The following is a 144,179-nucleotide window of genomic DNA, read 5'->3' on the forward strand; positions in this document are numbered from 1 at the left end:
AGTGGTGGAGGGTAGAAGTCCAAGATCAAGGTGTCAGCAGAGTTGTTTTCTCCTGAGGTCTATCGCCATGGCTTGCATGTGACTGTCTTTTTCCTTTGTCTTCACAGTCTTTTCTCCTAACCTTGTCTTCTTTTAAGAATAGTCATATCAGATTAGGATCCACCCTAATGACTTCATTTAAACTTAATTACCTCTATAAAACCTCATCTCCAGGGATGCCTGGGTGGCTCAGTCGGTTGAGCGTCTGCCTTCGGCTCAGGTCATGATCCCAGGGTCCTGAGACTGGGTTCCACATCAGGCTCCTTGCTCAGAGGAGAGCCTGCTTCTTCCTCTGCCTGCTGATCCCTCTGCTTGTGTGCTCGCTCTCTGTTTCCCTGACAAATAAAATCTTAAAAAAAAAAAAAAAAAAAAACCCCTCATCTCCAAATACACTCTGAGGTACTGAGGGTTAAAACTTCAATATATGAATTTTGAAAGGACACAACAGCTTGGTATAGAAGGATATAACTGGGCCCTACAAGCCACTACCAACTTCATCTTTTGATTACTTTCTATCACAGCCTTGCCTTCTCTAGGTTTTTCAAAAGTCATCCCCCTGACTGACTTCTGTTTCCTCTTCTCCCTTATTTTTTTTATTTATTTGAGTGCGTAACACTCTTTGTATTCATAATTGATAAGCTTGAGGAAATGGTGTGTATGTATATGTATACACACATATATGTATATGTATATGTATATGTATATACACACACACACACACACACATATATTTTGTAATTCACAAGGAGATAAATGGCAATATTGAAAGGCACTGGGGAGGCCCATAGTACCCAAGCTTTATTATAGTAGGCTAAGATCCATCTTCATGCCGGTCATTTCTGAATAGGCAAAAGGCATGATAAGGAGGTAGTGCCAAAGACAGAGCTGTAGGATTCTAAGCAGGAGTGATTTTTCTATTATTAAGGCTGATTTGGATTATAAATCTATGCAGATTTATATTGCATTCCTTGAACTGAATAAACCGAAGTTATCTCTTTGTGTTCTTCCTCTAAATAGGTCCACTGAGGGGACTCCCAGGTGGCTCAGATGTTAAGCCTCTGCCTTTGGCTCAGGTCATGATCCCATGGGATTGAGCGTGGAATCAGGCTCTCTGCTCAGTGGGGAGCCTGCTTCTCCTTCTTCCTGCTTCTCTGCCTACTTACGCTCTCTCTCTGTCAAATAAATAAAATCTTTTAAAAAAACAAGTAAGTAAATAAAATAAATAGCTCCATTGAAAGTTTAAAAACTTCCTGAATCATTTTCCTTTTAAGAGTGAAATTTTGTTTATCTGGGAAGTCACCCGCTTCACTGGTATCCTAGATTTGTATTCCCTGTACAGAGTGTGCTTTGGAATTTTCGGGTGCGTTGGTCTGGTCAGGCCCTCAGGGAGCCCCATGTTCTACTGGGGAGGCCAGTTCTACGGGGGAGGGTCTGAGACTTCAGGCAATTAAGGTATTCTGAGCTGGTGAATGCTGGAGAACACCAAGGCACACCCTGGCACTGGAAACCCTGGTCCTACAGTGCCTCCAGCCTCTGCAATGGGCTGCCAATCCCTAGAGGCCACAGCTTCGGCTTGGTCCTTCCTAGGTCCTGGCTACAAATTTGATTTGTGGAGCCCGGTTAAGGCGACTTGCAGCTGGGTTGTACCGTTTATGTAGCTTGGCCCTTCCCGCCTGGCACATCCTCACCTCTTCCGGGTTCAGAGCTGCCCCCTCCCTAGAGCGGTTAACCCAGAAGAATGGGATAGTGTTGTCTGCTGACACTGAACCAGAGGAGGGCACCATTCCCTAAGGGGTGTAGAGACACCCAGGGAACCCGAACGACTTGGTCACAGCCTCCGGGTGTGGTGTGGACTGCAGGCACTGCGGAGGTGCAGGGTGGAGAGGGCTGTTAGGGGTCAGGGGAAGTAGGGGCCAGCTCCTTTGTGTTGTCCAAAGGCGCTGTGCAAAAGCAAAGCCAGACAAATGGTTGTATCTCACCTCCTCTGGGAGGCGTTTTCTGGGTCCCCAGGGCTGCAATTATTTTATTTATATTTGAATGGATTAACAGATTCTTATTTAATTCTATTGATTATAATCCATTACTATCATTTATTTTGTTGCCTAAATTTTCTCAGATTTGGCCATTGGGGCTCTCTTTAAGTTCACTTGTATGCCTCTTGACATATCTCCATTTGTTTTTTGCATTTTCTTGTTTTCTGGCATTATAAGATGTTTCAGGCTTTTGTACTTTTCTTGCTCCAGCCCTAGAATCAGACATTTCTCCAAAAATCCCAGGTTCTTGTTAACTGAATTGGATGTGGTATCTTCTTGTGGTTTTATTTTGTGTTTCCCTAATGACCAGTCACGTAGAACTTCTTTTCATTTGGTTGTTGGCCATTTGTGTATCTTATTTGGGACTTAGATAGGACTTATCTATTCAAGTTTTTGCTCATTTTTTATATTTATTTGTGCATCTATTTATTTATTTAATGGATGCTGTTGAGTTGCAGGGATTCTTTGTATATTCAGGTTAGTAATCCCCTACCAGATGTATGATTTGCAAATACCTTCTCCCATTCTGTGGGTTGTCTTTTCACTTTCCTTGATAGTGTAACTTCTCATTTTTAATGATCTTTTCATTTTGTTTTATTGTTAGTTCCCTCTTTCATTTCTGTGAACACTCTAAATAAAATTATTTTATATGCTATAATCATTCCAGTGCCTGAAGTCTTATTTTTTTTCCTACTGATTCGTGCTCATGGTGGATTGTTTGTGTATATATATTTGTTAAGAAACAAATAAGCAAAGGGGAAAAAATGAGAGCCCAATCAAAAAACAGACTCTTTTAATTATAGAGAACAAACTGATGGTTATCAGAGAGGAAGGGGGTTGGGAGGATGGGTTGAATAAGTGATGGGGATTAAGGAGTGCACTTGTTGTGATGAGCACTGGGTGGTGTATGGAAATATTGACTTACTGTATTGTACACCTGAAACTAATATAACACAGTATGTTAAAAAAGAAGAGAAAAAGAGAAAAAAGTCCCTGAACTGGAGGATATCTCAAAACAAACAAAAACCCTCCAAAACTGAAAGCAAAGAAAACAAGGAATGGGCGGGGTGGGGGGGGTACCAACAACACAGAACAGAAAATCTAAGAATCCTGGGACAGCTTTAAAAGGTGTTAAAATGAGCAGCGGGAAAACCAGAAGAAAAAGAAGAGAGAGAAACAGAAGAAAAGCTTGAAACATTAATGTCTGAGAATTTTCCCAAAGTAATATCAAATACCAAACTACAAATCCACAAAGTTCAGAGAACATCAAGCAGGAAAAATTTTTAAAAACATTCACGGGGTACCTGGGTGGCTCAGTCATTAGCGTCTGTCTTCAGCTGGGATCATGATCCCAGGGTCCTGGAACTGAGCCCCATGTCCAGCTCCCTGCTCAGCGGGGAGCCTGCTTCTCCCTCTCCCACTCCCCCTGCTTGTGTTCCCTCTCTCACTGTGTCTCTCTCTGTCAAATAAATAAATAAAATCTTAAAGAAAAATTCAGCTAGGCATATCATTTTGAAACTACAGAAAATCAAAGTAAACAAAAATCTTGGAAGAAGAGAAAACAGCCTGCCTATAGAGGAATAAAAATAACAATTATGTTTGTTATTTCTTCTCCTCAGAAACCATGCAAGCAAGAAGAGAATGAGTGAAATATTTAAAATGTGGAGAGAAAAACCTCACCAGTATAGAATTCTGTATCCTGTAAAAATACCTTCAAAAAGTGAAGGAGAAATCAGCTTACTCAGACAAACAAAATTTGAGAGACTTTGTTTTAAGTAGTGCATTCATGTAAGAAATGTGTGTGCTTTCCCCATATAAGAAATGTTAAAAGCATGGTGCTTTAGGGCACTGGGGTGGCTCTGTCCATTAAGCATCTGCCTCTTGATTTCAGCTCAGGTCATGATCTCAGGTTCATGAGATTGAGTCCCTCTGTGGGGCTCTGTGCTCAGTAAAGAGTCTGCTTGAGATTATCTGCCACTTCCTCTGACCCTCCTCTGCTAAAACAAATTTTAAAAATATTTTTTAAAAAATGTTAAAAGATGTTCTTTACCTTTTTAATTTTTTGAAAAGATGCTATTTATTTATTTGACAGAGAGACAGCACAAGCAGGGGGAACAGCAGGCAGAGGGAGATGCAGGCTCCTCACAAAGCAGGGAGCCAGATGTGGGACTTGATCCAAGGACCACAGAATCATGACCTGAGCTGAAGGCAGCGGCTTAACCCACTGAGCCACCCAGGCACTCCTGCAGTTACCTTCTGATACCATACAAAGTTATTATAGTATAATTGATTATATTCCCTATGCAATGCTTTATATCTCCACAATTTATTTTTTTATAACTTGAAGTTTGTAATTCTTAATTTGGCCCATTTCCAAACTCTCATCCCTTCTGGCAACTACCAATTTGTTCTCTGTATTTATGAATCTGTTTCTCCTCTTTGTTTCATTTGTTTGGATTTTTAGATTCCACACGTAAGTGAAATCATATGATATCTGTCTTTCTATGTCTGACTTATTTCACTCAGCATGATACCCTCTAGGTACATCCATGCGACAAATGGCAAGATTTCATTATTTTTTATGTCTGAGCAATATTCCATATATCATATCACATATAGCATATATAGTATCACTTATCAATAGAGTTTGTATATGTGTGTATATAACATATACGATAATATATAATATATATTATATATATACACCGCATCTTCTTTATCCATTCATTGATCAACGGACATTGGATTGCTTCCATATCTTGGTTATTGGGTTTTTTTTTTCATATCTTGGTTATTTGAAATAATGCTACAATAAACATAGGAGTGCATGTATCTTTTTTCATTTAAATTCAATTAATTAACATATAATGTATTACTGTTTCAAGGGTACAGGTCTGTGATTCATCAGTCTTACACAACACACAGTGCTCACCACAACTCATACCCTCCCCAACATCTATCACCAGCTACCCATCCTCCCACACCCCTCCCCTCCAGGAACCCTCAGTTTGTTTCCTAAGAGTCTTTTATGGTTTGTCTCTCTCTCTCTGGTTTCATCTTGTTTCATTTTTTTCCTCTCCTGTCCTATGATCCTCTGCCTTGTTTCTTAAATTCCACATATCAGTGAGATCATATGATAATTGTCTTTTCTGATTGACTCATTTCACTTGATATAATACCCTCTAGTCCCATCTACGTTGTTGTAAATGGCAAGATTTCTTTTTTTTTTTTTTTTTATGGCTGCTGCATAGATACTTTTGAATTAGTGTTTTCACTTTCCTTGAGAAAATACCCAGAAAAGGAATTGCTGGATCATTTCTATTTTTAATTTTTTTAAAAGATTTTATTTATTTATTTGACAGAGAGAGATCACAAGTAGGCAGAGCCGCAGAGGGAGAGGGGGAAGCAGGCTCCCTGCTGAGCAGAGGGCCAGATGCGGGGCTCAATCCCAGGCCCCTGAGACCATGACCTGAGCCAAAGGCAGAGGCTTAACCCATTGAGCCACCCAGGTGCCCTTTTTAAAATTTTTTTGAGGAAACTCCATATTATTTTCCATAGTGGCTACACTATTTCACATTCCCACCACCATGGTTCTCTTTTCTCCATGTTTTTACCAATACTTGCTACTTCCTGTCTTTTTTTTTTTTTTAAAGATTTTATTTATTTTACACAGAGAGACAGAGAGAGAGAGGGAACACAAGCAAGGGGAGTGGGAGAAGCAGGCTTCCCAGCAAGCAGGGAGCCCGGTGTGGGCCTCCATCCCAGGACTCGGGGATGGTGACCTGAGCCAAAGGCAGATGCTTAAGGACTGCACCAACCAGGTGCCCTACTTCTTGTCTTTTTGGTACTAGACATTCTGACAGGTGTGAAGTGGTATCTCATTGTGGTTTTGATTTGCATTTTCTTTGATGGTTAGTGTTGTTGAACATCTTTTCATGTGTCTGTTGGCCATTTGCATGGCTTCTTTGGAAAAATGTCTATTCAGGTCCTCTGCCCGTTTGTAAATTGGATTGTTTGGGGTTTTGATGTCAATTTGCATGAGTTCTTTATATATATATTATATATCCTTATCTGATATATCACTTGCAAGTATCTTCCCATTCAATAAGTTGCTTTTTTGTTTTGTTATGGTTTCCTTCATTGTACAAAAGCTTTTTAGTTGGAGGTAGTCCCAATTGTATTTGCATTTGTTTCCCTTGCCTGAGGAGACAGATCCCACAAATATCATAGAGATTACTGCCTATGTTTTCCTTTAAAAAAAAAAAAGATTTTATTTGCTTATTTGAGAGAGAGACAGAGGGAGAGAGAGCACAGAGGGAGAGTGAGAGGGAGAAGCAGACTCTCCAGTGAGCAGGGAGCCCAGTGTGGGCCTCGATCCCAGGACCCTGGGATCATGACCTGAGCCAACGGCAGACGCCTAACTGACTAAGCCACCCAGGTGCCCCTACCTATGTTTTCTTATAGAATATTTATACTTTCAAGTCTTTCATTTAGGTCATTAATCCATTTTGAGTTTTTGTATACAGCTGTCCAGTTTTTCTAACACCATGTATTAAAGAAACTATCTGTTACCTATTATTTATTCTTGCCTCCTTTATTATAGGTTGATTGACCACGTGTGGATTTGTTTCGGGGCTCTGCATTTTGTTCTATTGATCTATGCATATATTTTTGTGCCAGTACCATATTGTTTTGATTACTATAGCTTTGTAGTATAGTTTGAAACCTGTGAGTGTGATACATCCAGCTTTGTTGTTCTTTCAAAAGATTGCTTTGGGTATTTGGAGTCTTTTGGGTTCCAAACAACTTTTAGGATTATTTATTCTAGTTTTGTGTTTAATACCATTGGTATTTTGATAGGGAGTGCATAGAATCTATAGATTGCTTTGGGTAGTATGGACATATTAACAATTTTAATTCTTCCAATCTGTGAGCATGGTATACCCCTCCATTTATTTGTGTTATCTTTAATTTTTTTCACTAATGTCTTACAGTTTTCAAAGTATGGGTCTTTCATCCATCTAGTTAAATTTATTCCTAGGTATTTTACTCTTTTGAGCAATTTTAAGTGGGATTATTTCCTTAATTTTTCTTTTTGCTAGTTCATTATTAATGTATAGAAACACAACAGATTTCTATATATTAATTTTCTATCCTACAAATATATTGAACTCATTTATTAGTTTTTTTTTTCAAAGATTTTATTTATTTATTTGACAGACAGAGATCACAAGTAGGCAGAGAGGCAGGCAGAGAGAGAGGAGGGGAAGCAGGCTCCCTGCCAAGCAGAAAGCCCGATGCAGGGCTTGATCCCAGGACCTGAAGGCAGAGGCTTTAACCCACTGAGCCACCCAGGCACCCCTAGTTTTTTTTTGTTGTTTTTTTTTAAAGATTTTATTTATTTATTTGACAGAGATCACAAGTAGGCAGAGAGGCAGACAGAGAGAAAGGAAGGGAAGCAGGCTCCCTGCCGAGCAGAGAGCCCGATGCGGGGCTCAATCCCAGGACCCTGGGATCATGACCCGAGCCGAAGGCAGAGGCTTTAACCCACTGAGCCACCCAGGTGCCCCATCCCCTAGTTTTTGTATTTAAAAAAACATTTAAGGTTCGTCCGTCCTTCCTTCCTTCCTTCCTTCCTTCCTTCCTTCTCCCCTCTGAAAGAGAGAGAGCACTCATGTACATGAGCAGAAGGGGAGAGGAAGAGAGAGAATCTTAAGCAGGCTTCACTCCCAGTGTAGAGCCTAAGGTGGGGCTTGATCTTATGACCCTGAGATCATGACCTAAGCTGAGATCCAGAGTCAGTTGCTTAACTGACTGACAGGTGTCCCTAAATATTTAGGATTTTCTGTATATAGAATGTCATCTTCAGATAGTGGCAGTTTTACTTCTTCCTTACCAATTTGGAATCTTTTTCTTCTCTGATACTTTGTCTAGGTCCTTTCAGAGCTATCTTCAATAAAAGTGAGGCGAGTGAGGGGCACCTGGATGGCTTAGTCAGTTAAGCATCTGCCTTTGGATCAGGTCGTGATCCTAGAGTCCTGGGATTGAGCCTCGCATTGGGGTCCATGCTCAGCGGGTAGCCTGCTTCTCCCTCTGCCTCCTGCTCTCCCTGCTTGTGCTCTCTCTCTCTGTCAAATGGATAAATAAAATCTTTAAAAAAAAAAAAAAAAAAGGAAAGAGTGATGAGAGTGGGCATCCTTCTCTTATTCCTGATCTTAGAGGAAATGCTTTCACCTTTTCTCTGCTGAGTATGTTAGCTTGGGTTTATCATATATGGCTGCAATTTTTTTTTAAGATTTTATTTATTTATTTGAGAGAAAACGCAAGTGGGGAGAGGAACAGAGGGACAAGCTGACTCCCCACTGAGTGAGGAACCTGATTCAGGGCTTAATCCTAGGGTTCTGAGATCATGACCTGATTCAAAGGCATTTGATTAACTGACTGAGCCAACTAGGTGCCCTTCATATATGGCCTCTATTATGTTGAGGTATGTTCCCTCTACATTCACTTTGTTGAGAATTTTTATCATGAATGGATGTTGAAATTTGTCAGATTTTTTTTCACCTGCTAAGATGATCATATGATTTTTTTATATTTTATTTTGTTTATATAATGAGTAACATTGACTGATTTTCTGATATTGACCCATGCTTGCACCCCTGGAATAAATTCCACCTGATCATGGGGAATGACCCTTTTCATATATAGTTGAATTTGGTTTACTAATATTTTAGCATGTATTGTTGAGGATTTTTACATTTGTGTTCATCAGAGATACTGGCCTGTTTTCTTCTTTGTAGTGCCTTTGTCTGGTTTTGGTATCAGAATAATGCTTGTCTTGTAGAGTGAATTTGGAGGCATTCTTTCTTCTTCAATATTTTGGAATAGTTTGAGAAGGATAGGTATCAACTCTTCTTTAAATGTTTGATAGAGTTCACCTATGAAGCATTTATCTCTGGGCTTTTGTTTGTTGGGAGTTTTTTGATTACTGATTCAATTACACTACTAGTAATCAATCTGTTCAGATTTTCTATTTCTTTCAGATTCTTAGAAGATTGTATGTTTTTAGATATTTGTCTATTTTTTCTAGATTATCCAATTTGTTGGCATGTAATTTTTTTGTAGTTGTCTCCTGTAATCCTTTGTATTTTCATGATGTTGGTTGTAACTCCGTCTCTCTCATGTCTGATTATATTTATTTAGGCCCTTTATCTTTTTCTCTTGATGAGTTTGGCTAAAGATTTATCAATTGTGTTTAGCTTTACAAAGAACCAGTTCTTAATTTTTTAAAAGATTTTATATATTTATTTAAAAGAGAGTGAGAGAGAGCATGAGAGGGGAGAAGGTCAGAGGGAAAAGCAGACTCCCCATGGAGCTGGAGCGTGATTCAGCCCTCGATCCTGGGACTCGATCCTGGGACTCTAGGATCATGACCTGAGCGGAAGGACATTGCCCAACCAACTGAGCCACCCAGGCAACCCCCAGTTCTTAATCTCTTTGAACTTTTCTATTTTTTTACTTTTATTCTTTATGTGATTTTTTTCCAGTGTGATCTTCAGTATGCCTTCCTTATACTTTGGGCTCTGTTTGTTCTTCTTTTTCTAGTTCCTGTATGTGTAAGGATACATTATTTATTTGAGTTTCTCTTGTATCTTGAGGTAAATCTGTATTGCAATAAGCTTTACTCTTACAACTACTTTCGCTGCATCCCGAAGATTTCTTGTTTTCCTGCATCCCAAAGATTTTGAAATGTGTTTCCCATTTTCCTTTGTTTCCATATATTTTTTTACTTCTTTGATTTCTTTGTTACTCCATTGGTTGTTTAGTAGCATGATGTTTTGCCTCCAAATGTTTGGGGTTTTTTTTCCATTTTTTTCTAGTTTCATATCGTTTTGGTCAGAAAAGATGCTTGATATTATTTCAATCTTGTTAAATTTACCAAGACTAGTTTTGTGGCCAACATATGGTCTATCCTGGAGAATGTTCCTTAAGCACATCAAAAGAATGTGTATATTGCTGGTTTGGGATGGAATGTTCTAAGTCCATATGGCCTAATATTCAAAGACATTGTTTCCTTATTAATTTTCTGTCTGGCTGATCCATTGATGTAGGTGGGGTGCTAAAGTTCCCTACCATCATATTACTGTCGATTTATACTTTTATGTCTGTTTAGATTTGTTGTATACATTTAGGCGCTTTCACGTTCTGTTTATGGAAGGTTACACACAAAGAAAGACACAAAATTCTTTTATTGGATTGTATTCTCTTACTGGATTGTATTCTCTTATTGGATTGATTCCTATATCATTATGCAATGCCCTTCTTTTTCTCTTGTTGTAGTCTTTGTTTTTTGTTTGTTTTTTTTCTTTTTCAAATTTTTATTTAAATCCTAGTTAGTTAACATAAATGTAATATTGGTTTCAGGAGTAGAATTTAGTGATTCATCCCTTACATACAAGACCCAATGCTCAACACAAGTGCCCTCCTTAATACCCATTACCCATTTGGCCCATCCCCTGCCCACCTCCCCTCCATCAATGCTCAGTTTGTTCTCTACAGTTAAGAGTCTCTTATGGTGTGCTTCCCTCTCTTTTTTTCCCCTTCCCATATGTTCATCTGTTTTGTTTCTTAAATTCCATATATGAGTGAAATCATATGGTATTTGTCTTTATCTTATTTTGCTTAGCATAATACACTCTAGCTCCATCCACGTCATTCCAAACGGCAAGATTTCATTCTTTATATATATACATATATACATATGTATATATATATCTCACATCTTCTTTATCCATTCATTAGTCAATGGACATTTGGGCTCTTTCCATAATTTGGCTATTGTTGATAATTCTGCTATAAACGTATAAACATTGGGGGGCATGTGCTCCTTCAAATCACTATTTTTGTATTCTTTGGGTAAAAACCTCATAGTGAAATTGCTGGGTTGTAGGGTAGTTCTACTTTTAACTTTTTGAGGATCCTCCATACTGTTTTCCAGAGTGGCTACACCAGTTTGCATTTCTACCAACAAGGCAAGACGGTTCCCCCTTCCCCACATCCTCGCCAGCCTCTATTGTTTCCTGTATTGTTAATTTTAGCCATTCTGACAGATGTGAAGTGGTATCTCATCATGGTTTTGATTTGTATTTCCCTGATGATGAGTGATGTTGAGCCTCTTTTCATGTGTCTGTTGGCCCTCTGGATGTCTTATTTGGAAAAATGTCTATTCATGTCTTCTGCCCATTTCTTAAAGGGATTATTTGGTTTTTAAGTGATGAGTCTGATACTTTTTTTAAAAGATTTTATTTATTCATTTGAGAGAGAAATCACAAGTAGGCAGAGAGGCAGGCAGAGAGAGAGAGGAGGAAGCAGGCTCCCTGCCAAGCAAAGAGCCCAATGCAGGACTCGATCCCAGGATCCTGAGATCATGACCTGAGCTGAAGGCAGAGGCTGAACCCACTGAGCCATCCAGGTGCCCTTGATACTTTTTTAAAATAGATTTTGGGTACCTACCCTTTATCAGATATGTCATTTGCAAATATCTTCTCCCATTCCGTAGACTGCCTTTTGTTTTGTTGATTTTTTTTTTCCTTCTCAGTATAGAAGCTTTTTGTCTTGATGAAGTCCCAATAGTTCATATTTGCTTTTGTTTCCCTTGCCTCCGGTGACGTGTCTACTGGGAAGTTGCTACAGCCAAGATCAAAGAGGTTGCTGCCTGTATTGCTCTCTAAAATTTTGATGTATTTCTGTCTCACATTTAGGTCTTCCATTCATTTTGAATTTATTTTTGCCTATGGTGTAGGAAAGTGGTCCAGTTTATTTCTTCTGATGCCCAGTTGTTGCTGTCCAATTTTCCCAACACGATTTGTTGAAGAGACTGTCTTTTTTCCATTGAATATTCTTTCCTGCTTTGTCAAAGATTAGTTGACCATATAGTTGAGGGTCCATTTCTGGGTTTTCTGTTCCATTGATCTATGTGTCTGTTTTTGTGCCATTACCTTACTGTCTTGATGACTACACCTTTGTAATACAGCTTGCAGTCCAGAATTGTGATGCCTCCAGCTTTGTTTTCCTTTTTCAAATTTGCTTTGGCTTTTGTGGTTCTATACAACTTTTAGAATTGTTTGTTTTGGTTCTGTGAAAAATACTGTTGGTGTTTTGATAAGGATTTCATTAAAAGTGTAGGTTGCTTTGGGTAGGATAAACATTTTAACAATGATTGTTCAGCCAGTCCATGAGTATGGAATGTTTTTCCGTTTCTTTGTGTCCTTTTCAATTTCTTTCATAAGTTTTCTATAGTTTTCAAAAGACAGTTCATTTACCTCTTTGATTAGGTTTCTTCCAAGGTATCTTATGGTTTTTTGATGCAATTATAAATGGAATTGATTCCTTGTTTTCTTTTTCTGTGGCTTCGTTATTGCTGTATAGAAATGCAACAGATTTCTGTATATTGATTTTATATTCTGCGACTTTGCTAAATGCATGTATTAGTTCTAGCAAATTTTTGATAGTCTTTCTGGTTTTCTACATAGAGTATCATGTCATCTGCAAATAGTGAAAGTTTGATTTCTTCCTTGCTGATTTGGATGGCTTTTATTTTGATTGTTGAGGCTATAACTTCCAGTACTACGTTAAATAACAATGGTGAGAGTGGACGTCTCTGTTTTTTGTTCCTGACAGTGGAAGAAAAACTCTTAGTTTTTTCCCCATTGAGGATATTAGCTGTGGGTCTTTTATATACGGCATTTATGACATTGAGGTATGGTCCTTCTATCCTTACTTTGTTGAGGGTTTTTGTCAACAATGGATGCTGTACTTGGTCAAATGCTTTTTCTGCATCTACTGAGAGGATCATATGGCTCTTTATTTTATTAATGTGGTATATCACATTGATTGATTTGCAGATATTGAACCACCCCTTCAGTCCAGGAATAAATCCCACTTGATCATAGTGAATAGTTCTTTAAATGTACTGTTGGATCCATTTTGCTAGTATCTTGTTGAGAATTTTTGCATCCATATTCATCATGGATATTGGCCTATAATTCTTTTTAGTGGGGTCACCTTCTGGTTTTGGAATTAAGATAATGCTGGCCTCTTAGAATGAGTTTGGAAGTTTTCATTCCATTTCTATTTTTTGGAACAGTTTGATAAGAATACGTATTTTTTTTAAAGATTTTATTTATTTATTTGTCAGAGAGAGAGAGCACAAGCAGGCAGAGTGGCAGGCAGAGGCAGAGAGAGAAGCAGGCTCCCTGCTGGACAAGGAGCCCAATGTGGGACTTGATCCCAGGACGCTGGGATCATGACCTGAGCTGAAGGCAGCGGCTTAACCCGCTGAGCCACCCAGGTGTCCCGATAAGAATAAGTATTAACTCTTCTCTAAATTTCTGGTAGAATTGCCCTGGGAAGCCATGTGGGTCTGGACTTTGGTTTTTTGGGAGTTTTTTTTATTACTGATTCAGTTTCTTTTGCTGGTTATGGGTCTGTACAGGATTTCTTTCTGTTTCAGCTTTGGTAGTTTGCATGTTTCTAAGAATTTATCCATTTCTTCCAAATTATCCAATTTGTTGGCATATAATTTATATATTCTCTTATAATTGTTTGTATTTCTATGGTGTTGGTTGTGATCTCTTCTCTTTCATTCATGATTTTATTTATTTGGGTCTTTTCTCTTTTCATATTGATAAATGTAGCTAGAGCTTTATCAATTTTACTAATTCTTTTAAAGAACCACCTCTTAGTTTCATTGAGCTATTCTACTGTATTTTTTTGTTTCTTTATAATTTATTTCTGCTCTAGTCTTTATTATTTCCCTTCTTCTCCTGGCTTCAGGATTTATTTACTATTCCTTTTCTCGCTCCTTAGGTGTAAGTCTAGGTTATGTATTTGAGACTTTCCTTGGTTTTTGAGGTAGGCTTGTATTGCTATATACTTCCCTCTTGTGACCACTTTTACTGCATCCCAAAGGTTCTGGACTATCATGTTTTCATTTTCATTTGCTTCCATGTTTTTTTTTAAATTTCTTCTTTAATTTCCTGGTTAACCCATTCATTCTTTACTGAGGTATTCTTTAACCTGCATGTATTTATGGTCTATCCAAATTTTTTGTGGTTGACTTCAAGTTTCATAGAGTTGTGGTCTGAAAATATGTATGGTATGATCTCAGTCTTTTTGATTGTTGTTGGATCAACACAATCAGGCCTACTTGTTGAGAGCTGATTTGTGACCCAGTATGTGATCTATTCTGGAGAAAGTTCCATGTGCACTCAAAAAGAATGAGTCTTCTGCTGGTTTAGGATGAAATGCTCTGAATATATCTGTTAAGTCCATCTGGTCCAGTGTCTTTCTGAAAGCCATTGTTTCCTTTTTGATTTTCTGCTTTGATGATCTTTCTGTTGCAGTAAGTGGGGGTGTTAAAATCCCCTGGTATTATTGTATTATTATCAATTAATTTCTTTATGTTTGTTACTAACTGATTTACTTATTTGGGTGCTCCCAAGTTGGGGACATAAATATTTACAATTGTTAGATCTTCTTTTTGGATAGACCTCTTTATTATGATACAGTGTCCTTCTTCATCTCTTGTTACAGTCTGGTTTAAAGTCTAGTTTGTCTGAGGGGAGCCTGGGTGGCTTAGTCAGTTAGGTGTCTGCCTTCAGCTCAGGTCATGATCTCACAGTCAGAGGACTGAGTCCCGTATTGGGCTCCCTGCTCAGCTGGAAGTCTACTTCTCCCTCTTCCTCTGCCCCCCACTCCCCACTGTGCTTGCTCACTCTCTCTCTCTCTCTCTCTCAAATAAATAAAATCTTTTTTTTTTTAAGTCTAGTTTCTCTGATATAAATATGTCTACTCTGGCTTTATTTTGATGCCCACTAGCATGATGTTGTCATAGAGGTCCCCTACCTACCCTAATTGTTAAAATTCCCTTTTCTTTTTGCTGTTCAGTTTGAATGATTTCCACTATCCTGTCTTTTAGATCATTGCTATATTCTTCTGCATTCTCTAATTTACTATTGGCTCCTCTAGTGTATTTTTCATTTCATTTATTGTATTATTCAGCTCCGATTAGTTCTTTTTAATATTTTCTGTCTCTTTGCTAAAGTTCTCACTGAGTTCATCCACTCTTCTTCCAAGTTCAGTGATCATCTTTATGACCATTACTTTGAAATGTTTATCAGGTAGATTGCTTACCTCTGTTTTTGCTTAGTTCCTTTTCTGAGATTTTGTCTTATTCTTTTGTTTAGAACATATTTCTTTTTTTTTTTAAGATGTATGTATTAATTTATTTGACAGAGAGCGATCACAAGTAGGCAGAGAGGCAGGCAGAGAGAGAGAGGGAAGCAGGCTCCCCGCTGAGCAGAGAGCCAGATTCGGGCCTCAGTCCCAGGACCCTGAGATTATGACCCGAGCTGAAGGCAGAGACTTAACCCACTGAGCCACTGAGGCACCTTGGAACATATTTCTCTGTCTCCTCTTTTTGTATGATTCTGTGTTTGTCTCTATGTATTAAGTAGGTCAACTATGTCTCCTGATCTTGAAAGTAGCGGCCTTATGTGGAAGGTACAATTTCCTCTGGCTGCCAGAACCAGGCACTCCAGTGATGTTCCCTGTAAGAGTTGCATGTACCCTACTATTGTGATTGGGCCATGACTGCAGCAGAGGCAGTGGTGGGCAGGACTGACTGTGAGGTCTGGCCATGACTGGCATGGGTGTCCTGTTGGGCCAGGGTGGCCTTCCTTCTGTGAGAGCAGGAATTGCTTTGGAGGGGTGGTGTTCCCTGGTGAGGTGCCCGCTGCATGTGGCAGAGCAAAAACTGCCTTTTTTTTTTTTTTTTTTTTTGACAGACAGAGATCACAAGCAGGCAGAGAGGCAGGCAGAGAGAGAGGAGGAAGCAGGCTCCCTGCTGAGCAGAGAGCCCGATGATGCGGGGCTCGATCCCAGGACCCTAGGATCATGACCCGAGCCGAAGGCAGAGGCTTTAACCGACTGAGCCACCCAGGTGCTCCCAAAAACTGCTTTTTGAGGGGTGTTAGTATGTTAGATGTAAAGTGTCAGAACTGGTATTCATCAGTTTGAAGTCAAGTAGGCTGAAAGAGGGCAAGAAAAATGGCACCCATAAGCTTTCTGTTCCCAGAGAAAATTTCTACAGATCTCTGTGCCGGTGGCACATGCCCTAAAATTAGTTAATAAGTCTTCACTTTTGGCCCAGGCTCTCTTCACACTACTGCCTCTGTGTTGGGTCTTGGAGGGAGTAAGATTGTGTGCAAGACCTTTAAGAGTAGAGTCTTGGTTTCCTCTAGGCCTCTGGCTCTCCTGGAGTTAAGCCCCGTTCATTTTCCTAGCCAGACATTATGGTAACTCATCTACCTGGTTTGGATCCCCCAGGGCAGGGATTACCCAATGTGAAGCTTGAACTCTCACTCCTCAGGAAGTACTCTTGTGCCAGTGACATACCTCCTGCTTATGGGTTGCCATGGCAGGGTTTTGGTTCCTGATTAGACAGTGTGTTTGCCCCTCCAATGCTTTGGTTTTTTTGTTTATATCTTCAGCTGTGGGAGAACTGTTCTGCTAGTTTTCAGGTTGTTCCCAGAGAGAGTTTTACTATATAGAGTCACAGCCCTGCTGTGTCCATGGGAGGAGGTGACTTCAAGATCTTACTACTCTGCCACCTCCCATTTTTCTTGGAATTTCATATTTATAAAGGGGTAATTTCCCCCAAGAAGACATAACAATCTTTAACTTTTAATATGCCTAACAACAGAGCATCAAAATACATGATGGATAGAACTCCATGGAGAACTAGAAGAATCCGCAATTACAGTCAGAAATTTCAACAATTTATCAGAAGTGGATTTATCAAAAGTGGATGGATCCAACAGGCAGAAAATCAGTAACGACGTAGTTGAATTTAATAATACCATCATTCAACTGGATATAATTGACATCAATAGACTACTCCATCCAACAATAGCAGAATACACATTCTTCTTAAGATCACATGGACTGTGGGGTGCCTAGGTAGCTCAAGTCAGTTGAGTATCTGAATCTTGATTTCAGTTCAGGTCATGATCTCAGGGTTGTGAGATCAAGCCACATGTCAGGCTCTGTGCTAGGGGTGGAGCCTGTTTGGGATTCTTTTTCTCCCTCTCCTTCGTCCCTACCCCTTTCTGAAAAAAAAGATCACATGAACCATTCACCAATATTGATCACATTGTTGGTCATAAAATATACATTAACAAATTTAAAAGAATAAAAATTGTAGAGGCAGGCAGAGAGAGAGGAAGGGAAGCAGGCTCACTCCTGAGGAGAGTGACCTGAGCTGAAGGCAGAGGCTTTAAGCCATTGAGCCACCCAGGCACCCCTAAATAGTATACTTCTAAATAACACATGGGTGAAAGAAGAAATCTCAAGAGAAATTTAAAAATATTTGAACTAAGGGAAAATGAAAATGCAACTTACCAAAATTTCTGGGATACAGTAAAAACAGTGCTTAGAGAAACATTTATAGTGTTGAATGCATAAATTTAAATAATATAATCATCTAAGTTTCCATGTAAGAAAACTAGAAAGAAAAAACAAATTAAATCCAAAGTTAGCAGAAGAAAAGAAATAAGAATTAGAGTAGAAATCAATTAAATTGAAAAGCAGGTATTAGAGAAAATCAATAAAACCAAAAATTAGTTCATTGAGAAGATAAATCAAATCAATAAGCCTCTAGCTAAGCTAACTAAGAAAAAAGAGAAAGGACACAAATTACTAATACACAAATGAAAGAGGGGACATCTTTACAGATCCTATGGATATTAAAAGGATAATGAAGATATGCTATGAACCCCTCTATGCCCACATATTTGATAGCCCAGATGAAATGAACTAATTCTTGGAAAGACACAGTCTGCCAAAAATCACAGAGACACTACTAGACAATCTGAATAGTCCTGTGTCTTTTAAAAGAGATTTAATCATTAGTTAATAACCTTCCAAAACAAAAAGCACTGATCCCAGTTAGGTTCAGTGGTGAATTCTGCGATATGTTTAAGGAATAAGTTACACCAATTCTCTATAATCTCTTTCAGAGAGTAGAAGCAGAGTAGAAGCAGAGTAGAAGCAGAGTCAGAATTCTTCCTGACTCATTCTATGAGGCCTGCGTTACCTTAATTCCCAAACTAAACAAAGACATTGCAAGGAAAAAAAAAACACTTCAAATCAATAATTCACAGGAACATAGCTGCAAACTTTCTCAACAAAATATTATCAAATTTAATCTAACAATATGTAAAGCAAGTGGTACATTGCAATCAAGTGGGTTTATTTTTTTTCAAGATTTTATTTATTTATTTATTTGACAGAGAGAGCACAAGCAGGGGGAGCAGCAGTGGGAGAAGCAGACTCCCTGCTGAGCAGGAAGCTACATGCCGGGCTCAATCCCACCCCTGGGACCACCACGCAAGCTGAAGGCAGATGCCCAACCAACTGAGCCACCCAGTTGCCTGAATCAAGGGGGTTTATCTCAGGTATGCATGGTTGGTCAACATCCAAAAATCAATTAATGTAATTCATCACATCAAAAATCCAAAGAATTAAAATCACATGGTCTTATCAATAGATGCGGAAAAAGCTATTTGACAAAATCCAACACTCATTTATTATAAAAACTCTCAGTAAACTAGTAATTGATGGTAACCTCCTCGTATGATAAAAATATCTATAAGAAACCTACAACTAACATCATACTTTATGGTAAGAATCTCAAAGCTTTCCTAGTAAGGTCAGGAACAAGACAAGGATATCCTCTCTCTCCACTGCCATTCAACATTGTTCTAGAAGTCCTAAATAATACAATAAGATAGGAAAAGTAAATACAAGATGTGGAGATTGGGAAAGAAGAGATAAAACTGTCTTTGTATGCAGATAAAATGATTGTGTATGTAGAATATCTGAAAGAATTGACAAAAAACTAATAAACAATCATAGCAAGGTTGTAGGATATAAGCCCTAATTTTCAAAAGCCCATTACTTTTTTATGTACCAGAGTGATGAAGTGGAATTTGAAATAAAAAATACAATACCAGGAGCCTGGGTGGTTCTGTCAGTTGTGTGTCTGCCTTCGGATCAGGTTGTGGTTCTGGGGTCCTGGGATCAAGCCTCAAGTTGGGGGGGGTCCCCTGCTCATGGGGGAGTCTGCTTGTCTTCTCCCTCTGTCCTCCCCTTGCCCCATTCATGCTCACTCTCCCTTTCTCACATTCTCACTCTCTCTTTCAGATCAATAAAATCTTTTTAAAAATACAATACCAACAGCAAAGGCGGTCCTAAGGGGAAAATACAAAGCCATCCAAGCCTCCCTCAAAAAAACTGAAAAATCCAGAATACACCAGCTGTCTTTACACCTTAAAGAACTGGAGAATCAACAACAAATTAAGCCAACTCCACACACAAAAAGGGAAATAATCAAGATTAAAGCAGAGATCAGTGAGATAGAAACTAGAGATACAGTAGAACACATCAATGAAACTAGAAGCTGTTTTTTTGAAAGAATCAGTAAGATCGATAAACCATTGGCCAAACTAATTCAAAAGAAAAGAGAGAAGACCCAAATAAAATTATGAATGAAAAGGGAGAGACACAACTAACACTAAGGAAATAGAAGCAATCATCAGAAATTATTGTCAATAGTTATATGCCAATAAGTTAAGCAACCTAGATGAAATGGATGCATTGCTAGAAAACTATAAAATTCCAAAACTGAATCAGGACGAAACTGACAACCTGAATAGACCGATATCTAGTAACAAGATTGAAATCTTGATCAAAAACCTCCCAAAAAACAAGAGCCCAGGACCTGACGGATTCTCTGGGGAATTCTACCAAACTTTCAAAGAAGAAATAACACATATTCTCCTGAAGCTGTTTCAAAAAATTGAAGCAGAAGGCAAACTTCCAGACTCTCTTTATGAAGCCAGCATTATCCTGATCCTCAAACCAGGCAAAGACCCCACCAAAAAGGAGAATTTTGGACCAATATCCCTGATGAATATGGATGCTAAGATTCTCAACAAGATCCTAGCTAATAGGATCCAACAGTACATTAAATCCAACAGTACGTTAAAAAGATTATCCACCATGACCAGGTGGGATTTATCCCTGGGTTGCAAGGATGGTTCAACATTCACAAATCAATCAATGTGATAGGACAAATCAATAAGGGAAGAGAGAAGAACCACAGAGTCCTCTTGATTCATGCAGAAAAAGCATTTCACAAAATCCAGCATCCGTTCCTGATTAAAACGCTTCAAAGTATAGGGATGGGGGAACATTCCTCAACTTCATAAAATCTATCTATGAGAAACCCACAGCAAATATCATCCTCAATGGGAAAAAGCTGACAGCCTTCCCTTTGAGATCAGGAACACGACAAGGATGCCCACTCTCACCACTCTTGTTCAACATAGTATTAGAAGTCCTAACAACAGCAGTCAGACAACAAAGAGAAATAAAAGATATTCAAATTGTCATAGAAGAAGTCAAACTCTCTCTCTTCGCAGATGATATGATACTTTATATGGAAAACCCAAAAGACTCCACCATGAAACTACTAGAACTCATACAGCAATTCAGTAATGTGGCAGGATACAAAATCAATGTACAGAAATCGGTTGCTTTCTTATACACTAACAATGAAAATACAGAAAGGGAAATTAGAGAATCGATTCCATTTACTATAGCATAAGAAGCATAAGATACCTGGGAATAAACCTAACCAAAGAGGTAAATGATCTGTACTTAGGAATTACAGAACACTCATGAAAGAAATTGAAGAAGACACAAAAAGATGAAAGACCATCCCATGCTCATGGATCAGAAGAAAAAACATTGTTAAAATGTCTATACTGCCTAGAGCAATCTATACTTTTAATGCCATTCTGATCAAAATTTCACTGGCATTTTTCAAAGAGGTAGAGCAAACAATCCTAAAATTTGTATGGAATCAGAAGAGACCCCGAATTGTTAAGGAAATGAAAAAGAAAAACAAAACTGGGGCATCATGTTGCCTGATTTCAAGCTTTACTACAAAGCTGTGATCACCAAGACAGCATGGTACTGGCATCAAAACAGACACACAACCAGTGGAACAGAGTAGAGAGCCCTGATATGTACCCTCAACTCTGTGGTCAAATAATCTTCGACAAAGCAGGAAAAAATATACAGTGGAAAAAAGACAGTCGCTTCAATAAATAGTGTATTTTTGATATGTACAAACTGCTTCTTAAGTTTATAAGGAGAGGAAGAAGACCCAGAATAGCCAATACAATATTGAAGGAAAAGAACAAAGTTGGAGGACTAATGGTACTCAACTTTAAGACTTACTATTAAGTCACACTAATCAAAACAATACTGTATTAGAGAAAGAGTAGACAAATAGATCAATGAACAGAATAGAGAGTCCAGAGATAGGCCATCATAAATAAAGATCAACCGATCGGCTGGCAAAGAACAAAGGCAATATATGGAACAAGACTATCTTTTCAATAATGGTGCTGGAACAACTGGTCATTCACATATTAAAAAGGAGGGAGAGAGAATCTATACACAAACCTTACAACCTTCATAGAAATTAACTCAAAATGGATCATACACTTAAATGTAAAACACAAAACTTTAAAAATCCTAGAAGAAAAATTGAAGAAAATTTAAATGACTTTTGATTTGGTGATGACTTTTTATTATTTATTTTTAAAGATTTTATTTATTCATTTGATGGAGAGTGAGAGCAAGTACAAGCAAAGGGAGTGGCAGAGGGAGAGGGAGAACCAGGCTCCCTACCAACTAGGGAGCTTGATGTGAGACTTGACTCCAGGACCCTGGGATCATGACCTGTGCCAAAGGCAGATGCTTAGTTGGCTGAGGCACCCAGGCAACCCATGGTGATGACTTCTTATATATAACACCATAGGTGTTTTATGAGATTTATGATTTTGAGAGATTTATGAGAGAAAGAACTGATAATCTGAACTTCATTAAAATGAAAAACTTCTGCTCTGCAAAATACAGTCATGAGAATAAAAATACAAGCTGATAGGTTGCAAGAAAATATTTGCCAAAGACATCTGATAAAGGACTGTTACCAAAGTATACAAGCAACTCTTAAAACTCAACAATAACAATCTGATTAAGAAATGGGCCAATAGCTTTAACAGACACCCCAGAAAAGACATATAAATGGCAAATGAGCATAAGAAAAGATGTTCCCTATGGTATATTATCTGCAAAATGCAAACTAAAAAATGAGGTACCACTATACCTGTAACAGAATGGTCAGAATCTAGAACAGTGACTACTCCAAATGCTGGCAAATGTGTAGAGCAACAGGAACACTCATTCATTGCTGGTGGGAATGCAGAGTGGTATAGCCACTTTGGAAGACAATTTGTCAGCTTCTTAAATGCTAAACATAAACTTACTGTAAAATCCAGCTATCTCACTGCTAGCTATTTACCCAAAGGAGTTGAAAACTTATATCCATACAAAAACCTGCACACAAATGTTTATAGCAGCTTCATTTATAACTGCCAAACTTGGAAACAACCAAGATGTCCTTCAGTAAGTGAATGGATAAATTGACTGTGGTACATCCAGACAATGGAATATTATTCAATATTACAAAGAAATGAGCTACTGAGCCATGAAAAGACAGAGGAATCTTAAATACATATTACTAAGTGAAAGAAGGCAGTCTAAAAAGGCTACACACTATATGATTCCAATTATATGACATTCTAGAAAAGGTAAAACTATGGAGACAATAAAAACTTCAGTGATCTCCAGAGGTTGGTTGGGGAGAGGGAGGAATAGGAGGGGCACAGAGGAGTTTTAGGGCAACGAAAGTACTCTCTATGGGGCGCCTGGGTGGCTCAGTCAGTAAAGTGTCTGACTTTGTTCAGGTCATGATCTCAGGGTCCTGGGATTGAGCCCTGATTGGGCTCCCCACTCAGAGGGGAGTCTGCTTTCCCTCTTCCTCTCCCTTTGCCCCTCCCCCTGGTCCTGCTCTCTCTGTCTCTTTCAAATCAATTAAGAGAAAGCACTCTGTGTAATACTGTAATGGTGGATACATGTCACCATAAATTTTTCCAGACCCATAGAATACACACTACTGAGTGAAACCCATTGGACTCTGTGTGATCATGATGTGTCAATATAGGTTCATCAACTGTAACAGATGTATCATTTTTGTGGGTTATGTATATAATGGGGAAAACTGTGCATATGCAGGAGCAGGAAGTAAATGGGAAATTTCTGTACCTTCCTTTTAATTTTGCTATGAATCTAAAACTGCTCTAAAAAATGAAGTTTAGGGGCACCTGGGTGGCTCAGTGGGTTCAAGCCTCTGCCTTTGGCTCAGGTCATGATCCCAGGGTCCTGGGATCAAGCCCCGCATTGGGCATCGGGCTCTCTGCTCAGTAGGGAGCCTGTTCCCCAACCTTCCCCCCACCTGCCTGCCTCTCTGTCTACTTGTGATCCCTGTCAAATAAATAAATAAAATCTTTTAAAAAAGTAAAAAATGAAGTTTAAAAGTGACAACGATAGGGACTCCTGGGTGGCTCAGTCGGTTAGGATCTGTATTAGACTTAGGTCATGATTCCAGGGTCCTGGTATTGAGTCCCTCATCGGGCTCCTTGCTCAGTAGGGGCCTGGTTTTCCCTCTGCCTGCTGTCCCCCCCCCCCGCCCGTCTCCCCCCCCCCCTCCCCCCCCCCCCCCCCCCCCCCCCCGGTTTTGTGCTCTCTCTCCGCCCTCTCTCTGACAGATAAATAAAATCTTTAAAAAAATAAACAAAAACAAAAGTGACAACAATAAGAAGATATTGTTATGAAGATTAATGAGTTAATTAGTGTAACACAATTGAAATAATGCCTGGCAGGTTTTGCTTTGTCACAGCTGGGAGTGGGGTGCTACTGGCATCTAGGTGGTAGGAGGCAGTCACACTTCTAAACATCCGCTCACAACAAATAATTATTTGGTACAAAATGCAAATAGTGTTGAGCTTTAGAAAAGATGCTCTAGTGCTTCTGAGGTACCATGATGTGGATGGCCTGACCTAGGGAATGAATATAGCTAAAGAAAAGAGAAGGACTTCGACTTGTGGCTCTCTATCATACTAAAGATTCCTAAGAAAGATATAATGCCTGAGGAGTGGCCAGTGAGGTGTAAGAACATGAGGAGAAGATGATAGTACAGAGGACAGAACAGTGTTTCCAGAAGATATGAGAAAAGTGACCAATAATAACACTTAAGGTGTCAGAATATTTTCCAAAGATTATACTGTAATTCATTTATTATGCACAATAACTCTGTTAAGTAGGTACTATTACCAAATTATATATGGTAAAACTCAGGCACAGGTCTACAATGTCAAATGGGGCTGAGAAGTCTGAGATTTGACTGTTGCACCTGGTAAAGTAGAGGCTGTCACCATTGTGCCAAGAGAGGTTTCAGAGGAATACAATGTGGGGACAGATATCTGATTAATGTAGCTTAAGGAGATATCAAATTAGCAAATAGAGACAAAATATAGACAATTCTTCTGCTTTCTCTGTTTCTATCTTTCTAGTAAAGAAATAGCTAAAGGATAACATAGGTCTAGAAAGGGGTTTTTTCGTTCCTTTTTTTTTTAAGGTGACAGTTTTATCAGCAGTTTGTTTTCTTTTGCAGATGGACACAGTTGAATACAGATCAAGTGGCTGATTACTTGGGAAGGTGACTAGATAACTGCAGAAGCAAAGTGCTTGGGAAGAAGGTGCTATCCCATGGGTTGGCCTTCCAGGGGATCACTGGCAATTCATTCTTGTTACAGGAAGGAACGCTACATATGAAATTAGGTTAGTTGATTTGGTGCTGATCGAGTGAGGCAATTTTATTCTGATTGTGCCTTTTTCTTCAGCAAAGTTAATAAAAATTGACAATATTGGCTATGCATTCATATGCATTCCTACCTCACATTTGTGGTTGTAAATTTAAAGAGTGGTGAAAAGTTATTATGGGGGAGATGGGAGAGTAAAGAAGAGGGAGAGCGGGAAAGGGAGCATAAGCTCATGATTATGTTGGCATGAGAATTTTGGAGCTGGGATTTTTGCTGAAGGAAAGGGGATATGTTCTCCAGCTTGTAAGGGATCATTGAGAATGTCTGTGCCTCATCCTTAAATCCAGTGACACATGGGAGGTAGGAAAAAGGTCCACTTTTAGGGAGGGCTGTTGGGGAAGCAATCTTCAGAGGAAAACCATATTCCAGTTAAAGCAGGAAGGTGAAGATGTTCAGAGAAAAAAATAAAAAATAGGGGATTTTGCTGATTACAAAGAGTGAGTTTCCAAGCACTCAATAGGTGGCTTTGGAGCAACTGAGAGGGGTGTGGGGAATTGAGTTAGACTCAGGAATTTATAGACCTACACGGGGATTAGAGTCTGGGTGATTAGAATTTGGATGGCCAACTAAGGTAAATAGGGATTAGTCTCGATGGTATTTTATTTTTAAATTTTTGAATAGTTAAAAATTTTTTAGGGGCACCTGGGTGGCTCGGTGGATTAGGGCCTCTGCCTTTGGCTCCGGTTGTGGTCCCGGGGTGCTGGGATGGAGCCCCGCATCCGGCTCTCTGCTGGGCGGGGAGCCTGCTTCCCCCTCTCTCTCTGCCCGCCTCTCTGCCTATTTGTGATCTGTATTTGTCGAATAAATAAATAAAATCTTTGAAAAAAAATTTTAAGGCATAATTTACATACAATAATACTGACCCTTTTAGTTTACCAAGTTTTGACAAACACATACAATTGTGTAGCCACCACCTCATTCAGAATATAGTTTCATCATTCCAAAAATTTCCCTGTGTCCCTGTGTAATCACCCCCCACCTCCAGCTCCTGGCAACCACTGATCTGTGTTCTGTAGTGCATTCCTTTTTATTGCTGAGCATATTCCATTATATGAAAGTCACGCTGTTTACCTATCACTAGTTTGGACATTTGGATTGTTTCAGTTCTTCTTGATTACAAATAAAGCCCCTATAAACAGTTGCATGTAGTTTTTTGTGTGAATACAAGTTTTCATTTCACTTGGATAATTAGAAGTGGGATTGCTCTTCTTAAGTGAGCATATGTTTAACCTCATGAGAAACTACTGAAATGTTTTGCAGAGAGTGAATTCATTTCTTTTTAACACTCACTGGAGTGCCTGCCCATGTCCCAGGAGACGTACTGAGCGGAAGTGAGTAGTTTGGCGGACACTGCATGACTCACAAATCTTAAAATATTTGCAGTCTGACCCTTTACAGAAAATATTTGCTGGCCCTTGTTATGAGTATGGTCTATAGGAGTTCAGAATTTCATAAGCAATTTCATGGAGTCCTTCTCTGAGGCGAATAATCAACAGTATAATTATTTTATAGAATGGATAGTTTTATCAGTAAGTATAATAAAAATCTTGCTGTTGACGGACAGAAATAAATGTTTTGAGGTGTTTCAATCACCGGGAAATATCTTATTCAATGCCATGCGTAAAATTTGCAAGTTTTCGTTTTTCCATAGTCATTGAGAATTGAGCTGGGTATCTAAAAGAATATGGATATTCCCCAGATCATTGTGTTTTCACACACTGGTGCACATATAACAATTTTTCCCATAAGTGCAACCCAACAGTCAGCTAATTTAGAAGGGTGGGAAACCGCATTTAGCGTAGCCTAGGAGGTGGTTTGCATCTGCAGCTCATGTAATACTGTGCTCATGCGCATGTTATCGTGCCGTTGGCGTGCAATAATGCGCAGGCGCGTTGGCTCCGGCGTCGGCCTTTGCGGAGGGGCGGGACTTACAGCCGGCGTCTCTTCTTGTAACTGCGGCTGGTGGCAGCGCCATTTTGAACGTGCAGCTACCGTGGCGGTGATCCTAACCAGGCAGGGCGGCGCGCTAAGCGACCTGTCTTCTCTGATTTTTTCCTTCTATATTCCGTATTTGCAGGTATATATAGAGATACAGCTATAGCTCTAGAATTATATCCGGTATCTGAATTGAACTCACTAAGATGATGTTAAGGGGAAACCTGAAGCAAGTACGCATTGAGAAAAACCCGGCCCGCCTTCGAGCTCTTGAGTCTGCCGCAGGCGAGAGCGAGCCATCGGCCGCCATGGCCCTCGCGCTGGCTGGGGAGCCGGCTCCACCTGCCCCGGTGGCTCCGGAGGACCACCCCGATGAAGAGATGGGATTCACCATTGACATCAAGAGCTTCCTCAAGCCGGGCGAAAAGACGTACACGCAACGCTGCCGCCTCTTCGTGGGGAACCTGCCCACAGATATCACGGAAGAGGACTTCAAGAGGCTCTTCGAGCGCTACGGCGAGCCCAGCGAGGTCTTCATCAATCGGGACCGTGGCTTCGGCTTCATCCGTTTGGTGAGTGTAGTGCCTGGCTGGCGGGGGTATGAGGGGGAAGGGGGAGTGAAGGGAGGCCCCTTTGAGGAGCGGGGCGCCGCGGGCAGTCCACGTTCTTCAGCCTCGGTGGAGAAAGCTCTTGTCCCAGCTGAGGCCTGTGCTATGGCCTGTGAAAATCGCGGCGCCTCGTGTCCTTGTTTTTCCCGCCGCGTTGGATTGTTCTCTCACCCAGGGCAGCGTTTTAGCCCGGAATTTCCGATTAGTGGGCTCGGTTTGCCGTCGCTTTTTGGTTGCTCTTGCCAACGTTTTCTGCTCCGCGCGCGTCCGGCTTCGCTTGCCCGGCGCTACATAGGCTACGGCTAACCCGGCCCAGTTTGCGGTTCTAGTTCTGATTCTCACAAGGGTCAGGAACGTTTTGGGGTGAGACTTCTTCCAGGCAGAATTGTGTTGTAAGCGAAATAGATAATGAATTTGGAACGGAAGCTTCGTCTTACCAGAAATTTCATTGGGCATGGAGGACCAACCAGCGGACTCGCTTCTTAAAAAATTTCCAAATCATTTCCTTGGTTGCAACCAGACTTGGGTGCGTTTAACGGTAAACCATGTTTCTCACCTGACCTCAGCGCAGCCCACCTTTAACTGCTTCGTTCTTAAACTCTGCAATATTGGGACGGTGTTGAATTGTTAACGTATCTAATGTAGGGTGCTCACTTCCCAAACATTCTGGACGTTTCCACGTGTTGGGGGGGGTATGAATTATATACTGTTTTATATTTTAAGTGCACATTTTAATGATAAAAGAGCATGCATTTTACTTTATAGTTTAAGCCTTAAAACTTTTCCAATAACATGCAAAATTTGTGCCTCCCTTAGATTTTTTTTTTTAATTAAGAGAGGGGGGGTTTACTTTTGCAGGTCAAAATATCTACTTTATTTGGTTTTCCCATGTGCTTTGTGGTGAATTCCATCAGTGTCAGTTATATAGCTTTATTGTAATTCGTATTTAGATGCTGGATTTTTTTTTCCAACAAAATATCTTTCTTGGAAACATTTTTACACAAAGACTTCTTATGTTGTATTGCCTTTCTAGTTTGACCCTCAAATTTTATGTGCATGGCAGTTTGTGGAAGCTTAATTACTGGAGTTTTAACATTCAAAATCGGGTTCTCTTCGTGATTGGCCAAGGCAAAGTTTTAACATGTAGATAGAATTGATTGTAATTTAGTGACATTGTATTTTTTAGGGAGAACATTTGAACTTTTTTTTTTTTTTTAAAGATTTTATTTATTTATTTGACAGAGAGCTAGAGAGCACAAGTAGGCAGAGGGAGAGGGAGAAGCAGTTTTTCCGCTGCGCTGGAAGCGTGACATTGAGCTGGATCCCAGGACCCTGGGACCATAACCTGAGCCAAAAGCAGCGGCTTAACCTACTGAGCCACCCAGGTGCCCCTGAACATTTAAAATCTAAATGGTTTCAAGAGAAGGGTAAATCTTCATAGGGCATTATTAATAAGACCGGGAAATTTCCTTAAAATTGAAGTTAAGTAATCAGTGCATTTTGAACATGAAATTATAAATATCTTCTGGATATTAGAGAAACTGTCATTTGGTAAAATTATTTTTGATACAATTACAAAAGTAATCTTAAAGGAATTTAGGTTTCTACAATGAAATATTTTAGGCAGTTTTTAGTAGACTTTCCAAAAAGATGTTACTTAACATTTTCATAGTCTTTTTAGGCTCTGGCACCCTGTTGGTCTGTTTTAAAGTTGACATTCTGGAGAAAGAATGGTAGGCCTGGATTTCCTTTTGTTTTGGAAGTCTTACACTTAAAAAATAAGCCAGTAGTAAACATTTTGACATGAAAAAATCTTCTGTCTTTAAAGCTACTAATAATCCTTTTTTTCCTTTAGTGTATTAGCCCTGTCCGATAGAACTTCTGCAGTGATGGAAATGCTATGTGTATGTGCTGTCCAGTGTAGTAGTTACTAGCCACATGTGACTGTTGAGCACTTGAAATGTGGCAGTTGTGCTGGAGAATTTAAACTTTAAATTTTATTTATTCTTAAATAGCCACATGTGGCTAATGGATATTTGCTTTTAGTTTCTTGAAAAAGAATAAAAAGTGTGGGATTATGAAATGGGGAGGTGAGGACTGCTCTTGTCTGCTTCTTCTTCCGGATACGCTCCTCCAAACGTATCATGCGGTTTTTTTTTGTGTAGGCATGTTAAAAATAAGTCATTGGGAAATGAGAATTTAGCTTACAAGGTTTGACTTTATGGATAACTTTACTGTTTAATCTGAGCTCTGTGATTAACAGGTACATTTAAAAGCCTTAAACAGGGACGCCTGGGTGGCTCAGTGGGTTAAGTGGCTGCCTTCGGCTCAGGTCATGATCCCAGGGTCCTGGGATCGAGTCCCACATCGGGCTCCTTGCTCAGCAGGGAGCCTGCTTCTCTCTCTGCCTCTGCCTGCCATTCTGTCTGCTTGTGTGCTTGCTCTCTCTCTCTCTCTCTCTCTCTGACAAATAAATAAATAAATAAAATCTTAAAAAAAAATAAAAGCCTTAAACATTTCTGAGCGATTATGTATCTTTTTCTACTTAGGGAAATCATAGTGTATACCTGATTTGAATGTAAGTAATGGTGTAGTGGCTCTAGTGTGTGGTGGTGGTGTAGTGGCCCTATAATAGTGATGTAATTTTATTTGATTTATATTTTTAGGTATATTTTTTTACTTGTTCAGCAATTAATCTTTAAAATTAAATTTTCTTACATTGGTGGTTGTAGTTTTTTGGTTGATTGATGAGGTGAGACAATATTTTGGAGATGGTGCAGGGTCCGCATTGCTAGAATGTAACTGTGAGGAAAAAGAATTGAAGTGGCATTTCCTCATAAGGTCCTAATCCATATTATGAATCCACGGTACATTAGGGTTGAAATTGTTTATTTTAGATACATTTTGTGGAATTTTAGACCCAAAAAATTCTTTTTTAGGATTTGACTGGTTACTGACATTAGATTCGCTAAACTGAGAAGTTGTAGTGCATTTTTTTTTTTTTTAAAGATTTTATTTATTTATTTGACAGAGAGAAAGATCACAAGTAGGCAGAGAGGCAGGTAGAGAGAGAAGGGGAAGCAGGCTCTCTGGAGCCTGATGCGGGGCTCGATCCCAGGACCCTGGGATCATGACCTGAGCCAAAGGCAGAGGCTTAACCCACTGAGCCACCCAGGCGCCCCAGTTGTAGTGCATTTTTAAAAAAATTTGTTTATTTAAGTGATCTCTACACCCGGTGAGGGGTTCGAACTGCGGACCCTGACTGAGATTAAGAGCCACATCGTTCTCAGACTGGCTCTGCCAGGAGTCCCAGTGGTGCATTTTAAAGATAGTTTAATGTAGTTAAAACTGGTTATTAGTTTGACCTGAACTCTGTTTCTGCTTTTATCTCCTCCCTCCCCTACTTTTAGTTTAGTACTAAAACCAGATTTCTGGAGTGGTGATTCACAAAAGTGTGGGTCCTTTCCAGCAGATTCATCTCTCTCTAGTGCACTTACATTATTTTCCCTATCATTCATGCTAGCAATGCTGACCTTAGACCCAAAAATCGTTAACTGGGATTTGTTAGAAATGCAAATTCTGATACCCTACCCTAGATTAGATCTACTGAATCAAGTTGTGGGGTTGGGACCCAACAATCTTGTTTTTGTTTTTGTTTTCCTTTTAAATATTTTATTTATTTATTTATTTGACAGACAGAGATCACAAGTAGGCACAGAGGCAGGCAGAGAGAGAGGGGGAAGCAGGCTGCCTGCTGAGCAGAGAGCCTGATGAGGGGATAAGGGGATGTACGGTCTCTGTGGGTCTCAATTCCAAGACCCTGAGATCATGAACTGAGCCGAAGGCAGAGGCTTAATCCACTGAGCCACCCAGGTGCCCCAACAGTCTTGCGTTTTTTTTGTTTTTGTTTTTGTTTTTTTTAAGATTTTATTTATTTTATTTGACAGGTAGAGATCACAAGTGGCAGGCAGAGAGAGAGAGAGGAGGAAGCAGGCTCCCGGCCGAGCAGAGAGCCCTATGCGGGGCTCGATCCCAGGACCCTGGGATCATGACCCTAGCCGAAGGCAGAGGCCTCAACCCACTGAGCCACCCAGGCGCCCCAACAGTCTTGCGTTTTAATTAGCCCTCCATGTTATTCTTATGCTTGCTAAGATTTGAGAACCACTATTGTAAATAAAGAGTTAAAAATCTACTGAATTTACATTAATTTAGCCACTGGGGACTAAACCCTCTCCCCTTGGGTTTGTTTTTAATAATGAAATGCTGTGTACTTCTTACAGAATGTCAAATACTAGAGAAGATGTTGTAGAATCTCCTTACTGGCCTGTCCAGCATATAATTTCAAGTGCTCTTTTAGTTCAGGGAAGTTTTCTTATTAAAGTTTTAATTCCAGTGAAAGGTTGTCCCCTAACACATTAAATGTAATGACTGTTAAACTTTTTTATGGTTTTTCCATATCAAACCGTACTGTACACATTTTGCTCTGATTTGAGGTTTTCATTTAATATCTCTTTGACATCTTCTCATGTCATTAGATTGATTTTTAATGACTATATTGTATTTCACAGTATGAGTGGACTGCCAGTTACCCAGCCAACTTTCTGTTGATTGACTTGAAGACTGTTTCCATTTTGCATCAGTGGATTTCTTTGTACTTATTAATTTAGTACTGTTGGCAGTGGTCAATTTTAATCACTAGCAAACAATAAAAAGATCTGGTCTTTGGAAAGAGCCTTTTGAAAGGGTCCAGTGGACATCATGAGATCCTAATTCAAGCAATCTCTATCTTGGGGTAGTCAGTTTCTTGTTATTTTTAATATTCCTTTTAAGTTGAAAACCTGTAATTTTACTTTTTATGCAAAGTGATGCTGGGACACTAGTTGGAAGGAGGAATTTATAGTGTATTGGTAGTATGAATTATGTATGGATCTGGGGGTGAGTTACTTCAACCTGCTAGGCTTATTTCCCCATATGTGAAGAGGGGATATTAACAACACACTTTGTAAGGTTGTTGATGAGGATAATGGAAGCTAATTGTGTAGGTGTGTATTTATATACATATTATATGAAATAATGAATGGCTAGCATATAGTACCTACTTAGTAAAATTTACCTTGTTATCATTATTCTGTGGTATGAAGTAAAGAAATCTTTGGTTTCATTTCAAACACATAATTTTAGTTGATTTTACAGATAACTTTAGTACACATTTATAGCAGTAGTTCTTAAATGGGGTGGTTTTGTTTCCCGGGGGACATTTGATAGTGTCTGGAGACATTTTTCATTGTCAAAAGTGGGGGTTGTTCTACTGGCTTAAACCTCCTGTAATGCACAGGACAGCTCCCCACAACAAGAATTATCTTGTCCATAATGTCAAGACTGCTGAAGGTGAGAAATCCTGATGTAGAATTATTTAATGAAAAGTATAAATTTTGAAGAAGGATTATGGCTTTGAAATTCATGACGGCATAAACATTTTATTTGGCCCAAAAGTAATTTAATTCATTGCTAACTGTAAAAAAAATTACTTGATTTAACATAAAAATTGGGACTTCCTGCTTCTCTTGGGGAAATAATATATGATGTTGTGAATATACTTGACTGAATCTGAGCAGGAGATGCCCTCTGGAAGCACTTTTCAGTTTTATTTATTTCATTTATTTATTATTATTATTATTATTATTATTTTTTAAGTCTGGGAACCCAGCTTTTTTTTTTTTTTTAAGATTTTATTTATTTATTTGACAGACAGAGATCACAAGTAGGCAGAGAAGCAGGCAGAGAGAGGAGGAAGCAGGCTCCCTGCTGAGCAGAGAGCCTGATGCGGGGCTCTATCGCAGGACCCTGGGATCATGACCTGAGCTGAAGGCAGAGGCTTTAACCCACTGAGCCACCCAGGCGCCCCTAAAAATTTTTTTAAGAGTAATTTCTATTTATTACTTTTGAAATTTTGTTTATTTACTTTTTAATTATTTTTTTAAAGTTTTTATTTACTTATTTGAGAGAGTAGTGGGAGTGGAGCAGAGGGAGAGGGAGAAGCAGGCCCCCCATTGAGCAGGGAGCCTGTCGCTGGGCTTGATTCCAGGACATTGGGATCATGACTTGAGCAGAAGGCAGATGCTTAACTGACTGAGCCATCCAGGTGCCCCTGAAATTTTATTTTTAAGTAATCTCTATACCCAAGGTGTGGCTTGAACTTAAAACCCAGAGATCAAGTCACATGCTCTACTGACTTAGCTGGTTAGGCCCCCCAAGAGTAATTTTGAGAAATAGCTATTTTGAAAATCTGTGAAAAGGTTAGATTCATTTGTCTTTGTAAAATTAGTTCTGTAGATAGATTTTTGCATTAATGCAGTAATTTAAAGCTGTCATTAATATTTTAGGTATTGAATAAGGATCTATTGTGATGTTAAGACTTTTTTCATAAGACAGTATATTTGTTCTCTTACAGATGCATATAAAACTTCTTTCAGTTCTCTCTGGAGAGTTCTCACAACACAAAGAAAAAGAACATACCTATATTGAACTTCCAGTTGGTTGATTATGTTTAGATGTCTATATTCTATACCAGCTTTGAATTCTTCAAGAAGGAAGTTCCCTAGTGGTTTCAGCAATGAATGTATTTTCTAGTTTATATAAATGCACGTGCACTTGATTTTTCCCTATAATGGGGAGAACACATGGCCCATGAATGTGCATGTTTTCTCCTCTCAATATAATGGAGAAATGTGTAGTCCATGAAAGTATTTCAGAAGTGGTTATTAACATCTGATAGGAGTTTTCATAGATGATATAAGAAAGAAATAAAAAGGAAAGGGGATTTTCTGGCATTGGAGGGGTGAGATGTTTTATTAAGATGTAAATACAAAAACATGGAGTATATGGGAAATTATTCTGTTTTCAGTAATAGCTTCCAGTAACGGGTGCTTGGTCTCAAAAAGTAATTATTTTCTTTTAATATATGTAGGAGATTTAAAAAAGATTGCTTCAAATATTTAATAGCTGGTAATTTCTGAATAGATAATCTTTTAGTGATGACTTGGGACATTGGGGTATTTAAACATACTTATTTTTAAATAATTAGTACAATGCATGTGATACCAAAATCAAATGACACAAAAACAAAGTGACCCTATCTGCCATTTCCAAAAGCTACCCAGCTCTTCTCCCTAAAAACTGCTATTTAAAATTAATTGTGTTACTATCATCTTTAAAAAGTGATTTTTCCTTCTAAAAAGGAATCCAGAACACTGGCTGAAATTGCAAAAGCAGAGCTGGATGGCACCATTTTGAAGAGCAGACCTCTCCGAATTCGTTTTGCTACACATGGAGCAGCCCTAACTGTCAAGAACCTTTCGCCGGTTGTTTCCAATGAGCTGCTAGAGCAAGCATTTTCCCAGTTTGGTCCTGTAGAGAAAGCCGTTGTGGTTGTGGATGATCGTGGTAGAGCTACAGGAAAAGGTTTTGTAGAATTTGCAGCAAAACCTCCTGCACGAAAGGCTCTGGAAAGATGTGGTGATGGGGCGTTCTTGCTAACAACGTAAGTTTTAAACATCTCATCATCCTTCTGTACAGTTGCAAATGGACTTCTCTCTGTTCTGAACTTCTGTCTTTCCTTGTACAGTTCATACTGTTTTGGCATATGGGTAAGTAGGTGTTGAATAAATATTCATTGAATATAAATAAGGAATTTTTGTGTATCTCCAGGAGGCAGGAGTCATACTTCAGACTTCAGTGTATTGATTCATACTTGAATCTTAGAAAAGTTTTCTATTACGATTTTCATTCAGCTGACTGTATCTATTATATGCAAAGGAAAATTTTATATTTAAATAATGGATGAGTGACATTATAATCAACTTTATAAATGCTTTTTTTTAAAGTTTTAGCGGAACTGGATTTGTTATGTATTATTAGGTTGTTTACAGAATTTCTGGAAATTCAAGAGAATCGAGCTTTGATGCTATGGTTTCAGCAGAAATACAGCTAAAAGTAATGCCCAACCTCTTCATGAGATTGATAAATGCCTAATTTTCATGAATTAAAATGCACTCAATTTTACGTTATTTTACTTTATTTTTTTGAAGACTTTATTTGACAGAGAGAACACAGTTAGGCAGAGGGGCAGGCAGAGGGAGAGGGAGAAGCAGGCTCTCCTCAGAGCAGGGAGCCTGACCTGGGGCTCGATCCCAAGATCCTGGGATCATGACCTGAGCTGAAGGCAGCCGTTTAACTGACTGAGCCACCCAGATGCCCCAAAATGTCCCCAATTTTTTTTTTTTTAAGATTTTATTTAATTTGACAGAGATCACAAGCAGGCAGAGAGGTAGGCAGAGAGAGAGGAGGAGGCAGGCTCCCTGCTGAGCAGAGAGCCCAATGCGGGGCTCGATCCTAGGACCCTGGGATCATGACCTGAGCCAAAGGCAGAGGCTTGACCCACTGAGCCACCCAGGCGCCCCTGCACCCAATTTTAAATATAAAACTCAATGAGTTTCAACAAGTGAATGTACTATGTAACTTAGAATCACAGTCAAGTAGAGAACATTTTCATCATCCAAAAAAGTTCCTTTATGTTCTCTTGCAGTTATTCTCCACCCCTTAACCCTGTCCTAGATAGCTGCTCATCTTTCTGCACTCCTGTAAATTAGTTTTGTTTTTTCTAGTTATTTCATATAACTGAAATAGTACATACTCTTTTGTGTTCCTTCCTTCTTTTCTTTTTTTAAGATTTTATTTATTTATTTGAAAGAGAGAGCATGAGCAGGGCAGAGGGAGAGGGACAGGCAGACTCCTAGCTGAGCAGGTAGCCTGACTTGGGGCTTGATCCCAGGACTCTGGGATCATGACCTGAGTTGAAGGCAGACACTTAATTGACTGAGCCACCAAGGTGCCACCTGTTTGATTTCTTTTGCTTAGGATAATATTTATGCGATTTCATCCATACTATTGTATCAGTATTTTGTTCCTTTTTATGGCTGAGTTTTATTCTATTATGTGGACATAATCACAGTTTGGCCAGTGATTTAAGGGTCGGTCAGTGTTCAAGTTGTTTCTAACTGTTGGCAATTTTGAATAAAGTTTTACACAAATGAACATTTGTGTAAAGGCTTCTTGTAAACATTATGTTTTCATGTGGCTTGGGTAATGTTTAGGGGTAAATGGCTGAATTTTCAGCTTTATAAGAAACTGCCAAATTATGTTCCAAAATGGTTGTACTGTTTCACATTCCTACCAGCAATGAGTGGGAGAGAGTTCTAGGTTAGCTGTTCCATACCTTCACCAACACTTGATATTTTTAGTCTTTTGGATATTCTAGCGAGTATGGGAACTTCTTGTGGTTAGTTTAAACTTTTATTTTACTAACTACTAATGATTAGCAACTTTTCATGTGCTTTTTGGCTATTTTTATACCTCTTATGAAGTGTCTGTTGAAATTTTTTGCCTGTTTTTTAATTGGGAGGTTTATCTTACTGATTTAAAACATCTGGATACAGGTCTGTTTTATGATAATTTCTCCCAGTCTGTGGCTTGCTTTCAAATTTTATTAGTGTTCTTCAGATAGCAGAAGTGAAGTATAATTTATCTTTTTTTTTTTTCCTTTTCTGACTTGTGCTTTTTGGATCCTTGTATGAAATTTCTGCCTCTCCCAAGGTAGCAAGTTTTTCTTGTGTTTTCTTGAGACATTTTATAGTTTCTTTTTTAAATTTATAGCTGTGGTCCATTTTGAGTATGATATGAGATAACAGTTCATTTTTTTTCCATACAGATACCCATTTGTTTAAGCACAAGTAATTGAAAAGATGATTTCTCCTTTTTTAATCTTTTATCTTTATCAAAAATCTTGGGGGGGAAAATCTGCACTATTTTTTGTTTCATTGATCTGTGTGTCCATTATACCAGTACCTTTTTTTAAAAGATTTTATTTTATTTTATTTTAGATTTTATTTATTAGAGTGAGCATGTGAGAGCAGGGTGGGGGGAGCTACTGAATAGAGAGGGAGAAGCAAGCTTCCTGGCTCATCAGGAAGCCCCTTAACCAAAGACAGATGCATAACTGACTGGGCTGCCCACTCGCCCCTTAAAGATTTTATTTTTAAGTAATCTCTACACCCAACATTGGGCTTAAATTTATAACCCTGAGATCAAGAGTTGCCTGCTCTACAGACTGAGCCAGTCTGCCCCACACCAATGCTCTACTTTCTTAATTACTTTATGCTAAAGTTTGAAATTAGGTAGTATCACCTGTTTTTTTTTTTTTTTTTATTGTTCTGGGTATTGTTGTCTTGTATATCCTTACTTATTTTATCTATCCATTCGTTTATTTCTCAATTTTAGTATAGTTAATGTACAATGTTCTATTAGTTTCAGATTATTTTTACTGATTTTAAAATCGACTTATCAATTAAAAAAAATTCTGCTGGGCTTTCGATTGAAATTGCCTTGAGTGTAGAGGTCATTGGGGGGAATATTGACATCTTCACAATACTGACTTTTCTATTCCATGAATGTGGTATATCTCTCCATTTACTTAAAAATACTTGTCAATAATAGTCATGAAACCTCTTGCCATATTAACATGCCATTCCTTTCAGTTTTCCCACAACAAAGTTCTTGATGTTCATCCTTAGTCTTTACACTGGATTTGATATAAAAGTTCCTTAGTTGATTATTGTATTGATTCCTTTTATCTCTGTTAGTAATAAAATGTGCCCATTTACTGTATTATTGGTTGGTATCATGGAACTATTTTAGGGTTGGGGAACTGGCTACAAAGACAATTTAAAACATCTGTTTTTGGCCCCACAGCTTAGTTGTGTGATTTTTTAAGATTTTAGGCCTTGTTCCATTTTACTCACCTTTTGCTAAGATGTTATCTTCTCAGAGAAGTAGTTTCTTCTTTTTTTCCCAAAGATTTTATTTATTTATTTGACAGAGATCACACATAAGCAGAGAGGCAGGCAGGGGGTGGGGGAAGCAGGCTTCCTGCCAAGCAGAGAGCCCGATGCAGGGCTAGATCCCAGGACCCCAGGATCATGAGCAGAGGCTTAACCCACTGAGCCACCCTGGTGCCCCTCAGAGAAGTAGTTTTATCTTGATACAGTCATCCCCTCTGCAGCATCACTTATAGTATCCTTTCTCAGTTTATTTTTTCTTAGCATTTACTGTTTTAATTTGTATGTCTTTCTCTGCATGAGAATTTGTAAGTTCCATGAGGGCAGGGTTTTGTCTTGTTCTACATTATGTAATCCTAACACCTATGTTCTTCTTTTTTTTAAATTAAATTTACTTTAATTCCAGTATAGTTAACATACAGTGTTATATTAGTTATGTGTGTACAGTATAGTCATTCAACAGTTGTGTATCTTACTCAGTGTTCATAAAAATAAGTGTGCTCTTACTAATCCCCTTCACCTATTTCACCCATTCATACCCCCCTCCCAATCATCTGTTCTTTGTAGTTAGAGTCTGTTTTTTGGTTTGTCTCTTTTTTCCCCTTCGTTTTTTCTTAAATTCCGCATATGAGTGAAATCATATGGTATTTGTCTTTCTCTGACTTACTTTGCTTAGCATTACACTGTCTTAGCACCTGTAGTGTCATAATTCCTGGCCACAAACTAAGCTAATAATAGTTATTTAATGAAGGAGGGAAAGAAGGACCTAAAACAATAGGCAAGGCATAAGATTAGTATTTTTTCCACTGCAGGCTTTAAAGTTAAATCCAGGCATTGGGAAATATTTAACTATTTTTTACAGGTAGCTTTTGAAATCACTTAAAAACAGTTTTGAGGGAATGGACAAATTGTTGAACACTGTACTGTCTCATATTTCATAATCATGATCATAGTCATAAGCATTTGGATTCTCATAGCACTATTACCATTTTTTAGGTGAAAAAACTGGCCAAGAGATGTTAAGTAGTTTGTGTAAGATTGCACAACTGATAATTGGAGGATTTTAGTCTGACACTGTATCCCTTTTATGCTATAAGTGGAATTTTTTTTTTTTAAATTTTATTTATTTATTTGAGAGAGAGATAGTGAGAGAGAGCATGAGAGGGGAGAAGGTCAGAGAGAGAATCAGACTCCTTGCTGAGCAGGGAGCCTGATGTGGGACTCCATCCCGGGACTCTGGGATCATGACCTGAGCTGAAGGCAGTAGCCCAACCAACTGAGCCACCCAGGTGCCCTACAAGCGGAATTTTTAATAATCTATCCTTGCTGAGAACGTTGTTAGTTAAACCTTCTAATGGAATTCAGGATGCTCTTTTCCCTGTTTGTGTGGCTGGAATCAACTGAAATGTGACCTCTTTCCTCACTGCCTTATCTAAAGTGGGCTCTCTTTATTAATTCTTTCTTGACAGCATTGTGTTTTTCCTTTTTAGCTGTTTACTCATTCTTTTTTGTTTGTTTTGGTGTTTTAGAACACTTCAGGGATTGTTTTGTTTACCCTGATTGTCTAGCCGAAGGTAGGGTTGTCTTGGTACATTTTGGGTAATCAAGTATTTATTGACAGACTGACTCTCAGATGTCAAGAATAATACAAGTGATTTATAAGAGTGGTATCATAGGGATTTAATTTCTAAGTGTAGACTTCTTGTGTAATCAAAATTTCTCTTGAAAATACTTTTATCTCTCTCTTTAAAAATTTATTTATTTGCGAGACAAAGAGAAAAGGGGGAGGGATAGAAGAAGAGGGACAAGCAGACTCTCCACTAAGTGCAAGCCTGATGCAGAGCTTGATTCCAGGACCAAGTGTCGGATGCTTAACCTGTAGAGCTACCTAGGTGCCCTAAAATACTTTTAAATTGTTATAAGGTGCTGTATATTATATGCAGTTTTAGGTAAACAGTTTTGTACAGTGTATGTAATGACTAGTGCATATTTTGCAAACATACGTGTTAATTAAATATTTATGCTATTTTGAAATTACAAAAAAGAAAGATGGCAGGAAAAAAAGAATTTAAAACCTTTATCCAGGGGTGCCTGGGTGGCTCAGTGGGTTAAAGCCTCTGCCTTCAGCTCAGGTCATGATTCCAGGGTCCTGGGATCGAGCCCCGAGTCGGGCTCTCTGCTCAGCGGGGAGCCTGCTTCCCTACCTCTTTCTCTGCCTGCTTCTGCCTACTTGTGATCTCTGTCTGTCAAATAAATAAATAAAATCTTTAAAAAAAAATAAAACCTTCATCCATGATAATAATGGTGTGTTTATATCTTTAAACATTAGAATCACACTTAGAGCAGAGATGCTCAGGCCCTAGAGCTACATAGGAATTGAGTAGGCATGATGCTAGCTTCTCATTAAAATTTCTCTCTCTAGCTTTTCTTGTTTTTTTTTTTTTTAAGATTTTTTGTTTTTAAGTATTTGTCATGGGTTGTGGGGGGAAGAAGTCAAGCAGGGGGAGCAGCAGACAGAGGGAAAAAAGCAGGCTCCCCGCTGAGCAAGGAGCCTGATACGGGGCTTGATCTCAGCATCCTGGGACCACGACCTGAGCTGAAGGCAGACCCCTAACGTACTGAGCCACCCAGGTGCCCCTGTTCCATATTTTTCCCCCCTATGGACCATTACAGGTTAAATTAAATCAAGATACAGTGTTGTTTTTACCACTTGCTAACTGATATCCTAAAAATGATATTGTAGTTGTTCCCGTAGAAGCACTTGCTGCTTCACCCTGTACTTTTTATTGTAGAGATGGCTTCTTTTCTTAAACCTGATGACCTAGCCTTGGCTAGTTTCAGACTTTTATTCTGCAGCTTCCTCACCTCTCTTAGGCTTTATAGAGTTGAAGAGAGTTAAGCCCTTGCTCCAGGTTTTGGCGTAAGGGAATGTTGAGGCTAGCTAGTTTGATCTCTCAAGGCCACTGAAACATCATATCAGCAGTAATTAGAAATTTTTTAAAAAAGATTTTATTTATTTATTTGAGAGAGAGCACGAGAAGGGCTGGAGGGAGAACCAGGTTTCCTGTCAAAGGGGAGCTCAGTCCCAGGGCCCAAGGATCCTGACCTGAGCCAGACGCTTAACTGCTGAGCAACCCAGGCGCCCCTGTAATGTTTTGTTTCCATATTCGTGTGTTCACTAGAGTAGCACTTCAAGGACTTTTTCCTTTGCAGTCACAACGTGGCTCATGTCCTGTGTAAGAGGCCCTAGCTTTCAGTCTGTCTCAGCTTTTGGCATACCTTCCTCACTAAGTTTAATCATTAATTGCTTTTTATTTATAGTGAGAGGTACAAGTTTTTATCTTTGACTTGAACACTTAGAAGCCATTGAAGGGTAGTTTATTGGCCTGATTTCAATATTGTTGTGTCTCGGAGTAGGGAGACACCCAAAGAGAGAGAAAGATAGGAGAACATCTGGTCTTTGGAGCAGTAAGAACACACATAACATTTACTGGGTAAGTTTGCAGTCTTTTATGGGTGTGGTTCATGTCACACCTGAAACAATTACAATATTGACATTAAAGATCACTGGTAATGGATGATCCTAACAAATGGAATAATGAAAAAATTTGATATACTGTGACAGTTATTAAGATGTGACACATACACAAAGTGAGCAAATGCTATTGAAAAAAATGATGCCAATAGACTTGCTCCATGCAGGGTTGCGAAAATCCTTGTATTTGTAAGAAATGCAGTATCTGTGAAACCCAGTAAAGCAAAGCACAATGAAGTGTGGTATTGCCTATATGTTACCTAATATACAGTCTATATTGAAATTTCTCCTGTTCCTTAGTAGTGTCCTTTATAACTTTGTAATCTATTCAATCACTGATAGCACATTGAATTTGGTTTTTATGGCTGTAATTTCCTTTTAAGATTCCCAAATGACAAAAATGTCAGTGTCATGATACATTTTTGAAGAGTCCAGGACAAGTATTTTTCAGAATTGCTTCATTTTGGATTTGTTTTCCTCTTAGACTTTTGAGGGTTTATATTGTTAAACTCTTAGCTTTGTAGGAGCAGATTCCAAGACATTTTATTTTAGACTCTTGGCTTTATATCACTAACCTACTTTGGGATTTATTTATTTATTTATGTTTCTCCTGATTAGTAAGCATCTTTTTTTTTTTTTCTATGACGTTTTCCTGACTCTTATATTTGAGTCTTTTTGATATTATTAAAAATGTACCAGGCACCTGGGTGGCTCAGTGGGTTAAAGCCTCTGCCTTTGGCTCAGGCCCAGCGTCCTGGGATGGAGCCCCACATTGGACTCTCTGCTCCACGGGGAGCCTGCTTCCTCCTCTCTATCTACCTCTCTGCCTACTACTTGTGATCTCTGTCTGTCAAATAAATAAATAAAATCTTTTAAAAAAAATGCATAGTATTTCATTACAGCTATGCCAGACTTAACTATTCTTTTTGGACACTAGACATTCCATCATTAGACATTTAGGTTGTTTCCCTTTTTTGCTGTGATAACTAACCTGTGGCAAACATTATGGACCATAGATGTTTGGTTGCTCTTTGTTTCGTGGGTACAGTGGTTTTTTTTTAAAGACTTTATTTATTCATTTGACAGAGATAGCAGAAGCAGGGGGAGCAGCAGGTAGAGGGAGAAGCAGGCTCTGCACCAAGCATGGAGCTGGATATGGGACTCGATTCCAGGACCCCTGGATTATGACCTCAGTGGGAGGCAGACGCTTAAGTGGCTGAGCCACCCAGGCACCCTAGATTTTTTTTCTTAAGTTTTTAAAAAAATTTTTAAGTAGTCCCTGGACTCAGTGTGGAGCTTGAACTCAGAACCCCGAAATCAAGACTAGCATGCTCCATTGACTGAGCCAGTTAGGTGCCCCTTTCTGGGTTTAGACTTCTATGGCGCAAATGTAGTCTGGAATTTCCATGGAAAAAGCTTAAGTAAATAGCTTACTTTTTTTTTTTTTTTTTTTTTTTTTAGTTTTATTTATTTAAGTGATCTCAGTACCCATCATGGGGCTCGAACTCAAAGCCCCAAGACCAAGAGTTACATTGTCCTCCAACTGATCCAGCCAAATACCTCTTAAATGGTTCCTTTTAAACCAATTGAACTTGGTAACCCAAACTTTATTAGAAAATCAAAGATTCAGGGGTGCCTGGGTGGCTCAGTGGATTAAGCCGCTGCCTTCGGCTCAGGTCATGGTCTCAGGGTCCTGGGATCGAGCCCCACATCCACCTCAGCATCCCTGCTGAGCGGAGAGCCTGCTTCCCCCTCTCTCTCTCTGCCTGACTCTCTGCCTACTTGTGATCTCTCTGTCAAATAAATAAATAAAATCTTAAAAAAAAAAAAAAGAAAATCAAAGATTCATGAGGGTAAGATTAATTGTAGAGAGTAACTTTGAAGGAAACCTCTTAATCTGTGTTATATGATGTAGCTGAAATCCTTGCTTTGTGTAGCATTACTTTATTTGCTAATTATTTGTTGCTTTTATTTTTCTTAAAATCCTTGCTTTGGGGGCACCTGGATGGCTCAGTCATTAAGTGTCTGCCTTCGGCTCGGGTCATGATCCCAGGGTCCTGGGATCGAGCCCCGCGTTGGGCTCCCTGCTCAGCGGGAAGCCTGCTTCTCCCTCTCCCACTACCCCTGCTTGTGTTCCTCTCCCGCTGTGTCTCTGTCAATTAATAAATAAAATATTAAAAAAAATCCTTGCTTTGTGTAGCATTACTTTATTTGCTAATTATTTGTTGATTTTATTTTTCTTTTTTTTTTTTTTTTTAAAGATTCTATTTATTTATTTGACAGAGATCACAAGTAGGCGGAGAGGCAGGCAGAGAGAGGAGGAAGCAGGCTCCCCGCTGAGCAGAGAGCCCGATGCGGGGCTCGATCCCAGGACCCTGGGATCATGACCTGAGCCGAAGGCAGAGGCTTTAACCCACTGAGCCACCCAGGCGCCCCGATTTTATTTTTCTTTTTGAGAGAAAAAATGTTTTGCTTCCTATAGCACTTCTCTTAAGAATCTTAAGTTACAGTTCTATGCTTTCTTTTTACTCATGAGGCAGACATTTTTTAGGGCTGACAGCTAGATATTTAAATAATCTTTTATTGGTAATCAGAGACAAACTAAATCTTTTTATTTTTTTATTATTATTTTCTTAATGTATTGACAAAGATTTAAAAATACCCAATGAGTGAAAGTGAAGTTACATTGAGTATTTTATAACTCCTGGCACTGATGAAAATTGGTTACTCTGTTTCTGGGAGGGATTTAGTTACTGAGTATAAAAACCTTAAGATTCTTTGACTGTTGGGGGGCACCTGGGTGGCTCAGTGGGTTAAAGCCTCTGCCTTCGGCTCAGGTCATGATCCCAGAGTCCTGGGATCGAGCCCCACATCGGGCTCTCTGCTCGGCAGGGAGCCTGCTTCCTCCTTTCTCTCTCTGCCTGCCTCTCTGCCTACTTGTGATCTCTGTCTGTCAAATAAATAAATAAAATCTTAAAAAAAAAAAAAACATTAAGATTCTTTGACTGTTGGAGGTATATGTTAAGTAAATATTTTGACTCAAAGATTTGGTGTATCACTTTATATGTGGTTTATCACTTTATTTCTAATAACAAAATATTGACCAAATCTGAATTTCTTAATAGAGAATTAAGTAGATCATTTTTGTAGTGGATTGGTATATAGTTATTTTGTGAATATTTCATGACACCAGGAAATGCAACACTCTTGAAAAGAATTTCTTTATTATAATTTTTTTTTAAAGATTTTATTTATTTATTTGACAGAGATCACAAGTAGGCAGAGAGGCAGGCAGAGAGAGAGATGGGTGGGGGGGAAGCAGGCTCCCTGCTGAGCAGAGAGCCCGAAGTGGGGCTGGATCCCAGAACCCTGGGATCATGACCAGAGTGGAAGGTAGAGGCTTTAACCCACTGAACCACCCAGGCACACCTATTATAATTTTTAAAGTAGTTTCTATGGGGCTCCAGCTCATGGCCCAGAGATCAAGAGTCATGTGCTCAAATCACTGAGTTAGTTATGCTCCCTGAAAAAAATTTTTTAAGGGGCCATAGACTAGTAGTTGCCAGAGGTTCAGGGAAATGGGGAATTGATAGCAAATGAGTTTAGGGTTTCTTTTAGGTTAATGAAAATGTTCTGGCATTAGATCATAGTGATGGTCATCCATACTAAAGCTCTCTGAACTCTACACTTTAAAATGGTGAATTTTATGGTGTGTGAATTATATTTCAATAAAAATACAGACTAAATTGCAAATCCCTGTTAATGGCAGAGCATTTGGCTGTGCATCCATGTTGTGTAACAGCTGCTCAAAAATCTATAAATAAATTCAGCATAGAAATAAATGTGTATATTTATTTTCTATAAATAATGTAGCAAATTGTTACAAAACTCTTTTTTACTTCCAAGAGTTATTTTCCAGTTGAGTAGCACAGGACTTGCCTTAATTCCTCCAGCAATTAGTTGAAACAGTGTTAGCTACCAAGTAAAGTTTAATTGACCCCAGTGGTGTGTGCAGAGCGTTGGTGGGGTAGATGGTAGTGTCAGTTTTGTAAGTTTCCTCTACTTGGCAAATACCAGAATCTAGGACTCCGTGAAGGAAATGAACTTAGGTGGTTTATATTAAACATAAACCACATTGTTTTCACAGTTTTGATATAGAAAATCAGCTTTATTTTTTAGGGTGGTGGGATAGATGTTTCAGGCCTGTTTTGTTAACTCTTTTTCTGCATACAAGGGATTGTTCCATTAATAATTTTTAATACCTTTTCTATTTAATACTCCTACTTCAAAAGGATTACTTTTCCATCATTTTATTTGCTTCATCACATCTTTCCATTAAATGGGATATAGATTCAGAAGAAATATTTCTTAATAAAAACAACATTTTAATACTGCTTTTGCTTATATGATAGGAAACAAAAGAGTTACCAAGGCATACCTGCTGGTGGTAGAAGTATAAATTGCCCCTTACCTTTCCAGAAAAACACCCGTAAGCCTTATTATACTGTCAGTGTCAACTGGGTCCAGTTTTAGTTTATACGTTCTTTTTTGAAAAGTCTTAATTATTTGTAAAGATCAATATTTTATTATTTCTTAGGGGTCTTCAAAAGAACAAAAAATATTTAAACTTTTCTTTTTCCTTAAAATTTACTATAAGGGTCCGCTGGTCCATTTTATAATCTAAGATAATATCTGGTCTAGTTGTTATATTTTTCCTCTATCATAAAACATCTTATTTCATCTTTCTAGGGATTATTTTATCATTATTCTCCAATTCGCAACTGTATTAAAGACTAAAATTGAAAAAAATCCTGCAAAATGATATATATCTACAAGGATTATTTAGTAGTGAAACAAGTTGTTATCCTTACATAATCACTTTTTAATTCCATACACAAAATGTTGCATCATCTTTTAAGCCATTATGGTTTTAGTACTTTATATGTAACACCTTGTTCCCACCATTCTGCTTCTAAAGAGATATTTGAATAAGTGAGGAAAGGTCAGTCACAAATATGTTCATCATTATGTACCGTTTCAGAAAACATGGAAACCTTAAATGTCCACCCGTATTTATGGTTAAGAAATTACGGTGCATGCATACATCTGAAATGGTGCCATTTTTTATTGAGTGATACAGGATGTCTGAAGAAAGCATGGATAGGTGATGCATTTTGTGTAAAATTACGTATATCTAGCAGAAAGGAAAATCTAAAGAGATGTTTATTGAAACATCAGAGGTCCCTTCCGAATGATAGGATTTCACAGGACTGATTGATTTTATATAAAACTTGTTATGGACAAGTATTAGTATTACAACCAAACTAATGATTGGTTAATTTGGGGGCAAAGTGTGGAGAAGAAAAAGTCTACAGATAACAACTCCAGATTTAACATTAATGGTTGACCACTTTGATTTGCTTCCTTTTCGTCTTGTGTTCTATGAAATATTTTCCTACATTTATAAAAAGAGTAAGTAATTGTATCTATACACAGAATTTAAGTTAGGTTGTAAAAATTATTTTAGGGACACGTGGGTGGTTCAGTTGGTTAAGCATCCAACTCTTGATTTCAGTTTAGGTCATGACCTCATGGGTCGTGAGATTGAGCCCTGCATTGGGCTCCAGCTCCAAGCCCATTGGGGAGTCTGCTTGAGATTCTTTCTCTCTCCTTCTGCCCCTTCCTCACTTGCATTTGCTGTCTTTCTCAGATAAATAAATCTTTTTTAAAAACCCTTTTTTAAATTTTTATTTATTTATTTTTAAAAAAGATTTTATTTATTTATTTGACAGAGATCACAAGTAGGCAGAGAGGCAGGCAGAGAGAGAGGAGGAAGCAGGCTCCCTGCTGAGCAGAGAGCCCCGATGCGGGGCTCGATCCCAGGACCCTGGGAGGCAGAGGCTTTAACCCAGTGAGCCACCCAGGCGCCCCAAAAAACCCTTTTTTTTAAACACCAGAAGATCAAAGTGAAATAAACAAGATGTGTGAGATAATGGACAAGGGGAATTTTTACAGGGAGTAGTGCATACTGTGAAACCTTAAATGTTCACATTGCTTTTGCTTATGTAAATAGGAAAACAAGAATTACCTAGGCATACCTGCTGGTGGTGGAAGTATAAATTACTATGTTCACATTTTAGCATATAACCCAACAAAAAAAAAATAAGAGAGTCCCTTAAGGACTTCTCTTGAACACTACGTGTAGTCATTTTGTTTTATGTAATATGATGAATGTGGTTGTGACTGATGGATCTTTGCTTACTTATTCATGTATCTCTTTAGAAATGGAATTCCAGGAACAAGGTATAAATATATGCTTTGGTCAAGTTTTGTCTCAGGGCTGTATTCACCCCCATGTATTAGTGTGTCTGGTGGTCTGTATTCATATGTTGAAAATTCAAAATTTATGGTTTAAAAACTCAGCATTATTTGAGAGTAGAGATGTCATTATATTCTCTAATTTTGTTCACATTTCCTTGACTTCATAAAATTAATCTTGTCAATTCTAAGTAATTCTGTCATGTTCTGAGTGTGAATGATTTGCTTAGTATGTTTTCCTTCTTGAGTCTCCTGTTTTTTCTCTTGGGGGGTAGTGGCCTTCTGGTATTGAAGTGGGGTGGGGGTGAGTTTGTCTTTGTTGGCTTCTGCTGAGGTGTAGTTCTTATCTGGGCCTATTATTCTGATGTTTGTGGTCCTGCAATGTCTTCCAGTGGGTAAGTAGATAATTTAGTGCATCTTCTTTCATTTGTCCTTGGGCCTCTCTGGGTCCTCTTAGAAGTACCATGTCCTCCCATGGGTATAGGAACTCTTAGCTATTTTTTTCTATGTGATTGGGTTGCATGTGATATTTGAGGCTGTATTTACTCATTCTTTATCACACTTTAATTTTTTACATGTTGTACCAATTGAGGCCTTTTTTTCTTTTGGGTTTCTGCTCAGTTTATGTGAGGTTTCTATAATCCCATTGTGTCCATCACTCCAAGGTGATTCCACATTTGCTTCTGTTTCCTTTTCCTCTCTAAAATGTCTTTATTAGCGGGGCACCTGGGTGGCTCAGTCAGTTGAGCATCTGCCTTTGGCTCAGGTCATGATCCCAGGGACCTGGGATCAAGCCCTCCATCAGGCTCCCTGCTCAGCTTTTTCTTTTCCCTCTGCCATTCACTCCACTTGTGCTCTCTGGCTCTCTCTTTCTGTCAAAAAAAAGAAAAAAGAAAAAAAAATTAAATGTCTTTAACTAGTCCAGGAGTCATTTTTTAAAAATAAGTATTTTATTTTTAAGTAACCTCTGTACCCAACATGGAGCTCATACTCAAAACCCTGAGATCAGGGGCGCCTGTGTGGCTCAGTCAATCTCAGGACCCTGGGATTATGACCTAAGCTGAAGGCAGATGGTTAACCAACTGAGCCATCCAGGCATCCCTCATTTTAGGTTTTAGAAAGGTTTTCTGAGTAAGAGTTGGTTAGGCACAGGGAGGCTGGGAGGTGGGAATTTGAGGTGGTAGGATATGGGAGTGATGATTCCACAGAAAAGGTGAATTAGGTACTCATTCTTTTCTATCATAATTTGTAAAAGTTAACTATAGTGATTATGCAGGTTCAGAGATGTTGATTTACTCCTGTTTTGAGTGGGTTATGCTCTGTAAAGCATTCATCTTTGTCTGACTTAGATGTTTATTTGTATCTTGATGCAGTAAATGTTTACTGACTGATTTTAAGAGTATGTGACATTTTTCTCAAGAGAGAAATTTCCCACATATATATCTTGGAATTATTATAAAGAATTTCTAGGGGGATGTTAATTCCAGACACCATAGTAACTCTTACACTTTTACCTACCCAGGACCCCTCGTCCAGTCATTGTGGAGCCTATGGAGCAGTTTGATGATGAAGATGGCTTGCCAGAGAAGCTAATGCAGAAAACCCAACAATATCATAAGTAAGATTTTATTAATAAAGATATTTTATATATTTGCCATCAAGGATATTTATTACATCACATCTGTTATCAAGTATTGTTGGATTATAAGGTGTTCTGTTCAGTCATATAATCTGGTTAGTAGAGTGTCCTGGTCTACCAGGAGTTTTATTCTTCTTTTGTGTATGGGTAGAACATTAACTTAGAAAAGTCTGCTTTTATAATTGAGGCAGGTGTGGGTAGGTAGATGGAGGCTATCTGTAATTATATCAGGGAAACTATATAATTTAGACATTTCTTTAATTAATATATTTTAAAAATATTTTTTAATTAGTATATTTTAGGTGTACTGTTTCTTTAATTAGTATATTTAGGTGTACTGTAAGTTAAAGGGAGACTTTTGGTGGGGGTAAAGCCTGGAAGATCCTAGTTATTTACCTAGGGTAAGCCCACGATAAGCATAAAGAAGAGTAGCCTGTTTTGGAATGTGCATTATTCTTTTACCAGTTGCTTTTTGCTCAGTAATTGAGAAATATCTTTCATAAAATGCCATATTTTGTTGTTTTAACCAGTTACTTGTTCATTATGCTGAATAAAACTAATATATTTGCATGCATGAATTCAATAAATACTGGAGAGCTTTTGTGCTAGGCACTGATCCACGTGCTATCTGTGCAACTTTGAACTGTTTTTTGCCTTCCTGATGCTTATATTTCTGGTGGTGGAGATACAAGAAATAGGAAACAAAAATTATAAAACTTGTATTAAATTGTGAGAATTACTATTTAAAAATCTTACTAACATAAGGTGTAAAACACATAAGGTGTAAAATATCTTACACATAAGGTGTAAAAACTGTGTGTATATTTAAAGTTGATTAATACTGGCAAATGGTTTTCCAGAAGTACACCAGTCTTCTCTTGGTGTATGTATAAAGGTATTTTTCTTCATTGTGATAGAAAGATGAGTGTATGATTTTAAGATTGATAGTGGATGTTCGAAATGATATTTTATGCGTTATTTTAATAAATAACGTTATGCGTTATTTTAATAAATAACGTTATACGTTATTTTAATTAGCATTTTTTTAGTGCAGTTGAATGTTTTTCTTTGTAGTTGATTTAAATGAGTAATATGAATGCTTGTTATATGCCTGGTGCAGGAGATGTATCAGTGAACAAAATAGGCCAGAAATTCATGCTATGTGGGGGTGGTAAGGAGGGTAAAGAATAAAATTAGTAAAACAGATATGGCAGAAAGATGGGAAAGTGGATGCTGTGGAGCAGAGTAGTGTGCTGCTTTGTATGGGTGGTTGGGGAAGCCCACCTTAGAGGGTGACATTTGATTAAGAGCTTGAAGGAGTGGGAAGGAAGAAGCTAGCTATGTAGGGTCAGAAGTGGGATGAAGTAGAATAGTGATCTCGGCGGAGGAAATTATAAAGGCTTTGAGGGAGGACTCTGGCAAGTTCTAGGAACAGTAGAAAGGCCAGTTTAGCTGGACAATAGTGAGTAAGGAGGGGAAATAGTAGGGAGGAGGTAGGGATAGGACCTTGGGAAGAGTGCAGATTGTTGTGCTTTACTGACTTGTATTTTATGAGAAAGGAAGGAGCAGCATAGTGACTTAATCTTAACAGTAGCTTTTGGGCTACCGTTTTAAGAATAGATTTGTAAAGAACCAAGAGTGGAATTGGGGGGATGGTAAATTAGGAGCCTGCTGAAATGGGAGCTTATAGGGGTGATGGTGAAAAGTGGTCAGAATCTGGATATAGTTTGAAAATAGACTTTGGATTTTGCTGATGGATGTGTGAGAAAGAGAGTTAAAAGCACGATTACGTGGTTTTTGGCAGAAGTAACCAGGAATATGGAAATTTCTAATGATCGATCTAGAGAATCTTGTAGGAGGAGCAGTTTTGGGGGAGGAAGTTCAGGAACCTTGTTTTAGACATGGTAAGTTTGACATGGTTTCGAACACCCAAATGGAGATGTCCAGTAAGTAGTTGGATTTGCATCTGGAATTAAGATGAGCTTTCTGAGGTACAGTTACCGCATGTGATATGTAACTATGTCAAAGGATTGAGCCCTGGAATACTCTAGTATATAGAAGTTGGGACGCACTGAAGGAATTAGCAAAGAGTGGGAACAGTCATTGCTGTAGCAGGGAATCAGCCAGCAGTGTGTCCTGGAAGCAAGGGAAGAAAATATTTTAGGGGAGAAGAATCAGTAGTATAATCATTAGTAATTCAGAACCATTTTAATATCTCATATAACGCTATTTTTCAAAGACTACTATGATTTCCTAGTCACTTGACTTTTTTTCTGGTTATAGTTTATCATTACAAATTTGAACTAGAGCATACTTTGGGATTCAAGAATCAGAAAACTGGAATTATAAGGGCCTTACAAAAAGTGGAATTTATATGCATACAGTAATATTTATTTATGTAATGATTTAATTACCCAGCAAACCTTACAAATCTCATTATATTTCCAGTTTTGCTACTAAAGAGTTATGCTCAGAAGGGAATGTTCACAAAGCCCAAGCAACATGATTCAAAATTTAATTCTAAATCCTCAGATCCATATTGGAGAAAATGAAGATTTTTTTAGTATTTGTGATTATAGTCTAAGTCTGATTTAGGAACTACTGACAGATAATTCTTTGAGAAAAATTAGTAGGTGGTTGATCCCCACCCTCTATTCCTTTGCCTTTTCCAGTCAGTGTTTTCAGAGGAAAGGGTCCAAGTTGGTTTTTTAGGTATACAATAACAGGTCACGGTTAACTTTGATTTTCTGTATGTGCCTCTGAAAATCTTTAATGCTGTTTCTTGTTATTATATCTTTTCTTCTGTGACAGCCTCCCTTTTTATCTCCCAAATTTGTCTGCCTACCCATTTTCCCCAAAATAAAAGTTGAAATTTAAGATTATAAGGCATCTATACTTTTACTGGTGGGATAGGGATTATGTTTTTATTAATATTTCTTTATAGAAGCTATGATAGGCAAGAATAATTAAAAATTCTTTGAATTTCAGGTACATTCATAAATCTTTTTTTCTTAATTTTTGGTCATTTGTTTGCTGATCTTTTATTCGTTCAAGAAATAAATGTTAATTGTATACAGTGTGCCAGATACTGTGCTAAGGTTAATTGAGGTACAACAATTAACAGACATATTTACAAGTGAAGCCTTTATTTTTTGGCATTGCCTATTAATCTAGCACGTAACACTCAACTATCTGCTTTTATTACTATTCCTAAAAGCTAATACTTGTAGAAAAAAAAATTGATCTAGACTATTTAGGGCATATTTGTTTCATGTGTTGCAGATTGCCTTATGTAAAATTATTTGTTGAGTGAAAATCAGAAAGCCTTATTAAAGGTGATAATTAGGGGAGTACAGCTTGTAGTATCAGATTGCGTAGGTTTGAGTCCTGGTTCTCTTCTTACTAGCTGCGTTCTTGGGCAGTTTCTTAAACTCATGGTTGTTAAAACGTGTATTATAATACTGACCATGAGGTAAATCTGACACAGTGCCATGAACATTATAACTGCTTAGTAAATGGTAGTCCTTATTATTCATATTTGTTTTGACTTTTAAACATACATTTCTGTATGTTTTCAAATGTAAACTTAGGGAAAGAGAACAGCCACCACGTTTTGCTCAACCTGGAACCTTTGAATTTGAGTATGCATCTCGATGGAAGGCTCTTGATGAAATGGAAAAGCAGCAGCGTGAGCAGGTTGATAGAAACATCAGAGAAGCCAAAGAGAAACTGGAAGCAGAAATGGAAGCAGCTAGGCACGAACACCAATTAATGTTAATGAGGCAAGGTAAAAATGGGTTTTCATGTAGATACAGTATGATTTTTTTTTTTTTTTTTTAAGTCTTGTTTATATTTCCCAGGGATACCTGTTATTTAAGTTGCCTGTTAGGAGTTTTGAGCTAGTTGGAACTTCCACTGTGTTAGAAACAAAAATCTCCCTTTTCCAAGAGAACTTCCTTTAAAAAAAAAAAAAAAAAACAGAAAAGCAAAAATATCTTATTAAAATACGTTTTTGGGTGCCTGGGTAGCTAAGTTGGTTAAGTTTCTGATTCTTTTGTTTTGTTTTGTTTTGTTTTCTTTTCTTTTTAAAAGATTTTATTTATTTATTTGACAGAGAGAGAGTGAGAGAGGGAACACAAGCAGGGGGAGTGGGAGAGGGAGAAGCAGGCTTCCCACTGAGCAGGGAGCCTGATGTGGGGCTTGATCCCAGGACCCCAAGATCATGACCTGAGCTGAAGGCAGATGCCCAATGACTGAGCCACCTAGGCGCCCCACAGTGTCTTACTGTTGTTCTCAACTCAGGTCTTGATCACAGGGTTGTGAGTTCAAGCCCCATGTTTAAAAAGGAAAAAAAGGGCACCTCAGGGTGTATAGATTTGGCATAAAGTCACATATCAAGATTTTGTTTTGGTGTACACCTGACACTAACATAACACTGTATGTTGACCAACTGGAATTAAACCAACTGAATTTAAAACTGGTTTTAAAAAAGATTTTGTTTATTGGAAAGAAGAATTATGACAAACTCTGGCTATTTAAGATTGTACTATGGGGGGGCACCTGGGTGGCTCAGTGGTTTAGGGCCTCTGCCTTCGGCTCGGGTCATGGTCCCAGGGTCCTGGGATCGAGCCCCACGTCCGGCTCTCTGTTTGGTGGGGAGCCTGCTTCCCCTTCTCTCTCTCTGCCTACTTGTGATCTCTCTTTCTCTCTGTCAAATAAATAAATAAAATCTTTAAAAAAAAAAAAAAAGATTGTACTGTGGGTCTGAAGATTACAGATTACAGATGGATATTCTTTGGCAGGGGTGAAAAAGATTCGTGTGTGCTGATAAATATGGGGATTCATGCAGACTGAATTCTTTGTAGTTGGCAAGAATATTTGAAACATTTGAAACAGCTCACTGAACCTTTAAGAGCAGTCTTAATGGGTGATCATCTGTTCTCATATTCACTGGTCAAATACCTAACATGACAAGCTGCTTAAATATATCTAGAAGCTCACTTATCCCCTATCTTCTTGGTGGTTTCCTTTTATGCCTATCTTTCTTTATTGTTTATCTCTTCTCCTCTTTTCTGTTCCTTAGTTCTCCAAATAATTTCTTCTGGTTATTCCTGTCACTCATTTTTCAACTATCCATAATAGGTATTATATTTCTTTTTTTTTTTTTTTTTTAAAAGATTTTATTTATTTATTTGACAGACAGACCACAAGTAGGCAGGCAGGGAGGCAGGCAGAGAGAGAGGAGGAAGCAGGCTCCCTGCTGAGCAGAGAGCCCTATGTGGGGCTCCATCCCAGGACTTTGGGATCATGACCTGAGCCGAAGACAGAGGCTTTAACCCACTGAGCCACCCAGGCGCCCCCTAGGTATTATATTTCTTAAAATAAGCATTTGATTGCTTTCTATTTGGTTGTTAATTTTTTTTTTTAAATTTAGCATTTCAGTGTACCTACTTTCTCTTGGCTACCCCTAGAGATAAAGGCACCAGGATGCCTAGATTTCTTCAGTAAACTTCTTACTAGACTGTCATTTAATCCTGGTCTCCTCTGAACTATTCTTTATACTAGAGCCAGTATTTCTTTTAAAGGTGAAAAATATGATCATTCATCTTTCAGTCCTTTTGTTAGATTCTTGATTCCTAAAAGTCTGGGGTTTATTTATTTTTTTCTGATCAGTAAATATTTATTGAATATATGATCAAGTCACTAAGTAACTGCTGAAACTATAGAAACTAGTCAGACATTTCTGGTTTCACTTGGATGCTAAACTTAGCAGTTCTGTAAGTTCACTCTTCTAAGAAAATTGAACTCATTTATATTACATAATGTAAGTCTCTTATCTAGCAGAAAATTTTAAATTGTTTTATAAGATAAGGTTATAGAATCAGTGCTTAGAGATGGAAGAGAGATCTTCAAGGTTATCTAGTCTGGTGGTTTTGTGGTTTTAAAATTTGGTTATACATCACAATCAACTGGGAAATTTTTTAAAATTTAATTTCCTGGGTCCCATGATTACTCTAGTACTTCTGTTCAATACGAATTGTTTTCTACTCATAGCCTGCTGGGCACTTTGCCACTGTCTAAGGTCATGTTATAGTTAGGACATAACATTGATTAAATATGGAAGCATTTGTACTACAAGATATTTGTTGCTGATGATGACAAACAATTGTGTAATAGTCATTACTTCACATATTTTTTAATGTCAGCTGTAGAAGACACTGAGATATTTGAGGATATAGTGATGACAAAGAACGTTTCTTTTGGCCTCATAAAGCTCTTCTGAGCTCTTAGATTTGCCTCATCCCTAAGGCTTAACTTTTGAAGCAGAATAATTTTGCAAAGTTATTTTCCATAAACTTTTTTTTTCCATTGCTTTTTGTGTGTTTCTTTAAAACCCCTGTTAACAATATTTTGGTTTACAGTATTATTAGAAAAGCACATTGTGTAGTGTAGCCTACTCCTTCTGGGTTTACTTCTGCTGAAGTACATCTTGTATTCTAGCAAAAGTCTGCGGGTGATAAATTTTAGCGTTTGTGTAAAATTTTTTTAAAATTTATACTTTGGTTCTACAATTTTATATTTCATACAGCATTTCTAAGGATTTATTCAGGTTGAGGAGGAACTTTAGGTAATTGTTGTTCTGTTGCTGTGCAGAAACAGAAACAGCTCTTTAGTTCACCTATTATGGAAATAGGAAACTCAAATAGTATAGAAAAAGTTTCTCCTCCCCTTCCGTCCTCCACTCTCTACTGTCTTGTAGGAATCATAGTTTCTTTTGTACCTTGCAGTTTCTTTTGTATATCCCTTAATGAAAAGAAAACTTGACTATGTCAGTAGATATGTATATGTATTTATAACCAAAAAAATCCCCTATTTATCTTTTTCTGTACCTTGCTATTTTACTTTCTACAGAAGATGTGCTTCATCTTTTAAATGGGTGCATGATACTATTAAATGGATATAATTAATTTAACTCATCCTCTGTTGATTGATATCTGGTTCTTTTTGCAGTTAGTAAAAGCAGTGCTTCTTCATATGTATGGATCATAGCAAAATTTTGTAAATTTTTTTTTAAATTTTGTAAATCTTAATAGATACACCAATATGTTTTAATAATTGTACTTTTGTACCTTGCTGATGTTTATTTAATCCTTTCTAGATCTAAATTCCATTATACTATTATAGGTTATTTTTTTCCTTCTCCCTGTTTTTGATCATCAGCATAAGAAGCAGTTCGAGTTTTCTTCATGGTTATTTTTGTATTATCTTTGTTCCTATAGTTTATAAACTTTGAGTAGATGAGATTAACTGCCATACATTTGTTACTACTCTCTCCTCTTCCACCACTGGAATTTTAGGATTGTATTATCGCTGTTTATGTATGCCCTCGTACTGATAAATCAAGTAGAGGAAGTAAATTGCCTTTAAGTGTCTTTTGATCCTAATTACTGAAGGGGAAAAAAAACAAGGAAATAGGCATAATTTATTCCTCCTTCATTCTCTTTTCCTCTCAAAATTTATTTTTGCTTCTGATTTATGACATTAAGTTTTTTCTTTTTATTTTATTTTTTATTTTTTTAAGATTTTATTTATTTATTTGACAGAAATCACAAGTAGGCAAAGAGGCAGGCAGAAAGTGAGAGGGAAACAGGCTCCCTGCTGAGCAGAGAGCCCCATGTGGGGCTCGATCCCAGGACCCCGGGATCATGACTTGAGCCGAAAGCAGAGGCTTAAACCCACTGAGCCACCCAGGCACCCCAGGTTTTTTCTTTTTAGTGTAAAATCTGATTTTGTTTATTTTTCTGGTGTTGCAGAACATTCAGTTTTTACTTAGTAGTTTTCGATTACACAATACAGTATTATCAACTATAGTCGCTACATTGTATGTTGAATTCTCAGGCCTTATTATTACAGGTGAAAGTTTTTACCTTTATATCAAGCTTTCTCTATTTACCCCACTTCCCAGCCTCTGACAGACACTTTTTTACTAATTTGTTTCTATGAGTTTTTCGGATTCCACATGTAAGTTCTAGGCAATATTTGGTTTTTTTTTGTTTGTTTGGTTTTTTTTTTGGGCATATTTTACTGAGCTGTAATGCCCTTAGGGTTTATCCATGTTTTTGGAAACGTAGGGTTTCATTTTCTTGTGGCTGAATAATATTCTGTTGTGTGTATGTACATATGTATGTACGTATACACACCACATCTTTATCCATTAACTCGTTGATGGATGTTTAGGTTGTTTCCATATGTTCACTGCTGTGGATAATGCTGGCGGGAACAGGGAAGTGCACATAACTCTTCAATATCATGTTTTCATTTCAGCTTAATGTTCTTTCATGATAATCCTCACATGTTGAAATCTTAACCCTCCTTTAAATAGATGAGCCATGACTTTTCTGTTCATTTGATTGATGTTTATCCTCATGATTTAAGGAAGGGTTCATAAAAACAACATTCCTTGCAGTCTGTGTCTTCTAAAATATTATCTATGATCCTTATATTTTATTTTATTTTATTTTTTTTTGTTTTTGTTTTTTTTTTTTTTAAAGATTTTATTTATTTATTTGACAGAGAGAGATCACAAGTAGGCAGAGAGGCAGGCAGAGAGAGAGGAAGGGAAGCAGGCTCCCCGCTGAGCAGAGAGCCCGATGCGGGGCTCGATCCCAGGACCCTGAGATCATGACCTGAGCCGAAGGCAGCGGCTTAACCCACTGAGCCACCCAGGTGCCCCGATCCTTATATTTTAAACTGGTGTTTGAAACTCATGGATCTTTTTCTCTCTTCCTTTCTTAAGTACTTGATAGCATGTTTCATCGTCTTCTAACATTGGATGTTTCTGTGGGGATGTTGCTCTGAAGTAAGCCTGAAATTTTTTGTCTCGTAAGTGACTTGATCTGGCTTCTTCTTTTTTTATTTTATTTTTTATTTCTTATTATTTATTTTGTTTTTTTATTAACATATAATACATTATTTGTTTCAAGGGTACAGGTCTGTGATTCATAGTATTACACAATTCACAGCGCTCACCATAGCACAGACCCTCCCCAGTCCATCACCCAGCACCCGCATCTCTCCCACCCTTCTTCACTCCAGCAACCCTCAGTTTGTTTCCTAAGATTAAGAGTCTCTTACGGTTTGGCTCCCTTTCTGGTTTTGTCTTGTTTCATTTTCCCCTCCCTTCTTCTATGACCCTCTGTCTTGTTTCTCAGATTCCTCGTATCAGTGAGAGCATGTGATAATTGTCTTTCTCTGATTTATTTCACTTAGCCAAATACCCTCTACTTCCATGTCATTGCAAATGGCAAGATTTCTTTTTTTTGATGGCTTGATAATATTCCATTGTGTATATATATATCTCCCCATCTTCTTTATCCATTCAAGTGTTGATGGACATCTAGGCTCTTTCCATAGTTTGGCTATTGTGGACATTGCTGCTATAAACATTGGGGTGTATGTGTGGATTCTTTCTTCTTAAGTCCAGTAATTTAACCCAGGATGTGTTCCCTGCCCCCCACCCCACCCCAGACATTTTGTTAATTTTTTTTTCCTTTTCTTTTTTTCTTTTTAAGTAAGCTCCATATCCAGAATGGATGGAGCCCAACACGGGGCCTGAACTCAAAACCCCAAGATCAGGAGTCAAATGCTTAACTGAGCCACCCAGGCATCCCTTGTTAAGAGAAATTTTAAACATAATGTTGAAGGGATTTTAAGGTGTTTACTACTTAGATTCTGTTACTAACATTTTATTGTACTTTATTATATTTTTCCGTCTTTTTGTTCTAGTGATTAAGATACATCTTGTTTTAATAGCATAGTGTTTCAGCTTTTCTTTGGGACTAAATACGCCCTTAAAATCTATAGATTCAGTGCCTATATTTCTGGAAAATAGACTCTTAGATCAGAGAGTATATATGGGTTGAGAAAACACAGTCCAGATCAAACTTTAAATTTGTCTTTATTCCCAGATATTCCCATTTATTTATATTATATTGAAATTATAGATGTAATTTTATGTTCTTTGTCATTAAATTAGGAAAGCACTTTCACATATTTTTTGGCCTAGTAATAAATAGTGCTGCAGCTGATGTCTTTATGTGTATGGATGGATGCCTTTGAAATTTTTTTTTTTTTTTTTAAGAAAAATTCTTGTGACTGTGATTTACTGCATCAAAGATTGGAAACATCCCAGCTATCTATCTATCTATCTATCTATATATATATATATATTTTTTTTTTTTTTGGTAACTTATTCCCCCATAAGGATATTACTTTGGCACTGTACAAATATGTAAGCTTTATTGAAATTTCAGGAACTTCAGATATTAGCAACTTAAAAGAAATAATTTACTAAATGTAAATGGTAGTTTTACTTTAAGTTGATAGTGCTCTTAAATTGGATAATGTGCTTTTATGAAAACTTTATTTTTGGATTCTTTGAGCTATATTATATCAGCGTTAATGGATGAGGAAATACTACCGGAGAGGTTAAAGCAGTTTTCTCAACCGGCACAGCTTAGAAGGAGAAAGTCCATTTGTCAGAAAACAAATGTTTATGTTTTTTTCTTACTCCTGGAAGAAACTGTAATGCATATTTTTACATTATTATATATGGTAATTTGTCCCTGATTTAAGAGCGGCTAACCTGCAAAACCATGACAAAATTGTTACAGGATATACTGGATAGGCTTTTCTTCGATAATTAATGATCATAGTACACTTTGTACATTTTGGCTTACTGGAGCATTTCCCCTTAGGAATATAAGCAGATTATATATTTTTGGTGTCTACTAGGTTTCTCCAGCTAAAGCAATTATCTAATAGTTTATGGTTCTCAATGTTTATACAGTGGAGTCAGCTCTGGTGCTTCAAAAAAACATTGATGTCTCCATCACAAGAGATTTTGATTTAATTGGTCTGGTTAAAAGGTACTTAGATAGTTCTAAAAAGCAATTAAGGTTGACAACTAATGGTCTCAATGTTTGAAATTATTGTAGTAGGTTTTGATGGTTTTTAAGGTAGCTAAGTGTTTTGAGGCATCTTGTTGGAATCCCCTGGTCACTACCTTACCCTAGCTGGATGGTTATAATACATTGATAAATCTGAATCTTTTTTCTTTGACATAAGTAATACATAATTCAGTCTGTTTTCAGTCATTAAAATGGGGAAGATAATGTTTACCTTGTTAGGGTTATGATGCCTACTTTGTTATGGTTATATTATTAGGGCTCTTGGCATGTAGAATAACTATAACTGTTAGTATTTTGTTTTTTAAGTTTTTGATGTAGTGATTTATTAAGAAATGCTTAATTGAGATAATTTATGTTTACATTAGAAATTTCAGATAATGTGATAAGAGGAAAGGGAAATAAAAGCAACCAATAATTGTGCCACCCAGAGTATTTCAATATTTTTTAATCCATATGTGTATGCACACATAGTTTGGTAAGATACTTCAAAGATTTTCATAGCACATGGGCAAAGATGTACTTTTTCTATTCTTATACTACTCTGGAACCCCTGTTCTTGATGATATGGCAGGGTTTGGTGACTGTGGGAATGTTCATCTTGTTTATTTTTAAAATTTTTTTTGAAAGATTTTATTTATTTATTTGACAGATCACAAGTAGGCAGAGAGGCAGACAGAGAGAGAGAGGGAGAATCAGGCTCCCCGCTGAGCAGACAGCTCGATACGGGGCTTGATCCAGGGATCATGACCTGAGCCAAGGCAGAGGCTTTAACCCACTGAGCCACCCAGGTGTCCCTGTTCATCTTGTTTAAAGTAATCTTGTTGTATCAGAATTCAGCCCTTCCCCACTTATAAAAATTCTCTCATTGCCTTTTTTCATAAGAAATTGACTTTGTGTGGGAGGAATCTTACGTTAATTTTACTGGCAGAGATACTCTTTGGAAGTTAAACGGTATCCCATTATTCTTACTGTTTGTTCTTATGTGCCCTCTGCTCCTGTCTCCCAAGGCATCTTTCTGGGCTTTATATTCCCAGCTGAATATATGAAAATATAGCTACCATTTATTCTGTTTTTAGTATGTTCCAGGCTTTACATTAAAACAGTTACTACCCATTTTAATTTCTTAACATAAGGATAAATTTTTTTGTTTTCATACATATGAAGAAACAGGTCCAGAAAAGATACTAATTTGACTCATTACATAGCTTATAATCTTCCATTATAAAATAATATACAAAAAGAGCTAGGTGTATGAGTATGAATAAGTTACTAAAAGTATTGCCAGCAATAGAGAACTGTGTGATTACAGATTTAAAAAATACAGAAAGGGAAGGTAAAAATATTAATGTGTAATCAATATTTTATAGATCTCATGAGGCGTCAAGAAGAACTCAGACGCTTGGAGGAACTCAGAAACCAAGAGTTACAAAAACGGAAGCAAATACAACTGAGGTAAAAGAACATCATTGTAATATATATGTGAATATATGTAGTTTTCATTGTGTTTTTAATAAAATTCCCTACTGCCTACTATAAACAAGTTGTACAAGTTGGAAAATACAGAAAAAAATAACAAAATGTGTCTATATTTTGACTGTACTCTGGGAATCATTCTATAAATTAGCATAATTTTTTGGAACTATTTTTTTTTTTTTTAAGATTTTATTTATTTATTTGACAGAGATCACAAGTAGGCAGAGAAGCAGGGAGAGAGAGAGGAGGAAGCAGGCTCCCTGCTGAGCAGACAGCCAGATGCGGAGCTTGATCCCAGGACCCTGGGACCATGACCTGAGCGAAGGCAGAGACTTTAACCCACTGAGCCACCCAGGCGCCCCGGAACTATGATTTTTTTAAGCTGGTTATGGACATTTGATTGCATTCACTGTGAACTTACATAAGGGGCTTAGGTATTGCATATAATTTGTTGTAAGAATGTACTGTGGTTTACTGGATCATTTTTCTAGAGATGGATATTTTAGTTTTTAGTTTTAGTTTCTAGTTTTTCCATGTGTATAATACTATTGTGAATGCTTTTATATATCTTTGTGCTTCTGATAATTTGCTTAAAAAAAGATTTGTGGGAGTGGAATACATGATAAGGGATATGGGTATTTAAAGTCTCAGTGTAAAATGGGCAACTGTAATGGTCAACTTAAAGTCTTCTAGGTTAAATAAGGACTTTGAGGAGTGGTTGATCCAAAGTGTATTAAAAAAAAAATTAACAGGGCACCTGGGTGGCTCAGTGGGTTACGCTGCTGCCTTCGGCTCAGGTCATGATCTCAGGGTCCTGGGATCGAGTCCCGCATCGGGCTCTCTGCTCAGCGGGGAGCCTGCTCTCTCTCTCTCTCTCTCTCTCTCTCTCTTTCTCTGCTTACCTCTCTGCCTACTTGTGATCTCTCTCTGTCAAATAAATAAAAATCTTTTAAAAAAATAATAAATAAAAATTAACAGCTTTTCTTGTACTAGCAGTATTTAATTGTGAAATATGAGATAAATGTTACTCTTAAAAGTTGTTAAAAATCAAAATAGTTAGGAAATGTTATGAACAGAGCTATGATAGAGTAAAGAAAACTTAATGTTTTGTTTTTTTGTTTAAAAGAACTTATTTTTTTATTTCTAAAGATTTTATTTATTTGACAGAGAGAGAGAGAGAGATCACAAGTAGAGAGGCAGGCAGAGATAGAGAGGGAAACAGGCTCTCCGCTGAGCAGAGAGCCTAATGTGGGGTCTGATCCCAGGACCCTGAGATCATGACCTGAGCCGAAGGCAGAGGCTTAACCCACTGAGCCACTCAGGTGCCCCTTAAAAAAACTTTTTAAAAATATTTATTTGACAGAGAGAGAGGGAACACAAGCAGGGGTAGTTGGAGAGGGAGGAGCAGGCTTCCTATTGAACAGGGAGCGTGATACGGGGCTCAATCCCAGATTCCTGGGATCATGACCTGAGTTGAAGGCAGATGCTTAACCGACTGAGCCACCCAGGCACCCATAAAACTTTTTTAAAAATAATTTTAGAGAGAGAGAAAGAGCAGGTGTGGGGTGGAGGGTCAGAGGGAGAGAAGGAATGTCAAGCAGACTTCCCTCTGAGCATGGAGCCTGCCAGGGGGCCGAATCTCAGGACCCTGAGGTCATGACCTGGCTGAAACCAACAGTTGGATGTTCAACTAACTGTTCCACCTGGATGCTCCAGAGTTTTCTGTGCTTTATTTTATTTATTTATTTTTATATTTTTTATTTATTTGATAGAAAACACAAGCAGGAGGAGTAGCAGGCAGAGGGAGAGGGTGGGAGAAGCAGACTCCCCGCTGAGCAGAGAGCCAGATGTGGGCCTCCATCCCAGGACCCTGGTGGGAACATGACCTGAGCCGAAGGCAGTCACTTAACCATCTGAGCCATTCAGGCACCCTTGTTTTATTTTTTAAAGATTTTATTTATTCATTTGAGGCAGAGAGAGAGCATGAACAGGGAGAGAGGCAGAGGAAGAGGAAAAAGCAGACCCCCTTTGAGCTGGGAGCCTGGCTTAACCAACTGAGCTGCCCAGGCACCCCTCAAAGTTTTGTTTTTTAAAGTGTTATAGAAGTAGTAAGTGCTTGTGGTAGAAAGTAAGGTGCTTATGGCAAATAAATAAAAAAGAATGCAAAGAGCCTTGAATAGATGTCAGGTGTCTTTATGGTCTGGAGATAGGTATATTCAATATATTTTAATGTATTTTTTCTAATTTTGTACCTGCTTTTATCAATGTGTATATGTTTCTGTCTTGCAGTTACTCTGCTCTTTTTTTATTTTTTTATTTTTTTTTTTAGTTACTCTGCTCTTTACTCTAAATTACTTATCCTCAAATTATATTTGGGCAGACAATGTCAGCATTCTGATTATAAGCCTCCACATGCCCCAGCTTGTCAATCAGAAATTATAAGGGTAGAGCCCCACCACCTGTGCTTAGTATTCCAGATGATTGGTATGCATCATAAAGTTTGAGAATCACTATTATATAAAATTCCCCATATAATCTCCTTACACAAGGGACCTTTTCCCAATTTCTTCATCTTTGTTTTTTTTTCCTTTTTATGTTAGAAGTTGTAAGTATTTTAAAGTGTGTTCTACTTGTACAAAGAAAAAGAAGCCTTTCCTCCCAAATATAAAACTCTGATTCCATGTTTCCCTTGTGTTTATATTTGCCAATTAGGCTTTTAGAATTAATAATCTTACCCTTCACTTGCCAAAAAATAAAATAAAATAAAATAATTTAACCAGACAATGAGGGAGAATCATAAGAAGGCATTAAAAAAATCCACACAAATGGGGGTACCTGGTTAGCTCAGTCATAGGGCATGCAACTCAGCCTTGGGATTGTCAGTTTGAGCCCCACATTTAGAGATTACTTAAAAATAAAGTCTTTAAAAAACAAACAAATGAATAATTGCAATTGCAAGTAAATAACATTGCATTTCAAGTAAATAACATTAACACTCTGAAAAGGGATGGGGAAGAAAATAAGAAACCTCCATAATTTTTGAAAACACTATCTTGACCCTATAGGCCAATTAGAAGAAAAGCAGTATATTTGGTAATCTGGTTAATGTGTTTCTCACAGGAATATGGGTTAGTACTTCTGAAACTATTTTTTGTATGTACCTTTTTCCCACTTTCATTAGGTCTTTAGTGAAAAGAATGTATATACTTGGGGCGCCTGGGTGGCTCAGTGGGTTAAAGCCTCTGCCTTCAGCTCGGGTCATGATCCCAGGGTCCTGGGATCGAGTCCCGCTTCGGGTTCTCTGCTCAGCAGGGAGCCTGCTTCCTCCTCTCTCTGCCTTCCTCCCTACCTACTTGTGATCTCTGTCTGTCAAATAAATAAAATCTTTAAAAAAAATAAAAAGAATGTATATACCTTTTTGAGCGAACAGATCAGTAAATATAGATAAGGAAACACGAGTTTCTCATTGTTGGAGAAAGAAAAAAGAGAAAAAGGCTAAAACTAAAATGAATCCTGTGATGATGAATTGGGATCAAGGTTATCAGTAGAACTCAGTGGTATTTAACTTAGAGAAGTACAGATGTGTGTATATATGTAGATTCACATACATACATACATTCCATAACTCCTGTCTACCTAGAAGCAATGATGGGATGCCTCAGTAACAGCACACATAGAGGGCCTAGATTCTTGTTCCAAACACCATTCTCTAATAAAAGGAGCTAGGGTTTTGTGGAGAAGTAGTTGACTCCTGGACTAAAAAGTCCAGCCTGAGCCTGGAATGTTGTATCAGGGAATAAGAGAGTACAGGTGTACCTCTCATACACTGCAGGTTCAGTACCAGACCACTGGAGTAAAGCAAATATTGCAGTAAGGTATATCAAATGCATTTTTTGCCTTCCCAGTGCATGTAAAAGTTATGTTTACACTATACTGTAGTGTAACAAGTGTGTAAAAGCATTAGGTCTAAAAAAATATACACAGCTTAATGAAAAAACACTTTAATTGATAAAAAGTGCTGTCATCTAAGCTTTCAGTGAATTGTAATCTTTTTGTTGGTGGAAGGTCTTTCCTTGATGTTGATGGGCTTCTGCCTGATCAGGGTGGTGGTTGCTAAAGGTTGGGAAGCCTGTGGCAATTTTGGACTCTCTTTCAGCTGACTGGTCAGGGTGGTGTTTGCTGAAGGTTGGGAAGGCTGTGGCGGTTTTTGACTTTATTCCCCAAACGATTTCTCTAGTTGTGATACTGTTTCATAGCATTTTACCCACAGTAGAACTTCTTTCAGAATAGGAATCCTCTTAAACCTCTCTTACAGACATACCTTGGAGATAACTGCAGATTCAGATCTAGACCAGTGCTGTAGAGTGAATATCACAATGAAGTGTGTCACATGAATTCTTTGGTTTCCCAGCACGTTAATATGTACACCTATAAACTGTAGTTTATGAAGTGTGAAATAGCATTATGTTTTAAAAAAGTGCATGCCTTAATTAAAAAAATATTAATCAGGTTGGTGGTTGGTGAAGGTTGGGTGGTTGTGGTAATTTCTTAAAATAAGATGATACTGAAATTTGCTTCATGAATAGTCTTCCTTTCAGAAAGGATTTTTCTGTAGCATGTGGTGCTGTTTAGTACCATTTTATCCATAGTAGAACTTCTTTAAAAATCAGGAGTCTGTCCTCTCAAACCCTGTTGATGGGTTATCAACTACATTTATGTAGTATGCTTAAGTTCTTTGTTGTCATTTCAACAGTCTTCACAGCATCTTCATCGGGAGTAGATTCCATCTCAAGAAACCACTTTCTTTGCACATCCATAGAAGCAGCTCCTCATTCGTTTAAAGTTTTATCATGGGATCGCAGCAGTATGCTCCCATCATCAGGCCCCAATTCTAGTTTGCTTGCTATTTCCACCACATCTACAGTTACTTCCCTCACTGATGTCTTGAACCCCTCAGCCTGAAAGGCATCCAGAGGGTTAGGTTGGAATGAGTTTCTTCCAAACTCCTGTTAATGTTGATAGACCTCTTCCTGTGAAACACAGATGTTCTTAATGGCATCTAGAATGGTGAATCCTTTCTAGAAGTTTTTCATTTTACTTTGCCCAGGTCCATCAGAGGAATCATTGTCTACAGCAGCTATAGCCTTATGAAATGTATTTATACATTTATAATATGTATTTATTAAATAATAAGACTTGAAAGTTGCATTTGCTCCTTGATCTGTGGGCTGCAGGATGGATGTTGTGTCAGCAGGCATGAAACCAGCATTAATCTTGTTGTCTGTTATCATCAGACCTCTTGGGTGACCAGGCGCATTGTCAGTGAGCAGCAATATTTTGAAAGGGATCTTTTTTCCTGATCAGTAGATGTCAGCGGTGGGCTTAAAATACTCAGTAAACCACATTGTAAGTAGATGTGCTGTCATCCAGGCTTTGTTGTTCTATGTATAGAGCACAGGCAGAGTGGATTGAGCGTAATTCTTAAGGGCCCTAGGATTTTCAGAATGGTCGGTGAGCATTGGCTTCATCTTCAGGTCACCACAAACAGCATTAAGACAATCAGCCTATCTTTTGAATCCAGGCATTGACCTCTCCTCTATGGCTATGAATGTCCTAGATGGCATCTTCTTCTAGTATAAGGTTATTTAATCTACACTGAAAATCTGTTGTTTAGTATACCCACTTTCATTAATTATCTAAGCTAGATCTTCTGGATAACTTGATGGCAGCTTCTGGATCTCTGCTAGCTTCAGACCTTTTCCTGCAGCTTCCTCACTTTTTTCATCTTTTTACAATTGAATAGCATTAGGGCCTTGGTCTGGATTAGGTCTTGGCTTAAGGAAGTATTGTGGCTGGTTTGATCTTCTATGCAACTACTTAAAAGTCCTCCATTTCAACAAAAAGGCTGTTTTGTTTTCTTATCATTTGTATGTTCACTGGAGTGGCGCTTTCAGTTTCCCTGAAGAACTTTTCATTTGCATTCATAGCTTAGCTAACTGTTTGCTGTAGGAGGCCCCAACTTTTGGCCTTTTTTGGCTTTGGGAAAGACTTCCTCCCTAAGCTTAACCGTTTCTGGCTTTTGATTTAAAGTGAGAGACATGTAGCTCTTCCCTTGAACACTCAGACCATTCTAGGTCTAGGCATCAGCGTAATTTCCATATTGTTGTGTCCCGGGGAGTAGGGAGGCCCACTGAGAAGGAGACAGATGAGAGGGAGAGAGATGGGGGAACAGCTTGTTAATGGAGCAGTTAGAACACACATAGTATTTATTGATAATGTTTGGTCTTAATATGGGTATGGTTTGTGGTGTCTCAAAACAATGACAGTAGTAAGCAACATCAAAGATCACACATCACTATTACAAATATAATAATAATAATGAAATATTGTGATAATTATCTACCAAAATGTGATACAGAGACTCACAAAGTGAACAAATGCTTTTGGAAAAAATGGGGCCAATAGACTTGCTTGATGAAGAGTTGCCCCAAACCCTCAATTTGTAAAAAACAAAACAAAACAAAAAAAAACCCAACAAAAAAACCTCACTGTATCTGTAGTGCACAGTAAAGCAAAACCGAATAAAGCAAAGTAGGCCTGTACTCATAAAAATGGGGCATACTGAAACTACACAGGAGGCAAATTGAAGGTGCTCCTAAATGGCCAAAGTTGGAACAGTTTCAGCAACAAAATAAAAAATTATAGTATTAGATTTTAAACTGTAGAATAAAGCATATAACCATGAATCCATACTGATAGAAGTAAATAATTCAATGAATAAATAAATGGAAGAGAATGAACAACTCTTTTTATAGTAGAATTCCAGTTAATCAGTATGGAAGGAATGAGAGAAAAATCACCAGTGGGACAAACACTATAGTAATAATTAGTTACAGACATAAATAATAAAAAGTTACAGACAAGATTTACTGACCAATGTTCAAGTTTCTCCTGAAACTTGAGAAACACAACTTGAATACTCATTTGTATTAGTTACAAATGGAAAAACAGTAAATGTAAAGTGGAGAAGCGATAGACAGCACCATTACCATGTATTAAGGTTCATATCACCTGTAGTAAGACATCGGTACCAGGAACTGCTTGATACAATTCAGTCAGAGAGATACATTGTCATTTCTGTGGGAGTTTTTGGCAAAAAATTTATAACCTCAGGCTAGTCCATGAGGAAATATAACATGAATCCTGATTAATGACATTGTACAAAATTATCAGTTCTCTTTAAAAAAGTGTCAAGTTCACTCTGAGGGGAGTGGGGAGGAAGTTGTTTTGCGCACCCAGGCTGGAGACCGTGGCCTGGCTCTGTGTACATGGTAGACCTCTCCTGCAAGGCTAGGAAGTCAGGGTGGCAAGTGCTAGACACCTGACCATGGCACCACCTGGGTGGGCTTCTGCCTCAGCTGGGCATGGTACACCCTGAGAAACTGCTCCCCACAGGTCTAGTACAAGTTCTAGCAGTCAGTGACAGAGCAGGGCTCCCATAGCCCAAGTACCCCAACAGCACCATGCGTGCATTCCTGGAATGCCCCCAAGCTTTTCAGTGCCATCGCCTGGGTTTTGCAGTGGCACATGATGGAGCTAGGAATGTGGTCTGCTGGAGGAAGGAGTGGTGTCCAAGATGATAGAACAGAAGTTGAGGAAGAGTAGCAGAGAAGGAAGAAAAAGGAGTTGAAAGAGAATGTCACTAGAGGAGAACAAGGAACATATCCTGAAGTTGTAGGAGAAGTTTTTGGTCCTATAGGAAGAGAAGCCACGAGCTTTTCTTGTAGCTCAAGAAAAGTTTTACATGAGGCTGTGCCCGGCCACTTTCAGCCCACCCAGACAGAGGTTTTTCAGCCTTGTGGTGCCTTGTACTTAAAAAAGCAGATTGAATATGGTAACCAGCAGACTGGACTTCCTCCCTATGCTCCATGAATCTAGTTTCTGGACTCCTTGCCTCCCCTCGGCTTCCTCCTGCAGATGCAACCAGCAGGAAAGTCAGGCTTTTTGCCTTTCCCGCTGCTCCTGCAGATATAATCAACGGAAAAGTCAGACTTTGCACCTCCCAGCTAACCAGGCCCTTGGCTCTCAGCATAGCCAAAACGTGTGATTCTAGCACAAATCACACTTTATTTTCAACCTCACCTCTACCACCTGCTGTGGGTGAGGATTCTGTTCTGCCCCAGCCCAGCTCAATGAAACCTATCTGCCACTAGGAAAAAAAGAAAGTCAAGTTGATGAAAGACCAAGAAAGACCAAATGTGTCTAGGAACTTACACTAATAATTGTCAAATATATCCTGTACTTGCAAGACAAAGCAAATAAAATTATAGCAGTTAAACTGAAGAAATATAGCTGACTGAGGCTACTGCTGTACAGGACTGCTTTAATTGTTAATAAGCCAGGAGTGTGGACTCTGCTTTTTTGTTTGTCCTTAGAACATCGACAAAACTGGCTTAAGAAAGTATATTTTGAGAGAAATAATTTATTTGGAGTATTCAGGTTTCCAGTTTTCCTTTCAGTGCTACAAATAAATTAATAGGTTTCTTGTTAGGTCACTTAATTTTTCAGAGGCTGTGGCAGTGAAGGAATACTAGGACAAGGGATGATGAGCTAGTTCAAGCTGTGACTTGACCACTTAATAGTTCATTTATTTCTTCATTCTCTTACCACCCTTCTGCTCATTTTATGCCATTTGTTATAAATATCTTCTGTTCTGAGTCCTTGAATAGGTGTGGAGAGCATAGTGCTAAAACAAAGAGTAGCAGGACGTTGTTATCCATTAGTTATATCATAGCTTACTTTCTAGATCAAAATCCTAGAAAAATATATGAGACCTGAAAATAATTAGTGGGTTCAAATTAAATTGTAAAATTGAGGTTTTATCTATTTCCAATTAGTTATAACATAAAGGATGTTAAAATTTGTTATACTTTTTTAGTTCCATTTGTAAATTTTATCTAGGAAATTATCCTTCACCTGAAGAGACATTAAATATACATATAAAAATATTCATTAAAGCATCTTGTGAAATAGAAAAAATTAAAAGTGTGTGTGTGTGTGTGTGTGTGTGTATATATATAAGATAGGGAATATGTGAATATTATCTGTAAGTTCTGATTATAGAATTGTTAGTGTGGCATCAACTTATTTAAAAACAAAATAGAAATTCTTGAATTTATGGACAGAGGACTGGAAGGAAAAAAATAACTTTTAAATGATTTTACCTTTTTACTCCTGATTTGTAAATCTGTTCTCACGTTTTATTAAAAAAAAAGTTGCTTTAACAATGGGAGAAGTACATTACAAATTTTGTTTAAAATACTTCATTCGTTTTTTTTTTTTAATTTTGTGGCAATACAAATATAAAACAAAACTCAATGATATATATGTAAAGTAAATGGTCCTGTTTCTCAGATTATTCCCAGTATGATGTAAACTTTTTCTATCCCCCTCTGTGCTCATACAGGTGATTTTTAAAATCAGTAATAGGAATGCTGGTTTTTTACTTGCTTTTTTCTGTGACAGCTATATTTTAGATACTATTTTGTTTTAGTAAATGCAAATGTGCCTTTGTAACAGTTGTTTTGTGTTCTTGGCATCAATGAGCCATACTTATTTCCCATTTATAATTGATCATGTCTTCAATTTCTTATCTTTAATGCCACAGTGTGTATCTATGTATACATATATGCTTGCACGTTTATGTAGATATTTCTTTTTAGTTTATTGGAAATGGACTTGCCCATTTAAAATTCTAATACATGTCTTAAGTTATCCCTGAATAAGTTTGTTGTTGTAATTCTGAAACCAAAAAAACTTTGAAAACCAAAAGCTTTTTCATGTATCATTTAGTGGCAGGATCTGACAGGAGCCTATTTGATGATAAACCTGACCTGTGTTTATGTTGGGGTCTTGTCAGACCTTTATTATTTTCAGAAAAGTGAATGTTCATCTTACTGCAGAAATACCAGTGTGTTTGATTGCTGGGTGCTGTCCCAGATCCTGTTAATAATATAATAATTGTATATGGACCCTTTTTGAAATCAGGAAAAATCAGTTTCAAAACATACGTTGTAGTGGAGTTTTTGGATGGAGGATTTTTTTTTTACCTCTATGTATGTATGTTTTCAGCTGTGTGAATATGAAAATATTTTCTTAACCATAAAATTTATGAGTGTGTTAATGTCTAAGAAGTAGATTACCCACTTTATTTGAAATTCAGTTTATCTGAATAGAAATATGTATTGGGGACTTAGAGAAAAATCTCAAAATAGTCTAGATTTTGCTTAAAATCCCTTAGGAACATTTTTGTTTTGCGATCTGACCCAAACTCCTCTAACAGCTGGGTTTTCTGTTGTCTGTGGGAAATACCACCTTTTTTTTTTTTTCCCCCTCAAGTTCATGGAGTTGGTTTTGGGGACGCATTCTACAGGAAACAACAGTATCTTGAAATTCGAGTCTTAGTGTAGGAAGGTACTTAAAAAAGCAATGTAGAAAGTGAGACAATGAGAGGACATCAGTATTATATAGTCTTCACTCTTGAAATTGTTTTTTGAGTAGAGGATATATATACTTGAATTTGCATTGACATAAATGCCAATATAATGTGAGTCTATTCGGTATTATTTTGTAGGTTTTTTTTCTCTTAGTCATAACTAATTACTAACTTATTTGTAATTCTGAACACATATAGTTCAATATTTTTTTCTCCCACATACCTATAAGGCTGAGGTTGGCATACTTTTTCTGGGAAAGGGCTAAGGGCTAAATAGTAAATATTTTAGGTTTTGCAGGTCATACGGTCTTTGTCTCAACTACTCAGTACTGCTCTGGCCCAAAGGTAGCTATAGACATTAAGTAAATGATTGTCTTCTAAAACTTAATTTAAAACAACAGATGGTAGGCTGACACCTGTTCCAGAAGTTTTCCTCAGTGGGTTGATAAAATGGGGGAGAGAGGGTTTGTTAAAGGTTCCTTTGACACACAAAGATTTTTTTGACTAGGCAGTTTTGTTCTTTGTAGTGGTCTCTATCAGGATTGGTTCTGAGTGCCTTTAAGAACTCTATTATGCTAGCAATAGATCCCAGGCTTTTCTCTTTATACAGTAATAGAATGCATGTTTGAGCTCTTGGACTCCTGATTTCTTGACTATAAATATATTAACCATCTTAGTTACATGTTATTACTCTGTTTTTTAATTTATTCTAGTTATTTTATTTCTTTGGGTTATTTGATTTATTAAAGGCTTAGAGCAAACTAGAAGAAGGAAAGTAAATATAGTAAGTCAGTTATCATTTACAGATTTTGTATCAAGTAACTCGTTAAATGATTTTGTTTAACCTTGAATAAAATACCTGATCGTAGCTTACATGTCAACTCTGCTGAAATTTTTATTTGAAAATCTTTCAGACATGAGGAAGAGCATCGACGCCGTGAGGAAGAAATGATCCGACACAGAGAACAGGAGGAACTGAGGCGACAACAAGAGGGCTTTAAGCCAAATTATATGGAAAATGTAAGTAAAATACTAGTTAACTGAAATTATTTTATATTGTCAGGTGGACAAGGCATATTTAGAATTCTTTGGATATTTGTTTATATATTTTTAAATCTTTACGAATTTGTCTTGTTTATGTTAAACTAATGATTTTCTTAACCTCTTACAGGCAATAACTTACAAGTAGTTTCTGAAGATACTATTAATGTTTTATAAAAAGGATGTTAAATTTTTTAAATTTTTATCTTTTTTTAATATATGGTTCTAAATTAGAACTCTTGGTAAATCTGTCATCTCTACTTGATTGAATTTCAACATTTATTGATAATAAAAATTCTTTAGGGGCATTTGGCTGGCTCAGAAGAGCATGAAGCTCTTGGTCTTGGGGTCCTGAGTTCAAACCCCACATTGGGCATAAAGATGATTTAAATAAATAAACTTAATGGAATGACATAAATAAAAATTCCTTATATTGGAGGATACTAGACAAATACAAATGTAGGCCAGTATGTTCTCATCACCCAACCATGACAGTTATCGCTACATAGCTGATCTTTTAATCTACCCACCCTTCCTGAATTATTTTTTATTAAATCCCTGACTTTACATGGTTTTATTAATATGTGTTTCAGTATGTATCCCTAGAAATTAAGGACTCTTTTTAAAAATATCTTTGTCATATCTTAAAAATTGTCACTTCTTTAATATTAACTAGTAAAAGCCCACATTTGCCCAGGTTTTATAAAGGTTTTTATTTTGTTTACAACTGGTTCAAATTGGCTGACAAATCCAGTGTTTTAGTCTGAAGGTTTTTTCTTCACCTTTTAAATTTTTTACTTAATTTTTAAAGAAACAGACCCTTGTTGTTTCTCACATCCTGGATTTTGTTGAATTTATCCTTGCAGTGATGTTTAACAAGTTTCTCTATCCCTGAGTTTTTTTAAATTGGAGCTCTGAAGATTTGGTCTTACTCAGGTTTTTTTGGGAAGGCAAAATGGTAGGGCAAACAAGGATACTTCAGATAGTTAAAATCCCCATGTTCTTAATGTGAACTAACAAGTCTTACTATTCACCTTAGATGAATGCCATTTTAACAGTCATTATTCTGAAAAATATTTACTGGTGTTTTCTTCCCTAGCTATTCAGAAGTCATTCTTTAATAGTTTCTGAGGCTAAAAGTATTAATTCAAGTCACTGACTCTTTTGCTGACCTTCTGCCCCCATTCTTCTGTCCCTAGAAAAATTTTAAACTTCTTTTCTAAAAAAGAATACACACAGTAAAATGCATCCTAACTTGTATAATAACAAGAAATTTTTATCTTGGTTACATCAAGTAAATATCCTTTGACTAAAAATTATGTGGCATTTAAATTCCATTAGAGAGGTTTCTTACTATTTATAAGTTACACTAAAGGTTTAATTTAATTGATTTTTAAATTCCATTACCAAGTTAGTTGAGTTTTCAAGCATTGCACATTTTCTACTAATTTCTAGCATTTCTAGCATCATTTTGGAATTCTCTTTTCCTACTTGGATACATAGTCTTTGCTTATGACGTATTTTAAATGTGGTCTTAGGTCTTTTGGTTGTTAAATGTGAACATAATCTGTTGGATTTATCAATGTGAGGATATTTTATGATGTTATAAAACTATGTTGAATTAAAGTTTTTTGGTCCATATTTTGAAAACTAGTGACTAAGTTTTTATTTTCAAGTATAATCCAGATGTAAACCACATATAATACATTTCCTAGGAAAACTTTATTTTGTTCCATTGAGGATTAGGAAATTCTTCCTTGTCCTTTTATGTACCTGAACATTTTCTTTTCCTGAAGTGTTTGCTTATAGTCAGATTTGGTGGAATTAGCTTTCTTACTATTTTTTTTGGCATAAATTTTGCATTCTTGGAGCATATGTGTAGCTATTTGTAATGTCATATACATAAATAATTTAGGGGACTAAAAATAAATGATTAAGTAAAATGTATTCTCCTGTTACATTTAAGTTGGCTATATCATAAATTTGTTTGTAGACTTTTTATTCTTTGAAATTATTTCATAGAAATTTTTTAAAAACATACCAGTGTTTTTTATATTTGTTCAGTGGCATTTAATATAGGTATAATTAATGAAGGACAGATTTTAATTTTACTTTTCTATTCAAAAATTATTTGGAAATGTTGCTATAATTTAAAATTGAAATACTGCAAATTCTTGTTTTAATTTTAAAACATTTGCATGTTTAAAATTAATTTTTTGGTGGGTAGAATTTTACAAATTACTGATGAACTTTGAAAATAAATGAATTACATATTTAAAATATTCATGGTGGGTTTATTAAAGCATTTCAAAAATAGATCATTTATTGTTTCACCAGATTATACTCTTAGAAAATGTAGATGTTATATTTTAATACTAAGATATCTTTGTTTTCAGGTAGTTAAAGTATAAGTTGTATATTTGAAGCATCATAAGATTAATTTGGCTGGAGCAGAAGTCAGCAAACTATAGCCTAGGACCAGTGCCCAGTTTCTACCACTCTACCACAGAGCTAAGAATGGTGTTTACGTTTTAGAGAGTTGATGGATAAGGAAAATAAAAGAATATTAGAGTATCCGTGACTCAAAAAACACAAGATACTTATTCTGACCCTGTACAGAAGAAGTTTGCTGAACCCTGGGCTGGAGAGTTGGTGCTAGATTTTTTTGTTTTCTGTTTGTGTTTCTGTTTTTTAATTAATATTCTTGTTAGGCCACAAAGTTACTATATTCTTAATTTTCTGAAGAGGAACAATACTTAAAATAGTATGTAACAAAGGAATTAAATTTTTAGGGGAAATATAGTCTTTGCCAGATTTTTAGGTTTTTTGATATTAGAAATTATGGATAGACAAAAGTTTTTCATCATTTTGGTATCAGTTTTATTTGGTTCCTAGCTTCATAATGCTTGTTAATATAAGCTAATCAAGCACTAAAGAAATGTTAACAAAAGTTCTTTATAGGTCTTGACTGTTTTTGTGTTAATAGAAGAAACATTGAGGTAATTGTTGTATCAGTTATTCTTCATTTACTTTAAAACTGTCTTTGGAAAAAATTGTTAAATTTAATGTTTGTTTTTGTTTTTAAAAGCTTTGAAATTAGGCCCTCTTGTGTGCTTTCTCTTTTTTCACTGTTCAGTTTAAAGGGAGGAATCAAATGGTAAGTGTTCAGCTTGCCCAAATAGTAAGAGTAATTAGTATAAAGCAGATTTACTTGGTTTAAGATGCCACCTCTCATTTCTTTCTAATATTCCTATGAGGAATATTCTGACACAAATAGTAGTATGGACTTTGAAGTAGAAAATAAGAACTGATTTCCATATTTTGTGTCTTGAAAAATAATTTTTTTAAATGTAATAAAATACGAAGGAAAACATACATCATGTCTGGTCATGTTTTTCTTTGTTAGCCTTCAACTTTATCATAATTTAATGACATGGATATATTTTTAAGTGTTTTAAGGATATGTCAGCACCTCATCAACTAGAAGTCATTTTATTTCATACCTTATTTCTTAGAAGTCAGGCTCTTTGATAGCTCTGGTAATTATAAATAAAACACGTTAATTTTCACTAGTAGCATAATGTATTTTTGACAGCCATAACAATGTATATATTTTTATGCTATGTTTTAAATACATTTAAGTTTATCTTTACTTTTACCATACTGTAGAGTGTAATACCAAACCATTTTCTTGATAGTACTTATTGGGTTGAAATTTTCTATTTACCACAATTTTAAAACTTTTGGACACATCACAGTAAGTTACAGTGTTAGTGTAAAAATGTATGAGATTATCTCTTACGAATTTTTGTGATTTTTTTTTTAATTTTTGTTAAGTTGCTCCACTTACTATAGATGAAGTAGTTTAAACATTTTAGTGCTGCAGTATACCAGTCTTTATCTGTGGATTCAATTTGCATTGGAGTAAAGTGGAGATTTTAATTAGAATTTTTTTAATGCAGTTTCTTAGAGTAAGCTTTGCTTTCTTTGGAAAAATGATAGTTTTATAAGAACATCTAAATCTCATTCTAGCTTTAGCAGATGCATCAAGTAGTTATAAAATACTTTGTTTAGGTAAATTGGGGCAGTGTTTATATAGGCTGCTGTTTTATTTTAAAACTTCAGGAGGTTTTTTTTTGTTTTTGTTTTTGTTTTTTTAAAAAGTTTGTACTTGATGTAAATATTAATGTTTGTTTTTTAGTGAATAAAAGAACAGCCCTTCAGATCTGTTTCAAAACACATACATGAATTGATACTGAAGAATTTTTACTTTTGTTTGAGTAGGTGGGAATAGCCCTGGATGTTTAAACACATGTGCATAATAAACCTGGAAATAAATGTATATTATATGCTAGGGCAGTAATTTGATTCAGTTATGTTTCTTTGTCAGAGTAGTTCCATTGTAGCTATCCAGTATATTATATAGTGAGTCCAAGACCATTAAGGAGAAGTAGCCAGAGGCTAAGGGTGTAATGCCTCTTCCATGGTAGTGTTTTTCAAATAGTGCATAATAAACCCTCAGGGAGGTTTTTAAAAACGTAGGTTGTTCCCCTTAGGTTTCCAGCCTACAAATTGATTCGTTTCATGATTACAGTAGAATCTGATACATTCTCCATTGATCACATTTTTGGCTAAATTTAGTAATTTTCAACCTGTGCAGCACATCTTTTCGAACTTAGAAAAATGTCTGAGTTCAGTTCATCAAATATTTTTGATGCAGTAGGTCTGAGTTGGAGCCATGGAATCTGCATTTTAAGCAACTCTTCAGTCTCTTTATTTTCATTAGCAAAATAGAAGACAATTGCTGTATCTTGAAATGAGACATAGTTGAAATATTGAAATAAGAATATTAATAGTTGAATTTTTTATGGAACCTGGGAGTTTGAAGGGAGGGCTCAGAGCCAGTCAACATGGGGGATAGGATTCATACACTTAATGGAAGTACCCCAAAATTTTATGTGAACAGTGCTGTGTGGGATTTTGGTTTGACAACTTTTAGTTCAGCTTTCAGCCTATATATGGAGGAGGTATTGTCTCAAATGATGGATTAACTTTTTGTTTTTTTAAGTATTTCATCTAGACTGGGGGTTGACGGACTGGGATAAGCCAGGCCAACTCTGAACATTGCCTGTTTTTGGAAAGTTTTATTGGAACACAGTTGTGTTTATGTTTTGATTATGACTGCTTTGTCCAAAAGTGGTAGATTGACTAGTCATGACACATCTGTATGAGACTATTTCAAGACTCTTTGGCCTGCTAAGCTTGAAATACATACTATCTGTTTCTTTGCCAAAAAAGTTTGCCCACCCCTGGTCTAGGTCCAGTCTGAGAGTTGGGGGTAATCTATAAAAAGTGACTCATGTTAACCAAACTCCAAAGAGTTTGTGAATTAAAATGCAAAATTATTAATTAATATGTTTTTTTTCAGTGTTTTTAGAAGGCTTATTGAACAGAGCACCTCATATCCTAGAATCAAGGTCCCTGAAGAATCCAAATTAGTGTCCTGAAAGGTTTATTGGTAGTCGTGGTTATAAATTAGAGCAGAAGTTACTGGAAGAACTGATAAAGCATCACTATCCCATAGCTGATTATCTTAGAGTTTTCAGATATTTTCTTAGTAGAGACATAAAGCATTGTTCTTTCATTTGTTACGCTTTCTTGATCAGTACTGCCAAATTTGGCCTATTTAATCAGCCTTTTCTTTGTTAGTCTTCTTTCCTGCTTCTTGTGTGGGCATTGTTTCTTTTCTCTGATTTGATTATAACCCAGTTTTCCCAGATGTGCCATATACAAAACTCAAAACAGAAACTCTAGCCAGTAATAAAATTTCATTAATAGGTGCTGACACAGAGAACTGACCATAATCATTAATTACTAGCGAGTAGGTACAAATATATTTTCTGAAATGATTTTTGAGTTTTTGAGAGAAGTTGCCGTTATGTGGTTTCCACCTGGCCATTACTCCTCTTTATATATAAATTATTTAGCTCTAACAAGTGATTTGATTGTATTGCAGAAGAAGATTGTTTTTGGGAAGTCTAAACACCTGAAGCATTCAAACAAAGGACATACTTCACAAGGAGTGTTTATAGCATCTTTATTATTCTGTGGATATAACCGAAGAATTACTTGCTGTAGGGTTTGGTGTCAGATTTAGGTTTGACTTGCTGGGTAGCTAAGTATACCTCTTGCTGTTCATAGTGGCATCCCAGTTCCAGTGATTAAGACATGATGGTAAAGATCAGAATTGATTATATCAGTTATATTGATTGCAGTGATTTCCCATATAATGCTCTAGTTGTAACCAGGTTTTTATTAATGTTTTCATTTATTTATTTACTAAAATAATTTAATGTGTTTCTTACAGTGAGCCAGGAACTTTTCTGGATATTTGGGATGGAGCATAATTGGAATTAGACTTGTAGTCAAGTGAAAACAAAAATCTATAGATGTTTACATTTGTAATGTTTACATGTACTTTGGAAGTGATCTTTAGGAATTTTGACAACGGAGAGTATTTGAATTGAAGATATGTATCGATTTTAACCAGCTATGGAAATCTTTGATCCTTTCACTTCTCTTTGAAACTTCTCAGGATTTTTTTTTTAAAGACTTTATTTGTTTATTAGAGATCACAAGTAGGCAGAGAGGCAGGCAGAGAGAGAGGAGGAAGCAGGCTCCCTGCAGAGCAGAGAGCCTGATGCGGGGCTCGATCCTGGGACACTGGGATCATGACCTGAGCCGAAGGCAGAGGCTTTAACCCACTGAGCCACCCAGGCGCCCCTTCTCAGGATTTTTTAATAGGGGAGTACATAATTTTTATTCAGATTGGGACAACTGAATATGGTTACTATTTAAATATGAGCACAATAAATTGCCTAATTGTGAATCATATTTAAAAGGTAATAATAATGTAGCAACTAAATATTGATTTAATCAACTGGAAGAACTATACTCAAGATGGAAAGACAAAAATGGGGAGTGGGTGCATATAAGAGAGCTAATTTCTTAAGCTAAATATTTAGATATCGAAAGTAAAAATGTTTTAAAAGAGCAATAAAATTGTATCATAATATGGAGACAAAGTCTGTAAAGAGCAGAAAGTATTTTCCTCTGGGAGAAGGAATCAGGAGTAGATGGAAGTGTGACTGAGGACAGATTTTTTTAAAATTATATCTTAAATTATGAGTGTGTGCCTATAAAATTTTAATTAGTTTAATAAAAATATACATCTTAAAAAAAAGAAGTTACTTTTTTTTATAGCAGGAAGAAAAACGGGCTGGCTCAGGCAAAGCAGGATGGATGGTTGTCACAATCATATGATTATAAATAATAATTTTTTTATTCATATTTAAAAGACTTCCAAATAATTCCAAAGGGAAATGCTTATTGAGCCTTCCTTAAACTCTATACACACTTTATCAGAAGTCACTTTATTGTACTTAATTATTTCTTTGTCCAGTTAGATGATTAGTGTCCTTTTTTGTCTTACCTTCCATTAGAGTTTCAGAGAGGCTTATAATCAGAAAAATTTCTGTATCTCTTTCCTCCTGGAGAATGTACTCAGTGTATGCATAACCTTCTCTGACTACACACCTCAGCTGTATCATTTTCAGTATTCTTTTTTAATGCTTACCACATTACATTCTAATTATTTTCTGACTTTGTTACCAACTAATTTGCCTCTTTGAAGTTTTTGAGTTTGAGAGTCCTGTATTTGTCATATTGTAGTTACTTAGACACAAATAGGGAGAATTAAATAGTTGTTTGATGTCCTGTTTTTCAAATACCAGTCCTGCTCAGTCATATGATTTTCACTCTTCTTTTTGGGTCACCATACTTTGGTATTTATTGAATACTAGTATCTCAGATGTTAAGCCTTTGTAGTTTTGAAACATAGGTGGTGTTAAGATACTGATATTTTTGTAGACTTCATGATGGAATCACGTAACAGTAAATTTTTCAAAAATAGTCAAATAACAATTTTTTTGTTTGGTTTTCAACACACCTAACTTTTCATTATTTGGATCCCACTTGAATATACCATAAGAGTGTTAGACTTACAGGAAGATTTAGAGGTTTCCATTTAGTAAGAAAATTTGTTCACTGTTTTACTATTTCGGAACAGAGTGCTGGGTACCTTGGAGGATACAGAAATGAATCAAGCTCAGGGTCAGGTCAGGTCTTTGAGGATTAGGTGTAGAGTATCTATGTAAAGTATACAGAGATACAGCTAAAAAGTTTTGAGAGTTTAGAGAAAGATTCTCGGCTAGGGAATGTGAAGAGTGCATTGAGTAGCCTCGGCACTGTTGTAGAACTTATTTTGGATTTTTTTTAAAAATATGAATGGTTTATTATTCCACTGTGTTGTAGGTATACATCATGTCTTTTCATTTGAAATGGTAAGTTTTTCTAATCTTTGTTCAGAATGTTAAGATCTTTCAGCTCATGTTTACCTTTCTGGAGGGGTTGAGAAGAAGAAAGTCAAGATTGGCAAATAGAAATGTTAACTAAAGTAAACACTTTTTGAGATTCACATATGTGTGATATAAATAATAAGAATTTTTAGGTATTAAGTTGAATTAAAAAGATTCTAGGAAGACATAAAAATTCAACTTGTTACTTCTGCTTTGTGTCTTAACATTATATTTAGAGCCACCCTGAAACAGGAGTTGTTCTACAAGGTGATTGTGTAAAAAAAATTTTTTTTAGGTCCGCCTCCATCTAGTATCTTTTGTACTTTGTACTGAGGACATAAAGTTCTGCTAGTTTCACCTGAAATGCCAGAGTTTTATATCAAATCTGACTAAATAAATGTGAATGTTAATATCTCTCTGTAGTTATTATCTAACTATTAGTGATGGGGTAGGAACTTGGGTTTGTGAGCATGCTCTGCTGATGAAATATTTTTATTTCTGTTTAAAATTTCAAGCAATTGAAAGTATATGGGTAAGTCTCTCTATATTTTGTCTTATGATATCCTGCACTATATTGTACATCATGTTTCATGTTCTCTGTTTTCTGGTTGTAAATTTACCGTGTTTCTCACTAAGTAACTTCTTCATTTGGCCTATTACTGCTTCTTAAAATTCAGCTTTTAAACAATTGATATGCTTATTATAGTAGTTTCTCTTATAACTGTGTATTTTAAATACTTGGATTTTATATAGTTACCACTTAAATATTTTTAGAATTATTATAAATGTACCTGTAGCTTTGAGTTATCTACTTAGGAAAAACATATAATTTGTTAAAATTTCAACGTTTCTGGCATACTGCTAAAATAATGTAATGCCTAATATCATTAACAGAAAGATTCCCCATTAAATATATACTTTAATTCTTTATACATCAGAACACATGTGCTTTTGTTTGTTCCTTCCACTGCTTTCTTCTGTTGATGGGGCCAATTTGGCATTTCTTCTTATACAGTTTATATTAGTCCTTTTGTTTCATCTTTCATATCTTAGTCTGACCAGTCATGAGAGTTGTTTTGACTTTGGTAAGGAAATGTACTGGTTAAGAGGTTATGGGTGAAGAAATGCGAACCAGTTACCAGTATTATGTGAGCTTTTTGATAGGATATTATTCAAGAAACTGTGTTTGTGGCTGTAGCTGATACCATCATGGCTGATTTCTTTAAGAGTTTAGGATAAAATAACCAAATCTGAATAAATATTTCTAATCAGTTTCAGTTTTTAAAAGCATCTCTTTAAAGTTTGCCATAACAATTGAAAAGTGATGGTGATAATGATAATTTTGAAAATGTCCCTTGGGTATATGATTAAAAATATTCTTAGTTGAATATGAATTTGTTTTAAAAATAATTTGTTTAAAATATTCCCTTCTGTCTCTTGATACATGGTGATTATATGTAATTATATTTAATTAATCTTCATTTAGAAAACCACCCTAGTTATTAAAAAGCTGCAATTTCTGAATTTGACAGTGACACCAGCATAGTCTTTTAAAGGTACCCAAACCAGGCTTTAAAAATACATTGAGTTGGGGCGCCTGGGTGGCTCAGTGGGTTAAGCCGCTGCCTTCGGCTCAGGTCATGATCTCAGGGTCCTGGGATCGAGTTCCGCATCGGGCTCTCTGCTCAGCAGGGAGCCTGCTTCCCTCTCTCTCTCTCTCTCTGCCTGCCTCTCTGTCTACTTGTGATCTCTGTCAAATAAATAAATAAAATCTTTAAAAAAAAAAAAATACATTGAGTGAGGGGCACCTGGGTGGCTCAGTGGGTTCAGCCTCTGCCTTCGGCTCAGGTCATGATCTCAGGGTCCTGGGATCGAGCCCTACATCGGGCTTTCTGCTCATCGGGGAGCCTGCTTCCCCGCACTCTCTGTGCCTGACCCTCTTCTTCTTCTTCTTCTTCTTCTTTTTTTTTTTTTTAAGATTTTATTTATTTATTTGAGAGAGAGACAGTGAGAGAGAGCATGAGCGAGGAGAAGGTCAGAGGGAGAAGCAGACTCCCCATGGAGCTGGGAGCCCGATGTGGGACTCGATCCCGGGACCCCGGGATCATGACCTGAGCCGAAGGCAGTCGTCCAACCAACTGAGCCACCCAGGCGTCCCGCCTGACCCTCTTTTTAACTTGTGATCTCTGTCTGTCAAATAAATAAATAAAATCTTTATAAAAAAGTACATTGAGTGAATATAGATTAAGAGGTACTTGTCTTGAGGTTAATGAATATAGTGAGCTAAGATGTCAGCCTCCCTACTTATATTTGTTTCCTCTTACTTCTGATTTTAAATTTAACAAGTAACAAATCTTTATTACTCGTGACTAAAAGAAACATAAAAAATTTTTAATAGGGATGCCTGGATGGCTCATTTGGTTTAGCATCTGCCTTCGTCTCAGGTCATGGTCCCAGGGTCCTGGGATCGAGTTCCACATTGGGCTCTGTGCTCAGCGCGGAGCCTGCTTCTCTCTCTGCTTGCCGCTCCTCCTGCTTGTGCATGTGCGCTCTCTCTGTCTCTCTGTCTAATAGATAAATAAATAAAATTTTTAATAGACTAATTTTTAGTTTTAGATTCATAGCAGAATTGAGCCGAAGATAGAGATTTCCCATATACCTCCTTCCACCAACATGTATCCAGAGTCCTTCACTATGAGAATGGAACATCATTATCGCCAAAAGAAAACAGTTTATGTTAGGGTTCACTCTTGGTGTTGGGCAGTTGGTGGACTTTCAACAAAATGTACCCGTTGTTATAGTATACACAATAGTTTCACTGCCTTAAAAATCCTCTGCCCTCTGTCTCTTCATCCCTCTCTCCTTCCTAATCCTGGGCACCCACTGATTTCTGCTACTTTCATTATAGTTTTGCCTTTTCCAGAATGTCTTGTAGTTGGAATCCTATAATATATAGCCTTTTCATACTGACTTTTTCGTAATAAGCATTTCAAAGTTACTCTGTGTCTTTTCATGGCTTGATAGCTTGTTTATTTTTAGTGCTAAATAATGTCTCATTGTCTGGATGTACCAATTTGTTTATCCATTCACCTACTGACGGACATCTTGATTGTTTCCAAGTTTTGGCAATTATGAAAAAGCTGCTATAAACATCCATGTGCAGGTTTTTGTGTGGTCATAAGTTTTCAGCTCCTTTGTGTGAATACCAAGGAGTATAGTTGCTGGATTGTATGTATGTAAGATTATCTTTAGTTTTGTAAGAAACTTAAATTTTCTTCCAAAGTGAATATGCCATTTATAATCCCGATCAGCAGTGAATGAGAATTCTTATTTCTCTACATCCTTGTCAGCACTATGTGTTGTCAGTGTTTAGGATTTTGGTCATTCTAATTGGTGTGTTGTGGTATCTATCTCATTGTTGTCTTAATTTGCAATTCCCTAATGATACATGGTGTAAAATTTCATTTTAACAGTTATAAAACTGAGGAACATGTTCCCAGTAGTCAAGGGTGCAGATATCATGGAATGCATGTATTCAAATTGAGGGTAAAAAACCATCACAGATTGTATTTATTGAAAGATTGTCTTAGGTTGCTTAAAACATATTCCCCCCTGCCCTGAGGTCTAGTAGTGAATAGTACGTTTTGGAAATTACTCTTTTTAATTACTTGAAGTAAAAATGTTAAGCATTTTTGCATAAGCATTTTTGCTTAACATTCTCAAGCATTCTCTGTTTCATTATGTTTGAAAGTTTGCATGCTATTATTTGTATCAGTGGGAACATGTCTTCCCTTTTCAGTTTACAGTTACTTCATTTCTATTAAGAAAAGATTACTTTGTTGATGCATATACCCTTCAGTATTAGAACTTTTTAAATGAGTGAATAATTTCTTAGCAAAGAGGCCTACCTTTTATTTTGAATTTTTTTCTTTATACCCATTTTCTTAATATTTCATGTAATTGATTTTTCTTTCATTTTTTATTTCCAAATACCCTGTTTGTTAGATAGTATTTCAGCTGCTAATTAATTTCTCTCTTGAAAGTTAGATTAGCTATCTAATAATCTTTATTTTTTTATGTAAACTTTTCTAGTGAAGGGAAAGATATATTTCCAGGTACTAAATATAATTTATTTTTAGAAATTCTTAATTATAAAAAGGTTGAGTCTTGTTACTTCCCAGAACTTAAGATGTTTCTTTAGAATTATATTTCCCGTAGTAGATTTAAATGTTCTGTATCAGTGTTTTTACATCAGGAATTTTGGCATTTTCTTTATCAACACACTGAACCTAGATGGTACGTGGTAATCCTTTAACAATCCCTTGGATGCTTTTTCAGAAATGTATGTGAAAGATCTTTACAAATTAAAGAATAATGATCATGGTCATTAAGACTGCATTCATTCAAACAGGAATTTACGTTACTCAGTGTCAGATGAATATATCTTTATCATTGATTGCAAAATGTTTCAGTTGATATTACGTTAAATCATTATGTAGTGTACTTTTCTAAACCTTAGGCATTCATATTATACTTTTAGACTCACCTTTGTGTACCATGTGAATCCTTTAAATTTGGTTATCTAAAAAAAAGAAACTACAGTATCTTTAAGTTCACAGGTTGATATTGTGAGTATTAAGTATTAAAGGAAAAGATCCTATTCTACACAAAATAATGTGAAGTTCTTCACTGGTTTTTAGTTACTTTACATTAGTGCAGATTTTCTGCTTTTGTTTTCGTGAATGAATACTGACTAGAACTTAAAAGCATTGGTTCTTAAACTTTTTGGTTTTGAAATTTTTTTACACTACCAAAAATTATTGAAGACCTCTAAGAGCTTTTGTTTTGTTTTGTTACACCAGTGTTTACCATATTAGATAAGAGAGAAAGTTTTAAGAAAATGGGTAGTACTGGGAACACTGGCCTCACTTTACATGTTTGCAGATTTCCTTGATGTTCCACTTATATGTAGTGGGAAGAGTGGTATTGTTTTGTTGTTTTGTAAATTTGCTTAATGTTTGGCTTTATAGAAATGGCTGGCTTCCCATATTTGCTTTTGCATTCCATCTGTTGCAGAATGCTCTTTTGATTAAAGTGCATGAAGAAACACCAACTTTACTTAGATAAGTAATTAGTAAAATGGAGACGAGTATATTTTAACCTTTTCAGAGAATTGTACCTGTTATTGTCTTCATTGCATTACAATCTACTGGGCTACCTTGAATGGATTTTTTTTTTCCCATGCACGATTTTTGTAATGTCATATACCAAACATTAGAAAAATATTGATCCATTGAGTTATGTGCATCTTCTAAATTTTAATACAGTTTATTATACAGAATTAAAAACAAATCACATTTCTTAATATCAACCACTAATCTTGTCAGAAAATGTCTGCCAAATGCTGTCCCAAAGTGTAACATTCCTGTGATACCTTTTGTAAGCCAAAATGGCATAAAATGAAGAAACTACTGTTAATATTCATATGAAAAATTTTTGGAGAGCTTCTAAACCAGAATTACAATACTCTTAGGCCTCTCTGATAGCTTAGTATACATCTTGCTACTGATCCACAGAATAAATCTAGATAAAGCACAGATGTTCACACACAGTTCAAAGCTATGACAGCTTGATGATGAGAGGCTAAGTATAGTTCCCAGGGAAGGTGCTTGGTAGCACTTTTTGCTGCTCTAGATTTGTGCTGCCTCTAAAATTGCTTGCTACAAAACACATTGAACTTTATGTTCACTTTTTGCCTTTTTCCATAGAAGTAAGAATCCCTTTTTGGTTAGCAAAAGCAGATACTACAAATGTAGGTCTTTCATAAAAGCCCAGTGGCATAATACACCTTTAGAAAAACAAGGGGTACCTGTTCACAAGTCAGTAATCATAGTTTGTCAGATGCTGTCTTACTCAGTTTACAACCCAATCGTATGAATGTTTTTCTTGAAGAACCACCCTATTTCAGAATGGAGCAGAAGTGATTTATGTATATATCCTGTTTTGCATAGATTATTAAAAAGACATGTAGGGATTCAATAAAAATAATTCTAACTGCTTCATCTACATATTCTAGTTGAAATTTTAAAATTAGTTGTTTGGGCAGAGAACCTCTCCTCTGCTGTCCTGCCTGCTGCTCCCTTGCAACAATGATAGTTACTAGTAAAAATTGAATATAAGTGCCTTAATTTTTGCTAAAATACCAAGATTTTTGCTTCCCAATTGCTTGTACACCATTCCTAAATATGTAGATAGACTGAAAAGCCCAATTAGATCATAGTTTTATAATTGTGTTCTAATGTTTAGTAAGACATGAAACAGTTTTGAATTTGTGCACTTCCCAAAAGGGTCTTGTGGACTCAGTACTCTGCCAGCCACACTCTGAGAGCCATTGTTTCAATGAATGCTGCTTTGATAATGTGGTTCTGGAAATCAGTCATACTTTGCTTGCTTTTTTGATCAGCTGTGAATTTAAGCATACTTCAGTGACAAGCTCAGGAATACATATATATAATTCTTTTAATGGAAAGGCACAACTTGTGAATAAAAATAACTAAAAACCTTGCCTTTTGTTAGGTTTTGTTGGAATCCTTGAAAAAAATGAAGGTGTTTTGTGAAGGTAGAAACTTAAATGAACTCTATTTTGGCAGAATTTTTATGTCAGTTCAACCTTGAGTAAGTTATTTAACAGTGCTGTACCTTAGTTTTATGATCTCTAAAATAGGGTAACAGAAGACTTCTACTTTATAGAGTTGCTGTGAAGAATAATTGAATTAATTGAATTATTTAAACCAAGTTTTCAGTTTTAATCATAGCTTTATTATCTTATTGCAGTGTAGTCTTTATCAAGATTTTGTTTACATGTAAGTTGTTTCATGTCAAATCGTGACTCTTAATTTTTGGTAAAGTAGTAAAGCATTAAAATTCGTATTCGAAAAATACCATGTATTTTATGCACCAGTTCTAATTTCAGATATTGGAATTCATAGAAGTGAGGGTCTTGTGTAATGCCGTGTATTGCTTTTTGGGTGGGTACACAGTTAATAGTGAACTTTCTCCTTACCGTTTCTCCTAACTGATACTTGATAAATAAAGTTAAATGAGAAGTACTGTCTTAATTTTCATTGCTAACCAGTACCTTTAAATATAATCTCTGACCTTTGCATTTGTAGCAGTGGATTTTTAGAAAATGACAGTAATCTTTTTTTTTTTTTTAATTTCTTTTCAGTGTAACAGTATTCATTGTTTTTGCGAAAATGACAGTAATCTTAAGATACGACTTGAAAGTTGAAAACTTCTTTTGCTCCTTCTAAAATAGTTAAAAAGTGATCTATCATCTAATTATACCATCTCTTTTTCTTAATCTTAATGTGTGAAGCTATATAAAACAGTACTCAGTAATTTTCTTTAAGGAAACATCAGTATTAAAGAAATGAAGTGTTTATGTATCTAATGAAAAATGCTGTATTATATAATATGTATTTTAATGCAGTGATATGCTACATTAGCATGGATTTTGTAAGACATTCTGATTATTTCATTTAAAGATTTTAGAACTGGAAAACCAGTTGTTTCTTTTTTTAAGATTTTTATTTTTAAGTGATTTCTACACTCAACGTGGGGCTCAAACCCACAACCCTGAGACGCAAGAGATGCATGCTCTTCTGATGGAGCTAGTCGGATGTAATGGTCACTGTTGAATAGTTGATTTAAAAAACCTAAGTCTTGGGGTGTCTGACTGGCTCAGTCAGTAGAGCATGTGACTTTTGATCTTGGGGTCGTAAGTTAGAGCTCCATGCTGGGTGTAGAGATTACTTAATAAATAAAAGCTTTTTAAAAATCCATAAATGTATTTGGCATATTAATTTCTTCAGAATTCTATTAATGAAGAAAATAGAATAACAGAACAGTTTCTTTTTCAAAGTACTGAACTTTGTGAATAGTAAAGCTAAACATTGTTATTCTGGAAAATTGTAGGTGCAGATGAAATTATCAGGAGATAATAAAAATATTATCTCCCTTTTTGTTCCCACCAGTGAATCACAGGCATCCATCTCCTTTGTTCCCACCAGTGAATCCCAGGCATCCAGTTAGGATGTCAGAATATTTAAGGGGGATTTGAAAATTGAAGTCTCAATTGAAAATTGAGGTCTCAAACAATAAGATTATCATAATTACTCTTTGTTAGGGGTTAGATATTGCATACTTCATCTTTCATTGTTAAGGCAAATCCAAAACTAAAAGTTAAACCCTTGTTCACCAAAGATGTCTTGGTCAAAAAATCGTGTATTTTATTGTGGTGCTGAAATGGAACCAGCTTTTCCATAACAAGTATCTGCTATAAATAATACCTGGAAGGTTTTGGACATGCTGAAGCAGTCTGCATTTTATCAGGTTCTGGTGATGAGGAAATGACAGCTTGGTTTGATTTATTGATGATAGTGTTAAGTTTGATGTTAAAATAGTATTTTCCATATGACTTTATCAGAAATCCATCCTATGAAATAGTCTAGTTGTTTTTCTCGTTAGTATCCATCACTAACCAAACGTTTTATGAGAAGAGACAAATTTTGGTTTTAGGAAAGTTTAAAAAAAATAGCTTTGAGAAAATTTGGGATTTATGTTTTCTATATAATTGACAAACATTTCTTCCTGATGCTATGTAAGTGATTTATTTTTTTTTAACCACGGCTTTATTAAAGGTTACATTTTGAGGCATGCCCATTAGCTTAGATATGGGCAGTAGATCTGGGTTTATCTACCATATACCATAGGCTTTTACTTCCTCTTTTTCCTAGTGTTTTACACTGGTATTTTGTATTCTTAAAGATTTTAAGCACATTTTAATAAAATTGCTTTAAAAAGAAAAACACCTTTTAAGATTTAGACATTTCTACTTTGTCTCAAAATGTGTTTTATGATTGCTACGTTTAACACACCAGTCTGATAATGGAAAAGATCATAAAATAATAGTACAAGTTTGAATTACAGAATGTGGGGTAATTTCACCTAGAGATTTCATTGAAGTTAATTCTGTATAACTACTGTTAATAAATGAGTTAATAAATAAGTTTTTAGAAGGAGTTGAATTTTACTGAAATTTAAAAAGTTTGTCATTTGCATGACCTTTTGTATCACAGTTAACCTCAAGAGCATTTTGTTTCAGAACTTGCTGACTGTGTAATAACACTTCTATTTAGATTTCCAAGTAAAACCCTTGTTCAAATAAAGGAAGCAGTGTTATGTTGAACTTTTAATAATCGTGTGTTGTGGAGACTTTTCATGGCAAATCTTTAGGTCCTTGGTGAAAAACAGTGCTCAAATATTTGAATAAAAATGCAAAGGTGTATTAACAATGAAAATTGTCTATATAACTTTATTTTTGGCTTAGTACCCCATAGCTGTTTGTTTTGGATGTTTGAATAGATTTGAATATAAAAGGGGTGGTGGTCATTTTTAAGACAAAATTTCCTCGGGGAAGGAAAAAAATAATTGGCCCTGGTGGTTATTAATAATAGATTTTTCTTTTTTTGGAGTCTAAGCATATGTCTTTGCTCTATTGAACATTAAAAACATTCTGTGGTAGATTTTATGTAATTTGACACATTGATAATCTAGTAGTATAAACTGAGTGCTCTAAGCACTGTGGCATATCAGACCTGGAAGACTGAAGTTTCTTTTCAGTGTTCTTATTATGTAAGTCATGTTGGAAAATTTTAATTTTTTAATGGAAAGTGATGTCCCAATTTATTCTTTTCTTTTTGATTTTAGATGGGAAATGTAAAGTCATAAGATCGATAGGTTGACTGTGACAACTATGCTTACTTACAGAGAGAACAGGAAATGAGAATGGGTGATATGGGTCCCCGTGGAGCAATAAACATGGGAGGTAGGGATTTGAAGCAAAAGCCTTCTGTAACTTGTAATTCTTTGGGGGAATTGTACATGACATGCTGTTTGTGGTATCTACGTATCAGTAACAAACTAAAATTTGGAACCAACACTTGTAATGGTGAAATTTCTTATATTAAGTTGAAAAAAATACAAGTATATTAAAAATAATATGCTAAGGAATTTTGTTTCATTGAAGGCTAAAAGGTAAATTATGTTTTAATAGACTTAATGAAAGGAACCTGTAGCCAGGTTTTGATAAAACCTGAAACCTGTTCAGTCATTCCATGGTATAATGTATCTATGTTGCATTTTTTAAAAATCAAATTTCATGCTTTCAAATTGGCTTTTTACCGTTCTTAGAAATTTGATAGTTTCTGAATTTGTAGGGGTTTTAAACTTCTTGAGTATTTTATAAATTTTTATTGGTAAGGTAACGTTTTGTGTAATTAATTATTTTTATTTATTTTACTGAATGTTTAGCTTATTTTGCCCTCACCTACCATATTGTGCACAAAAGTGCACTGTTCAGAGGCATCTATGACATGTCAAGAAAATTAGATATGTCTTATGCATCTGGGCTAATGCATATCTTTAGAGTTTATGTAAAGTTTTGAAGAAAGTACCTACATTAGCTTCTCTACTATTGAGGGAAGCAGTAAATTTGAAATGTCAAACACTTAAAAATTAGATAAATTTTAAAATATTTGTTTCATATTGTCCCACAGAAGCTGTCACAAAATTGAAATCTTTACATAACTCAAAGTGTACCTATGGTAGAGATTACATTACCATTAGCATGTAGTACTTAGGATATATAGTGTATGGAGTAAAAAAAAAAAATATGTGGGATGAACATTTTCTGGGATCTACCTTTTTTCCTCCGATTTCTCGTGCAGTTTATTTGCTACTTCCAATCAGATCGTCTGAAATTGTTTATTGCTATTTATTTTGTTATTTTTCTTATCTACCAGTAAGAAGTTACTAAGCATTTCTGGTATACAAAGGAAGCATGATACATGACCCTTACCTATAAAGATCTTAATTTGAAATTAGTTATGGATACATTAATTGATGAACAAAGAATACATAAGTTCTATAGGCACAGTTGTAGGACATAAGTTATAGAGACACAGTTGAATATATGGTAATGTACAAGTACTTCAGTTTTATTATGTCTTTTAAAAGTAAGTTGTAGAATAGTATATAATATAATACAGATGGTTTATTTAAGCGTTATAAATGTGAGGTTATGGATTGTAGGTACTTTGAAATGCCATTATAATTATTAGATTGTCATTAACATTAGAAACAGATGAAATATTTCTGATGTTGCCGAGACCTTGGAAACATTCTAATTGTCTTTTAGTTAGCAACTTTATCAGAAGAATAATGAGAGTATACCTTTAGGTTCCTTAATTAGTTAGGAATTTAAGAGAACTAAAATTTTTTATGGCATTTTATTTCATCAGAGAACCATATTACAATTGAGCACTTTCTCAACTCTCCTTAAGTCCAGTCCATTTAATTTTGTCCAATATACATTTTATTCAATCCGAGACCTTGTCCTGATGGCTTACTAGAGTTATGAATCATTATCATGCAGTTGAATGCCACTGTTGAATCAGTAAATTGTCATATTCTATCAAATTACATTGATAGAATGTGGCAATAGATCTTCTGGTGTATCACCAGTGTACTGCCAAGTAAAACATAGATTATAAAACTGTTTTCAGGGGACCAGGTAATTCTAACATTTCTTAGATCTTTAAATTTAGTTTAATTATAGCTGTGTGATAGAAATCTTAATTACTAGAAATAAGCCTCTAATTACTGATAGTTAGAAATGTTATTTTTGATTTATTTTACCCATAGTTGTATAGTTATATTTGAATCTTGCAAGTTAAGTGTAAAAACTATATTTTATTAAAAAGAGAAGAAAAGCCTAATCCTTGATCTGTTCTTTTTAGGGAAAGTTAAGATTCCTTGTAGATAGTGTCTCCATTCTTCCTCATTTCCATGTGGGACATGTCATGGAATTCTAGTAAAAATTTTTATTTATAGCTATGCTAAGGGAATAGAAATATTCTTGGATAGTTACAATGTTCAGTTTGTTAGCAGGGACATTTTGGGATTAAGGGAAATAATTTCTTCCCATGAAGTGGCTAAATTCCCAAGGATTGGGTTGAAAGTGGTAGTCTGTATATTGCCAGGGACTGGTAGGGTGTAAGACTTTTTCCTCCCAGTTGCTCCCTGGGCTCAGTCTTATGCAGAAGTCAGCTGCATTTGGTACTGTATAGAGTTCTGGGTTTGAATGAAAGTATCATCTCCTGTTATAATGTGTTTTTGAGAAACTGAGTTCTGAGGGTTATAAAATTGACCTATGGAATGAAACACTACAAGAGAACTCTTAAGTTGGAGTTTGTCTGTTAAGACTTTTTAATGAAATAAAGTATGAATACTTTAAAAATAAAAAAAAATTTGAAGAAGATTCGTTAAAATGTTGTATTTGAAACCATTATAAATACAATATTTCAGCTCAAACACTATTGGAATTAACATGAGGTTGCGTGGATATCTTTTTGATGGAAAAATTTGAAGTATATACGATTATCCCCATTTCTAGAATTTTTAGTATGTTGAAAAAATTCAGATAGCTCTGTTAATGTTTATATTTGCTTTTAAAAAATAAGCTTTGTCATGATGGCCCTTTTCAGTTGTTCTGCTTAGATTGCCTATTGCTGTAATGTTTCAAGTTAAAAAATAGTACCTCCTATAATTTTGGAGTATGTTCAGTAACTTACATTAAAGTCAAGAGGTTAGTTTTAGTGAACTTTATATACATACTTATAGTTTCCAAGTGCTAATCCTTTGCTGTTAATTTGAGCTGGTAGAATATAGTTACCATTGTAAGAGAGTAGTTTCTAAAAAAGCAGACTATAACAAGTAATACTCATTTTTTAAAAAAACTTTGAAGCTTTGACAGTCTCAAATATCCTACAATAACTGATAGTTCTCTCATTTGTTTTATATACATTTGATTTTGGGTTGAAAATTCTATAGTGTAGGTAATGCTCTGTTATGGAGTAGATAAAATTAGGTGCCCCGTTCTCAAAGAAGGAAGTGATTTTGGTAATAGTCTTGTTATATAGTTTGCATAAGTATTGTTAAGTTTTTAATGTTTGCTAAACTAAGATAGGACAGCTCTAAGTATAGATTGTTTTGCGTAGATGCATTTAGCCCAGCACCTGCTGGTAACCAAGGTCCTCCTCCAATGATGGGTATGAATATGAACAACAGAGGAACTATACCTGGCCCACCAATGGGTCCTGGTCCTGCCATGGGACCAGAAGGAGCTGCAAATATGGGAACTCCAATGATGCCAGATAATGGAGCAGTGGTAATGTATCATAAACATTATTTTGATTATATTCAATAATACATACTTTTTTGCCCCAAAGGTAACTTCACACTTAACATAATTTGGCATCATTTGTTTTGGCAGTAAAGGTCAATATGCAGTGAAGAAAACGTAATTTTGTGAAGTTATATATTGACTTAGAGGCAATTTTTATATATAACAAGAGTTAATTTACCATTCATGGCACGCTTTTGTACTCAATTATATGGCAGATACATATTAATTACAGTTATTTTTATATTGCTTTTAGTGTGTATCCACCTTAGTATTCACTGTAAAGGCCAAGTATTTTAAGATTGTGTTCTTTTCCTGTGTGGACTCCTTACCTTTGGTGGGGAATGAAACTCCAGTATGTGTGAAAACAGGTTTTAGTAAACACTTTTAACGAAAAGATCACTTATGATTAATTTCAGGGAACTTTTTTAAACTATAAAATAATGTCCATTAAAATTTTAACGTGTATTTTCAGTTTACATTTTGCAGTCTTACAGAATTATTCATTTTATAATTGTTACAGAATTTAAAAGCATACAGTTTATGTCTTGGTTTGACAGTGTGAAGATATCTTTGTGTGGGTTAAATAATTATAAAAGCAAAATTTTTCAGTAGTTCTTATTTTATTTGAATATCAGTAGCAAGACTGGTAACTTCTCTCACTTTCCTTGAAGTCTATCACTATTTAAATGAAGCTCTTGGCAGAACATTTTCTCATTTGGTTTTTGTTAATGATTGTTCTAAATAATATTTAGAAAAGGAAGATTGGTTGATTGTATGTTTTGAAAAGGCAGTTTAGTTTTGGAATTACCACAACAGATGTTAAGGCGCCATTGCTGCTGAGAAAGAAGCACTGCCAATTAAATTCAGACATGCCATCAACTATAAATCCATACTGTTTCAGAGATGTTAAAAGTGAATGGGCATCTTAGAATTGATGGATACAGTGTTTCATCATTTTAAAACTTACTTACTTTAATGCAGTCTTTTAAAAATTTGGAAAAATTAGACATGCCAGCAATTTTTTTTTTTTTAAATGAGTGTTTGTGTACAGAGATAAAAAGGCAGTGCCATAGTAGCTACTATGATTAGATGGCACATGATATAATTAGTGTACTTGTTTCCTTCTTTGGAGGCTTTATTTTATAGTAAAATGTCTAAAAGCTAAGTAAAAACTTTTACTACTTTGGTTAAGTTTTTCTGTAGCATATAATCAATCATCTGTAGTAACTTAAGAGTAATATTAACTGGCCCATTTTCCCACCCCTCTCCCTGAAATTGTAACCTTTATTTGAATATCACCCTTGGTCTTTTTCACAGTGACATTTTACTACTGCATGTAGGGAGTTCTGGTCATCCTTTGAGATTAACATACGTTGTTTTTGTAAAGTTTTCCAAAGCATAAGTTTCAGATATTTATTTAATTGTGCTATTAGTAGTACATATTAGTAAACTGTCAGTTTTTAAAAACTGTATCTGTTTTCCCATTAATAGTCTTTCTGGAAAAACACCTCAGAGGTTTTAATGCTGAAATTTAACTCTTTGTTTTTGTACTAGTACTTTTTTTGTTAAAAGCATTACTGTTGAAATTTTTAAAATGTTTATTTTTTCAATGTGATGCTGCTCCCCAGTTTTACCTTTTTGATTTTCAAATAAAATATTTTTATTACACAGCACAGTATAAGCTTTTAAGAAAAAGAGAGATCAGAACAGTATTGTAATACTGATTAGGTTTAAATGGCACTCTCTTACTTCTTAAAATCAGTTCTTTTTTTCATGAAATTGGGGCATAGCATTAGCAATTGTAACTCTTCAGATGCTTTTTTTTTTTTTTTTTAATGTAGTAACTAATTAAATTGCTCCTTTCTTCCTTCTATGTGTGATCCTGATTCTGCTGGACTTTCTGCTGAACTTCATGACACCACCACTTGGGATTTTGCCAATTTTTCTTGTCACTTACATTTGGCGTGTTCCAAATGGACTTCATATTTATTATGTGGTATTATAGCACAATGATAGATTTCCTCAAGGACCATCATCTCAGATGGGATCACCTATGGGGAGTAGAACAGGTTCTGAAACCCCTCAAGCACCAATGAGTGGTGTAGGTCCTGTTAGTGGTGGTCCTGGTGGTTTTGGTAGAGGAAGCCAAGGGGGCAACTTTGAAGGCCCTAATAAGCGTCGTAGATATTAAACATTATTTCATTCCTGGCTACTAAGAGAAAAAAACCTCAGTGGTATGCCTTTACACTTTTACTTGTTACCTGGAAGAAATGGTTTTATTGTTAATGTATGTAGACTTTAAAGTTTTTCTTTTGTAAAACTTGAAGTTTTTGTATTTTTCTTTACTCATACATAACCTTTGTAGATTAGAATGGTAGTGATGATGCTCATCATTGTGAATGTTAAAATGTGTTTGTGACTTTAGCTAAATATACGTATGCCATAGAACTGTGAAGTCTATGTAGTTACTTAATCTCAATAAAGAAATCATTTTGGATAATTTACAAATGTTATTAGTAGTATTCTCTCATAGTTTTACTAAACTTTGCTGTAACAGTAATACTTTGGTTGCTTTAATTAATCCCAATGATTTAAAAATGAAAATAATTTTCTGCTTTTTAGTTTTTGCAAGTAGCACTGAAGATAGAAGCTTAGTGAAAGCTAATGTCAGTAAGGGGTGGATAAAAATAGTACGTTGGGGAGGGATGTGGGAATGGGTTTACATTTGTATAAAACCATGATGTTCTTTCTGTGAAATCAGAGTTGCTGTCTACATTTCATATAGATTCTGAATATTCACATATTCTGAGAAGGAATATTAAGGATATCTTTGTCCTGTGCTGATTTTTTCAAATAAACCTTTTGAATCTTGGAAAAAAAAAACTGTTTGGAGGCAAATCTCTTTTGGTTTTAAAATTATGTCTATTTTTAATCTTATCTGCCATTATTTGGTGTCAGTATCTAGATCTTACCCTTTTAATTTTCTTTTAAAATAAAAAAATACTGTTAGGTTGGACGTTAAAAGAGGATTTGGTGTGGTTTAGAATTGGGTACTTCTTGAGAATGTTTACAGAAGTATTAAAGATGGATTAACTTTGTGGTGTTGTAAATATCTTCCTATAGTTAGTTAAGTCCAGTAAACTTGTCTGACAGGCCAGTTGTGTTTGTTTCCAAGGAATACAGTTCAAGTGGTGATTTAAAAAAGAAAAAATTAATTTGAGAATGGCTAAGGTCATTGGAATCAGATTAGTCCCTCTACTGTCAAATACATATTTTGAAGTTTGATTTTCAGTACTAGGAATAAACTGATTTTTATCACATTATAATTGTTATTCTAAAACAAAGTCCTTGCTATATTTAAATTTTTGTATGTTAGCCATGTTTAATTTAAAATTATGTTTAAGGAATTATATATTTACATTAAGCCATAAATCTGATGCATCAGCTATTGATAACATAGTTATTTCTCACATTTCAGTGTGTTACTGTATCATGCTTTTAGCATTTTTATGAAAACTATTCTGTTTTGAAATAAACAGTATGTAAAAATTAATTTGTTTTTGCATGGTATTTGTTTATGCTGGAAGGCATACTTTGTAAAAACATAAATTCGGTTGATTTAAAATCTTGCATAAAAGCAGTTGTAAAGCAAAATTGAGATGCATTCTTTTGTAACATTTTTCTTTTGTACTGTTTCACATATTTTTTTAAACAGCTGTATGGATAGAATTATTTTCTAATACTTGCAGTATTCATAGGCTTTTGTTTTTTGGCAAATACTTGAAAACATGATTTGGAAGTTGTAAGTAATAGTCAAAAAAGATTCTTCTCATCACATTGTCCACGTGTATGATGAGTTGGCAGGGAGTGGAATTTAATTAATTGCAGTGTAGGGAGTTTTAACATTAACTATAATTTTTAAATGATACCTGTTGCACCTAAATATCTTTCCCATCATCTTTATTTTTATTCATATAGTCCCAGGTAATTGCTAGCATTGTATTTTGCTTCAAAACTGAATTAAGAGTGGGAAAGACTTGATCCTTTGATGTTAATACCAAGCTGTCTTTGGCCAAGGCTGTGAAATTCTGTAACATTGATTCAAGAACATTTGAAAGCCAGTACACAAAGAGATGTCCTAATCTCCTGAACGTTCTAGTGTCCGGCTCAACTCTGGCTCCAAGAATAGAGTTCTACACAGCTTTTTCCCTGCATCAAGAAAATCTTTGTTCCAGTACTTACCAAGTTTATCCTGGGAACAGTCAGCTTCTGAGTGACAGTCAAGTGGAGCATCTGTGAACCCTCAGTTACTCAGTTTTTAGTGTTTTTGTATGAACAACTTTGTGGCTGGTTCAGTCAGTATTTTTTCTTGTGAATTAGTATACAAACTGAGGAAGATATTTGAATGTCATTTGCTTAAAAGCAGTAGATATAAAAATAAATAATATTAGCTTTTCTAAATAAGTGTGAACTTGTCATATGCTACCATAATTTTCCATAAAAAGCTAATATGAAACAATCTTAGAATTTCACAGTATCATGTTTCCTTTTGTGTCATAATTTACTGAATTAAAAGTCTGTAGGATATAGATTTCATATGCTATTATTATGTAAGTAATGTATATAAAATAAAGAAACACCCATTTTCCTAATTATTTTGTCAAAATTTACCCGTTTTTTGTTTTGAAGATAAATAAATGTTTTTCTTCTTGCCAGATCTAGTTTTTTTTTGTTTTGTTTTGTTTCTTTGTTTTTAAAGAACTTTTGGTTCATCCAAATTTCAGAAAACCCAATTTGTTATTCCTTGAAATTTTGGATTTTTCTTTTTAAAATGAGTACTGAGCACTCAGTGAAAGAAATTATTTAACCCAATAGTATCCATAATATTAAAGGAAAAAATAACCTGTTTTCACCAGAATTGCCATTTAATATAAGAAATAGAAATTATCAACAAGGACATTAATGGAATGTTGGATCTTGTGTCTCAAGTACTAATTGAAGTTACATCTTCACATTTTATTCAAAACATACTTGTTGAACATTTCAGTAACTTGGTATTTAAAAAGTAAAGTCTATAATAATTACTAAGTATTAGTGTGAATGATTAATGGTCACTAATTAATATTTGGGGGTTTGATTCTGAATTAGAAAAAGATAGTGTGTGATTGAAATAAGTGTGTGATTAAAAAAAAAGTCTTGTGAATGTGATGTTTATGTTTAAACCTTTTTTAAAAGTTTTGAAATTTAGTGTCAAATGGGACTATCGGAAATAAAAGGGATATGTTATTTTGCAAAAATAGAGGAAATTTTCTGGGGAATATTGTGGTATTTAAATGATTTGTGTGTGTTGTTGTGTTATAATATCTCATAATATGTTAAAATATGTTCCTTAAATATAAGAAAGTGCTAATGATTTGAAAGTCAGACTTTTTTCAAAAATAAGTTAGCGAACACCCACATATCTGACTCCTAAATTAAGCAGTTGTAAATATGTTCCTGTGCTTACTTCATTGATAGATGCTTGTAGAGATGGACTTATTTGGGACAGGGTGGAGGGAAGAGGTGGAAACTACTTCCAAGTAAGTAGCAAGTCCATCACTTAAGTTAAATAGACCCGTTTGGGTTTATTTCATCCTAAATAAATGATAATTAAATACATCGAGAGTAGTGTCATACTTTCAAGAGCATTATTGTCTTTCCTGCACCCTTCAGAACTAAATTTCTAAAAACAGGAAACAATTTTTGTGTGCTCACTTTACATAATTGTTGTTCACAGTTGTGTAAAATGAAACACACAAAGCTTCCCAGTTGAGTGTGGACTAGTAATTTTTAGAACATCACTCTGGGGAAATAGTGAAGAATTTCATTATTTTTTTTAGTATCTGATCTTAAATTTTTTTAATAGTGTCTGATTGAACTCTGTTTATGTATTATATATTCTTTTTTTATTTGTCAAAAGCACTGTCTTCTACATGTAGAAAAGCCATCTTGAAATTTTGTTTTCTTGATTACTGAAAAACAGTATTAATAGTTGAAGTTTGAATCTTAAAAGACTGAATATTTAAAGGCAGAACCAGAATGCGGTTACCTTGGGAATATTACTTCTTGTCTTTTTCTATAAAACCATGTTTAGATTATAACTATCTTCAGGGATTCCTTTTGGTTGAAACTTACTATTTGATTATTTTTTTCATTTACCTGGTGGGATCAGTGGAAGATACTTTGTTTTATGATGTACATTTTCCCTTTTCAGTAAGAGAAGCCTGTATTTTCTAGATGGAGTATAGTGCATTTCTTAAAGTAATCTTGCCAGTTTTTAGTACACATTTTTTAAAAATTGTTTTTCAAATATATTGTTTTATGGTTTGAATCACTGTTATCTTACCAGTTCTTACCTCTGCAATAGATACTAGATTTTGTTGACTGTGTTGATATAAAAATCTTAAGTTAGAATTACTGTTTGTCTTCTGAGTTAAAGAAGTGGGTTTTAAAAGGTGGTATTCTGCATATATGTGTATGTAAAATTTCAGTTGTGTTTTCTACAATATAATCACCCAAATTTCATGTAAGGCACTTCCATCTCATAAAGACTAATTAGTACGAATTAAGAAGTGTACTCAGTAGGAATACATACTTTTTAAATTTTCAACTTATTTTTTTTTTAAGTATCAATTGGGACACCTAGGTGGCTCAGTCGGTTAAGCATCTGCCTTCTGCTCATGTCATGATCCTGGGTTCCTGGGATTGAGCCCCACATTGGGCTTTCCGCTCAGCACGGAGTCTGCTTCTCTCTCTCCCTCTGTTCCCCTCCCCCAGCTCGTGCTCCCTCTTTCTCACTCTATCTCAAATAAATAAATAAAATCTTTAAAAAATAAGAGTATTGTCAATTAATAAGAAATGGTTTTTATTAATTAAAAACAAAGGTTCTGCATTGCATCAATAGTAATGTGTGGACCTTACTTGAGTAGTGATGTAATGGACCTAGAGTTTCTTAAATTCTCTGTATAAGTGTGTTTGCAGCATTGAAGACTGCAGAATTGATACTTATATCTAAAATTTGTTTCTAGCTCTGAAATTATTTCAGATATTTAAGGTAGGAAATACATGGATATAAGTATCAAAACTTAAAGGAGTAGCCACAGTAATCCATTATGTTTCATGTTATATCTGTGACTGGATCTCTTAAGACATATTCGTCCTTGTTTCAATGTCATCCTGCCAGACATTTGTGAATGTGAATGAGGGTTTACGTATGTTTTGGGGGTTTAGAAGAACCATGTAAATATAATCCTTTAACTATTAACTTTGCCAAGTTTGGCCTATGAGTTACTCTCATTTTTATATGCTTATTTAATTTCTGCAAATTATACTATCATACATTTTGCCAAAATAATGGTAGTTAATTTTTTGTCAGGGTATTTTCAGATTATTAGGTAACATTAAATCAGCATCAAATGTGACACATTGCTTAGATTTACAAATGTTGCTTGGTGTTTTATGTAATGGGAAAAAGTAAACAATCTCACACATAGTGATTGTCTTAATTTCTGACCTTCTTAAAAGTGTTGGAGGCAGTAGTAACTTGCTTAGTGGTTACTTAGTCTGTAATGCTAATTCTTAGAATTGCTTAGAATATATATATGTTCATGGACTGGTTAGAATATTTTAAACATTAGGAATCAGCAGTTCAACAAAGTTGAACATGAAAATCAGAGTAATTGTCCACAAAATGATACTTTTGCAGTCATATAGAGTTTATGGGGGAGCCATGTCATTCAGAATTGCACTATATCCATGTATTTATTGTACCAATATGTATTGAGGGGTCCTTTTGTTTGCTGTACCCTTTCCTAAGGCGGAGATACAGGAGTGGAAAAAACAAAATCCCTACTCTTAATTAAAAACCAGCATCCATGTGAATATCCTTTCAGATTGGTAGTTCTCACACTTCAGTGTGCATTACAGTCACCTGGAGGGCTCATTAAAACAGATTTCTGGGCTCTACCTCACAGTTTCTGATTCAGTAGGTCTCAGGTAGGGCTAAATAATGTGCATTTCTAACAAGTTCCCTGATGAAGATAGTGTTGGGTTTGGGGACTCTTTGAGAATCTCTGTTCTGAAGTGTTACTCAAAAGAATCATGGTAACTTTTTTGGTTAGTTGGTTTTTGTTGGTGGTAGCATAGGTGATTGTCCTGGTACGTTATATGTTATTTAGGATCTCTGGCCAATCATTGAGACCATTCAAAACTCCCAAACGTTTCCAGTTACTGCCAACTGACAAGTACTGCAAAAAAGTCCATTAATTTTAAGTAGGCTATTGAGTGCTAAATCTTACACATAAGATTTTTGAACTAGGATTTTTTGTGTCACAAGCCTAGTGAATTCAAGTGAAAAGAGAATACAGAAAAGTACAATTTGAAAATTTTGTAAAGGTTTCTCACTTAACCGATTTTCAGCTACATATACAGGATGAGAAATGGAACACTGTAACAATGTTTTTGTATAAGTATATTTGAAAATGCCTGGGGTGCCTGGCCAGCTGTAGGACTCGTGCTTGACCTTGCTGGGGTCATGAGCTTGAGCCCCATTTTTGGGTGTCATGGTTATTTAAAAAAAAAAAGAGAAAAGAAAAATCGTGAAGTGCTTATGCCTGACAGATGAAGGTTTTAGAAAACACTTCTGGTCTTTGCTTACCATCTTGGTAAATAATGAATATAGTGACACTATTTTGATGAATTAAAATGATGACTCAACCTTTCTCTTTTGTGAACTGGTCTTTTAGTTTACTAGATTGAAGGTACAGATTTGATAAATGCATTTTCCAAGACAGTGAGTATATTTATTAAAATAATTTTCTCTTGGTTTGCAGCTTTAATTTTCATTACTCGTTTTAGAAAGTAATGCCACCAAGGAGTTCAGTAAATGGAAATTGTTAAGCAATTTTATGGTAAAGTTATAGCCTAGCTTAAGAGACCTTACAAAGATTTATGCTGCATATATGTATTATTCAAAGTCTATTCAATACATTAAATGCAGTACATTAAAACAAATTGATCCATAATGCGAGCATATAGTTGTAATCCTGATTATAGTTCCTTTCAAAAATTTTGACTATTACTAGTGCAAAGAAGCAATCACCTGGTTTATAGCCTTTTAAATATTTCAGCAAGTAGTTTCTAGAACCTTGTGTATGTCTGCTAAAATCTGTGTATAGGAAACAGAGAGACTTGTTTGTTATTTTGATGTCACCTGGGTGCCCCTCTCTCTCTTGCTTCCCAAAGATTGCCATACCATAATGTCCTCTCAGTTTTACCAGGAAATCCACATTGACTAAGCATTTTGTGGTTTTGTGAACTAGAAATGGGATTGACTCTGAGTGGTTACATATCTGTCCTCAAGGAAGTCAATTCATCTACCTTTTATCTTTCAACTTTGCATCAACCTGCCCCCCCCCTTTTTTGGTTACATATCTGTCCTCAAGGAAGTCAACTCATCTACCTTTTATCTTTCAACTTTGCATCAACCTCCCCCCCCTCCTTTTTTTTTTTTTTTTAAATTAAGAAGTCCGATTCCTTGCTCCACAGGAACCCAGGATTCAGAGACTACTAGGTTTCTTCCCCAACATGGCTTATTACCCTATTTTCCAACTGTGAAATTCTCATGTAGTCTATTGAGAGTAAAAGTTTCTTAAATCTGTTCTTTAAAAATTACATGGATAGGTTTCTTACACATTTATTTTTCCTCTTAAGTTATTTATTACTAGTTTTCTTCAAGAAATGATTAACTCCTGTGGCAGTACTTGGACACTACAGTAAATTATATTTCTACAAGTCAGTGCTTTATTTTTAGGAACACAAATGGAGAAAAAAGGTAAAATTTGAAAAAGCAAGCTGTTAATCTACACCAGTTTTCTTTCTTTCTTTTTTTTTTTTTTTTAAAGATTTTGTTTGTTTATTTGACAGCACAAGTAGGCAGAGTGGCAGTCAGAGAGGGAGAAGCAGGGAGCCCCATGTGGGGCTCGATTCCAGGACCTGAGCCCAAGGCAGCTGCTTAACCTACTGAGCCACCCAGGCGCCCCTATACTGAAGGTTTCTGATTCATGTTATGGTTTCCCTATATAGCAATGTCCCCTTATCTGAGGAGGAAACATTCCAAGACCCCCAGTGGAAAAGCACAGACAGTACCAAACCCTGTACGTACCTATTTTCCCTAATTAACAGGCATTTCTGCAGTAAAGTTTAGTTTATAAATCAGGCACAATAAGAGATTAACAATAATGACTAATCAAAGATAGAATTATACTATAAATAAAAGTTATGTGAATATGGCCTCTGTCTCAGAATATTGTACCTGTATTCAATGCCTTTGATGATGTGAGATGATAGAATGCATTTGTGACGAGATAAAGTGAGGTGAATGTCAAAGGCATTGTGATGTAGCATTAAGCTACTAGTGACCTGACCATATGTCTGAAGAGTATTGTCTGCTTTCAGACTCTGGGTAACTGGAACGGTGGAGGGCAAAACCACAGATAAGGAAGACTTCTGTATTCCCTGCACACCTGATCCTATATTTAACAGCCCCAATTATTTTCCTACTAGGCAGGTATAAAAACTTTAGATTTGGGCGCCTGGGTGGCTCAGTGGGTTAAGCCGCTGCCTTCAGCTCAGGTCATGATCTCAGAGTCCTGGGATCGAGCCCCACATCGGGCTCTCTGCTCAGCAGGGAGCCTGCTTCCTCCTCTCTCTCCGCCTGCCTCTCTGCCTGCTTGTGATCTCTCTGTCAAATAAATAAATAAAAAAATCTTTAAAAAACAAAACAAAAAAAAAACTTTAGATTTATACTGGTTCTGTTGCTACTATTAGAATAACACATGATGATTAATTAGGAAAATTTAGAAATCCTTTTTTTTGTTTGTTTTCTTTATATTATGGTACATGGACTTTGACCTGGAGCCATTAAACCTTTTAAAATATTAGAGGAGATCAGAAGGTTTTAGAAAACGACATGCTCCAAATTTTGGGGAGTAGGAACTATAATATAGGTAACAAGTATTCAGATTAATTTCTCCCTTGCTATATAATATGCTTATATTTTTAGAGGAACTTGTTTATGTCCCAGTATTTGTGCTACGGTGTCAGAGCTGAGGTAAACTAAGATATAGTTAGGTTCATATTATCATCTTTTAGACCTCTGAATGGACGAGATATTCCCTAGGTTGATTGAAATTATAGATCTTAAAATTTGAATTATTTTGCAGCTACTTGAACCATATGGAAGACAACCTGTCACAAGCAGTTTCTAGTCATTCTTTTTTTAGATTACATAAGTATGATGCACATGTTAAATAATTTAGCATTTAAAACATTCAGTATTGGTTTTCTGCTGTTGCCGTATTGACGGTTTCTTGCAGTTTGGGTACTGCAGATAATAGCTGTATGCAGAGTAGAACAACCCTCAGCTCCCATGGCACTAGTGTTCTAGACCTAGAGGAACAAATAGAGTTGAAATAATTTATGAGGTCTTAAAGGTAGAGAAAGTGACAGCTGTTTTAGATAAGAGGACTAGAAAATGTCTGTCTCAGGAGAAAAAGGGACAACATGGTTTAATTTGGTCTGTGCTGATAAAAGACAACACTGTTGTGGGTGAAGCGGATGCCGTAAATCTACTGTTGGAGCTGTGCTGTTCAATGTGGCCATAAGTGGGCTATTGGATCTTTGGAATGGGACTAGTGAAACTGTAAGATTTTTGATTTTATTGTAATTACATTCAATTTTTCGGTACAGTGTTTAGCATATTTGGAAAAACTTGGGTATTCAAATCTTTTGCATCTTAAGTAAAGAAATATACATACACATAAATATTGGAGAGAATTTGCCAGTTAGATGTGTAAAGTACAGAATTGGAAAGATTTGATATGAAGAAAAGAATGTAAACTATCTCAGTTTTTAATATGGTCATATGTTGAAATGATAAAGTTTGTATATATTGGGTTAAATAAAATGTACTATTTAGCTAATTTCATCTGTTGCTTTTTTTTCTTTTTAATGTACTTAGAAATTTAAAATTTCTTACATTGCATTATTTTTCTTCTGGTTAGTGCTGGTCTAGAACAGTAACTTTGTCAAATTTCTCTTTTCCTTACATGGATGTAATTCCAGAATCTCATTACATGGTGTAATTATGCAGTTATTTTTGTCTTTTTAACAAATGAACAATTTGAGTTTGAACTTTAGAGTTTATGTATTCACCATTAGGTGTTAGATTGATTTCCTGGTAGTATAATTGCTTGGTGTTTGTGCAGGAGTGCAAGAAAGAAATTTGAATACCAGCTTTTAGGAAATAAATTGTACACATTAAGTTTACAGTTACTTCTTTCACTTTTGTTATTTTTCTTTTGTGTTTATTATTTACTTGATACTCCATGAAGTCCCCAAATTTTATTGTCCTACAAGATTTCTCTTAAAATCTTTGTGTGATGATTTTGTGTTCATTTATTTGTTTACTTGATTCTGTCCAGAGTGTCAGCTCTAGGAGAGTACGGATCTTATCATTTAGTGATTTGTCTTCATTTTATATTACATCCTCATTAAATGTTTGTTTAGTGAATTAATGACACCAACTGAGGGCAACATACGCTTGTTGACATTAGAATATACAACGAATAAAATATGGTCCTTGCCCTCTTGGGATTTGGAGTTTAGTGGTTTTACAGAAGCAAAGTGTAATAAGACCAGTTGGTAGTAAGGAAGGGTATAGGAAATGTTCTGAAAACCTAGAAGCAAGTATTCACTTACACTGGGAAGACTGGGAAGAATTCGCTAAGATGATAACTTTTGAGCAGGTCACAAAGGTGAATAAATACTTGCTAGCTGTAGGTTTTTTGGATGTAGAGGATAGGGAGGGAGAGTTGTGGGAAGATGGAATGGTGTCAGAAGGGCTAATAAGTGAACAGAGATCCTGAGCAGTTAGTAAGGAACTGTTTAGGGGAGGAAGTAAGAGTAGAGAAGGTAAGAAATAATGTTTAGATAAAACTGATCTAAGTAGAGGAGTTTTGATCTTTGCCTTTTAGGTGACTGGGTGTTAGGACAAGAAGTAAATGGATCAGAAAACAGACCACATAGATCATTGGTTCACTCTCATATTCTCCTCCCCCCACATGATATCTGAAAGGATCTTTTAGTGTCCATGATGATTGTTCCGATTCCAGATGGTAATTCAGAAGTAGAGTGAATTTAACAGACTAGTGTGTTGGTGGGAGAGGAGGAGATGAAAAGTGATCTAGGAGTTTTCTAGTTTGAATGATGGGGTGATGATGGTGATAACCATTAACTGAAACACAGAAGGTAAGTGTGTTCAGGATCAGGGGTGGGGTAGCTGCTTGAGGGAGAGGAAGGTATTGGATTTTTTTTAATATTTCAGTTTTGAGTATTTATGGTGGATTGTTGGGATTTTAAAACTCTACTGGTAAATATGTTCTCAAGGCACTATCATTTGTTAACTTGTCATGCTTTTCTTTTGTTCTTGTAATTTAGTTTCCACGTCGTATCTAGTGCATCCTTTTAAAATGTGAATTAGATCATTGTAGGTCTCTTTTTTCAGATGCAATAGCTTTTCATTTTAATTGAAACCCAACTATAAGGGTACCTGGGTGGCTCAGTCGGTTGTACATCAGACTCTTGGTTTCGGCTTAGGTTGTGATTTTAGGCTTGTGGGATAGAGCCTAGCTCGTGCTCTCTCTGTCTCTTTCTCTGTCTCTCAAAAATAAAAACAAACAAACAAAAACAAAAAACCAACTATATTGTTGGCCACAGGGATTTTTTTTTTTTTTTAAGTAATCCCTACACCCAACATGGGGTTCAAACCCACAACCGCAAGATCAAGAGTTGCACACTCTACCAACTAAGCCAGCCATGTGCCTCTAGGTCACAGGGCTTTTTATGATCTGTTCTCAGTCTACCTTTCTAACTTCATCTACTTTCAACCCCTTGTGTACTAAACACTAAAATTGTTCCCCTGTCTCCCCAGATATTTTTGTAGGTTTCTTAAGAGTCTTATAGAATTTTCAGTCCTGTCACTTTGTCAGTTATATCATGTTTACTTACTTGCTTGTTATGCTTGCATTTTATTCATCTCTTACTAGTCTTCCCCATATCATAGCACATTTGACATTCAGTATTTTTTGAACCAGTCTCAGGGTACATCATGGAGTAATGGCATAGATTTAGTGTAGTTTTCAGAACCAACTAAAGTATATGGATGAAAATCCCAGATTGCTTATTCATTTCCTAAACAGTTATTGAACATTTTTGTCTCAGCTCATTTGTATAATAGTGAAGAAAATAGAATTGGTCCTCACCCTCTTTAAGCTTGAAGTCTGGTGGGTGGCAAGAGAAATCATGGGAAGAAATGATAAATTCTTAGACGATTTCATCATTGTACTGAGCGTCAGAGAAAGAGCCAGTAGAGAGTATGAGTGAATAGTCCAGTTTTTAATAGAATTTAGGAGAATATGTACCCTTACATATGTCCATATAGAAATCTATCTAAAAAGAAAGTACTAAGAGCAAGTGATAGAAGGACATGTGAAGGGAGTAATTTGAAATGGATGGATGGAAGTCACACCTTACACTGAGGCTAGAGAGTTGTTGAGGTTGATGGCATGGAAGAAAGCAAATTTTTAACTCCTGGAACAATAAGGGTTCTTAAATTTTTTCAATTAAAAAAGTTCCCAAGTGTAGGTTTTGTGTATTGGGTGTCTCAAGTACAGTGGTGTTTTGGTGTTGGTGGAATCCTAAGCATTAAGGAGACCACAGGTATTGGAAGGAAATAGAAAAGCCTTCCTGAAGTGTCAGGGTCATTTGGGTGGCTCAGTCAGTTATGTGTCCAGCTCTTGATCAATTCTTGATTTTGGCTCAGGTCATAATCTCAGGGTTGTAAGACCAAGCCTGTGTCAGGCTCTGTGCGGTGCATGGAACCTGCTTAAGATTCTCTCCCTCCCCCTCCTAAAATAAAATGCCTCTTAAAGTGTCCAAATCCAAAGAATACCTGTTTTTCTGATTGAGTATAAAATGAAGGCTGTTGACTGTAAGTTTACGTATTTGTTTCTCTGTTGCACCTTTTCTAGTCATTGGTATATGTTGAAGAGAAGATTTGAAGCAGGAAAAGTAGGACAGGTTGGCTGCAAAGAGCAACTCCTTGGGAAATACTCAGAAGGGTCTCCTATTAACGTGTAGCAACTTCGGCTCATTGTTGCTGTGATTATCCATATACACTTTTTAAAAATGTGATCATCAGATATACGTCTACAGACACTGAAGGTCTGATTATGGTAATTCTCTAGTAATTGAACTTTAAAATGACAGAGTGGTTAAGATTTATTTCCAGAGAAGTCATTCAGTAAAACTTGGATGTTATGAAGGGAACGCCTAGTCCTCCTAGAAGATTTGAAAAATAACTTGGGTATTATATGAAAAAGAGCTTGAAAAACTATTCTGTACAAATATTGGGAGAGAAAAGCATATAATAAAAAGTTTGAAGAAACTTTATCTCACTTGGTCTTTTATTAACAGTTCCTATTTAAGAGTGGGTAATTATTCCAATACTCTAAAGGGTTTCTTCAGGGCTACTGATTCCCTTCCATTCCTTTATCATTGTCTTTGAGTTAACATTCATTACTGTTCCTTTTGATGGATTATAGGGATTTTTAAAATTACCTATAAAAGAGGCATTATTTGCTTTTCTGAATTGCTTTTACAATGTGATTTGAAATATTTCTAATAAGATTAACATTTTTCTCAAATAGTAGACATTACTAAGTTCCTGGATTTAGGTTTTTATCTTTCATGTATTTTTTAGTAAATGCAAATTAGCATAAGTTAGGAAGAAAGGGAATGCCACTTCGTTGGGACCTAAACAAAACAATTTTCTGTTTTGCCATTTTTTTTCCTCCTTGACTTCAGAGCTGTTGAAAAATTGGGAGATAAATGCCCAAGTGCAGTATTGTGAATGTTTTTAAAAATTTCCAGTTTACATTATGGTACAACTTTAGTTAATAATCAACATGTTAACAGTGGTACATGTCATCTAACATCTACATGGAGGACAAATAAATTGAGTCAACTCAGGTTAGCCAAAGTTCTAATGTAATTTTTTCTTTATAGTTAATATGTACTATATGAAATAGAAGAGTGTGTGTTTATGTTTTTTGGTTTGGGGTTTTTTTTTTTTTTTTTTAAAGCCCTGAGATCAATTCCTGAGCTGAGATCTAGAGTCATATTTTAACTGATGAGCCACCCAGGCACCCTTAAGTGTATTTTAGTATTTACTTGAACCATAGTTAAATTTTCTTTGTTTCAGTAGTGTGGAAAGAGAATTGGTTTAAGACCACTAATTGCTGTTTGAACTAATTTGTATAAGTTTTTCATAAAAATTATCCCCCAGCATTCAGTATCTTTACCATTTCATTAATTTCCCATGCTCATCATCCTGCTTTTAGCTCCCCTCCTCATCCCAGGATTCTTCCTGGAGGCTCACTTTTTTCTGCTCCAATCTGAGCTGTTGCTGTATGGACAGCTGCAGCAAAACGATACCCCGTAGAGTCTCAGTGCTTTTCGGGATTGTATGTGCTTTTGGCTGAATCATCATTAAATGAAAGCAACTATTCCTTTCTTGTTTGTTCTTTAATAGTTATTTTCTTCGGGGTAGTGCTTGAAGATACGCATACACAGTAGCATGGGTGCTAGTACTATGATGAGTTTTTTGTTTTCCAGAATTTTATCACATCGTTAAAAATAACTTAGGTATTAGGATGCTAATTTAATGTATGTGCACTGTTGCTGTTGTAATTGGATATATGCATGCATTTGGTCAATAAAAATCTTTTTTTTTTTTAAATGGATAGGGCCTATGAATGAATTGTGAAGAATTATATCATTGTTACATTTGGAAGGAGCATAGGTGAGTATAAAATAGAAGTGGTCATAGATCATGAATCACTGATTGTATGGTAGGTACTGTTGACATGGAATATCAGTTCTATTTAAGTATTTGCTACATTTAAGACTTAGGGCAGCCAATATGGGGTAGATACAAGGTGCTCCTGTTGTTGAGCAGTTCCAAACCCTGGTGGCAGAGGTTGGAATGTAGTATAATAGTTACTATACAGTGGTGAAGAAAAGGCCTAAGAGAAAACAAGAGGATGGTAAACATAGTAGGGGCAGCACCTTTGAATAATTTAAGACTTGGACTACATTTACATGGCTTGGGAGGCAGGGAGAAGGAAGGAAAAATTCAAGAAAGCACACGTGAATATAAAATAAGTCTTGGAATCATCAATAAAAATGTGTTTTGTTGTGTTTGACTTGGAGCATCATGTGCAGTAGGTTATCACGTATTCTATTACGTGATAATAGAAAAATAGGAAAAAAATAGCATGCTGTGTATTCAGCTCAGTGGCAGTGCTCAGTATATTAGGGTGACTTCACTTACTACATATGAGATCTGTTTGTCCAAAATTAAGTATTACGGAGAGTTTGGAGAAGAGAAATGAGTAGAAGATAAACTAATTGGGAAGGATGAGGAGAATGTTCTTGTTTAGGCAAGGGAGATTTGAGGACCATTCAGAATAAAAGGGAGAGAATTACTTAATGAGTATGTCCAAGGAATTGGGAAGGTAGAAGTGCCTGAGTATCGTTTTCAAGATGAGTTACAGCTCGTGTTTGAGAGCAGGTGTAATCAAAGAAGACCCATTATGAGCAAAGCCTGGGAGCTGATAAATGTGCACGAAGCTGGTAGTAATCCAGAAGGAGAATAGGAAACTAATGAGATCTTATTCCATGGCAAGATATATTGGAAGTTTTTGGCCAGAGAATGGTCGTGGTCAGGTTTGTATTAGTAAAGTTAACTACATTTTGGGAAGGGTACATTTGTAGGAACTCAGACTGCAGGCAAGGAAACCAGTTTTTATATGTTACTTGGATTGGAAAGGAATAGGCAAGACCCTAATTAACTATGAAATGGTCAGGGCTTAGTGGTTAATTGGATGTGGGGGGCCATTATGTGGGAAAACAAAGATGACTAGTTCTTAACCAAATGGTAGGTGACTTTGGTGCTACCAACTTCGAAGAATAGAGCAGCAGTCCGGATGGAAGGCTTCAGGTTCTTGTGACATCTACTAAGTGTTTTCAGCATGAGAAATTGTGATGCTTAGGAAAAGGTACTGGCTCAAGAATTTTGTGGTCAACAAAATCAGCAATAATTAATGAAATGAAATGAAAGTATGAAACAAATAGTTCACCAATGCAAAACTTACATAGACTTCTATAGATTAGGGGCTATGATACCTTCTAACCATCTGTGTAGATGGGGTTTAGGTAGGTTTAAAAGGGCTTGGTGAACTAGGTTGATTCTGAGGGGTTTGAACTGAGCCTCATGCTAGAGTACTGGAGTTTAATCCATGAATACTGCAGTTGTGTGCATTAGTTATAGAAACAAACTTGTTAAAGGAATGGACATTTACTAGAGATTCATTTCATTCATATTTGGTCAGTGGTCAGCACAAGGAAATATGGAAACCAGAGGTGGACTAACACCTATTGCCTTACTCTTCAAACTTAAGTTTGAATTACCTAAGTAAGCCCTATAGTACAGTCATCATTCAAATACTTGTTTGAGATCTAGAAATAATCCTTTGCACACTCTTGTACTTTGGAAAGCATTAACACCTAATAAAAATAAACTAGCCTTCAAATACTATTGATACATAAACTACTCTATATTTTTTAATTATTTGAATAATAATATGCATCTGGTATGCATACATTTTGCATACATGCAGATGTATGCAAAATACAATACGCTATGTAGTGAAAGTAAATTTCTCCCAGTTGTGTCTCCCAGTTGCCCAGCTTCTCTGTCCAGGTGTATTCATTGTTACTAATTTCTTGTGTATCCTTCCCAAAGTTTCTGTGTACTCATAGAATATTTGTATTCTGTGTTTGTATACATTCTTAATACATATGCAAGGACACTGTACACACTTTTGCCATTTACTTATTTCCTCACAATATTCAGTTTTGGAGGTTGTTCAAGTAAATGCACATGTGAGAGGGAGAGAGATCCCTTGTTTTTACATCTGTTGCTTGGTCATTATTAGTTATGTTATGGATCTTTTTTGGCCGGTGATTAATGTATGTTCCCTCCCTCCTCCCACCCCACCCTCCCGCCGCTTCTCCCCTTTACATGCTCTAAAGTATGTATTTGGGCATGTATTATGAAGCATGTATGTGGATGTATATATAGGATAAAATTTCTACCAGTTCAATTGTTTGGTCACTGGGTATGTATATTTTTAAAGGTTTTTTTTTTTTTTTTTGGATGTTCCCTATCCTAACTAAAGACAATGAGAATTTAACTTTATTCCCTGTGGTCCCCAACCAAATGCATAAAGTCAGTAAAGATCAGAAATTAATAAAAACTGATGGGACTGTTGCAGTAATAGGTAGAAGTTTTAGAATAGAAGTTATGTGATTGAACTTGGAGGAGCTTTAAAGTCTAAAGTTGGCTAATAAGAATTCTGGGAATTAGAGGGGCGCCTGGGTGGCTCAGTGGGTTAAAGCCTCTGCCTTCAGCTCAGGTCATGATCTCAGGGTCCCGGGATCGAGCCCCCGCATCGGGCTTTCTGCTCAGCAGGGAGCCTGCTTCCCCCTCTCTCTCTGCCTGCCTCTCTGCCTACTTGTGATCTCTGTCTGTCAAATAAATAAATAAATAAATCTTTTTAAAAAAATTCTGGGAATTAGAGACCTAAAGTCTTGTGCTTTAAATATTAGATTACATTAAGTAGTTGCCTGTTTAATTAAACTATTAATGTCTTTAAGAGAGTTATCAATAGATTAGATTTTTTTTAAAAGGTTTATTTATTTTAGAGGGAGAGTGAGAGAGCGGTGTGGGGTGGGGGGAAGTAAGGGCAGAAGGGGAGAGAGAATCTCAAGCAGATACCTTGCTGAACATGGAGCCCAATATGGGGCTTAATCTCACAACCCTGAGATCATGACCCGAGCCCAAACCGAGAGTTGGATGAGCCACTCAGGTGCCCAATATGTTAGATTTTTTAAAATGACATGGTGAACATTAACAGTTTGCCTTGTGAGAGATATTACAGTGAATATAATAATGGCTTTTTTGTGTGTGTGATAGAGAAGGGGAGGAGGGCATTAGACTCGAATTCAGAAATTTTTCACTTAAAAAATTTCTGTGATTCTCCAGTGATGGGAATGGGCATAAAGTTGTGGTGCTCAAATACTTAACTTGGATTTCATTTCTTAAGTGTCAAAAGTAGAAGAACCATAAACTTTCCTAGAAGAATTCCCATCTTTGGTGTTCATACTACAATATCACTTTGAATTTTAGATCTTGTACTATTTCGAAGTACTAGAGGGAGGTAGATACGTCATTCATAAACCAAAAAGGATGGAGGCTCTGAGCTGTATTTTAGATTAGCTCTACCTAGAATTAATAAAAAAAATTCAAAGACATTTGTATACATTCCCAAGGAACTGGTTTTTATTCAGTGAATTATTATATATGTTTGAAGACTTTATAGCAATATGAAATGATTTTTTTAATTAAAAAATTATATCTTCAGATAGTAACTTTAAACAGTTATGTATATTGTTTGCTCAAGGACTTGAATGAGCAGTTTGCTGTTCGCAGAACTGAAATCTCCTTGTCAGAGGTCATTTATTCCACCATTCATCATAATTGTGAAGTATTCTCTCTCCAAGGTATGACTGGAGGATAAACATTATTTTGTTTCACCACATATTGTAGTTATTAGACTTCTTAAGAAATATTTATTGAGCACATACTGTAGCAGTACTAGGACTATTCTGACTGACTCTTCTAATAAAACCTAGGGAATACAACTGGCCTAGGGAAACAGATGTGTCCATTTTAGCTAGGATGGTCAGGGGAGGCGTCTCTGAGGAGATGCTTGAGCTGAAAGATACCTGAATAATCAGAAGGAAGGGACTTGCAGTGTTGGAGGTGTTGAAGGTGAACCCAGTTTCAAACTGAGGAGTTTATCATTTATAGCATGGAATAGGAAAATGTCTTTTGTGGCGGGCATTAAGTGAACAAGGCAAGGGTGTTTCTTAACCCTTTTTTGCCCCCTTAATTGCCACCCCCATGGCCCTCATGAAATTTTTTGACTCCCTCATGAAATTTTAACTCAGTTGTTTATGTACTATAAATATATCTGTTATATCTATGCTTTTATACATTAAAAGAAATTTTTGCCTTTCCGTACTCCTACCTTCAACTAATTTTCTCCCACTTGGGGGCAGTACTGTCCCATTGAGAAAGCAGGATGTACACTAGTGTATGCCCTAGTAAAGAGTTGAGATATTTTCTTTCTTTTTTTTTTTAAAGATTTTATTTATTTATCAGAGAGAGAGAGAGAGAGTGCACAAGCAGGCAGAAGAGGAGAGAGAAGCAGGCTCCCCGCCGACCAAAGAGCTGGATTCGGGACTCGATCCCAGGACCCTGGAATCATGGCCTGAGCCCAAGGCAGCAGCTTAACCCACTGAGCCACCCAGGCATCCTGAGATTTTTTTCTTGATGAGATATCATCATGAAGTCTTGGGCCAAGTAGTGACATGATCTAGTTTATGTATTAGAAAAGAATTTTAGCAGGTGCCTGGGTGGCTCAGTGGGTTAAGCCTCTGCCTTCGGCTCAGGTCATGATCCCAGGGTCCTGGGATCGAGTCCTGCATCAGTCTCTGTTCAGCAGGGGGCCTGCTTCTCTCTCTCTCTCTCTCTCTCTCTCTGCCTCTGCCTACTTGTGATCTCTTTCTGTCAAATAAATAAAAATCTTTTAAAAGAAATTAAAAAAAATAATTTTAGCTACTCATGGAGACTTGACTGAAAGAGAACCAGAATAAAAAGCAGGCAAGCCAATTAGACCACTAAGGAGAGGTGAAAGGTAACCATGGCTTGGTCTTTAAAGATTATTGATAATATAAAGAGATAAGGAAGAGTAGAGAGAGCAAAAGGGGGGCGAGAGAATAAATGGATGTAGCATTAATGGTCATAAAGTATGTCTACATGTGATGTTGATGAAAGCTTGGGGACCAGTGTGCCCTCCAAATTACAAACCCACTGAAATGAAAGAAAGAAATGACCCTTGGGAAATGAGAAACTTGTCTGGTTTTTAACCTTGTTATCATTTGAAATTTATTTTTCAGTAGAATATCACACATAATTTAGAATGGTCAGAACTCCATATATTTTTTTTTCGAACTCCATATTTATTTCAACTTTCTGGTTTTTGCTTTTTTTTTTTCTCAATAGGAATGCGCCCCCTATTTTGTGCCTTCCATTCCAGAATTTTTATGGGGAAGTCTCTTTAAAAGCCTGCTTATTCTTTTGTATTCTGCTACAGTAGTGGTGGTTATTAGTATGAGAACATTTTCAGTTAAAATTTCTTTTAGAATAAATGATTCTTACATAACAGACAATTCTTGGGCCCTCTGACTTATGAGGGGTAGACCGTGAATTCTCTAAGGCAAAAGGACTCACACCACAGGTGCTTACTGCAGTTTGTTCAATCAGTGAGGAGGCTGTTTTTCCAAGTTCATACTGGAAGTGATTAGCAGAACCCAAATGAGATTTTATGGCACACAGTTTTGTCTCAAAATTGAGTGTAATGAATGCAAAATTACTGGAAATGCTTAACAAACCCTGGTGTAGCATAAGTAGCATTAATGGTCTTAAAAAGGGACTGCAGGGGGGCCCCTGAGTGGCTCAGTCAGTTTAAGCATCTTCCTTGAGCTCAGATCATGATCTCAGGGTCCTGGGAACGAGAGTCCTACATCTAGCTCCCTACTTGGTGGGGAGTCCGCTTTTCCCTCTGGCTCTCCCCATTGCTTGTGCTGACTCTTTCTCTCTCCAATTAATTAATTAAAAAAATAAAAAGGACGGCAGGGAGTTCTGAGGTTCACACCATTCAGATCCTGCAGCTCCTTGCCACGGGAAGGCATGAAGTCCTCTTGGGCTCTGATGAGACACAGTGCAGTGCATCTGGAGCTTTTGTTGATTGGGAGTATGTTGCATTTACAAATGATGTGGAGGTGTAAAACATTTGAGAAGTGAGATTTATGACTTTTTTTTTTAATGCTTTGTTTTTGTGTTTTCTGTTTCTACAACCTAATTTCTCAAATCTAGTGGTAATCAAACAGGAAATTTTGCACATTTTAAAATGTGACCAAAAATTTTTAAAAGGTTTTATTTATTCATTTATTTAGAGAGTGTGCACGGATAGGGGCATGGGTAGAGGGAGAGGAAGAGAATCTGCAGCAGACTCTGCGCTGATCCTGACACAGAGCTCAATCCTAGGACTCTGACATCATGACCTGAGCTGAAACCAAGAGTCAGAGGCTCAACCCACTGAGCCCCACAGTGACCAAAATATTTAACTCTTCTGTTTCTAGACTTTTCAATCCCTTTTTTAGAACATGTATTGGTATCTTGTATCCAGGACAAAGTATTTTCATCACTGATTTAGCTTAACACCTGTTCTCTACCCTATATTTAAATAAATGTAAATAGATAAACAACGGATAATAGTGCAGATTATACTTGCACAATGTTTAGTTTCTCCCTGATACATCATTTCATATTATTTACTGCATGTGAACACATGCAGTGGATTTTATTTTTAATTTTTTACTATATATATATATATTTTTTAATTTTTTAAATTAACATATAATGTATTATTTGTTTCAGGGGTACAGGTCTGTGATTTATCAGTCTTACACAACACCCAGCATGCACCACAACACATACGTCCCCAGTGTCCATCACCTGGCCACCCCATCTCTCCCACCCCCCTTCACTCCGGCAACCCTCAGTTTGTTTCCTAAGATTAAGAGTCTCTTATGGTTTGTCTCCCTCTCTGGTTTCATCTTGTTTCATTTTTTTCCTCTCTTCCCCTATGATCCTCTTCCTTGTTTCTTAAATTCCACATATCAGTGAGATCATTTGATAATTATCTTTCTCTGATTCACTTATTTCACTTTGCGTAATACCCTCTAGTTCCATCCATGTCATTGCAAATGGAAAGATTCCTTTTTTTTTGATGGCTGAGTAATATTTCATTGTATATATACACCACATCTTCTTTGTCCATTCATCTGTCAGTAGACATCTGGGCTCTTTCCATAGTTTGGCTATTGTAGACATTTGGGGTACAGGTGCCCTTTTGGATCACTGTGTTTGTATCTTTGGGGTAAATAACCGGTAATGCAATTTCTGGGTTGTAGGGTAGCTCTATTTTCAAATTTCTGAGGAACCTCCATACTATTTTCCAGAGTGGCTGCACCAGCTTGCATTCCCACCAGCAGTGTAAGAAGTTCATCTTTCTCCATGCAGTGGATTCTGCAAGAATTGTTTTTATTAAGTTGATTCATTTGTTCTCTTCAAAGTAGGGTAACAGTAGTTGTTATTTTAATGTGCTTCTTAAGTATATGGTGAAAAGTAAACTGTTCATTTCCAGTGCTTTTTTTCATTATATATGAACATGATTGATAAATAATAATAATACTTGAAGTATTGAACTTTTAAAGAAAATAGTGAAAGCTATACAGGTAAGTTTTTAATAACGATCTTTTATCTTGAACCAAAAATGCAATTTATTGTTACTGTACTCTGCCTTGTTTTAAAAACCTTAACTCTGGGGCACCTCAGACTCTTGGTCTTGGGTCATGAGTTCAGGTTCCACGTTGGGCATAGAGATTACGTTAAAAAAAAAAAAAACATAAAAAACCTTGATTAGGCAATGATCAAGGATATGTTTTCTTTGGCTTTTGGGGGAGGGGTGCTTGAGAAATCTTAGGTGATCACAAGAGGATAATGCTGCTGCTTTTTTTTTTTCCCCTTCCTTCCTTCCTTATGCCTTTGTTGGAATTGGGGACCCTTTGTTGGAATTGGGGACAAAATTAAGTTTGAAATTTTTCAGTGGTGTCTTTCAGTCACAAGCCATTGTTGACCTCATTACAATTGGCTTGCAAAATTGGGCCCCCCTGCAGTCCCTTTTTAAAACCATTAATGCTACTTATTCTATTTCCCATTTTCAGTCACCACCAGGGTTTGTTAAGCATTTCCAGTAATTTTGCATTCATTACACTCAATTTTGAGACAAAACTGTGTGCCATAAAATCTCATTTGGGTTCTGCTAATCACTTCCAGTATGAACTTGGAAAAACAGCCTCCTCACTGATTGAACAAACTGCAGTAATAAGCACCTGTGGTGTGAGTCCTTTTGCCTTAGAGAATTCACGGTCTACCCCTTATAAGTCAGAGGGCCCCAAGAATTGTCTGTTACTTAAGAATCATTTAATTCTAAAAACAGGTCTGGGACCTTGAAATTGACTTAGTTATAACTTTTCTTAGAAGTCATTAGTTATGTATGATGTAAGTCATTAATATGTACTTCATTAGATTTCATATGAGTATTTGACCTTTGGAGAAAAAAGACAGTATGTGCATGTGTGTATTTATATGTACATCATATGTATCAGTAAACTTTTCCTGAAAAACCTGGTTGTCCTCAATAAAGCTGAAAAACCTAAATCTTTATTTTTTCTTTAGTATTTCCTAGATTTGTGTTATTTAATAGTATTTATAAATGATTCTTACCTATTTACTCAAACGAGACCTTATTTTATGTACTTATTTATTAATTTTGAGTTGATCTTTCTCTGATTCTTGAATCTAAAAAAACTTAAAATCCCGGGGTGCCTGTCTGGCTCTGTCTGGAATATGTGATTCTTGAACTCAGGTTCCTGAGTTTGAGCCCCACAGTGGGTGTAGAGCTGACTTAAATAATCTTGGGAAAAAATTAACCTTACAATCCTGCATTTTAAAAATTTGGAATAGCCTGTCACTTAAATTTGTGAGTTTTGTTTGGTTTGACAGCCTCATTTTTCATAAACCACCTATCTGAGGGGCTCCTTTCCAGTCAGTACATCCTGTATCAAAGCAACCTCTGTAGTATTTTGGTCACCACAGATTAGTTTTGCATGTTTTTGAAAAATGTAAATGGAATCATAGAATGTATACTCTTTGCTTCTGGCTTCTTTCATTCAACATAGTGTTTTTGAGATTCATCTGTGTTGTTGCATATCAGCAGTTGGTTCTCTCTTATTGCTGCATAGTGTACAATTAAATGAATATGCAACTTTTTTTTTCCAGTGTCCTATTGATGTATTCTTGGGGTAGATTCCAGTTTAGGGTTATTATGATTAAGCTGCTATGAACATTCTTGTATAAGTCATTCACACATTTCATTTTCCTTGGGGAAAATATCGGGGAGTGGGATTGCTGTGTATAGGGGATGTGTAGGTTTCTCAGAAACTGCCAAACAATTTTCCAAAATGTGTGTCCTACTTTATACTCCCATGAGCAGTGTACCTGATTTCTGTTTTGCTCTGCATCCTTCCCAGCACTCAGTATTGTCAAGTCATGTTTGTTTTAGCTGTTGTAGTGAGTATGTAGAGGTGTATCATTGTGGTTTTTAATACATATTTCCCTAGTAATTTTTCATACACTCTGTGGCTATTCGGATACCTTTTTTTGTGAAGTATATTTGCGTTTCAAACCCTCCTTGCTAGTCCTGCCCCCCCTTATTTGAGGGGGACACTTCTTTCATGGATAGTACCAAACCTTATAAATATGTTTTTTCCTGCATGTACATAAATACGATAAACTTTAATTTATAAATTAGGCACAGGAGGAGATTAGTAGCAATAACTAATTAATAGAACAATTATAACAGTATATAGTAATAAAAGTTATATGAGTGTGGTGTCTCTCAGAATGTCTTACTGTTCTGTTACCTTTCTGGTGACATGCCTATGTGATAAAATGTGATGAAGTGAGGTAAATAATGTAGGCATGGAAAAGTAGCATTAGGCTTTTATTGACCTTCTGACAAAACATTGAAAGAGGATCTTCTGCCTCTGGACGACCGTTGACTGTGGGTAACTGAAACTACAGAAAGTGAAACCATGGGTAAAGGGGGGGACAACTATGACTAACCAGGTTGTGTGGTTTCATTGCTAGCCATTGTAAAACTTACTTATCTGTGTATAACCTATTGATGTAAAAAAACATGGGCATCTTGATTAGAATTTTGGAAAGCCAGATGATGTTGGGAATGCAGAATTGATTGTTCATATTACGGACTTTTGCTTTTTGTAAAATATCAGCTAGAAAATAGAAATTATGTAATTGAACATTTATTATGATGTCTGGCATGCTAATGTGGGTAGAAGATACATGGGTTTGATTAAAAAAATCAAAGCCCAGTTTGCTGTATTTAACTGACAGTTTGTTTTAAAGATTTTATTTATTTGAAAGAGAGAGCACAAGTCGGGGAAGAGTAGAGGGAGAGAAACAAACAGACTCCACACTGAGCACAGAGCCCAATTCAGGGCTTGATCCCACAACCCTGATATCATAACCTGAACTGAAACCAAGAGTCAGACACCCAACAGACTGATCCACCCAGGTACCCCTTATTGCCTGTTTTTAATCCAAAAGAGGTGAAGACTTAAAATGTTGAAATTTTTAAATGTTTTTCTAACTTCCAACTAACTGTTCAGTTAACTGGAAATGTAATTGGTTGCATTGTCTTCAGTTGAAAATGTATTACATCAAAAAGGATGAACTTGTAGTATTGTCCATTGTTTTAGAGATCTTCTTTCATGGGTGTTTATGCATTTCCTTGGGAGATGATGCCTTTTGAATTTTTGGCCTAACTGCTTTGGATATATTATTCACTTAATCAGACACTATTTCCTTATACTCTTTGAAGATGTATTTTAATTTTTTTTAAAGATTTATTTTAGAGCAAGAGAGCGTGTGCTTTCACAAGCCTGGGGAAGGGCAGAGGGAGAGGGAGAGAATGCTCAAGGAGGCTTCCCACTGAGAGAGCAGCCCAGTGTAGGGCTCGATCCCAGGACCCTGAGATCATGACCTGAGCTGAAATCAGGAGCTGGATGCCTAACTGACTGAGCCACCCAGGCGCCCCAAAGATACATTCTTTGTTGCTTAAAGAGAATCTTTAGTTAACATTGAAATAAAATTACTTCACTTAGGAGTGTGTTACATATTTTCACTGTTGTAAATTCCCTGTAATAATAGTGTTCAGTTTATTTATTGCTTTAGCGGTTGGTGGTATGGTTGTCTTTGTCATGAAAGCAAAGGATCGTATTAGATTGTGAGCTCTATTCTATATATGCTCTCTCTGATGGTAATGTTTGATAATACGGATATCCTCCCACCTCCATACCTCAAACTTCAGAACATATGCTCCTCAGAAGGTAAACCCCGCTGCAGAGCATGCCAATAAAAGAATGTGGCTCCTTTATGGTTTGATACCATCGGAATCTACTTCAGAAGAAATCATAACCTTTTATATTGATTTCCGGCAAAGCCTTTCCAACATGAGCCATTGCTAAACTCCTGTTTCATAGATATTTACAATTTATTTTAAACAAATTTTTGTAAATTACTGTAAAACTAATTTAAACACCTTTATAGAGTATTTTGAGCCTCCATGCTTGCTGAGGTATCTATATTTTATACATTTCTTTCTTAGAATGTACTTCTATTGTAATTTATTATAATTTATATACTTGTAATTTATATATTGTAATTTATTATATATTATATAATACAAATTATATGTAATGTAAGGATTGTGTACTCAGTCGAAAAGGATACCTTCTCTAACTCAAAGAGGGGAGAATGTTAGGTGCATTGTTAGTAATTGTTAGGAATGGCCTTCCATATCTTCAATGTTTTGTTCTTTAAGAAAAGTCATTAGAAAATATTGTATGTTTCTGACTAAGTAGGGTATGGTTAGAGTAGTCATTTTTCACTCTTAACAATTCATATGTTTTGGCATGGGAAGGTAAAATCAAACATGAACTTGTATGCAACATTTATTGAGCCAGTTTTATCCTAAAATTTAAAAATGGACCAATTTCTTTTTTTTTTTTAAGATTTTATTTATTTATTTGACACAGAGAGACAGAGGGATCACAAGTAGGCAGAGAGGCAGGCAGAGAGAGAGAGAGAGAGAGGAAGCAGACTCCCTGCTAAGCAGAGAGCCCGATGTGGGGCTTGATCCCAGGACCCTGGGAACGTGACCTGAGCCAAAGGCAGAGGCTTTAACCCACTGAGCCACCCAGGTGCCCCAAAATGGACCAGTTTCATCCAAAGTGGTATCATAGTCTTGTTACAGTTGTGCTTTAAGATTTCAATTAAGAATTTTTTTAATGTAATTATTGGCTGGTGTCCCCCGCCCCCAGTATTTAACAGTATCACTTTATAGAGACAGCTGTTCTTCAGCATCAGAAAATAAATATATCAGCTGTCCTTGTGTATCAACTTTCTAGGATTTTACAGACTTTAAATCCAAATTAGAAGTACCATGGGATGGATGTTCATGTGCAGTGGCTCACTCTAATTGTTAGTGGTTATGACAGACCAGTGTACCATAAGCCTCGTCACTTCTTTGTAAGACCACTTTAAACAGAATGCTAGTGATTTTGAGTATTCATATATTAAGCCACCCTTTTAAAGACTAAATATTGGCAACTAAACTTGGATAATTCTAGAGATTACCTTCCTAGGTTTCAATATAGGTAATGAATGCTTTGTAAATTGCGGGTTCACATTTTTGAAAAGTTGAGAAGATAGTATTTTGAATAGTTCAGTTGTGCAGTTTGGTTTATGCGTTCCATTCTTGTCTGCAATAACTTTACTAAAGATGATAAAATTACAGAAGTATAAATATGCACTAAACCAACTTAAGAATGCCTTAATGACTTTACTGACAGATACCTAACAAGGATCCTGCATAGTAGAATGCTACTTGTAGGTGGAAATATAGAAAAGATAAATTTTTTGTTGGTTTTTGGCATGCCTTGTTTGAAAAAATATTAAAGTTTTATAACTGGGACCATGGGTCCTGTTGGATCATTTGGAATCCCCTTAAATTACATGTAGGATTTTGTGTTCATATTTTTTAACGTACAGATTTGGGGGAGGGGACTGTTCATACTCCATCTAATTTTCAGGTGTATTTGAGATCCAAATGGGTTTTGGAAACAATACTAATTTAGGGTAGTTGTTTCTAGTCTTTGGGGGTCAAGTAAGTCTTTTTCTGATGGAATACAGGAAATGTATTTGTGTGCCCTGCCCTGGTACAAGTACAATAAAATGTTCCAGATTAGAGTAGGGATCAGGATCCTATGTAGAATTTTGGATTATAAAATTTCAAGCAGTGGTGTGCTGAGGGATCAACAATGCAAAAAAGACGACCCGCCTATGGAAATAAAAACTAAGGATTTAGCAAAATATGCTCTTAATATTTTAAAATTATTAGCAGACTTGGGAGACTCAACCTTTAGGATTTAGTGGTGTTTAAGCCAAAACATAAAATTGAACTGAATTTTAAGTCTGTTGATATTCTCCAAGAAAATGAATGCAAAGGAAAATCTTTCCTGAATGAAAATTGATTACTACTAAGAACTTTAATACATCTGCCATTTTATTGATTGTGGAAACTGGCTAAATTTGACTTTTTTGTATTCCTAGGAGGGTGAAAGAAAACATGGATGAAGCTTCCTGAATTTCGGCTTCTGGGATGAATCAAGTTCAGAGACTAGGAACTGCTGGTGTCAGTATTTCCTCTCAGGTTAGTCAGTGTCTGTTAAAACATTGTTCCTTCCTTCTGTTTCCTTAACCATACTTCCTGATCCTGGCACTGCTGATTTCATGAATATATGTAGTAATGGTCCCCATGCTTTGAATTAGTGGAATGTTAGTGAATAGTTTATAGTGGAAGCTGAAACCTCTGCTTCTCTGCCTGTATTAAGGGATCCCCAGGGTCACTGCCCTTCTCTCTGAGCCAAGTTGGAGGCTATTTTTAGCTCCAGGTTGCCCTCATCTTTCCTTGGTTAGTATTTGTCCTCAGATAAAAATGAACTGAGAGTAAAAATGACCTATCAAACAGGTCTTTACTAAGAAAAGAAATTCCCTCTTGGTTTTTAGTAATCCCAAGTCTAGAAGCCTTTAGTTCCTTGGAAAGTGTATAATCTTAAAAATGGTTTAATATCATAAATTCAGATCGATACTAGGGATACTAGTTCCGTATCTTCCTCGCTGCTTTCTACCTTTTGTAAAGGTAACAATTTTCCTATTATCTTGTTAAGTTACATAAAAACTTTTATAGGAACATTTACATTGTGACCTTCATGACAGAATTTCCAGTGATGGTGTCCGGTCATCCTTATAGATCCACAAAGTATTATTTTAAGGGTATTTCTTATCTACTTGTAATGATTTACCATCTCTTCTGTTCTTGCTTCCACAAGTGTGGTCCCAGGAACCAGGAGAATCAGCCTTTTGGGCTTTTGGCAGTGCACCATCTCTGAACACAGCTGACCAAATGAATCTGAACGCTCATTTTAACACAAGCCCAGAGGATTTGAATGATGCGCATTGTGTTGAGAATCACTGATAAGAGAAATTTCACCCTTTTAAAGTATCTGATGCCAGTGCAGCACAATAATGTGAAAACTCTGTTTTGTGTTCTATTATCCAGCTCTAGAAAATTAACTGTGGGTAATAATTCTCAAAGCTGGTTCCTAGACCATCTAGGAGCTTAAGAATGCACATTCTCAGGTCCAGCTACTGAACAGAAACTTGGGGGTGGGATCCAGCAATGCACTATTTTATTTTTAAAAGGCCTCCAGGTAGGGGTGCCAGGCTCGCCCAGTCAGTAGAGCATGTGACTCTTGGTTTCTGGGTCAGGAGTTCAAGCTTCACATTGGGTTATAGAGATTACTTTAAAAAATAAGGCAGGGTGGTGCCTGGTGAGTGGCTCAGTCAGTTGAGTGTCCAAATCTTGATCTCAGCTCAGGTCTTGACCTCATGCTCATTGAGTTGGAGCCCTGCACTTTTCATCTTAAAAAGGATGAAAAAATAAAAGCCGTCCAGGTAAACTGTTTACTGTTGGAGAGCCACCAACCTAGGGAATTATTAACTAAAAAATTAGATTGCCTTTTGAAATTAGAAAATTACTTTGTAAATATTCTGTAGACCTTTTGTTGAATTTTCAAATTGCTTTATTTGTAAGTCCTTTATTAAATAAAATTTGAAAAAATAATCTCAAAGTATGTGGGTAAGGGGAAACAAATTTAATGTGCATAGGCTAACTGCACCACAGATCAAAGCTGTGGCATTCATTATGTGGTTATCAGAGAGAGATCTTGTAAGCTTGTCAAGTGGATCAGTCATTGGAACTTTAGGATTTTGAAGTTAATTTTGGTAAGAGATGAATAGTATTTATTTAAAATAATTGCTTTTCATTACAGATTTTCTAGTCAATGGGAAAGAGAGTCCTTTCAGGAAGATACTTTTATTAAGTTTATAGATGTTAATAAAGTGCAGAAGTCTTATTAAAAATAGGGTATCCTCAGGTTATCCTTTGATGAAACAGTGGTTCTCACATTTTCAAGGGGCAACAGAACCCTCTGGAGAACCCGCTAACCCCCTTTGTTAGAACAAAGACTGCAGATCCACCATGTATGATTTAGAGGGCCTGAGAGGTCTCATTTCTAACAGCTGGTGTTGGCTCTGGTGTGAGGACTGCATTTTCAGAACCACTGCTACTGCTGTTTTTTTTTTCCTCAGCATTAACGTATTTAACTCTCCAGGCATTTAATCTCTATACGAGCTCACAACAAAATACTAATTACAGAGGTGGATTGCAGAAGAAAATTTTATAAATCCAGCGTATTAATTCAGTTCTTGAATATTTTTTAAGTCTGTTGCTCAGTGACTCTAGCCTGGCAAATTATTTCCTTTGTAACTTAAACTTCTGTGTTTCCAACAGAAGATACACAGTAGATACTAATTTCTGTTTGCTAACGAATTTATCTTTTTTTCAGGTCATTTTGTGGGCGAAGTGCTTTTAAAGACATAGGAGAAACAAGCCAGAAAACAAACTCATTTCATTTGTGAATTTATTACTCCATATAAACAACGTAAGAATGTATGAGTAAACAACTTATGGATGTATGAGTAATCCTAACATTTGACATTATGCTTCATGGAGTTTTCTTTGGTTAAAATAATCTGGAATAGGGGCGCCTGAGTGGCTCAGTGGGTTAAAGCCTCTGCCTTCGGCTCGGGTCATGATCCCAGGGTCCTGGGATCGAGTCCCACATCGGGCTTTCTGCTCGGCAGGGAGCCTGCTTCCTCCTCTCTCTGCCTGCCTCTCTGCCTACTTGTGATCTCTGTCTGTCAAATAAATAAATAAAATATTAAAAAAAAAAAATAAAATAAAATAAAATAATCTGGAATAATGCAGACTTCCATTTTCATTCAGGTGTTTTTTTGTTGTTGTTTTTTATTAAGATGTATACCTACCCCTTCATGTGGTCTTGCCATGGAATGTAGTATGGTGTAGTAACCCACAAATACAGAATAACCAACATACTTCCCTTTCAACTCCCTATAAATGGGAACCATTAGAGGGATTTTTTTTTACCACCCCATGTGGCCTGCAATTTTGGGTAAGTCCCCACGATAAGGATCTCATCGTGGAATTTGGCATTGTTGTGAGAAAGATCATGTTTTACTAAAGCCATATATTGTATTTTTTAGCCCAAGGAAAGCAAAGAATGGCGGATATGAGCAAGGCAGAGTGTGTTGTACAGTAATGGAAAATTACTTTTTTCCAAGTTAAACTGATGCCCAGTATTAGGGTTAGGATTCCAGCTGGGGTCCTTGGGAGCTCTGGGTGTTGGCAGAGGACTATTTCCTGATTTTAATTTGGTCCTTTTTTTTTTTTTTTAAATTTTTATTTATTTATTTTGACAGAGAGAGATCACAAATAGGCAGAGAGGCAGGCAAAGAGGGAGAGAGGAGGAAGCAGGCTCCCTGCTGAGCAGAGGGCCCGATAGGGGGCTCGATCCCAGGACCCTGAGATCATGACCTGAGCTGAAGGCAGAGGCTTAACCCACTGAGCCACCCAGGAGCCCCTGGTCCTTATTTGATTGTTTACTCATTGTAATTACAATTTTCTGCCTTACTAGTAACGCTCTTCTGTACTTGGAGGAAGATGGAAAGCTTAGAAATCCCAGATCTGGTCTGAAAGGAGCATTATCTGCAAGTCAGCACTGGATGGAGGAAAGCAGTGTGGGTTCTAATCAGTGGTTCTCTGCATTTACTTACCAACCAACTGGTTGGTAACCAACTTTACTTACTTACCAACTTTGGTTGGTAACCAACTTTACTTACTTACCAACACTTGGACCAATAAAGCTTTAAAAACTTAAAAACAATTTTAAGGGTTTACATAGTTTTAGGCTATGAAAATTAACTGCATAAAATATTAAGATTTTCCAAATTCTTACTTCATAAATCATTTTTGATAGTGCTGGTGTGTATATCCTCCTTTTCCTTGGTCTTTGCTTATCATCCTCCTTGCTTTAAAGACATTAGACTTGCATGGTAAATGCTTTATCAGGTCCTTTCACCATTAATATTCTGGATGCTAAGCCTTTTTCCACCACTAGTATTTTCTTACTTTGAAAGCTACCAGTGTAACACTGAGTCAATTCTAAAAACACCTGAGTTTCAAACTGCAACCTCCTGACATTTCACTCAATAAGACAGGAATGACTTGGGAAGATGATATATGCAAATGACCTCTTCTCAGAGCTAAACCAAACTCCCTAACTGAAGCTGTTCAACATTTGAGTAGTTTGGATACTGGATGTTGCTCTTTGGTACTATTGCAATAAAGAAGCATGTATGGGGCGCCTGGGTGGCTCAGAGGATTAAGCCTGTGCCTTCAGCTCAGGTCATGATCTCAGGGTCTTGGGATTGAGCCCGCATCGGGCTCTCTGCTCAGCAGGGAGCCTGCTTCCCCCCCCCCACCCCCACCCCTCTGCCTGCCTCTCTGCCTACTTGTGATCTCTGTCAAATAAATAATGTGCTTTCTACTACAACCATAATCATTAGAGTGGACCAGATCTGAATGACATAGAACTTAAATTAATTGAATAACCCAGTTATGTTGTCCTTACTGCCATATGCACGGGAGAGGATTTTTTTTTTTTTTTTAATTTATTTGAGAGCGAGTGAGCGAGCAGTGGGTGGGGAGGGTTAGAGGGAGAGGGACAAGAAGACTACCCCCCCTGAGCAGGGAGTCCTGCGTGGGGCTCAAACCCAGGACCTTGAGATCACAACCTGAGCCAAAGGCAGATGCTTAACGAACTGAACCATCCAGGTGATATTGATTTATTTTGTTTAAGTTAATATAAAATTGAAATAAAAATGTGTACTATTTGGTTTTCTCTGAGTCTGGCTGAACAATGATGCATCCTAGTTTTGACGATCTGCTTAATAAGATTGCCCATGGCCTAGAGATAAAGCTCAGTTACATATTCTGTATTGTATATGCTTTCTAAGAAGACTGCTTTGGTTTTGACCTATGGTACTAAGCAAATCTGTAAATCATCTGGTCATGGTTTGTTTTCTAGAGAAACCATGGCTCACACTTTGTACAAATTTTATTTAAATGTCAAAGTAGCAGCATTATCAGTATCTGATGAAATTAGCTGCCTAGTCAGAGAACCAGCAAGAAACCACTCAAGTGCGAGTCTCTAAACGATTCAAGTCTTCTCCATCCTTAAGAAACCAGAACTTTCAGAGTGGACAGGTATGGTTTTCATTTGGCTATAGAGAAGGTATAGAACAAAAGGTATTAAATTCTGTGGCTCTATTTTCTTTTTTTTTTTTTTTCCAAAGATTTTACTTATTTATTTGATAGAGATCACAAGTAGGCAGAGAGGCAGGCAAAGAGAGAGAGGAGGAAGCAGGCTCCCTGGAGAGCAGAGAGCCCGATGCGGGACTCGATCCCAGGATCCTGAGATCATGACCTGAGCTGAAGGCAGAGGCTTAACCCACTGAGCCACCCAGGTGCCCCTCTATTTTCTATTCCTAGTAGATGCAACTGTTTACATAACTTACTGCCACATCTGGCATTAAATAAAACTGGTAGAAGTTGAGATGGACAACTCAAAGGTTGTGTTACCTCAAATAATCTCACACTTTTGTCTTCCTTCCCTGACCCTGCTTCTGTCAAAATAACTTGCTCAGTTATTTTCTTCATGTTACACGTTTTTTATTTCTGAAGATTTTATTTATTTATTTAATAAAATTAAAGATTTTATTTTATTTATTTATTTGACAGATTGTGAGAGAGGGAACAGAAGCAGGCTTCCTTCCCACAGAGCAGGGAGCCTGATTTGGGGCTCAGTCATGACCTGAGCCCAAGGCAGATGCTTAATGACTGAGCCACCCAGGTGCCCCTGTTTTGTTTGTTGTTTGTTTTTTAATCCTTGCTGACTTCCCAGCTTTCATACTTCTGAACCTAAACTTCTAAGGAAATTATTCATCAGATTTCCTACTTGATTTCTAGCCTGGCCTAGCCTCTTGGATGAACTTGCCTCTTGTAAAGCTAATAATATCTTAAGCATGATTTTGAGACAGAAATTTTCTTTAAAAATGCATTTCTCCCTGACTGTTCCTGACCCACCCCACTGCTAACTCAAATCTCACAACTTTTTTCCTAGAAAGCTGTGAAGTCAGATGACTCAATGTAGATGAAAAAATTCCAATCCCAGCTGTCATTTAGCTAAAAAATTACACATTAGTATCCCCCTGGTTTTGAAGTCCTGAGACTTGAGATACAAAGACAATAGACCAACATTTGGTGTTTTATTGAGAACATTGTAGGAAAAGGCGGTATGTAAAGTAAAAATGGCTCTCTGAAATGTCTATACAATGTATGTGGTCTACTGTATGACATTCTGAAAATTTTTCATTAAAATTATAAAACCAGTCATGAACTAAATAATTTTATAATCTCCAAGTCCAGACTGAGTTTGACTTTTTAGTTAGCCAAATTTCTTAAAAGACTAGGAGAGATCTGTGGGGAATCTCTAGAAGCAGTAACTCTTCACCTGAGGCACAGTATGGCAAATAAGCCTTGGCTGGCCTTCCCAGTGTTCGTTAAGGACACAGGATCTGGCTTTTGAAAATTACTTGACAGATGAAAGAACAAGGATAAAAGTCCATAAGTACTATGTTCTTTAGGCCCCATAGTGTCCTGGCTTACATTTTTTCCTTTCTTTTTTTTTTTTTCTGTATCTTAGATTCTGATTTACTATCTTTTCAAAGAATAAAGGATAATTGCAAATACACAACGTTTTCACCTCCAATTCAGGATCTGTGGCAACTGCATATTACGAACAGCTCAGACCTCCTCCCTCAAATCTGCCTACCAAGTTAGAGAGTCATCCTTTAAGGGCAGCAAATTGATACCTTATTTAGTGCTTCAGTGACTTGAATATCACATCCACACTTAATTATTTTTAATGCAGAAATTCACCAGGGCTAGTAGAAAATTTCAAGCTAGAAAAAAGACTTTTAATTTTCTTAAATAATCCTTCCATGTACCTTTCCACATTGTGGAAAAACTGAATTATGCAGTCTGGAGACAACATCAAAATTTCAGAACACTGGCACAAATACTTACATCTATATTTTATAATATATTAGAACCACCATGTCCTGTGTTAGAGCCTGTAACAGATAACAGGCCTGAAACTGCAAGAGGTTTACAGATGAAACTTCAAATCTGGAGGTGTTAGCTGTGCCAGAGTTCCAAAATAGGCCTGGAAATAACTCCATCCCAACTCTCCGTTCCGTCACTGCAGCTGTACTCTGTATGCACCTATTAGCAGTTTAACCTTTTGAAAGAAAACAGGCGTATCAGTACAGATACCTCTATCAAGTTCCTCTTTCTTCAAAGAGGGAAAACACTCACACAACCAAGATTTGTCTTATTTGGCAATGTTCTCAAATTGGTTATCAATTCAGGGTATTAGGTTACCACTTTTGTTACATAGACTTTTGGTCCACCTTCAGTGTTCAGTGAACAGCCTACAGACGTACATAAAATGTTATACATCAAATAACAAAGGCAAGAACTACAGCTTCAACTGCTCAATACTGGAGAGATGCATCCTTACCATCAGTCCCTTTCTTTCTTTCTTTTTTTTTTTTTAAGGTTTTATTATTTGGCAGAGAGCCTGATGCGGGACTTGATCCCAGGACCCTGAGATCATGACCTGAGCCAAAGGCAGAGGCTTAACCCACTGAGCCACCCAGGCGCCCCATCAGTCCCTTTCTTGACACACAATTTATGTCTAAAACATCTGTAGATTCTGGTGCACTGCTATCCCAGAAAGCACTGGTCTCCAGGACAGGCACACCAGGAACACAGCATTGGAATTTTTTTCTGCCGATAAAGTAATCTGAAGTAGCAATATGAGTAGCTGCACTAAATGTAAGGAAAGGGTTTTCACCTTGGCAGAAGGCGCTTCCGTCAACCTTATGAAGAGTTTATTGAGGCCTGCAGCAGGGCTGAACGAGTAAACAAAATGACTGTCCTAGGGAGAGAGACCAACCAGTCAGTGTTCTCTCAAACTTCTACATCGAAGAACATCATTGTATCTTAAAACATTTCAGAATCCAAAGACGTAAAAGAGAACACAAATTTTATACTTTAGATCGATTTGCTGATTACTTTTCTCTTGATTTATTAAAAAGATACAAATGACAAAAAAGCTTGTAAGATATATCTGCAAAAACAGCAACCAGATAAATCTTTAGGATTGGATTAGCTTGTATAATGTGTATGGATAGCCATATAAAGCATGAGTGTTAAAAATCTTCATAAACAGTTGATTTTGCTTAAGTCAGCCTAAGGAAAGAATTCTAAGTATAGAAAAGGAAACATACACACAGGTTCTTCAAGACTATTTTTTTGTTAAAATTATATAGCTGCTAATATTTTATTATAAACCAAAATTAAAGTATAATGGTTACGTAAAGCTACACACATTAAAACTAGGCATAAATACACCCATGTTCTAGGTATTTGAATCACAGAATGGGTATATTTTTAAAATTCTCTAAATTTCCTTTAGGTGAATGTTTGTAATTATAATGGTGGGAAAAGGCAGAATATTTTAAAAAATCAGACAGTACATTTCTTATACCTTAAGAATTTATATTCAGAATGTTCTAAGACATTATGATAAATATAACTTAAGGCATATATATCAAACATGAGAAATCCAGACTCTTACAAAATTTAGGAAAATTTTACTTTATAATTATGGGTTATTGTCTTATTTCCAATTGGCTTAGTTGTAATTAACATATTTTATTAAAACACACCATTAAAAGTCATCTGTGCTTCTGGATTAGAAGAATGTATTTTTCAGTAATGAACTACAGAAAATCTTACCAGAAAAACTGGAAGTTGAAATTTATCATTTAAAACTACAGCTTGTACACTACATGGTCCACAGAGCCGGGCAATAACTTCTTTACCCAAAAAGTTGGCATGGAAAATAAACAGCAGGATACCAGAGCCTGAATAAGGGAGATGTAAACATAGATTTTAGTATCAACCCTACCATGGCCATCTTTCAACTCTGAAGAAGGCGCACCTGTAAAAGTTGGGAGTGGTCCCCTCAGTAAGCCTGGTGGAACACACCCTGCCTGATGCCCACTCATACCAGACAATCTGAGTCCCAATTTCAAAACTTGGTGTTACCTAGCATTTTTCAAACCACAGACCCTTTCTATTTTTTTGTCCAAGTGATCCCTACTGACAGCTCAGGGAACAAATTTTTTAAAATATGCTTTCTACATTAATTTTGGTCTTAAAGGGTAAAAGTTGCTGCTGAATATGTAAAATGTCCTTGGATGCAAACTTCTATACCATTATTTTGGCAGGGTGGGGTAGGGTGGGGACTGTGAAATTTGAAGCTTTCACTGAATATCCAAAATATTCTGCATGACTCATTTTTCTGAACAAAACTATACTTTTATTATAACAGAAAATAGATACATGAACTCTATGACCTTTCTGATAAGCCATTTTTTAAGATGAAAAAACACTGATCCAGCCCAATTATAAACAAGAGGAGGCTTCATAAAAGAGACCCCCAAGGAACCATTGGCTTTTATTGTTCTGGTCCCAGGGAAAGGAGGACACACTGATTCACCCCTAGCTCTCTTTCTTCTCCTTTTGAAGCTATTTAAGGTTTGTCATACTGATTACTTAAAATGCTATACCCACCCCACACCTGCCCCCAAAGTACTGAGGTTCTTTGAAAAGGCCTACACACAATATAGGGACTGTTTCTTGTCTTTTTCCCCTCAGCTCCACTATGAATGAGCATCTGATCTGGGACAGAAGTTGAGGTATTTGTTACTCTCTCTATAGAGGAGAGTGGTGGTAACTCTTCAAAATGACCTGAATGGGGACTAGTGGTCTACAGTGAAAAATCCTATTTGAAAATCCTTCATTCAGGTGCTGTTTATTCTAACCAAAATCAGTTATATCTAAGGAAGCTGTGTTCATTAGCTCTACTCTGACAAGTACTTGAATTTCACAGACCTACTATGACATGAGGAACCCTAATCAATTTGCTGGCAGTTGTTTCATGCTATCAGTATAAACGTTTTCTCCAGCCAAACTAGGTGTTAAACACAATCACAATCCCCTCAAGGAACCAAGGCCAGTGCTTCTCAAACTTGAGTGTGTTCATAAATCACCTGAGATCTTAACCAAGGTGTCAACTGAGAGTCAGGTCTGGGTGGGCCTGAGAGTCTGCATCTCTAACAAGCTCTCAGAGCAGTCTGAGACCACACTGACTAGCAAGGGTCAGGAAAACCTATCAGGATCTTGTATCAGGATGACAAGGCATCTTTGGTAAGATTTCAGATAGAGAAGATTTCTGTTAGCCACACTGTGTATGTGCAGAAAAAAAATTAGTAACCCTAAGACAGTCCAGGTGCACTGAAGCCCGTAAGTTGTGAATGCTGGGAGGCTGGCCCAGATCAGCTCAGCAACCCCTACACCCTGTTCCCCAACCTTGTGCTCACTACTCAGCAATGCAAACTATCCACTTGGACAGTTGAAGCCACAAGTGATTCTTCAATGTCAAGTTCACTAAACACAGGTGTTATGTAATTGGTGTCTTTAATTAAATTTTCATTAATTACATATATATATATATAAAGATTTATTTCTTTATTTGAGAGAGAATGAAGCAAGGGCTGGTGGCCAGAGTCAGAGTGAAAAGGAGAAGCAGACTCCCTGCTAAAGCACAGATGCAGGACTCGATCCCAGGACCCTGAGATCATGACCTGAGCCAAAGGCAGATGCTTAATCAACTGGGCCACCCAAGCACCCAATATGTATTTTTTTTAATGGATGTTTTTTCTTAACAAAAAAGCCAGAACCCAGTTTCCTACTTTCATGAAGGCAGTGTTCTTTCCACTTAAACAGTTTATGCTGTGTCCCTGTCCTGGAGAAGGGCCATGCCCATGTCATGGTCTTGCCTGCAGAGCAGCTGTTAAGGAGAGGTTAGGAACCAGAACTAAAGTTTCCACCTCCTGCTAGTCAACTTTCCTGTGGGTCAAGACACTGACTTTTTATTTTAATCAAGTTTAACAAAAGTTAGTACAATAATTAAGATCCAACTTCCATACTTTTTTCAAGACCCAAGGCAGGAAGAACAGTTCTAACTTCCATGCTTTTTCATTTTAAAAAAAAATTTAAGATTTATTTGAGGGGGGGTGGAAGGACAGAAAGAAAATCTCAAGCAGACTCCCTTGCTGTGCACAGAGCCCAACTCAGGGCTCAATCTCACGACCCTTGAGATCATGACCTGACCCAAAATGAGGAGTCAGATGCTTAACTGGCTGAGCCACCCAGGCACCCCTATGGTTTTTAAACAAGTGCTAACAGTGCTCCGTGGATCCCTCAAAGTCACCTGGGATGGTAGGTATCAGCTGGGTCACCTTTTTCTGACAGAGTAGCTCTGCTGTTAACTATTTTACATAATTATTATACATAATGGGATTCTGTGAAGATATGTTCACAGAGTTCTACTTAAAAATCAGCTGACAGTCTATGGCCATACCACCCTAAACAGGCCCAATCTCATGTGATTAGAAATCAGCTGATATTTACAGTGTCAATTTTCAAACAGAAAAACATGGGCTTACCTTCTGGTATGTTCTGTGGGGGTTTGTAATTGAAATCTGTTGAAAAATCTGGCCCCTCACAGAGACGATGACATGCTATTGGGAAAATTGGTTCTAATAGAGCAAGACGTGCTTCAAAGTAATCCCTTATTGTTTCTTCTGCTACTCTTGACAGTCTAGGCAAAAAGTATAGTAAGAGTTGTTAATATTAATGTAGAAAATAACCATGAGTCATATTATCAAACTGCTGAATACATGAGGCCTTCCCAAATCAACCTTTAAAATAAATGTAACTTCCTACTCATCCTGCTTCCCTGGTGTATTTTTCGTTAGCACTTAGCATCTGACAACACTCTTACTGTCTGTGTTGCCACAGGGAATTTAGGCTCTAAGAGGGCCAGTCTTCCCCCCCCCGCCCCGGCTGCTTCTCCATCTTCCCAGTCTTCTGAATAGTTCCTGGCGTACAGAGAGCACTCAATACTTATTTGTCTAATGAAAATGAAAATTCTACTGAACAATAAATTTGAGAAGTGCCACAAACACACACACACACACACACACACACACACACACTTTATAGTATTTAGTTTAGAAGACAGTTAAATAAGATGCTAAGGCAGATTAGTGCTAATTCAGAAAATATTTTTAAACTATCTTGCAGGAAGGTAACCAACTCATTTGGTTTTCCCAAGATATTCAGGTTTTAGGAGTGGAAATCCACTGTATTGGGTCATGGACACACAGAGAAATTACGGGTTGGGTAAAGCTCCCAGCAAAGGCTGGACAGACTCACGACGTACGTGCCATTTTTGGTTTGTTTTTTCTCTCTCGTCTGAAATTTACCTTACTTTCTGCCTAGAATATAGATCCTGGAATTGGAGTAACAATCATGCAGGCATGAAGATCCAAGTCATACCTCTAGACTCCCTGTTATTTTGAACAATAAACATCTTACTCGTGTTAACAACTGTTTGTGACGTTTCTGTTACGTGTTGTCAAAATAATTTTTTTTTTAATATAGAAACCCCATCAAGTTCAAAACCTTTTATTTTTTTTTCACCATTTTATTTATTTTTTAAAGATTTTATCTATTTATTTGACAGACAGAGATGACAAGTAGGCAGAGAGGCAGGCAGAGAGAGAGAGAAGAGGAAGCAGGCTCCCTGCAGACAGCCTGATGTGGGACTCGATCCCAGGACCCTGGGATCATGACCTGAGCCGAAGGCAGAGGCTTTAACCCACTGAGCCACCCAGGCGCCCCCAAAATAATTTTTTTTAAATTTGTTTCAGAGGCAGAATTTAGTGTTTCATCAGTTGCATATAACACCCAGTGCTCATTACATCAAGTGCCCTCCTTACTGTCACCTGCTTATTCCCCACCCCCGCCCCACACACTCATCTCCCTTCCAGCAACCTTCAGTTTGTTTCCTAGAGTTCAGCCTCTCTGGTGGTTTGCCTCCCTCTCAATTTTCATCTTATTTTTTCCTTCCTTTCCCCTATGTTCATCTGTTTTGTTTCTTAAATTCCACGAGTGAAATCATGTATTTGTCTGACTGACTTATTTTGCTTAGCGTAATACCTTCTAGTTCCCTCCACATAGTTGCAAATGGCAAGATTTTATTCTTTTTGATGACAGAGTAAGCCAGAATAATTCTTTTTTTTTTAAATATTTTATTTATTTATTTGACAGAGATCACAAGTAGGCAGAGAAGCAGGCAGAGAAGCAGGCAGAGAGAGAGGAGGAAGCAGGCTCCCCGCTGAGCAGAGAGCCCGATGCGGGGCTCAATCCCAGGACCCTGGGATCATGACCTGAGCCGAAAGCAGAGGCTTTAACCCATTGAGCCACCCAGGCGCCCCAAGCCAGAATAATTCTTAAGGAAAAAGCTAAGTTACTTGTGTGATTTTCAATTAAAATAAAATGATTTAGAATTCATCTGAAAAAGAATGAACTTGAACAGATAAACTGTGGTATATCCAGACAATGGAATACTGTTCAGCATTAGAAAGAAATAAGCTAAGCCACGAAAACATGGTGGACCGCTATGTTTATACAGTATTATTTTAGTATTATTTACAATAGCCAAATTATGGAAGCAGCCAAGTGTCCATCGATAGATGATAAATGGATAAAGAGGTAGTATGTAAATTATTCAGCCATAAAAAATGAAATCTTGTCATTTGCAACAACATGGATGGATCAAGAAAGTATAATGCTAAGTGAAATAAGTCAGACAAAAACCATATGATTTCACTCATGTGGAATTTAAGAAACAAAACAAATGAACAAAGGAAAAATAAAGAGACAAATCAAAAAAACAGACAACTATGGAGAACAAACTGATGGTTCCCACAGGGGAGGTGGGTGGGGGGATGGGGGGATGGGAGAAATCAGTGAAGGGGATTAAGAGTGATGAGCACTGAGTAATATAGAGAGTTGCTGAATCACTATATTGTACAGCTGAAATAGAATACTATGTTAACTAACTGGAAACTATATTGTACAGCTGAAATATAATACTATGTTAACTAACTGGAATTAAAGCAAACAAATTAAAAAAAAAAAGACATGGAGGAATCTTTAATGCATATTACTAAGTGAAAGATGCCAGTCTGAAAAGGGCCAAGTACTATGATTCCATCTGCATGACATTCTGGAAAAAGCAAAACAATGGAGAGAGCAAAAAGATCAGTGATTGCCATGGGTCGGGGGGCAGGGGCAGGAAGGGATGAACAGGCAAAGCACAGAGGATTTTTAGGGCAGTGCTATTCTGTATGACACTAATGGTGGGTACACGTCATTATACATTTGTCAAAACTCCAAAATGCGCAACACCAAGGTGTACCCTAATATAAACCCATGGACTCTGGATGGTAACTGTCAATGCAGGTTCATTGGTTTTAGCAAATGCACCACTCGTGGACAGATGTTAGTAGGGGAGGTTGTGCATGTATGGAAGCAGAGGATATGTAGGAACTCTGTACTTTTAGCTCAACTTCACTGTGAATCTAAAACTGCTTGAAAAAATCATGTCTATTAAAAAAAAATACAGATTAGTTTTAAGAAAGCATGAGTCAAATTATGAGCATAATTAAGATTTTTAAGGAGATACTCCTATCTAGGAGTGACAGTGTTAAATTTTAAAGTTTGAGACCTCAATAACTGTCAGGAAAGTAATTCATATGCCGCTTATTAAATTTATGGTATTTTGAGAACAGAAACCTGTCATGACTTCCACTTAACAATCTTCATCTGAGCAATTATACACATGATGTGTCCACACAGACTCTGTGACTTAACCATGGCACACTCGCTCACACTTACGTCTCTAAATGATTCTTCAGCAAGTCGTACACCAACACGTTGTTACACTGCTTTGCAAAATGCAGTGCGCTGTTTTGGTGCTTTGACAAAATATTGCAGTCAGCTCCACATTCGATTACAAGTCGTACAATATCAGAATTCCCTCTTTTACAGGCCTACGACAGGGAAAAAAGGAACAGTAATTACTTAGCTGTAAGATAAGTTAACTACCAATCTGTGTTTGTCCCTTTCTCCACATGTGAGCTTGGGAATTTCTGTGAAGAGAAGGACAAGAATGTTGGAGAGGGAGAAAAAAACTTGGCATAGGGTCTCACCAAGAGTTACAAACTGTTAAGTAAACAAACAGTGGTATGCCTCTTTCACTCAGTGAACAGTACTGAAATCTGTACTACAATTTCATCCCTGACTCCTACGGAAATGGGCAACTCTAAAAAAAAGATACTTCTGTTCCAAGTCAGAGCAAACACCAGGCCTTCCTAAGCTCTAGCATGCTCCATTCTTCAGATCAAGTCTCCCAGCACCACAAAGTAATTTCAACATTTCCCTAGAAGACTGCTTTAAAGGAGACTAATTGAGCATAGATACAAATTTGAATTCAGCAAATTTAAGATGGACCTGGACACAATTCAAAGACCATTTCCAGAGTAAGAACACCTACATCTATGTTCTCTCTCCTGTTATTTATTTACCGGCTAAGGGACGTCAAGTAAGTCCCTAATTCTGAGTCTCACTGTTTCCATTTGTTGAAAGGGGATCACAGTACTTCTGCCTCACAACATTGAGGCTGAAATTAAATAACATATTGTAAAGGACCAGGGCAAGCCAGTAAGCTTTCCTACAAAAACAAGGCCATCTGGTATGCTACCACTCCAGACAGTATTTCTACAGAGTAGGTTTTTAAGCTGTGCAAGTGCTAGGTCAAAGGGCATGCATCTCATGGAATAGCTGACAAATATGCCCTTCAAAAGAATGTAACTCAGTGGTTCCCACTGGGGTGGTTTTGCCCCCCAGGGGAATTCAGGCAATGTATGGAGACATTTCTGGTTGTTAAAGGGTGGGTACTTATGGCATCTGGTGCAGAAGTTAGGGATGCTGTTATACATGCTACAAATGATCTGGCCCACAATGCCAGGAGGGAGAAGATTGAAAAGCCCTGCTGGGACCAATTATATGCCCCACATCGGTAGGTGAGAATGTGGTTTCTCCACCCCTTCACACTCTGGTAATGACCAATTTTATATATTATTTCTGAGATGAAAGGTTTTTTAAATTTTGTTTCAAAAATTTCTGAAAATCTCTCCCTGTGTTTATTTCTTCTAATTCTAAAAACCAATTTAATATACTAAATCCTTAAAGCTTAAGAAACCAGTACCAAAAAAACCCCAATACAAACAAAAACCAGACCAAAACAAAAAACAAAAACAAAATTTAAATACAGTTATAGGCAGTCTTATTTAGACAGCAGTTAAATATGCTTTAAGCACTTCTCTAGGAAGAAGGAACAAACAGTCCATCGATCCCTTCCCCTCTGGACACTGCCTTCCTCCTTGTCAGATCAACTCCTAAGTGCCTGCTACATCCAAGATCCACCTCCTCACCTTGTGCAATCCCACACCCCTCATACCCAACAAATGAGGGCACCAATACCCTCTCCAGTGCTACTTCCCAATGGAACGTCCCAGCCTCTTTCTCTGGCATCTCTGCCTCTGCAGATGCTGCAGGCCTCCTTAAAACGCTCAGGATACTTCTCTCTCCTGATCTTCCTCCTCCTCTAGTCTTCCCTATGTGGCTGCCTTCCATCTCTGGCTTTTCTTTCCCTTCCAACTCTCAGCAGTGACCCCACTCTCACCCTAGGGCTGTAACTGTGCTGTCTACAGTGATGACCCTGAATCTGAATCTACAGCCGACCCCTCTCTCTTGGGCTAAAGAACACATGTGAAACATCATCTGAGCATTCCTAGCTCAAATGCAACACCACTCTCATTGTATACTGCCTGACTTCCCGAAATTAAGAAACAGGATTACCTAGCATCACCTTCAATTACCAAGCCCTGTGAGTTCTATCTTCTTAAACCACCGGTCAATCTACCCACTTTTATCTCCACTGTCACTACCTAGGTACAGACTACTATTTTGCTTAATTTTATTTTATTTATTTTTTTAAAGACTTACTTTTTTTTTTTTTAAGATTTTATTTATTTGACAGACAGAGATCACAAGTAGGCAGAGATGCAGGCAGAGAGAGACAGAGGAGGAAGCAGGCTCCCCGCTGAGCAGAAAGCCTGATGCGGGGCTCGATCCCAAGACTCTGGGATCATGACCTGAGCTGAAGGCAGAGACTTTAACCCACTGAGCCACCCAGGCGCCCCTATTTCACTGAATTTTTTTTTTAAAGACTTTTTTATTATTTATTTGACAGAGAGAGAGATCACAAGTAGGCAGAGAGGCAGGCAGAGAGAGAGAGGGGGAAGCAGACTCCCCACCAAGCGGAGAGCCAGATGCGGGGCTCGATCCCAGGACCCCGGGATCATGACCCGAGCTGAAGGCAGAGGATTTAACCCACTGAGCCACCCAGGCGCCCCTGAATTTTTTTTTTTTTTTTTAAGATTTTATTTATTTGGGAGAGAGAGAGAGAATGAGAGAGAGCATGAGTGGAGAAAGGTCAGCAGGAGAAGCAGACTCCCTACCAAGCAGGGAGCCCAATGTGGGACTAGATCCTGGGACTCCAGGATCGTGACCGGAGCCAAAGTCAGTCACTTAACCAACTGAGCCACCCAGGAGCCATATTTCACTTAATTTTAAAAACATCCCTGGGGGGAGGAGTCAAGATGGCGAAGTAGCAGGCTGAGACTACTTCAGGTAGTGGGAGATCAGCTAGATAGCTTATCTAAAGATTGCAAACACCTACAAATCCAACGAGAGATCGAAGAGAAGAAGAACAGCAACTCTAGAAACAGAAAATCAACCACTTTCTGAAAGGTAGGACGGGCGGAGAAGTGAATCCAAAGCGACGG

General features: G+C 36.6%; 2 protein-coding genes across 2 annotated transcripts in view; one reads left to right on the forward strand and one right to left on the reverse strand.

The window, feature by feature from the left end:
• The first annotated feature begins 26,971 nt into the window (after positions 1-26,971).
• Positions 26,972-98,508, forward strand: LOC111159878 (paraspeckle component 1). The gene is made up of 9 exons (XM_022522530.1): positions 26,972-27,495; positions 34,770-35,071; positions 49,799-49,894; positions 53,506-53,702; positions 62,253-62,337; positions 73,768-73,873; positions 92,143-92,200; positions 95,433-95,602; positions 97,626-98,508. The coding sequence occupies exons 1-9, from the start codon at positions 27,130-27,132 to the stop codon at positions 97,809-97,811; spliced, it is 1,566 nt and encodes a 521-aa protein (XP_022378238.1). The 5' UTR covers positions 26,972-27,129; the 3' UTR covers positions 97,812-98,508.
• Positions 98,509-133,177: 34,669 nt separating this feature from the next.
• The window catches only part of LOC111159903 (M-phase phosphoprotein 8), a 61,928-nt gene continuing 50,926 nt past the window's right edge, over positions 133,178-144,179 (reverse strand). Inside the window, exons 10-14 of the mRNA XM_022522578.1 lie at positions 141,166-141,320; positions 137,865-138,019; positions 135,088-135,215; positions 134,141-134,224; positions 133,178-133,522 (exon numbers count right to left, since the gene is read on the reverse strand). Coding sequence (XP_022378286.1) covers positions 133,481-133,522; positions 134,141-134,224; positions 135,088-135,215; positions 137,865-138,019; positions 141,166-141,320 — 564 coding nt within the window. The 3' untranslated portion in view covers positions 133,178-133,480. The remainder of the gene's footprint in view (positions 133,523-134,140; positions 134,225-135,087; positions 135,216-137,864; positions 138,020-141,165; positions 141,321-144,179) is intronic.

The sequence above is a fragment of the Enhydra lutris genome, unplaced genomic scaffold (assembly GCF_002288905.1).
Source record: "Enhydra lutris kenyoni isolate GAN:26980312 unplaced genomic scaffold, ASM228890v2 scaffoldscaffold71, whole genome shotgun sequence".
Taxonomy (NCBI): Eukaryota; Metazoa; Chordata; class Mammalia; order Carnivora; family Mustelidae; genus Enhydra; species Enhydra lutris.

Bases quoted from the DNA above. Each gene is read 5' to 3' on its own strand.
- LOC111159878 (XM_022522530.1), top strand. From the start codon at position 27,130: ATGATGTTAAGGGGAAACCTGAAGCAAGTACGCATTGAGAAAAACCCG. The intron at 27,496-34,769 runs GTGAGTGTAGTG...CCTTCTAAAAAG, and splicing joins GCTTCGGCTTCATCCGTTTG to GAATCCAGAACACTGGCTGA. The intron at 92,201-95,432 runs GTAGGGATTTGA...TGTTTTGCGTAG, and splicing joins TGGAGCAATAAACATGGGAG to ATGCATTTAGCCCAGCACCT.